We start from the raw sequence: 144,179 nt of genomic DNA on the forward strand, positions 1-144,179 counted from the left end.
CAGAAGCAAAATTAAGATCTAAGCTTTGCTCTGCAAACTCTAACTCAAACTGTAACTGAAAGTGATTGGTGCCTCATTAGTGAGCACTATCAGGCAGTGAAAGTTCAGTTTTTTGTTCTACTGGATCCATACATTAATACTTGATTATTAGTAGCATTCTACAATAAATAGAGCTTATATTAACATAAAAAGAAATAGATTAAGCCATCATCTGGCCCTCCCACTGCACTCTGTCTTGTAGGCTGTAAGCTCACTCACCAGGGATGCTAGAATTCCCAGCCCCTACCTACTCCTTTATTTAACTGTCCTAAAGCCACTGGCAAACGAGCAGCAGAAGCTGGAATCTGCCCTGATTCATATAACCTGAATTAATAAGTATTTTGCCTGGGAGGGATACATGCCGATTCTCTTATTTAGAAGTTTGACAGAAACTGGTCTTAAAGACAGTACTAGTTTGTTCCCTTTCTGGGAATACAGAAGAAAAATCAAATGTAAATTACAATTAAACAAGCATTCTCTTTTCAATATATCTAATATTTTGTAGTAGCTGGATGTTAATAATCTGATATTTGTTGTAACCTATCATGCCAGTTTCGAATGATGTAACTAATTGAAGACACTCATAAAAGCGACAAAGAGTCCTGTGGCACCTTATAGACTAACAGACATATTGGAGCATAAGCTTTCATGGGTGAATACTCACTTCGTCAGACGCAGACGTGCTCACCCACAGAAGCTTATGCTCCAATACATGTTAGTCTTTAAGCTGCCACAGGACTCTGTCGCTTTTTACAGATGCAGACTAACACGGCTACCCCTTTGATACTATAATTTAAAAAACTCACATTCCTAACACAAACAATATTAGTCAGCTAGCTAATAAACAAGAATCAAATCCAATACTATTAGTATAGTTCCAAACGCATGGATAAGTGAGACAGAAAACAAACACACAGGTCAGAGTGACTAGCCTTTTCTTATTACCTCCATTTTTGCAAAACTATTGGGCTGGAACAGATGCAATATGAGGCAAAGCAGACAAAGTGGGGAAGATAATTGCTATAGTAAGATATGCAGAAGGCACCAAAAAAAATAAAAATCTGAACTCTGTGTAGTTCCTGTTACATCAATATAAATTCCAGACTAGTGGAGTAGAGGATGCAGAAATAACCAAGATAGAAAGACAACTTTCCCTTAATCATTAAAGAATTTCATTGAATTAGTACTGAATCCCTCTGTAATTTTAGCATGGGGTATTCAAAGATGGTAATTCTGCTTCATTTATCAAATTCTTGAGCTAGCTCAAGAACTGCACTGTTGACCTGCTAAATGATAGGTCTGAGGATTTTACATCCAGTTTTTCAACAATTAGGAAAGAACTTTCTCAACAGCAAAGGTCTGAGTTTCTAGAAGAGGGGCGGGAAAACTTTTTGGCCTGAGGGCTGCATCAGATTTTGAAAATTGTATGGAGGGCCGGTTAGGGAAGGCTATGCCTCCCCAAACGGCCAGGCATGGCCCAGCCCCCTCACCCCACCCGTTTCTTGCCCCAACTCCCCCCCCCCAGCACTCCTGCCCCATCCAACCCCCCCGCCGGGACCCTTCCCCATCCAACCACCCCTTCTCCCTGTCCTCTGACTGCCCTACCGCCCCATCCAACCCCGATCCTTTCTGATTGCCCCCTGGGATCCCTGCCCCCAGACAACCCCCATTTCCCACCATCTGATCACCCCAATTCCTATCTACACCCCCCTCCCCTGACCATCACCCCGAACTTCCCTGCCCTCTATCCACCCACCCACCCCCCGCCCCCATTCCGCACTGCGGGGAGCACCAGTGGCTGGCGGCATTAGAGGTGCGCTGCCCAGAGCACCAGGACAGGTGCCCAGCTAGAGCCATCCACGCCACTGCCCAGCACAGAGCACCAGGTCAGACTGCCCCAGGAGCTCACAGCCCCGCTACCCAAGCTAAGGCTGCGGGGGAGGGGGAACAGCAGGGGAGGGGATGGGGGTGAGCCTCCGGAGGCAGTTGCTCAGGGGCCAGGTAGGAGGGTCCTGCAGGCTGGATGTGGCCCACAAGCCGTAATTTGTTACCTCTGTTCTAGAATCAATTACATCAGAGAGAGATCGCAGAGAATGCACCACTATTGTATTGCAAGAAAAGAGAAACAATGAAAACAATTATAAAAGATGAGTTAATGATTGTTTTGCCTTGTTGGGTAATGAGAGGTCTTTCTGAGGTGGGGTGGGAGGGTGACGCTGAGTACTGATGGATTTTTGCCAACAGGGCCTGCTCTTCCTGGTACTCCAGCATCTGTGGTCTTGCCAAGGAGGACTGCTGGAGATAAAGCTAGTTTCCTTTCTTGATGGAGGGGAGTGTATCCCTGAGGTCTGGGAAGGTGACCCCAGTAGCCCCAGAAAGGTTAGGGTAGCATCCTGTATGTATATGAGTGGTTGGTAGGGTGCTGACCAGACCAATGCCAGCCCTGATGCAATGGCTGAATTCCAAAGAACTCTTTCTGTTTTCCAGCACTACCACCACTCAGTGAGTGGCTCAATACTGGTGGGAAGATGTACCAAGGTGATGCTGTGGAAGACTATATCTCCTCTAATACATATAGTGCTAGTGGTGTTGGGACTTTTGTCAGTCCCAGTCAACACCTTGGTGCCAATGAAAGTCCCACGGTGTGCATTTCTTCCACTAGTGCCAGGGGTGGCATCAGTGTGGGTGCCTTCAGTACTGGTCCCGCGGTACCAATGGAATCTGCTGCACCGCAGTCTGCTCCTTTTCACTTGTCTTCACTACTGGATGAGGTTTGAAGGGTTTTATCCCAAGATGCCTTCCTGTCTCTCTCAGAGAGGATACCGAGCTCTTTCTCGAACTGCTAGCCCAGGGCTCTGGACAGCCTCTTTCTGTAATCTGCTTCAACGCTGATAGTCTCAATGATTCCAGTGCTGTGGTAGGTGCTGACTTCACTGAATCTTAGGGGTCAAGTGCTTGCTCTACAGAGCACAGTATTGGGGGGGGGAAGCCTTAGACCCCAGATCTTCTGTGTCTGATGCTCCTCTAAGACTGAGCTAAGCAATCAAATTGGAATCTTGCATCCTGTGATTTTCAGGTTCCAGTGGAGAACAAGGTGCAAACCAAGCACATGCTTGGGATGTGGTATTTCCTCAGGCAGAAGAGGCACCTGCAGTGGCAGTCTTTAAGCAGGACAGTCAAGGCTTGAAGGCTGCAAGTTGTGTGTTGACCATCTTGAGATCCTTGCACAGGAGTCTGTATGGATGAGAATTATTCAGTCCAAGACATCAAAAAATAAGGGAATTAATGCTGTTCTGAAGGTGTTTCAGACGCTTAGATGAGGACAGCTCTCATTATAGTTGTCAGCAGGACACATTTAGGTTCCACCTTGTTGCCATGGATGACCAGAGGGAACTGAGGGCGGGTTGCAGTTGCCCTTCCCTTTATTCTCTTGCATGGAGGCAAAAGAAAGCACAACTGCTAGCTAAAAGAATCTGGTCTTGCCTGCATGGGGTGCATTGCACACCTTCTGTGGGATCCATACTTACACATATTTGACAAGGAAAAAGGGGTTAAGCAAAACTTAAAAAAACAAAAAACAAACAAACCTGTATTAGGCAACCATTTAGTAGAATTCCCCCCCTCCTCCCCCATAGTGATGAAGGGGTTGGCCATATTTTCCATAGCAGCCAGCAAAACTAGACCCATACAGGAGAGGGGTGACATGTAAATATGAAACACATGCTGCACCCTCCCAAAAGACAGAGGAGCAGCTATGCTCCCAAAAGCTACCACACTCAAGGCAGAAACAATATCCCTAGGAGCTCCCAGAGAGCCATCTTGTCTTTGCAGCACTCCAAAATGCAGGCTATGCCTTGAATGTAGAATACAGCCCTCCCTCTGGTGTGTGCTTCCTGCTTGCACATATGGTACATGTATGAAAACTATTACTCAAGATCCATTAGCTTTGCTTTTATAAAATACTAAGCTGCTATATTCTAAATATTTCCTGCTGTCACGGAACAGTCATATCACCAGGGAACTATCCCAAAGGCATCTGATGCTGATTATATCAGTTTCAGAACTAACCTTATTATATGCCATGGATACAGGAAATGACTATGCAACAAACATGTCCATCATATTAATCACATCTTACAGAAAAATGTGGTATTAAAACCACTGGTTGCATACAGGTATGATATCAAACTGAGAAACGGTTATTTAAGACACAAAACAGCAACTGATCTTTACTATTTTAGCTCAAAGTTAGAGGGAAACTGTCAACTTGAATTTAAGAGGAACACAGCACACTTGATAAGTCTTAAAATGTTTTTAATTATTAAAAATTATTTTTACATATACTATATACATGCACAAAAACACACAGGGGTTTTTTTTCGTTTGTTTTTTTACACACACTCCCCATTGATGTTTCCAAGCATCTTCTCAGCAAGGAGAAAAAGTAAAACTGATAATGCAGAGTACTACTGACTACATCATAAACTGAGGAACAAGGTAAATAATTTTACCAGTAACTTTTCAGTGATAATGTGGAAGGTATTATGATTCTTATCATACAAATCTATACTAAAATTACCTGCTAAAATTTGCATAGCTCCCAGTTTGTGATCCATGGTTAATCCATAATGACTGGTTCAAATGTATTAAACAAACTAAACAGCCAAGTTAATTAACTTTGATAATCTTCTTACTGCCCATGCATCAGCATACTTTTAAAACATATGTATTTTTAAATAGCAGAAAAACTGCGCCCCATGCAAGGATGTCTGTCCATGTTGAAAGAGTTCTAGTATATCTGCTAAGTCATCCACTGTTGGAAGATGAGTGCCAAACATGGCTTCAGCACTACTTTAGAGTTTCTTATCTTATCAGTTTAGGCCTTAAACAGCTTGTGCATATTTAAAAGCAAGTGGCAAGGCAGAAAGGCTAAAACAATAAAGCACATTAAACATACACTTTTCCAGTATTCATATAACAGTAAAAACTTCCTGATACACATAGAAGCCTTAAGAATATTAACCATTCTTAGGCAACTTTCCATAACTATGAGTATTAAGCATTATTTTCATAAAGCTAACTTAGGCCTTATTATTAAACCTACTGGAATTTAATTGCTTAAACAAGACATCATCTTAGTTGTATGCTGTAAAGTGGAAAAAGATCTTGTTTTTTATTAATTATTTGTAAAAATCAACAGGAAATTCAAATGGCAGTTCTGAGGAGTGGAGTGGAATTCAGGTTAACAGCAGTTAGGAAGGAAGCTTCCAAACTTTGTCTAATCCACATCCTATCCTATCCCCACCAAAACTGATTTATTTGCTTGCACTTCCTTCCAGAAATGAAAGGTTTATTGCTGAAGATATACACAATGGAAAGGATGTGATATGCAGATTTAGGATACACAGAATTCAGAACTATAATAAAATCCAGATACAGCATTTCAAGAGACTCTCTTTGTTTCCATTTGTATAAGAATTATATCTGATATCTTACAACTAGGAAAAAAATATATAGCTTCTGATGGCCCATTTAAATAAATTTATACATCTTTTAAACCACAAACAAAATGTAAAGTAGCAGTAAGAATTTTACCTTTAGTTCCCCCATCCCCACATTCTGAACCATATAAACAAAACCATCACAATATAGCTATTCTAAACACATAGGCAGACATTCTAACAGTTTTATGACACAGTATCTTATTTGTAGATCTGAATATATTAGAGAAAAATCAGTGAGATCTCAGGCATTGCTAACTTTGTCTGACTAAAATCTTTGAGGGGGAGAGTGTTGAGGGGTGATGGAAATACTCAATTTATATTTCATTTAAAAGAGCTAGTATTTTATTGTACAGCAATTTGCGAATTATAATTATTTACCTTTATTACCACAGTGTGCTGGAGCCCTAGTCATGAACCAAGACCCTGTTGTGCTGCATGAAAAGAAAAACAAACCTGCCACAAAGCGTTAAAATCCACAGGAGAGAGGGACGAGCAGTAGAATGAAACAATAAGACAATATTGAGCAGAAAGATAGGCAGTGATATCAGCACAACTGTGGCCCAACAACCATTGTCACATTTTGTGTAGACATCATGGCAAAAGGAGAGTCAACAAATTTGAAGAACAGTGAAGATGTTTACAGGGTGTTCCTCCCAAATGTGATGGACAGAATGGGAGAAAGCACAAAGATGCCCATTTGAAAATTTAACAACCGGGCGATGGAGGCTGACATCATGGTCCAATCCATAACACGTGCGGAAATAGTTACTTTACATAGCCATTAAAAAAAAAAGGAGAGAGAGAGAGAGAACTATTCTACTCTTCTAAAATGGACTTTTTATCATCACATCTATAAATGCTTAACAAATCAATGTTTTTCTATTTGTTATAGGAATAGCTAACCTGATGCGCCTAATGATTTCTAGGCACCCTATTTACCTGAGTTACTATACTATATGAGCAATGAAAGGTTGAACTGAAAACAATATTGTTTAATGTGCAAACTATATTTAGTTTAGCTATAAAAATTATTTCATTAACACCAAATACTGTGTTACTTTAATTTAATCAGTTGTGTTACGTAAGAAAAATATTGTTTTGCAATATCACAAGTTGAGCATGCACTGCAGCTAGGAGTTTTAAACATCTAACTAACATAAGCAAACCCTGAGCACTGAACTAAAGGAACATTAGGATGTTAATGTGAAGTACAGCTATTAAATTTTAAACGTTCACATCTATGCTGAAAACTTCCAATATTTTCCTAGACATTTGTATACTGATGAGCTTGGTTTTTATTTCAAGTGTTACCATGTTTCAGAAGTGAATAAGCAGACTAATGCATGAAGGTCATTCAGACCTGGGGAAACAGAGGGCAAGTTATGGCCACTCACAAATTTTAGGTTAACCAAATACTTCCCAATGTCTGAAATTCTCAGCACTTGGCACTCAAACATTTGAACGGTTTTCATTAGCACCAAAACCTAATCTTCACTACTAAAAAAGGTCCTTTTTTTAACCTCAGGATAATTAACATTTATAATTAACATTAACATCCTGGGAGGGGGGAGGAATAGCTCAGTGGTTTGAGCATTGGCCTGCTAAACCCAGGGTTGAGAGTTCAGTCCTTGAGGGGGCCATTTGGGGATTGGTCCTGCCTTGAGCAGGGAGTTGGACTAGATGATCTCTTGAGGTCCCTTCCAACCCATATAATCTATGATTCTATAACATGCGAGCTATCCCAAAGCAAACACACAATGAAGACAAGGCACCTACTGTTACTATTAAAATTTGTGCCTTAAAAAGACAGTAGCTACTGACAAATTAATTTCCAGAAATCAAATTCTGTTAGTATGGGATTGTAGTTGTAAATATTTTAACATATAACCTGAAAGACAGAGTTATGGTTACAGATAAAATAAATGGATAACATGGAAATTGTAAGCTGAGGTATCCCAAGCAACTTCAATTCAGCTCATGCATCTCAGCAATCTCGTGCATCCTCCAGGTAAGACAGATGTGTGCTCTTTGGGGATGTATACTATGGGCATTATTGCAATCTAAATAACAAATTAAATAATAATAATAGGGCCGTCAATTAATCACCGTTAACTCAAGTAATTAACAAAAAAATAATCGCGATTAACCACACCGCTAAATAGAACCAATTGAAATGTATTAAATATTTTTGGATGTTTTTCTACATTTTCAAATACACTGATTTCTATTACAACACAGAATACAAAGTGTACAGTACTCACTTCATATTATTTTGTATTACAAATAAAAAATAAAGGAAATAGTATTTTTCAACTCACCTCATACAAGTACTGTAGTGCAATCTCTTTAGAATGAAAGTGTAACTTACAAATGTAGATTTTTTGTTACATAACTGCACTCAAAAACAAAACAATGCAAAACTTTAGAGCCTACAAGTCCACTCAGTCCTACTTCTTGTTCAGCTAATCGCTAAGACAAACAAGTTTGTTTACATTTACAGGAGACACTGCTGCCTGCTTCTTATTTACATTGTCACCTGAAAGTGAGAACAGGCGTTCTCATGGCACTTTTGTAGCCAGCGTTGTAAGGTATTTACATGCCACATATGCTAAACATTGGTATGTCCTTTCATGCTTTGGCCACCATTTCAGAGGACATGCTTCCATGCTGATGATTCTCGTTAAAAAAAAATGCATTAATTAAATTTGTGACTGAACTCCTTGGGGAAGAATTGTATGTCTCCTGTTCCGTTTTACCTGCATTCAGCCATATATTTCATGTTATAGCAGTCTCAGATGATGACCCAGCACATGTTCTTTTTAAGAACACTTTCACGGCAGATTTGACAAAATGCAAAGAAGGTACCAATGTGAGATTTCGAAAAATAGCTACAGCACTCAACCCAAGGTTTAAGAATCTGAAGTGCCTTCCAAAATCTGAGAGGTACATGGTGCGTAGCCTGCTTTCAGAAGTCTTAAAAGAGCAACCCTCCAATGCGGAAACTACAGAACCTGAACCACCAAAAAAGAAAATCAACCTTTTGCTGGTGGCATCTGACTCAGATAATGAAACTGAACATGCATCAGTTCATGCTGCTTTGGATTGTTATCAAGCAGAACTCGTCATCAGCATAGACGCATGTCCTCTGGAATGTGGTTGAAGCATGAAGGGACATATGAATCTTTAGTGCATCTGGCACATAAATATCTTGTAACGCCAGCTACAACAGTGCCATGCGAACACCTGTTCTCACCTTCAGGTGACACCGTAAACAAGAAGCGGGCAGCATTATTTCCTGTTTGTCTGAGCGATTGGCTGAACAAGTAGGACTGAGTGGACTTGCATGCTATAAAGTTTTACATTATTTTATTTTTGAATGCAGATTTTTTTTTTACCCTAATTCTACATTTGTAAGTTCAACTTTCAGGATAAAGAGATTGTACTACAGTACTTGAATTAGGTGAATTGAAAAAATACGATTTCTTTTGTTTATTACAGTGCAAATATTTGTAATCAAAATAAATATAAAGTGAGCACTGTACACTTTGTATCATGTGTTGTAATTGAAATCAATATTTGAAAATGTAGAAAACATCCAAAAATATTTAAATAAATGCCATTCTATTATTGTTTAACAGCTCGATTAATCGCATGATTAATCGGGATTAATTTTTTTAATCACTTGACAGCCCTAAATAATAATAAAGATTGTTTGGCTATTGGTATTAAGGTAAAAAGATAGATGGAAAAAAGAGGAATATGGAGAGGTGGGTGAACTCATGGCCTTCCAGGGACAACTCCTATTGGGGGGTTGTATAAGAAGGATGACATAGTAAGAGGTGCGGGATTGCAATAGGCAAGATCCCAGCCCCAAAGTGACTGGTAACCACAGCTGAGGGGTTTCTGTTTTAATTTGACAGCAGGCCCCTTGTTTTTCTCCTTTTGTTGTAAATATTGCACCAGAAAAACTACAGAAGAAAAAGCCTTAGCCAACTTCTCTAATAGCTAGAATGTTCTGATTTACAGTAAGTTAGCCCTCATATTTAGCTGACCTATCCAACCCTCCACAGTTTTTGTCTCACACTCAGCTTTGTGCTCTGGTCCCTAGCTCCCCAGCCTTCTGCCTATCATGTCTGACTTTGCTTGACTGGCTGCCACAAAAAAAGTCATTACCTTCTGCTTGCTGGGCAGGCAAGCGGCCAGCAGCTGAGAATCTCTCACCCCCCAAGTCATAATCAAGCACACACAAACTAAAAACCATTGTACCAGCCAGAGTGATCATAATTGTGGGTGTTGCACTACACAATGCTTGGTGAAGTTCCCAGATCTGGCTCAATCCTGCAAAACCATGAATCTCTGGGGCAGCCCTTTGGTCAGTGCCAGGAAGAGTCAGGGTGTGTACCACTTTACATGTTGATGGAGAGTTTGAGAGCATGGTGTCCTATGGTATTTTTATCCATCATCGTGACACGGTGGAAGAGCATGCAAAACCACTTTTGAATATAATGAACGACTGAAGGAAGGCCAGATCTCTGCAAGATGCTGTTGCCAAACTACTTTATGCTCTGGACTTAGCGCTGACAGTGCGTGTGGAGTGCCTTTAGTCCATCCAAGTCTGCCTGTAGGAGGGCCCAGGTTTTGACCGATATAGCAATACAGCTATGACACAGGTTTGATGTATCCTGAACTTTGTTTCAGTGCAAAGATGTTTTTTGCATCCATAAGCGAGATATGGACTTTATGCAGGAGGGGCAAATCCTGTTAATCATTTTGCTGTGAACATCTGAACTCTGCTTATACCTAGATAAGATGAACTTGTCATCACTTTCCACAATATCTGACCCCACCTGTTCTGGGGGTTCTGGTGGTCCAGCTCCAAGGTTCTGGACTTTGGTCTCCTGCCATGAGATGTTCCACCCCATAGCATGTGTGGCATATCAGAGACCTTGGAGGACAGGGCTGAAGTTATTGGACTTCTCAACAAGCAAGGCAGTGTCATTGGCAGTCTTGTGGTGAACACTTCTTGACAAACCTTGATTCTGATGTGTGGAGTGGCAAGCCCTATTAGCCAGTTGACAGCTCAACAGAATAGTACCGGGGCAAGAATGCATCCCTGTCACACACCTGAAATTGTGTAGAAACACAGGGAAAGTGATGAACCAATGTGCACTCTCACAGCAGTACTGTCTGAACATCTGTTACACCAACTCCTTTCAGTGCAAGCCAAACTGCTGGCATGTCAACCGAATAAAGGCTGCTTTGATGTTGGTATATGCTATGTGAAATGGGTAGTTAAATTCTCAATGCAGCTCAACCTGGAGGTAAGGACAGCGTCCACTGCTGACCATCCAACATTGAAACCTGGTTGCTGCGATGACAATGTTTGTTAAGGAACAACTGCATTCTACCAAGCAGAATGTGAACAAAAAGACCTTTCCAGAATAACAATGATACTGGCTTGTAGTTGCCCCACACAGTGCAAGATTCTTTGCCCTTGTACAGGGACATTATGGGATATCTTTCCACACTGCTGGTACTTTGCTTGATGGTCATACTTTTAAGACCAGCTGACACAGGCCAATACTTACTGGTTCCAATACACCTTTGAGCAGCTGGAGTGTTACCAGATCTGGCCACTGCACTATATATTGACACTGTGCCTGCTAGAAAACTCTGTTCAATTTATTGATGGACACTTATTTGCCTTGGGAAAAGGCTAAAAATTCCCTACTAAGATGCAAATCAATTGCTCTTCTTAATCCCTATGTCTGTGTAACAGGGTGCCTGGTGCACTCCTGCGTGTCCAGCCTCTGGGCCCCACTCCTCACAGACTCAGGGATACTCCAAGCTGGTGCAACTCCTGTGCTCATTTGTGTCCATTTCTCACCACCAGCTTCCTACTATATACAGTAAAAGCAGCAAAGAGTCCTGTGGCACCTTATAGACTAACAGACATATTGGAGCATGAGCTTTCGTGGGTGAATACCCACTTTGTCATTTCTTTCATGTGTATAAACAAAGACCTAAGAACAAATTGACACCCAAACTCACTGTTAAACTGTTCTCCCACCTCGAACATCTACAATAATGTAATACTGTACTATGAATACTCTGCATAGCCAATTTCATTGCAGAGTTTACCTCCAGTCCGACATCCTTTATAAAAGAACAATGAAGTGTTCCTGAAGCCTTCACGTCCCTCATTAACTGACTTGGTCCCTAGGTCACTTACAAAAGACATGGTAGTTGTCTGAAATGTTAATGGATTACCAATTACATGAAGATTTGCCCCACCTATTCTAACCAACATTACTATAAACTAGGAAAGACTCTCTTTGCAATGTATGCTAAATTAACAAGAGTACAACATGTGTAAGAGAACACTGATAGCCACAATTGTGGGGGGGGGGGGACGACGGACCTCCCTTAGGAATCAAAATAAAAGCTTATGCAAAACATTGGACATGTTAATCAAATCACCTAGAACTTGAAATGACATTTTGAAAAGTTAATAATTAAAGTTGTTAAATAATTTAGTTGTGCAGATTCCCAACTGAAAGTTTTCACATTGTTTTCAGAACTGGTGCAATCACTTTGAGCAAATAAAAGGAGCACCAGTAACTGGAGGGGGGGGAAAAAAAAACACACAAACAAACCACATTTCCGTCTACAAATTTTGTATCTAGTATAATTACAAGATCCAAAATGACTATCATTGAAATTTTTTTTTCTAAATCTGTACTCCCCCCAGTTTACTTTATACATAAACTGCTGTCAAATGTATAATCAACTTCACTGTGTCCCTTGTATAGCAAGTTTCTTCTTTTAATTCAAGACATTTAACCAATGCTGTATTAGAAACAGGGTTGGTTTTTTTTTTTAAATTGGTCAATTTAAAAAAAATTCAGACAGTATCTCTTACAACATGCAGAGTAACAATGTTATCTTATTTTATTGCAAGTGGGCTTACATTTGGATGCAGAGCATGTTGCACATGAGTGGTTCAATACCCACTAAAGAAACTTAGGCCAAGTCCACACTACAAACTTATGTCGACTTAAATTACATCAGCATACAGTTGCCTCAGTCAGTACTTCGCTTGTACACAAGCATACTTGGCTCTTTATGTCAGCAGTGTGAGTAATCACCAGGAGTAACTGTACTGATGCAGACTGTGATACACCACGGATGCATCCCACTGTGTAACTTGCCACCATCTAGCGCACGATCTTTTGGGAAGTTTCAACAACGCATGCTGGGGCTGAAATGAGTCACGCACGGATAACTGGGATCATGGGGTAAACTTCCCAGTTTCCAGCTGTCTCCATCCCATAATGTTATCTGTATCCCACAATTTTCATGCCCTTCCCCCCCCCCCCCCAAATCTCACAAGTAATCTGCATGCTGGACATTTTTGTCCAATATTCAAAATTTATTTGCATACATTGAGAATGTATTGCAATGTAGCATTCTAATCTGAAAGGGAAATTAGGTTAGACTGTTCGAGATCCTAGCTTAAACCATATTCAGCCAACTAATCATATGTTCCCTTATAATTTCAATTATTCTTTGTCTATTCTTTACTTTCCTCTTTAAAACATTTCAGTGTTGATGGTGCGAATAACTGCTGTATTTCTGCCACAAAGGTAGGGGAGTACAGATTTAGGAAAAAAAATTTCAATGATAGTCATTTTGGATCTTGTCTATTCTTGAGTGATATCTGATAAGCTTGAGCTAATATAGATGCAACCAAAAAAAAAAAAAAGCTACTACTGCATGAATTCTGCAAACTGAGAAGAAAATAAAAGATGAACATTTTAACAGTCTCAAACAAGTAATTAATTGAAAAAAAATCTTTCTGAAAGCTAGTGTTCAAAAATCAATGATTACAATTACAAGAGGTACAATTTAACTTCTTAGGGTATGTCCACACTGCAGCTGGGAGCAAACTTTCTAGCCTGAAGACTTGTGCTAGTGAGGCTGTTCATTCCCTCTGGGGCACCTGGCATTGACCACTGTCGGAAGACAGGATACTGGGCTAGACGGACCTTTGGTCTGACCCAGTATGGCCATTCTTATGGCTCACCAGGGAATAGGCTGGGTATGAATTCTCATGGATAGCCCAAGCCACCAACAGCGTGGCAATGTTCACACAGCTATTGTTAGTGCACTAGCATGAGACCCAGCCTCCAACAGAAGTCTGTTTATCCAGGTTGGGAGACTTGCTACCAGCTGATGTGTAGTCATATTCTAGGGGTTTTAAGAATATTCACTTCATAAAAGTGTATATGCTTGTAATCTGCAATGCTGGACATTTTTGTCCAATATTCAAAATTTATTTGCATACATTGAGAATGTATTGCAATGTAGCATTCTAATCTGAAAGGGAAATTAGGTTAGACTGTTAAAATGTTCATCTTTTATTTTCTTCTCAGTTTGCAGAATTCATGCAGTAGTAGCTAAAAGACTTTTTTTTTTTGGTTGCATCTATATTAGCTCAAGCTCATCAGATATCACTCAAGAACTACGATCCTAATCCTGCAATGGGATCCATGTCACTGGACCCCCTTGTTCCCACATTGAGTGCTACTGCAGTCAGTGAGGGTTTACTTGAAACTAAAATATTTGCTCACCAACACTTTTTCCTCCACAGAATGTGTGCTTGCTGGCTTGCTAAAGGGGCAAGTTACCAAGAGACATAATAAATAATGAGGGAAAATATTACTTTAATAATACCTTGCAAATATATCTTAACTTGACATTTCTACATGAAATGTGCTAAAAGACATTCCAAGCTAAACCAAGATTATCCTATAAAGTGTTAAAGATAGTTAAGTCCAAAGCTGACTGCGAAGAGCTACAAAGGGGTCTCAATAAACTGGATGGCTGGGCAACAAAATGGCAGATGAAATTCAATGCTGATAAGTGCAAAGTAATGCACATTGGAAAATATAAACCTGACTATACTTACAAAATGATAGGGTGTAAAATTAGCTGTTACCTCTCAAGATCTTGGAGTCACTACGAATAGTTCACTGAAAACATTCACTCAATGTTCAGTGGCAGATGAAAAAACCAACAATGTTAGGAATGGCATACATAATAAAACAGAAAATATCAATGCCACTACATAAATCCATGAACCTCCAATACTATATGCAGTTCTGGTCAACCCATCTCAAAAAAGATAGATTACAGTTGGAAAAGACACAGAAAAGGGCAACAAAAATGATTAGGGGTATAGAACAGCTTCCATAAGAGGAGAGATTAAAAAAACTGGGACTGTTTTAGGAAAGAAACAACTATGGGTAAATATAGAAGACCTCAATAAAATCATGAATGGTATGGAGAAAATGAATGATGAAGTGTTTATTTACATAACACAAGAACTAGGGGGCACCCAATGAAGTTAAAAGGCTGAAGATTTAAAACAAACAAAAGGTAGCACTTCTTCACACAATGTGTGGTCAAGCTGTTCAACTTGTTACCAGGGGATGCTGTGAAGACCAAAAGTATAACTAAGTATAAAAAATTAAATACACACATGGATGATAGGCCCATCAATGGCCATCAGTCAGGATGGTCTGTGATGCAACCCCATGATCCGGGTGTCTCTAAACCTATGACTGCCAAAAGCTGGGTCCGAACAACAGGAGATGGATCACCTGAAAGTGCCCTGTTCTGTTCATTCCCTCTGAGGCATATGGCATTGTCTGCTGCCAGGATACTGGGTTAGATGGACAATTGGCCATTCTCAAGTTCACACAAAACAATCTTTGGACCAAAATGTTTTGTCTAATAAGAGTTTAAGCAAAAATGAAGTCAAATAGAAGTGCAAGACATTCAATATGTTTAGTATAACAATGCATGCATTTTCATCCTGGAAGACCAAAGCATCCTCAAGCTGGAAAGCCTGGTCAGATCTCAGTTAAATCCTGTAACCTCAAGACTACAACCAAAACAAACAATAGCAGGCATTAAACTCACTTTACAGTAATTTAATATATTGTACTCCATCTTAAACAACTCAAGAGGTTTTCAATAATTTGAGTTATCCATACTCCTCGATATAGAGGGCAAAATAAATAATGCAATATACTGAACTGCACGGCAGAATCTAGAACAGCCTATAAAATGAAAACAATTTTCTTAGTATAGTAGAACCTCAGAGTTACAAACACCTCAGGAATGGAGGTGACTTAATACAGCTTTGAAACTTTACTATGCAGAAGAAAAATGCTGCTTTTTAAGCATGTTAATTTAAATGAAAGAAGCACAGAAACAGTTTCCTTACCTTGTCAAATCTTTAAAAAGAATTCCCTTTTTAGTAGTTTACATTTAACATTGTACTGTACTATACAGTATTTGCTTTTTGGGGGTCTCTGCAGCCTGATTGCGTACTTCAGGTTCCAAATGAGGTGCGTGGTTAACTGGTCAGCTCGTAACTCATTTCTTAAAAAATTAAGAATTACAAAAAAGTATTCATGTAATTTAAAAAAAAACAAACCTCTTTATTCCACAATAGAAAGGATAGAAGCTCTTCTTCTCTGAACTGTCACAAATCTTATCACACCTGGAGTTTCATTATACCACCTTAATTCTGTTGCTCGGTGTTGTACAGAATAGCTACACTGCAGCCCGTATGTATGGAGACTAAACTTGTAGATTCAGGCAAACCAGACTGTTTAACTCAGGCACTTACAGTTTGAGAATTTAACAGTTTTAATGAACAAAGTGCATACATAGTCTCGCTATACTATTAATTTGCTGACACAAATCACTAAAGCAGGCAAAAAAAAAAAAAAAAGACCACTGTTGGTAATAGCTTTCAGAAGACCAAAGAAACGAATCAGCTTTGAACTGACATCCACCAGCTCTGACAATATTCTGTGAAGATTTAGACCTACCACCATTCATAGCCCCCACGTAACGGTGGTCTTTTCTCAATAGGATTTTTCCCGTTTTATTTAAAGCCAACCTAAATTAAGACTTAATGTCAAACACAAAAGACCTACTATATATATTTGCTATGTGCACAGATGCTTGTAATGTTTTGGACCCAGGAACAGATACTGGAAAGATGAGAGACACTCTGCACACAAAACGCAACAGCTGCCCAATGCCCATATCCAGCAACTGGTACCTCACTGTGCACAAACACAACACATTCCCCATTTTCCTCCATCTCACTATTTCCCTCCTTCTACACCAGCTGCTCTTATTAATCTGTACTGCCATTCTCCACACCCTGCAAAAATCAGCAAGTGATAAACATCTCCACCAATTCCATAAAACAGCGGAGCGAGGGAGAACCGGGAAAGAGGTGGTAGATGCACCAAGTGGTGTAATGGAGATCTGAACACTGAACAGCTGCTTTCTGCAGTAACAGCAGCAGCACCACACCTCACCCATCACAGGACTACGAAGAGGTACAGACACACATAGTGACCGTCCCCCTCACCGCGGCATCTGCTCAGACCACCACAAGAGCCCCTTTCATCCCAACTAACAGCACAGCAGCTTCTACATAACTCCCAGACACGAGCCCCCAGCCCATCCCCTGACTCATCCAAACCAAAAGCCTGAGGCCCCTCAAAACCTCCACACCCTGAGCCTGGCCCCCAACCCCTCGCCTCCCCAACCCAATCCCAAAGCCTGAGCTACAGCCCCTTGCCCCAGACCCCACATCTGCTAAGCCGCCCGCCCCCAGTGCCTCCTCTGACTACAGAGCCCGCACCCTGCCCCAGGCTGCGTCTACCCAGCGATCTCAGCCTCTGCCCCTCCCCCAACGCCTGCACCCTTGCTCCCCCAGCCCAGACTCTGCCCCTCTACCCAATACCTACACCCCGTCCCCCACACCTGCGCTCTTCCTTCGCTAGCGCCTCCTCACCTGCAGCCCTGCTCCCCCAGCCGCTCTGCCCAATGGCTACACCCCCCTCCCCAACAGCTGCGGCCTTTCTTCGCTCGCCCCTCCTCACAGCGCCTGCACCGCCAACCTCGCCCAAGGCCTGCACCCCCCCCCCAACACCTGCACCGCTGCTCCCCCAGCCGCTCCCCCAACGTCCGCTCCCCGAGCCCCGCCCCCCCAGCCCGCGCCGCTCAGCTCACCCCGACGTGCAGAACAAGTAACGGCGGCGGCGGCGGCAGCCTGCGGTGCTGGGAGGCAGCTGCAGAGTCTCCCCGTCTCCGGCGCGCCTGTCTCCTCCGCCTCTAGCCCCAGCGCCAAGCCCCGCCCCGCTCCCCCGACACCCCTCCCCAGCAGGGTGCGGCTTCCAGGGGCCGCAGGCCAACAACCGCGCCGCCAATTGGAGGGCGCAGGCTCGGCAACCAAGCGGCTCTCCCATTGGCTAAGGGAGGGGAGAGAGGCGGGGCCCAGGCGGGGAGGGGGTAAAACAGAGAGAGGGGGGCGGGGGTGGAATCAAAGGTAGGGGTGTGGCGGGAAAAGCAAAGTCGCTGGATTGCGGGGTGGCAGAGACCGTGGCAGGCTGAAGGCAGGTGCGGGGAGGCAGAGTAGAAGGCATAAGAAAGAAATTTAAGAGTGATCATATTGGGTCAGACCAAAGGTCCATCCAGCCCAGTATCCTGCCTGCCCTCACTGGCCAATGCCAGGCGTCCCAGAGCGAGTGACCCTAACTGGTAATGATCAAGTGATCTCTCTCCTGCCAACCATCTCCACCCTCTGACAAACAGAGGCTAGGACACCAGTCCTTAGCCATCCTGGCTAATATCAATTAATGTGCTTAACCTCCGTGAATTAAACCCTGTTTCAGTCCTAGCCTTCACAACCGCCTCAAGCAAGGAGTTCCACAAGTTGACTGTGCCCTGCGTGAAGAACTTCCTTTTATTTGTTTAAACCTGCTGCCCATTAATTTCATTTTGTGGCCCCTAGTTTTTATATTATGGGAACAAGTAAATAACTCTCTTATTCACGTTCTTCACCCCACCCATGATTTATATACCTTTATCACAGGGGTTGGCAACCTTTCAGAAGCGGGATGCCGAGTCTTCATTTATTCACTCTGATTTCAGATTTCGCATGCCGGTAATACATTTTAACATTTTTAGAAGGTCTCTTTCTATAAGTCTATAATATATAAGTAAACTATTGTTGTATGTAAAGTGAATGTTTTTAAAATGTTTTAAGAAGCATCATTTAAAATTAAATTAAAATGCAGAACCCCTCGAGACTGGTGGCCAGGACCCGGGCAGCATGAGTGCCACTGAAAATCAGGTCGCGTGCCGCAGGTTGCCTACCCCTGCTCTATCATATCCCCCCTTAGTCTCCTCTTTTCCAAGCTGAAAAGTCCTAGCCTCTTTAAGCTCTCCTCATATGGGACCCATCCAAACCCCTAATCATTTTAGTTGCCCTTCTCTGAACCTTTTCTAATGCCAGTACTTTGAGGCAGCTACTTTGAGGGGTGAAGGCAGATTTGGTGGGATTGCAAGCTGAGCACGGTGAGGGGGCTAATGCAAAGGAAGGTGCTGGCTGTAGCAGACACAATGAAGTGGTGCAAGCTAACGAGACCTGTGTTCGCTTCACCTCTGAGAATCAGACCCATTATTTAGGTTCCTAACTTTTTGCTCCTCACATCAAAATATTGTCCCTCTGCATTATTATTGTTGTTCAGACAGTGCTATCACCATATACAGATAGGACAAGATGCATACAAAAAAAATCCACAAATATAAAATAATTGCTGCTAAAGCGTGCAGATGAATCATATATTGGTGGAATGGTAAATAAGTCACTACTACAGAAATGTGGATTGATTGGTAAGCTAGTCTAACATGAACAATGTGTTTTAATGTAGCCAAAAGCAACATCATTTATATATTCTAGGAACAACTTTTGGGTCATGGTGAATAACCAACTGAACCTGAAATCCCAGTTCTAAACAGTGCATATATGAGTGGAAATACGATCATTAGCTGTATAAACAAGGGAATGGTCACGCCAAAAAGTGAGGAGGAGGTATTACTCAGGGCATTTGGGGAGACCACTAGTGCAAAGGATTCAGAAGGAGTTACAAGAACAATTCAAATTCTGGAAAACCTGCCTTACAGGTAAAGATGAAAAAAATCTTTAGGTTTAACCAAGAGAAGGTTAAGGGATGACTTGGATCACTGTTTACAAGTGCCTATATGGGGAGAAGATTTGATAAGAGAACTGTTTAATGCAACAGACAAGATCCAGTCAGTAAAACTAAACAAAGTCAGACTAGAAGTAAAGTGCAAATGTATAACAATGGGGGGTAATTAAACATTGGAACAATTTACCTACAGATGTGGTTGGATATTCCATCACTTGAAGTATGTAAATCAACACAATGTTTTTCTAAAAGATAGCTTCTAGTTGAGTTTGTGCTATAAGCTTGTTTCTAGACACATGGTGAAATTTTGCAGCCTGTGTTATGCAGGAGGGCATATATTATCACAAATTATCCCTTTTGGTCTTTAAAAAAATATATGAAAGAGCCCTTTCCCAAGGAATTCATTATCCCAGAAAAAAAAATCTTGCTTCAGGAAGTTGAGATATATCAGATATTCACCATCATTGCTGATTTACTTCCCACCCTTTTAAGCTACCATCCCCACATATTTTTCATGATCTCTGCATCACACCTGCTAGGTCTAAAAAACAGTGCTTTATAGTATGAAAGCAGGCAGGGCTCTTGCTTTTCAAATAAAGGTATAAATCCATGAAAACATGCTTTCACGACCAGTAAATTTCTTAGAGCACTTGTCCTGGACAAGTTATTAGAAAAAAGAAAATAACAGAATGCTTGATAATATTATGTCAAGAACTTTCAAGAGCCATAGTGAAGAGAATGTCTCTGATTGGCTAGTTGAAATACAGCCACTTATTAAGGTTGCAAGACCTGTTTTAGTCTTTGGTTTGCTCACTGGTTAGCAGAGAAAAGCAGTAGGCCATGGTATAGCACAAACCCAACATCTGGTCCAGCTGGGCTCTGAAACAGTGGGACATGGAGAATGAGATATTTTTGGCAATGTGGTGCAAGACTTTCTATTATGGAAACAACCTAGGAGATGACCTGGGCTAAAAACTACCTTAGTCATGAAGAAGGGCTACCAGCAACCGTTGAAAAATCTGCCTAAAGTTGGGCCCTACTGCATCAAACAGAATTCTCAAAAATTCTATGCAATAATGCTCAACACTTAGACTAAATAAATATCGGATGGCTTCCTTCTGTCTGACTCTGATCAATTGGAATTGCAGATGCCCAGCACTTCAGAGGATCAGCCATTTCCATGCAGCCACCTTTCTCTACTCCTCTTGTCTCAAGCCTTCTGCCTTGCTCATCTCTCTCTCTTCCTTTACTGTCCATACCTCTTTATACACTTAAAGCTCTAGTCGTTCACTCCTTATTCAGGCAAACCAGCCAGTGAAGTCAATGGATATTTTACCAGAATAAGGAATGTTGGAAAAGGCACTTACTTTTACAAGTGCTCATTTCTTTTGCTTCTACAACATCCTGTCTAAAGAGTTTTAGTTTTAAAGAGTACTGGCACTCCTCTTGTGTGGTAGTGCTTATTTCACAAACTGAAGAGACAGAGAGAGAGAGAGACACTAAAAGTACTGATTTATTGCAGTAGAGGAGAAGCATCCCTGCTGCTGCAATAATACACATTTGAAATAGGAGAGAATGGAAAAACCACAGATTAGAGTGAGCCTCTGGAATCAACAATTTTCCAGATAATAAAATGTTTTTCCTTTTGTTAGCCAGAAATAGGTCAAAAATCAATATTTGCCCACTCCATTAATGGAAAAACAGTCTCAAGAGACAGCTACCTGTTATTGAAATTGTTCTCTATACCTTCAATTTACAGTTGCTTTGGTACACCAGAGAGCTAAAAACTAGAATTGTCTGCTACCAAGGTAATTTATGGTCTGCCCACTACAAGCCAGAAAAATGACATCCATCAAGCCATCAACCATTTCTCATTTAAATCCCTCCTCAAGACTCATTTCTTCCAGTGTCCCCACTTAACAGCAAATTCATGATATTCACCATCCTATAACTTTCTCATTTTAAGATAAATGTAAGAAATAAAAACAAAACCCCAGAACATGGAACCACTAAGAGAGACATGCAGATGCCTAGACTCACCACGTGATCTTACTGCCATAAGCCTTTGGATGCTTCCTGGGAGTACACTGGTCTGTGAGGTACCTCACTACCACCTGCCTTAACATGAGGAAGCTTTGTCTATGGCCTGGTCTACACTACGCGTTTAAACCGGTTTTAGGAGTGTTAAACCGATTTAACGCCACACCCGTCCACACTAAGAGGCCCTTTATATCAATATAAAGGGCTCTTTAAATCGATTTCTGTACTCCTCCCTAACGAGAGGAGTAGCGCTAGTATCGGAATTACCATATCGGATTAGGGTTAGTGTAGCCGCAGATCGACAGTATTGGCCTCCGGGTGGTATCCCACAGTGCACCACTGACCGCTCTGGACAGCAATCTGAACTCGGATGCAGTGGCCAGGTAGACAGGAAAAGCCCCGCGAACTTTTGAATATTTCCTGTTTGCCCAGCGTGGAGCTCCGATCAGCATGGGTGGCGATGCAGTCTGAAATCAAAATAAAAAAAGAGCTCCAGCATGGACCATGTGGATGTGATCGCTGTAAGGGCAGGCAAATCTGTTCTATCAGAGCTCCGTTACAGAAGACGAAATTCAAAATCATTTTTAAAAAATCTCCAGACAGACGCCATAGCAGGGACTCAGCGCACTGCTGCGTGACAAGCGTAATGGAAAGCCAAAGAATCAAATGGACGCTCATGGAGGGAGGGAGCGGGGACCGAGGACTCAAGCAATCCCACAGTTCCTGCAGTCTCTGAAAAGCAGTTGCATTCTTGGCTGAGCTCCAAATGCTTCTAGGGTCAAACACAGTGTCCGCGGTGGTTCAGGGCATAGTTCGGCAATTTAACACCCCCACCCACCCCCAGAAGTGAAAGGGAAAAAAATCCTCTCGACTCTTTTACATGTCACCCTATCTTTACTGAATGCTGCAGATAGACATGATGCTGCAGCAGTCAACCCAAACATCCTCACTCCCCCCCTCCCCGCCATGGGTGGCTGATGGTGCAATATGGCTGATATCCACTGTCATCATCAGCCTTTTGGCATATGGTGCAGTGCAAAAGGACTGGTAACCATTCTCATCAGCCCAGGAGTGCTCCTGGCTGGCCTCCAGTGAGGTCGGCTGGGGGCACCTGGGTAAAAAACTCCTGATCATTCCTGGTAGATGGTGCAGTAGGACTGATAACCATCTTCATCATAGCAACAGGGGGCTGAGCTCCATCAGCCCCTGCCCTTCATGTGTAAAGAAAAGATTCAATTGTTCCTGGACTAGCAGCGGGATGCTGGGCTCCTCTCCCCCACACTGCTTAATGTCCTGTCTGGACTATCATAGCAGCTGGAGGCTGCCTTCCCCTCATTTTATCTCACTAACAAGTCACTGTTTCTTATTCCTGCATTCTTTATTACCTCATCACACAAGTGGGGGGACACTGCAACGGTAGCCCAGGAAGGCTGGGGGAGAACGGAATCAACAGGTGGGGTTGTTGCAGGAGCACCCCCTGTGAATAGCATACAGCTCATCATTTCTGCGGGATCTGACACAGAGCAGCTGTGCTCTCTGGTTCTATGATACACTGGTTCTTTAGTACACTTTCCCCATATTCTAGGCAGGACTAGTTCTATTTTTAGATACCAAAAAGGAGGGATTGACTCAGGGAGTCATTCCCAATTTTGGCTTTTGCACCCCCGGCTGATCTCAGCCAGGGGCACTTATAACAGCAGCAGAAGGTGCAGTGCAAAAGGACTGGTAACCATCATCTTATTGCCAATCTATTACATGGTAGATGGTACAGTATGGCTGATAACCATCTCTGCTGTCATGCAAAAGCAAATGCATGCTGCTGTGTAGTGCTGCTGAATCGCCTCTGTCAGCGGCATCTAGTACACATATGGTGACAGTCACAAAAGGCAAAACAGGCTCCATGATTGCCATGCTATGGCATCTGCCAGGGCAATCCAGGGAAAAAAGGCGTGAAATGCTTGTCTACCGTTGCTTTCCCAGAGGAAGGAGTGACTGACGACATTTACCCAGAACCACCCACGACAATGATTTTTGCCCCATCAGGCACTGGGATCTCAACCCGGAAATTCCAAGGGGCGGGGGAGGCTGCGGGAACTATGGGATAGCTATGGAATAGCTACCCACAGTGCAACGCTCCAGAAATCGATGCTAGCCTCAGACCGTGGACGCACATCACCGATTTAATGTGTTTAGTGTGGCTGCGCACACTCGATTTTATACAATCTGTTTTACTAAACCGGTTTATGTAAATTCAGAATAATCCCGTAGTGTAGACATACCCTAAGTCATCTGCTGAAGATCAGCTCCTCAGCTTCACCAGCCACAGGCAACACAAGCCCTTACCTCTGGACCTGCGCAAGCCATACTTATTCACAGATCCGCTGCTTCCAAAGAAACAGTACACCCATATTTACCAGTTCCACCTCAGATCACTGCCCCACTTAACACATAGCACTTAGATATGTTTATAGTGAAATCAAGTATAGATTTATTCAACAAAGCACTGAGATTCAAGTATTGGAAATAAATGGTTACAGATACAATCAAATCATAACAGTCATTGTAGAACCTAGACTTAATTAATTAGATACCCTCATGTCATCCTAAGTCCTTTCAGCATTTTACAGCCAGGCTGGCTGTGACCCTCCTTTCATAAGACAAACATGCTTTTACCTGGTTTCCTCAGCAGAGGAACCTGCGCATTCCCTGATATACCAGATTAATCCTTTGATCTTAGTCATAAATAGGACACCCCTGCTGACTGTTTTTTTCCCTGTAGATTTTCTCTCTAATAGATTTCACAATCTTTCAGCTGGTATCTGGCTCAATATGCAAATTGGCATCCATTGTGAGGCATACAATGCACTCATGACATCAGCACTGGAATAGGGGAGACCAGGGCACCATGGCCCTCCCACTTTTAAAAAGTGGACTGGCCTGGCCACTTTTTGCCACGGTCCCTCACCCCGCCTCTTCCCTGAGGCCCTGTCCCCCCAGCCAGGCTGGCAGATGGAGCCCGGGCAATGGGTGGCGCCACACCATGAACCCTCCACCTGCCCAGGGTTTGGGGGCTGAGAGCAGCCCCTGGTCCATGTCCCTGCCCTGGGCAGATGGAGGGTCCGTGGCTCCTCACAGCTGCTTGGTCATGAGGCTCTTACCATGGCCAGGCTGTGGCTCTGAGGTGCCATCCCCCAGCCGGAGCCAGGTCAGGGTAAGAGCCATGCAGGCAGCTGTGGGGAGCCACAAACCTTCTACTTGCTTGGGATGTCGGGGGCACAGGTCAGGGATACGGGCTGGGGGCTGCTTTTGGGTCTCAGCCCTCCCCAGGCAGGTGGAGGGTCCATGGCTCCTGGCCCGCTCTGGCTTCCAGCTTGGCCGGGGCCTCAGGCAGAAGGGGCGGGGCCAGACAGAGATAAGCATGTTACCTCCTGCCTGAAAGGAACATGTCTGAGGTAGGTCCCCACTTGATGACTTATCTTAACTCCCAGACCTTAAGAACATAATTTTTAGTATAAATACATAATTTCATAAATATGACCCATGCATATATTTTGTAATTATTATGATGACCAGGGCGCCCAGTAGAGCTCTCACATGCCTTTGGTGAACTATTGTGCCTATAACTGACCCAGGAAATGCCTGTAAAATACTATGCACCCCCTATGCCCTCTGCCAGTTTGCACCAAGAGGTTGCTCTGTCACACCCTTGTTCTCCTCAGTCCCACCTCCCTACTCTTTGCCACCCTCACTTGTAAACTGTAGACCAGTGGTTTTCAAACTATGGTCCGTAGCTCCATTCAGGTGGTCCACAGATAGTTCCCTCTAAGGTGTGTGCCTGGGTGGCTGCACACAAGAGAACAAAGGGCCACCCACCTAATTAGTGGAGCCGTGCCGACGTGGCTCCACTAATTAGGTGCCTGGACCCTGGAGAAGACACACATGTAAAGTGAGGTGGTGGCCTTGGGAGGAATAAGGGGTAGATGGGAGGGGGAAGTGAGGTGAAAAGAGGAGGTGGGGGGAATTTGGGATGTGCAGGGCTGTGGCGGCCAGAGAAAGAGGCGACTTTCCCCAGCTCCATGGTTGCAGCTGCCGGGGAGAGACCCCCCTCCCCCACCTTCCCAGCCTCAGCTCTGTGGCTGATGTGGTGGGGCGGGGAGAGATCCCCCTCCTTCCCATCCCCAGCTTGGGCATTGTCGTGGTGGGGGAGAGAGGGTCCATCCATCGCATTAGAAAGGTAAGAGTACTGATATTAAAATGTGAATTGTGCGCTTTTATCTGTAGAACAAAAAAAGTTAATTATTATAAAGTTTTTTTTATATAGTGCTTTTATCCAACCGCTTTACAATAATTAGCTAATGGTACAAACAACATTTGGAAAGATCATTAAGTGGTCTGCTGAGACCCTCAGCAATTTTCAAGTGGTCTGCGGAAAAAAAAGGTTTGAGAACACTGCTGTAGATGGTAAATTCTCTGGGGGCAGGAACTGCTTTTTCCAGAACTTGACAGAAGAGCACAGGACATGTACAATAAATAGCAAACAGTTTACAATCTACTAGTACTGGGATTAAAGCACAGGACTGAGGTTAGGGCACCTGGCTTTTCCTTTTCTGGCTGTGGTCTGACTCCCTCTCTTGAGTCACTTGACCTCTTCAGGCTTCAGTTTCCCCACCTGTAAAATGGTAGTGAAAATTCCTACTCCATGTACCTTTGATGAGATTTAATTAATTGATATTTGTAAAGCACTGAGATCCTCAGAAAATAGCAGCAGTACTCTTATTTGAACTACAAAGTGTAGCAATGTTATGGAAATGATCTGCATAAGATTCAACTAATTGTTCTTTCAACCATCAGTTAATGTCTTTTGGGACTCTTGAGTTATTTTTTTTCCCTTTTCCAAAAATGAATTAAAAACCACACAGTGGTCCTGTAGCAGAGTTGCTGTTTACTTTGATGTTCCCCTGGTGTTATCTGAACCAGTGATCTGCTAGGTCACTCCAATCCTTGACTCTGGGAGCCAGCCTTACCCTGTTCTGCTGTGAGAACCCTCACTCCTGAACTATTTACACACAGCCTCTGGCATGTAAGCTGCTCCTTGGTTTGTGCAACTGAATGACACTAGCTAATATCTCCGGTCCCAGACACAACCCTAGGAACCTCCGTCTTGCAGTGTCCAGTTATGCCTGCTGAACACTGCAAGCTTATATGAGTTCGTCAGTTTAACAAAGAAATTGATATGCACAGGCTTGTTATCCCAAGGGGAGTCTCTAACACACTTTAACCAAACACACTGCTTCAGGTAGAACAAATAAATGTATTAACTACAAAGACAGATTTTAAGTGATTATAAGTTAAAACAAGTCACATTTGGTCAAATGAAATAAATCAAAACGCATTCTAAGCTGATCTTAACACTTTCAGTGCCCTTACAAACTTAGATGCTTCTCACCACAGGCTGGCTTGTTGTCCTTCAGCCAGGCTCTCTCCTTTGATCAGCGCTTCAGTCGCTTGGTGGTGATGTCTGTAGATGGGGGTGGAAGAGAAAGGAAGAGCATGGCAAACCTCTCTCCCTTTTATCATGTTTTTTCTTCCTTCTTGGCTTTGCCGCCCCCCCCCCCCTTCCAGGGTCAGGTGAGCACTTACCTCATCGCAGTTCGTGACTGACCAAAGGAAGGGGGGTGACTCACTCGAGAGTCCAACAGATCTTTTGTTGTTGCCTAGGCCAGTGTCCTTTGTTCCTGTGAGGCTGGGCTGGGTTTGTCTCATACATGCCCTGATGAGGTCTGAACTGCCCCTTTGCTCTTGGAGAGTTTTTGTCTGGGCTTGTTTAGCCATGAGGACACATTTTCAGCCTCATAACTATATACATGAAATTACAACCTCAGTGAATCATGAGCCTTCCGAAGACACCTGACATGACAAAACTTTGCATTGGATACCACACAATCATTTTTCAAGGATGAACATGGGGTGCAGGGTGTTCCCACGAGGTACAGAACATCACAACTGAGCACCCCCTTTTGGCCCGAGGTGTGTCTACATCACCCTGGCTCTGTTTCTCTTCTTTGGAGCCCCTTAAGTGCTCCTTCCAGACTTTCTTGGGACTACCACCAACCACTGCCTGGCGCTGGGTTGATAGCCTAAAACAATTCAAAGGAGTCCTTAATGTCCCCAAAATAAAGTCCACTATAGCAGCACAAAAGTTTACACTCACATCCAGCTCTTCTACCACACACACAGTTCTTACTCTGTCCCAGATAAATGTTCTTCACAGAGATATTGATCGTGTCCGTCCTAGTGGAAGCTCAGCCTTCTGGCTCTGGCTTCCTTCTTCCAATGATTGCACTTCCTGTTCTGAGAGCAAGCATTATATATACCACTATCCTTCAGAGAGCTTCCTCCTGATTGTTTGGAAGAAAAGGGAGCCCCACTTCCTCTCCACCCCCACAGGTCTCCTGGTTCCCAGGCCCTTAAAAGTACAGTATCCTATTTTTTCCTATCCAGTTACTAACTCTCTGGACTAATTCCCCTCTTCTTGCTACATGACCTTTTCTAGGGCCTTTGTTCATTCCAATATCCCTGGAATGGGGTCTTCTGGCCCCCTCCAGTCTTAAAGGGCCAATATACCCTATAACAGGCCCACCTAGGTCCTAGAGAATTGGGTGTTTTGCATATTGAGCAGCAGTCTCCTTTCTCCGGGTGTCCTAGGCTCTACGCACTGGGACATCAGACTCTGGTTTGGGCATTTGTGGGTGAGACTTTCTGGGATTTGTGGGTGGTTCCATGTTGCAGCTTGTAATTGTCATCTGATCCAGGCCTATGAAACAGCTCTTCTGGGATGGTCTCTAACTCCTTTGGCCTTTAAAAGTCCCTCCCCTCATTAGCTCTCTGCTAGCTTGTCCCTGGGGCGTGAAGGGGAAGATCTAAGCCTGCACATTCCCTTGCTGTAGATCCACAAAGAGAAGACCCACACTGCAGATAATACTGCTGAAAGACCTGACCGCAGGAGTCCAACTGTACAAGGCTCAAAGAGGAAAAAACTAATAAAGGTAAAATTTTCTTATGAAAATGAGCATATGGATCTAGATGCAAAAGCTCCGTGCATCTCACTGAAATAGCAGGACTTTCCCCTTTGTGTGTATTGGTAAGAATGGAGGTGTGCATGATTTGAGAGCTAAGGCTGGTATCAGAATGCTTTAACGTAATTTTTCATTGAGACTACCCTAACTTTTAATGCCTTGATTTTTTTTTTTCCTGGTACATGATGTGTGTGATCGAACATTATCTTTTGAATTCCACATCGCAGCCTTAACTGTTACTTAAGGATATTTTATGTATAGAATTGCCAAAGTTTGTATAGACATAGTATAGTTAAGGTTGTGCCAAGAGTTCTGTTATAAGACTTACCTTTGACCAGGTGCATTTTGACTTTTTATAGGAAGGAGTTGTTCCTTATGACATTTTTAGTGACATAAGGAGGGGAAATTTTCAGCCTATTTAAAAAAAATTCCAACAAATCTTTCCTATATGAAAGCTTCCCCGTGAAACTTAAGATACAAAGAACTATTCTGCTTTACTCAGCTAGCTGAAGCCAGTCTCTAGGCTTTGAATTATGTCACTCCACAGCTAAACACATCCACATCTGGAGTTTATTTGATCTGAAAAATACATTAAAAAGATCTGAAACAGCAGGTAGGAAAATAGGGTATAGTTTCTGGATCAGAAGGATGATTGATGCTGCCAGATTGTCATATAATCTATTTAACCTTGAAAAATAATGACTTTGTGCTTCACACTAAAATAAATAAATACATTGGTAAACACTGTAATGAGTCTAAACATAAATCTACAATAGTAGATCAAGCTGGTTAATGATTGCAGTAAAAACACTAGATTTTGGGGAGGATGATTTCATTGGTAATTATTGGTCTGGAAAAGGTTAAAGGCAAGTGACAAATTTTCTCTTTTTAAATTGTTACACTACTATGACTTTTTTCAAAAATCCTTTCTGAAGTGAAAGCGAGCCTCTGAATTTGCAAGTGGTTCTCATCTCAACTTTTAAAATCCTGTAAACATCCTGTACTTAACAGATTTTGGGTGGTGTTCTCTAAATGAATGACCTGTATGGTAGCTATAGTGTTACTAGATATATTTAATAAATTAATTGATATGGAATTCTTACCCTTTCTCTAAGGACACCTTCCTCATCCTTGAGCATTAAAGAAAGGAACAATGCAAGTAGCAAAGGTTTTGGACTCTTCATAGCCCAGTTAGAATAGAAGAGAAACTAATGTCAGGGACATTTACAAATAGATCAAAGGAAGAATTGAAGAAATCAAAGGATGTGTAAAGCACAGAGGATGAGGATGGAATATGGCCAAAACAGTTTACAAGCCAAATGAGTACAATCTGCAAAACATCATTCAGGAAAAGCCTGGTATTGATGGCAATAAACAGAAAGTAACATTTTCAAGAATACCTAGGTATGATTTGAAAATAGTACTTAAGTGATCACTGTATGAGTATGTCTACACTGGAGCTGGGAGCGTGCTTCAGCGCACCGATAGATGCACCAGCTCTACTTGAGCTAGCATACTAAAATATAGCAGCATGTCTGCCAGGCCATGGGTGGTGGCTTGGTCTAACCACCAGTTCATACCTGGGGGTTGGGTAGGTAGCTCAAGCAGCCACCTGTGCCCCACAGCCACACTGCTATTTTTAGTGTGCTCGCTTAAGCGGAGCTAGTGCGGTGTCTGTCTACCCATGCTGGGAAGTGCGTTCCCAGCTGCAGCATAGACATACCGTATGTGTCTGGCAGCCATTGGAAAGGCAAACAGAAGTCAGATATAAGAAAAGCATAGATCACAAGAGACTGTTGAGGCACCATACTCACAATTTGTGAGGCCATCTGTATGTCTTTTGTCATGTTTTCTGTAATTCAGTATATTAGGTCTCAATCCTGCAAGCTGTTCTCGCCTGCACCAGTGTGAAGGCCCATCCACTTTAATGGAGTTGTGTGGGTGTAGGAGTTCATCCATGCAGAATGGCCTGCAGGATTGTGGTCTATGTGGGTAACAGTTTCAATATGGCTCCATGCAGCTCTCACCCACAGACAGCCCCTCCCCCCAGCTCCCATTGGCTGGTGCTCATGGCAGCACACAAAGCCCCGTGACCCTCCCCCCTCCCCACCTAGGAGCTGGACCTGCTGCTGTCTGCTTCTGGGGGTGTGGAACAGTGTCAGAACAGGTAGGGACTAGCCTGCCGTAGCCAGACAGCACCACCGATGGGACTTTTAATGGCCCGGTCGGCAGTGCTGACTGGAGCTGCCGCAACCCAATGCCTCACATTCCACGACCCAGTACTGGGTTGCGACCTGCAGTTTGAAAAACACTGGTTTAGAGGGTAGTTAGTGTGGAGTGGATAGTGAAAGGCAGGAATCCTGCTATAATCAAGAGCTGAAAGCATTAAACAGCCTCTTAAATACATTAGACAAATTAAAAAGGAACAATGCTTGTTTTTTGAAAGTCACATTAGTCTCCTAATCTCATTTTGTTGACTTGCTCTTTTTGCCTCACTCAATTTCATCTCCCTTTCTTCAAAACATGTTGCATCTAACTCGGGCTAATCCTGCAAACAGTTACTACAGCAAATATCCTGTTTCCATGAAAAATCCATTGGCTTCAGTGAGAATGTGTGATAAGGTTCTACATGGAAATAATTGTTTGCGGTGTCTAGATTGTAGGCCCCTCAGGGAAAGAAGTATGTTATGACCTGGTTGCATGGCCACCTCCCTTAATAAACAGAGATTAGATGCTATAATTAGGATATATACAGGATAGGTAGTAATGGATAGCCCTGTGTTTGAGGCACAGATTTGGAGTCAGCAGACTTGATTTCTGTCCTGGATCTACAACAGACGTCCTATATATCTTCAGCTCACTGAACCTCTGTGTTTCAGTTTACCCATCTGTAAAAATGGAGGTACAGAGGTGTGGTGAAGCTAAGGTTTGCAAAGTGTTTTTCAGATGGAAGAACTAGAAGTTATTCTCTATTTAATGAGCTGTACAAATAGTTTGGCATCCCCATGTTCCTATTGCTGAAACAAAAAAGTGCCTCATCAAATTTTAAAGGAAACTTTTGAGATATCAGATATGTTTGATATGAGGTCAAACAGTTTTCCAGCCAAAAATATTTCAATTTCACAACAATCAGCAGCAATCCTGTAAGTTTTTGGGATAGAATAAATATTGATTTGTCTAGAGACCAGATGCCCAACATTGTGCAAATACTTTAATAGGAAAGTGTTTTTCCCAGAGTAATTTAAACATAAGGAATATCATAAGAAATTTGCCTCAGTCTTTCCCTCAGCCAAATCCTGTCTTATTCAGGTAAGGAGTGCTACTGACATCTGTGGAACTACTTATAGGAGAAATGTGAGCAGGATTTGGTCACGTGATATTACACCCAAATCCAGTTACGGTAGTGTTCCATCCCATCAAGTTTTCACTTGATATTGAGAGTTGAGCTTTAAGGTCTAGCTTCTGTAAAAGGGTTTCAAAAGTTCATGTAACAAAGATTTTTTTTTCCAAATCACCCAATCTTTGTTGAATGTATTCAGATGTAGAACTTACCCTGCACAGTGCTATTCTACTGCTTGACCAGCTGATGTCATTAAATTCAAAATAACTGCCAGAGAGGCTCAAGAAATCATAAAAAAAAAGCAATGTTAACTTTGACAATAAAATTTTCACAGAGCATGAAGCAGCATAGACCATACATATACATACAAAACAGTGTGATAACATGTAAGTAAACTTCAATTTACCTGCTTAATCTCTCCAGCTACAAACATCAAGGGTATAATACTTCACAGAGACGTCTAACAAAGAAACAATGTACAAGCACCTTCATTGCTTTCAAAGGATAGAAAGCAAGTAAAGCTAATTGGAAATATTTTAATCATCAACATCTGTTTATAGATTCCTCACAATAGTATTTGACACTAGAAATGAATAATCTGATTACAAGGCTAAAATGGAAGTGGTTTTAGCAAACCAGCTGCATACTCATGCTGACCAGTGTTGTCTTAGTTTGTGCTCCCCCGTCTGTCTGTCTGTCTCCACCTGTTGTCTCGTCTTGTAAGCTTTTTTTGGCCTCATATCTCCCAATTGGCTCGGCCTACAAACTTCTGTTTTGTTGGCTTTGCTGAGTAATGCCTTTTAAAAGTGCTTTATTGGGGGAATTAAAAAGAGGGGATGTATGTACCCCACATTCAGATAGACAGGGAAGGAAATAACTGGAGGCTACAGCTGGAATATTTTCCCTGTACTTGGCTTTTGAAGGGATTATATGCAGTGTTTCACTACCTCCCATCTTGTAGTCTCAGGACTGGCTGGTTGGCCTTCTCTGCCCTTCTGAAATTTTAAGAGAGAGAGAGCAATTGTTGGGTGCTTTAAGTAGGCAGACCCACTGTCACCCACCATAAACCCAGTGGAAGGTTCCTCAGGTAGACTGTGTTCCTTGCTTGATTCACACATGCCCATTCAACAGAGATGTTCTTCCTATCTCTCTGCTATAGGCATCGCACAGCATTTTGTGTCCTTAAGTGAAATTAGCATTTCAGTGCTTACTTCTGGATGCAAGGGTAAAATAAATTAATTTAAAAAAAAAAAAACCTTAATGAGAGTGGCTAGCACTGACAAGCACAATCAGTGGTATGTGAGTTGGTATAATACATCTGATAGAAGCACAAACTGAGTGATAGAATCTAGACAAGATCTTTGCTGCACAGACTGCCTCACTTCAATGATTATATGCAGTATTGTTGTAGCCGTGTTGGTTCCAGGACATTACAGGAACAAGGTGGGTGAGGCAATATCTTGTTGGATCAACTTCTGTTGAGACAAGCTTTCAAACTTACACAGCACCTTCAGTGACATACTCTCAGCTGGGGACTGACTCTTAAACAAACTGCCACGTCTGTAGCCTCTTGGGGGTCTCCTGCTAGGGGCACTATTATGGAATAGATGATGGGACTCCCTTAGGAACATCAAATAACCTCTGCATCCAGACAGTTCCAGTACACTTTGCTGGGCTGATTCTCAATTACATTAAGGCCCCCATGTTGAGTGATTTTTCCCTTAATATTTATTTACTGATGCACCTCACAATAGGGTACAGTTCCATGATCACAGAATCGTAGGAATGTAGAGTTGGAATGGACCTCAAGAGGTCATCCAGTCCCATCTTTCAGCACTAAGGCAGGATTAAATATACCTAGACCCAAGGCTGGTTCTAGGATACCAACTTCCATGGGAGTATCTTTGTTCAGTTTTGCTGGTTGGCCAGACATGTTTTGTTTAGCTTCGCGGCAGAGATGGAGGGAAGGGGTTGCTGAAAATGTTTTCCATTCTGGCTTGCAAAATGCATAGGTCCACTCCTGCCCAGACCATCTCTGACAGATGTTTGTCTAATCTGTTCTTGATGCACAATTATTTGCTGAAATAGTAATTTTCTGAAAGATGTTTCCATATACAACTTTACTTCTCAATGGTGTTGAAAATCAAAATCAAAGAATCAGATGCTACTTAAAGATAGCACAACAAAAGGAGAAGTTTCCTTTTTCGTGTGTATTGTAGGTCAATGAAATTACACAGTTGGTATGAACTAGTCTTAAAAATTTATTTACCTCATAAATGTATACATTCATAGGTTTATCACAAGGAAATTGACAGTAATTCATAGAAAATTAATATTTACATGTGTGCAAATTTCACATATTACACAAGACAGTGTTATGTAGTTTTACTACACTGGGTTATGCAAGTACTTTTGCAGTTTAAGGCACTCGAGATGAATAATATTAGTTGTAGGAGGAAATAAACAAAATGCTAGTATAATTCTATATCTGAACCAACTGCTCCCTTCAAGATAGTATATTGTAAGTGTCAATGGTCTGGTATGACCTAGTCAGTTGTTTTCAGACAGGGCAGAATTCATTCAATTAAAATCCGTTAAAGACGGAGGTTGAAAGTAAAACATTTTCTGGGTGACCTCTGAGCAACCCTCTCTCATGCTAGTTCTTTCCACATAGAGTAGAAGCAGCTCTAATTACTTTTTGCAGACACTTGATTGACAGCTTCACATTCAGCTCTTCATATTAGAGGAGAAGCAGAGAAACCCAGAGGATGCCCATTAAAACTTCACAAATATTAACCTATTAAAAGATAATATTAAACACTTGCATAGTGCTTTACATTTTCCAAGCACCATATAAGCCTTAGTTTATACTCACAACAGTCCTTTAAGGTGGGCACAGAAATTAAGTGACTTGCCTAAAACCATACACTATGTCAAAAGCTGGGAGCTGAACCCAAGGATTCTGGCTCCAAATCCAGTTCAAAGATCACATCTCTCTTTTCTAAAGGAGAATTCAATCACAGGTAATATCTAATGTGGATCCCTTTTTATTCTTTTTATAAATAGAAAATCTTACCATGTAACATCTTTGTTAAATGCATGAAATAACTTAAATAGAGACAGTGTCAGAAATAAAATCTGGTGTGCATAAAGATATAAAAGCCAACAGCAGGAGAGATTATTCACCAATCTGGATTCAGAAATGTTATACAAACTTGGATCAGTTCTATTGTCCTTCTATGGAGTTTGAGCTCATCACAACGTTACCATTACAGTACTCTTGAGACACAAAAATTAAGAAACACAGGACATTACAGTAGGGTATTTTTTCCCCTCCCTCCCCTTGTTAAACAACATGCACTGGAAAAGTCAGTTATGCGGAAATGACGCTCTTCCTATTAACACCATGGCTTTAGGATTTTCCTACAGAAATATATGTCAACAAGAGTTACATGCACCTACGATTAATAGGTTTGTTAATGCTGCAGTTTTATCTTAGTTGACAGGAAGTGAGACTAGTAGGTTTGGGATGATTTGTAATATAGCACTTTATTTTATACAAGGACTCCAAACTGAATAGACTTGTTAAAACCAACAGAAAGAACAATTTGTGATTTACACAATGTATAATGGGACCAGTGTGCTCTACATATACTGAATTTGATGTGCTGACAATTTCATCCAAGTGATTTAATAGAAGTTTTATGTATTATTTACCATCCTTCCTATTGCCTTTGATAGTGGTGATATGGGAGAAGTCTGGGTTACTCTCCAGATTATTCTCCACTTCAGCCTATATCCTCCTTTTTTCTTTCATACTTACATGAAAAAGTTGTTTTATGGCAACTATCTTTCTGATTGAGAACTTGTGAACGGAGTTTCTGATGGAGCAAACTTAATACTAGTCCACAATTGTTCAGAGAGGTTATCAGTAAGCAATATGTAAAACTCCACACCCAACCATTAGAGCTGAGCATACCATTGCAGGCACTGGGAGGCTGATTGCAGGAGTTAGAGATGGGCCTTCTGCAAGACATGGCTTACAAGGTCCACTTCCTTGATTTCCTATATCCACATTGAACCAAGCACATTGCCATAAGCATCCTTGTTATTTACAGATTAATTATAAACTATTACAAAATCTCAGTCAAGCACCAGTACTGACTCAAGGAGCAATACGAGTCAGAAAATTAGTATTCTCTGTCACAAATGGACAGTGCTTTTCTTTCAAAAGTTCTCCTTTCCTAATAGTTTTGTCCACAACGCCTCTTTGGCCAGGTCCTTCCTCCAACTTCACATCCACATGATTAGGAAAGTAGCAGCAGCAGCTCCTCAAAGGCACGTCTTGTAAATACCTTTCACAGCATAGCCAGATCAGCCCTTTCTCACAGGAAGAGCTGTAACGAGGGTCTGAAATCCAGCAGTCTGGTTTGGAAGGGCTTATCAACGAGATACTTAAATGGAAGTCTGTAGGCAGTGGGAGAACAAATGGCAGAAACAGTCTCTGTGTGCAAAGTTCAGGAAATCAAACCCAGTGGCATGGGAATTCCTATTTAATTTTGGGGAAAAAACTACCATCCCTCTAAGTGCCCATTTTTCCACAGTGTGTTTGATCTTACAGTCAGTTAATTTTGCAGGCCGTGTCACCTTGGTCCACAGTAACCATAAGGACATTTGAGAATCAAGCTGTCATGGCTGGGTAAGACATGGGTGCAGTAGTATTCAACCAAACTTCCAACGTTCCAGAACATGGTTTCTGAGTCCAAGTAAAACTGTGAATCCTGTTGTAGGGATAGAAAACACATCTGTAATCAATGGCACCTATGAAGCCCTTTCAAACAGACCACTACTTTGCAAAGTATTATATACGTGACTAGCTCATGTCACATAAATGATAAGCCCAAACCAAACCTGGGGATCCAAACACCCTGTAATTTTACTGAAGATCATATTTGGATCTGATCACTATAGACTCCCTGTCTTCATACATGGAAGGCTCAGGCTCTAAATCCAGATCTGATTTTTGCAGCTCAGGCCTATCTGTACTTTTTTTTTTTTTTTGGGAGGGGGGGGTTTGAAGGAGGGGGGAGTGTTTGGAGGTAACGGGAAGCCTTAGGCTGATACTGTATGATGTATCTAGAGCAGGTGTAAATACCATAGACGCCCTTTTTATATATTTCATTCATACCAACCTTTTCAAAGATTCTGTAGTTTCTCACTTTCTCAGCAGATTCATCCCATACAACTAATACCTTGAAGAAGAAAATGCAACATTACATTCAGCACGCATAAAAAAGTCTTCCTAACAAATTTATGAAGAAAAAACTCAAAACTACCCTTTTTGAGGAATCAGTTACATTTCAAATAACTGAGCATTATGCAAGTTAGGATATACAGTTATTGCTTCAGACCTACTTATGCCCTTTATAAAAAAGACCATATCTAAATTGCTAAATACATTACTGTAATTAAACTCCAATATCATTAATTTGCAAGTAACAATTAAATGGGAGTTACATTTAATTAACTTATAGCACAGGCTCCCCTATTGTGAGTTACCTTTCCAGGCTTGGTAGATGAATTCCTAATACAGTATAATCCATTTTGTGGATGTCCTCTTGGGCTGGTAGATTTGAACATCCTAAAATAATATGGAAAGTAAATATCACATTCAGAAAATACTAACAAACTTAACAGATTTGGGATAGAATGGATATGTCTATATCTCAAAATCCTTAATGTAAATCATCATTTCAGTGATTGTAATGATTTAGCTTAAGAATTGATTAAAGGCTGGGAAGGCAGTTTCACAGACTGATGGAAATGGACACTTAACAGAACCTCATCATTTAGGAAGACTCATTAGGGTCCTTAAGCAGCTAGTGTATAGGGAGGTAGCAATGTCTTAGTGGATTGCGCATGGGCTGGAAAAAAGGAACTCTAGGTCTCTCATCTCTGCTCTCTCCCCAGCTTGCTGTGTGGTCTTCGAAACATCACGGACTCTCTGCTTCAGTTTCCCAATCTGAATTTCCTTACTAAGATGGATGGTGTGAAGATCTCAGTTGATTAATATTTGCACAATATTTTTGACTCAATTTTTTTTAATGGATTCTGTGCTCATGAAACATGCTGACTGGTAGCACTGAAGCATGAAGGTCTCTATTTCTCCACAGACCAGTGAATCAAGTTACATTTAAGTCAAATTGCCTGTTGTTCCCCGTCTCCTAACCTATGTCCCTGTCTCTCTTTAGATTATCAGCTTCTCAAAGCATCCTTGGATCACCTACCTGAGTAATTCAAAACTCACTAGCATATTTTGGATGGTACCATAAATAAATAATAATAGAGCAGGCAGGAGCAGTGCAATTTTCTCATACTGCACCCCCTTTCCCCAATTCTCCAGCTTTTACTTGGAGGGATTCAGTCACATGCTTTCTATCATTGGCCTCTCTGTTGAGGACTGCCAACAAGCTTATGGTAGCAATTGTTGTTGAGGACACTTGTCCATTGGGAACTGAACTAAGATCATCACATTCATTTCATATAGGTCATGAAATGGCCATCACATTGTCATGACTTTTGGTCACTACCAGTCTGGGCTGCATTTGAGCCAGTGATCTAGAGTTTAAAAGTTCTACAGAACCCTAAGCAGTCCAATTCATTGTCCCAGCAGGGTACTCTGGATATAAAGCCCAATGATGGTATCAGTTTTATGCATTATTACTTTATGGTCAATATTTTAACATTTAATTAGCTTCCTAGAGGCCACTGGTTATCAATTTAAAGGAATTGTAATATTTTATTTACATACAAACTAATGGTAAATTACTTCATGCATTCAGTAGAAATCTCAGGTTGATTTACTAGTCTTAACTCTCACAGTATGGTTTTCTAGACTGCAGGTCAATTTTATTTGAGGATTTATAAGCAACTCAACTTTTTTTTTTTTTTTTTTTTTGGAAAGAGAAGTTTACCTTTCTACTTCAATGGATTCATAGGTCTGGACAAATACCGAATTAGGCAGCTCAACCTGTTAAGACAACATTTAAAAAAAATTAAAATGTGTAAAGTAAGGTAAACAGCAATTATATGATCAGTATTTTAAAAAGGTGATTGGAATAACTGAAACAAAGCAAAGTGTTAATAAATTAATAATTGGAGATATACCTATCTCCTAGAACTGGAAAGGACCTTGAAAGGTCATCGAGTCCAGCCCCCTGCCGTCACTAGCAGGACCAAGTATTGATTTTTGCCCCAGACCTCCTAAGTGGGCCCCCTCAAGGATTGAACTCACAACCCTGGGTTTAGCAGGCCAATGCTCAAACCACTGAGCTATCCCTCCCCGTTTTGACATACTGCAGCTACCTAGGATTCTCTAAACTCAGGCCCAAACTTTACAGGTAACTTCTACTGTACAGCAAATATTTTGTATAATTAAATTATACATATGGTCTCCTGATTTTGTTACTACATTATTATTCCCTAGTGTATGCTCCTTCAAAAGTGCTAATACATTCTTGCATATCTGACATTAGAATCAAAATCTGTTACCAGCTCTCATAAAGTTGGCCAGTGCAGTGGAGCAGCATTCTTACGTGAAGTATTGTTACCAATTCCTTCCTAATTTACAGACTTGACTCAAGCCCAAATTTACAACCCCCTAAAACGTAGAAGTGTTCTCTTTAGGAATGTGCCATCTGATCTTACTTTTTCATAATCTTCATCTGAATCTTCACCAGACGTGTTTTGCTTTGAAGGTAATGCTGGTTTCTCAAATGAGAAGCTTCGGAAACTCTGCCCATCTGGTGGTGATCTCCTGGAAGAAAGAACAAAACTGAAGAACGTTTCTGCAGAAAAAGCATTAAGAGACAATAAATGCAGAACCAGATCTGAGTTTCTGTTAGTTCCTTATTTGTCATTTAACAGTTTTTATTATTCACTTCAAAACTGCTGAGCAATGCGATGGACATAGAGGCTTTCATGTTTAAGGACATTTTTGCAGATATACCCCAAGTCCCTTACTAAAGAACGTACTTACACTGGAGCATTAATTTCCTTCTCTGTAAGAGCCTGCGTGTGTGCTTTAAGAGCGTAAAGCTAGTTTTTCCGTTCATGTTGAAATCCTGATGTGAAGGCTTTTTACCAGCTACAGTTTAGGACTCTGTTGTATCTTTTCAGCATAACCTCACACAGACAAGATACATTTTGTTCCTATGTGCTTTACTTTAGGTTGTATAATACTTATTCCTGAAATATTTCCAAGAGCCAGTTTGTTGCAGGGTTTTGAAATGCTGTGCAGATAAGACTATATAATGTCTCATAAGGAACATCAGACATATTCACACCTTGAAGAGAGTAGGGGAATACCATAAAACTTCCTGACAGATTCCTTACTGTAGCAATTTTTAATCATGGAATCACAAAAATATAGGGCTGGAAGGGACCTTGAGAAGTCATCAAGTGCAGCCCCCTGTGCTGAGGCAGACAAAGTAAACCTAGACCACTCCTGACATGTTTGTCCAACCTGTTCTTAAAAACTGCCAAAGATGGGGGATTCCACAACCTCCCTTGGAAACCTATTCCAGAGCTTAACTACCTTTATAGTTAGAAAGTTTTTCCTAGTCTCTAATTAAAACGTCCCTTGCTGGAAATAAAGCCCATTACTTCCTGTCCTACCTTCAGTGGACATAGAGAACAATTGATCACTGTCCTCTTTATAACAGCCCTCTTAACATATTTGAAGACTTATTAGACCCCGCCCAGTCTTCTTTTCTCAAGACTAAACATGCCCAAGTTTTGGGTTGTTTTTTTTAAACTGTGTCTCATAGGTCAGGCTTTCTAAACCTTTTTATCATTTTTGTTACTCTCCTCTGGACTCTCTCCAATTTGTCCTCATCTTTTCTAAAGTATGGTGTCCAGAACTGGACACAGTACTCCAGCTGAGGCTACATCAGTGCCAAGTACAGTGGGACGTTTACCTCCTGTGTCTTACATACAATACTCCTGTTAATATACCCCAATCGGATATTAGCTTTTTTGCAACTGCATCACATTGTTCACTTATATATAATTTGTAATCCACTATAACCCCCAGATCCTTTTCAGTACTACTACCTAGCCAGGTATTCCCATTTTGTAGTCATGCATTTGATTTTTCCTTCCTAAGTGAAATACTTTGCACTTGTCTTCATTGACTTCACCTTGCTGATTTCAGACCAATTCTCCAATTTGTCAAGGTATTTTTTAATTCTAATCCTGTCTTCCAAAGTGCTTGCAATCCCTTCCAGGCTGGTGTTATCTGCAAATTTTGTAAGTATATTCTCCACTCCATTATCCAAGTCATTAATGAAAATGACCCAGGACTGATCCCTGTCGGACACATACGCCCACCCAAATTGACAGCTAACCATTAACTACTTTGAGTACAGTCTTTCAACCAGACTTGTATCCACCTTATAGTAATTTCCTAGGATCTTCTTTATTCCCCTTTTTAACTATAGGTACTATGTTTGCCTTCCTCCGGTCCTCTGGGACCTCATCCATCCTCCAGGAGTTCTCAAAGAAAATTGATAACAGTTCCAAGACTGCTTCGGCTAGTTCCTTAAGTATTCTAGGATTAATTTCATAAGGCCCTGCTAACATGAATACATCCAACTTATCAGGATAAAGAATATTTAGATCTTTCCCTATTTTGGCTTGCATTTCTTCCCCCTTGTTCTTAATTAAATGTTGATTGTGTTGAGTATCTGGTGACCATTAACCTTTTTAGGGAAGGCTGAAGCAAAACAGGCATTAACACCTCAATCTTCTTCATGTCATCCTGGATCACGCTTACATGTATCATGACTTACAGTCAACCAAACTGCATCTGTTCTATATCCCCTTGAGAAGTATCATATCAAGTTGGTGTACAACAGTAAAACTAAGAATTGGTTTATTTACGTTCACTGATGAACATTACAAAAATGTGCAGTAACTTTACTGCAAAGCTTGGGGGAGAGGGAGAATGCTGACTTAGACCTGATGAACTAAGTATCAGAGATATCATTTGGTAAATATGCTACAGAAAGTTTGATCTGTTTTCATACTTACTGTAACTGGGGAAGCAAAGATTTCTCTGATCTAGATTTGCATATAGGCACAGGCGGTTTAGGCAGCACTTGTGGCACGAACAGTCCAGGTTTGCCATGTTCTTTTGGTGCTCTGGTCTCCACTGGCACTTGTGGAATAAACATCCCAGGTTTGCTGCGTTCTTTTGGCACTTTGGCCTCCACTGGCTTCTCCGTTAATTCTGATAGCTTGGGTTTGTTGCTTGGTAATGGAGGTGGGGCCCGTGAGGAAAGATTCAATTGTTTTAGCCTCTCACATCCTTCACTGGCTGTTAAAATGCGGGCTAGACTCTCTGCTGATGGCAAGCAGCTCTCTTTGACACAGGCAGGATTTTTGAGATGAGGCATAGGGGGAACCGGCGGTGGTACGTCACTTACTCTACGGCTTGATGGCTGTATTTTTAGATTTGATTCGGTTCTGCAGTGAAACTGGGATTCTCCCCTTATATTTAAGAAGTCCTCTGGTTTTATATCAGGTAAGCTTCTTTTAGGAGGTGGTGGAGGAAGCATAGGCCCTGTGGGCTGGCCTGCGAAGGAGTGCATCCTTGTCTCTGGATAGGCAACTTTTCTGATGTGAGGCACTGGAGGTGGCGGGTACGTTGGTGGGAGGATCATGTTATCTGTGTAAGAAAACCCCACAGAACATGAGGAATTAAATTTTAAAGTTTAAAATAAGATTCTACTCTCCTTTTGTTTGAAGTGAAATTTCTACTTGATTTAGGATATTTTAGAGCACCTATCAGTGCCAGATGGACACTTACCTTTGAAACACAATTCTGGACTTTACTAAGGGCCAAACCCTGCACTCCTTACACTCAGGCACAAGTCACATTAACTTCATTGGGTGTTTTGCCCATGTTAGGATGGAAGGAGAACTATGCTGAAAAGAATCATCCATCCCTTTGACAGACCTATGGACTGGCAGCAAGACCTTCCAATATTCAGCTGGCTGACAATGGATAGAAACACATCTTTTAAAGGTACTCAGCACTTTCTCTAATGTTCTTGGCTTCCTCAACTGCCACTGGTTTCACTGGGAGTTTAGACATTGAGTACCTCTCAGGATAAGATTCCACTTATGCATTGCTTCACAATTATTGTAACTACCCATGGCGCTTCAAGCATACTGAGTTAAAGCATCAGCCTACAGATGTTTTTATATTTCACATGAGTGTCACCTCTACCTGAGGTCTTTAAAGGGTATCGTGACTGGTGAATATTGTCTTACCATCTGGTCTAACGAAATCCGTAGAATCTGGCTGTAAGTAAGATTCCTCATCTTCTTCCTGGTCATAATCTGCACATAAAATTAAAATGTGTTTAAAACTGTAAAGTACTCATTGGGATCAGATCATAGGGAACATGCATATGCTGATTTTCATTTTAAAAAAAAGAAGACTTTTTTAATTAATAAAATTCTGGTTCCATTACAAAGGAAAAAACAAGACAGAAGATTAAGTCGTTTTGGCTAGTTCCACTCAGAATATAACCACAAGCGCCAACTTTCAGCTTTCTCCACAGTTGTGTAAGTTAGATCGATTTACTGCGGTAGTGTAGACCAGCCCTTGTGCAACTTCAGTTATGTGAATAACGTAACCGAAGTTGATGTAGTTAGATCCACTTACAGCGGTGGCTACACTGTGCTGTGTCGATGGGAGAGCATCTTCCCGGGGAGGTGGAGTACACAAATCAATGGCAGAGTGCTCTCCTATTGATTTAGCGTGTCTTCACCAGATGCAGTAAATTGACACTCGATCTACCGATAAGTGTAGATATGCCCTTAGGGTAGGTCTATAGTGCAGTTAAACACCCATGCCTGGCCCATGTCAGCTGACTCAGGCTGCAGGGCTCTAAAATTGCAGTAATGACATTTGGGCCTGGGACCCTATGAATGGGGATAGTTCCAGAGTCTGGACTACACCGGAGTTTTACAGCCCTGCAGCTCAAGTCAGATGTTTACCTGCAGTATAGACATTCCATAAGTGACATAAAGGCTTTTGAAACTCCATTCTCAGCATCATCCCCAGAGGCTCACCTTTCCCTGGAGTTTGCAGTGTAGACATACTCTTACAAGCCTAAGTCCCATTGAAAATTATACCCAGTGTCTTTGTCATAGGCCTACTCAACCCAGCTAGTCTATGAGGCCCTAACAACTCGTTCCTTTTTCAGTTGTGAAAGGAGGACTCCTCCAGATGCAAAAATATTCTAATACAACGCGAATGACTGCTTGGTTAATGGGTTAACTTTACAGTCTGTGCCGGAAGCAGGTGGTTTATAAAAAGTCATGCTAAAAGTCCACATAATTCACTGCATTGCTTCTTTTTAAGTTTTTAGAACATATTATATTTAAGTGATTATAGCTCTAAGTGGCTCCTGTAAAAGTAAAGGGGATTTAATCACTCTCATTGTCAGCTTTAATAAAGATCATTTGGCATTCCCATATAGGGCAGACAGACATGGCTGAATATTCCAAAAAGAAGTGTCTTCATCCACCCTTAAGTCAGATGCATGGGCTAGGAGAATGACTTTCTGACATTAAATTGATGGATAACTACTAAGAGCACAATCTTTTACGGTGCTCAGCAACCCCTGTAAGGTTGATTCTTCAATTGCCACTGACTTCACTGGGGTTTTAGGATGCTGAGCATCTCTCAGAATCTGACTCCAAATGACCCTTATTTTACAATTACTGAAACCTTGCATGTATTGTAATGTTATCATAGGCATTAACAATTTTCTATTGTAATACATACTAAGCCAAACATTCTTATGATATATGAGCTATTTGCATTTTTTTAAGCCAGTAAAAGTGCTGCAAACTCAGAGTGGTTTGAGGAGGAAGGAGTGATCAAAACGTCTCATTTATTGATAGGATAAGGAGTAAAAGAGGGAAACATTCAAAATTAAAGTCTCACCTTCATTTTCTGTTGAATGAGAATAGTTGATATTTATGGGGCGTTCTACTGAGCCATAGAAACTGTCTGCATCAGAACCAGAGTCACTACACAAAGAAAAGGAAAAGGATTTTATAGTAAGAGGTGCACTGTTGCCTTAAATGAGATTTAACATTAGCTATTCAGGTTAAGAGCACATTAGCAAGTGCTCATATTAGAATATTGAAAGCAGCAGAAAAACTGATGTAGTCTCATTTTTCAATTAACAGCCAAATGAATACTTTTCATTTTTAAGGACTTATAAAGTTGACATTTTAAGTTCTCTTTATAAAAGGTTGATTTTTTGTTATGATGTCACAACCTATGTAGTAAGAAAGTCAGACATAGTTAGGAATTACTGTACTTGCTATTGTTTAATGGTAATAAAACAACCAAAAAAAAATCATGTTTTGTCATCAGGTGCAAAGAATGGGAAGCAACTTTAGAAACATATGGGCCCAGATGTGTAAAGGTGTTTTGTTTTTTTTTAGGTGTTACTGCGCTCAGCATCACAAGGCCAACTGATTTAGGAGCCCAAATCTCATTTTCAAAAAAGATTTAGGACCTTAGGAGTCTAAATCTCCTCAATGGGATTTAAACGCTGAATGCAGCAATGCCTAATAAAAAGAAGGGCCTTGCTCTTTACTAAGGAATTTTTGATAAAGTGCAAGAATCAAGAAAGCGATTCTAGAATTAGCAGGTACATACCTTAAATCTGTTACTGTTTCCTTCTTGTCATGGTAATAATCTATTTCACGCCTCAGTGAGATCATCCAGTTCTAAAAGAAAACAATTTCATGTAAACTTACTCTATTGCTTTTAGTAAAGAAATGTATAAAGTGTCTGCCCTCTGAAAGGCTGGAGGTGCGAGCAATTATGGCTTGACTGCATATTAACGTTTAGTTACTCACAAGGGTGTAGTAAGGATTTGTTAGTTCCTGTGCTTTGAACATATAAAATATTATAGCAGTCTAAAAATGATGTTACTTACCATTTACTGAACTTTTGGTCTACAGATCTCAAACTGCTACTTAGAAAGCCAGGTAATTTAATATTCCCATTTTATATGGGGAAAGGATTTTACAAAGTCATTTTCCATGTTTATAAAAACTTTTAGTGTTTATTTCTTGAACCAAAAATCAGGATATGAAGACATGAAATGCTGTACCAATATTTGGATTAGCACAATAGTGAGAACTTTTCAAATGAGGCCAAGGAGTTAGGTGCCCAAATCACATTAAGAAAATTAGGCACCCAATTGCTAAATTCCTATGAAAACATTCATTTTCCCCCCGATCTCTTGAAATATATTCTTGGGTCATGGGAAGTTATTCACCTTTCTTTCATCTTCAGAGGAGGCAGAAAAAAACCAGGTCCTGTGCTTCTTGCTAATATGAACTAATTTGAAAGGAAACACGTTGTTTGATGTTGTCTCCTCCGCTGCCCGCATAACCCTGAGAAACAGAACAAGCAACAGCATAAAAAGCCTAGTCAATGCAGTTATTTCTGTTGTGCAGGTAAATGTAGGGTTCTAATGCTCAGCTACAAAATGGCCCTTCAAATCAACTTCACCAAAAGGCTAAAGAAAATCTAATACCCATAGTGCCATCTGCAGTATTTATCTAATGAAAATGGAGGAAAGAGTAGTGCTAATGAAGGATGCTAGCCAAAGAGAAAGGGAGAGATCATTCACTAGCAAAATCACCAAAAAGGATACCTGCTACATTTGTAACAAACTTGTTCATTATAGATTTTTAATTTTGTTATATTAGTGTACCCCAATTTTATATCATGGCAGGAGGCATTTGTGTGGTTGAGCTCCTCATTTCAGGTGTCCTCACAAGGGAAATTCATGACACTGCTTTTCCATGAACATAAAGGAGAACTAATAATAACTTTAGGCCTTATTTTGCCTTTCTACTCATTTTAGTGTAAGACAGTCCTTTTCAAACAACTGTTGCTTAATGACATGTGTCATTCAGCTTCTTTGAGGAGCTCGGTTAGATAGAGTTGTTTCTGTTTTTCTCTCCTCACCAGGTAAGACCTTACTCTCAGGTGCACAACTCAGACAGACCTCACATGGAAATCACTTACAAATTCACAACATGGGATTCTGGGGAGAGAAAAAGAGGCTTGGGGCTCTCAGTGCTAAGATTTTTGGTAGTCTGAAAAAAATACTTGTATTCACAAAAGCCAAAGGGAACTAGGCTTACGACCACCACCACAGTTCATGGCTCTCATTAGGAATTATTTTTTTTGTTCCCCCACCTCTTTTCAATGCTATTTTCCTTCTAAAGAACACCCTTTCCTAGAGTCTCTAACTCATTAGAAGACCTTGAACCAGCTGGATTTTGAACCCCGGGGACAGATTTTCAGAAGCACTCTGCTCTCATTTAGGCAGCAAAGTGGAATTTTTTTTTTAAAATCTGGCCAACGCACAGCAGCTGCCATTGAGGACTGCAGAACACTTTTGCATATCTGGCCATAGATCTTTCTAGATTCCCTGTCTAATTTTAAACTCTAGGCTACAGTTTGCTGACATGGAGTTTGCACAGAAAAGGTTAACAATGCAACAGGAACATGTTCTGTTACTAATAAAAGTCATAAGGAAGTCAGTGTACAAAATACCCACGGTGCTTTAGTACTGGTGTTGCTGAGTCAAGTGACATCACTCTTCCTTCTGAGTCACTTGAACCCAATGCTCCTGTTCTTTTAGACACAGGACTGTTGAACGTGAGATATAAAACCAAGGTCTACTCAAAGACCCAGATCCTCTTTTCAGGCGAGCACGTGCAACTCCCATTGATATGAATGAGAGTTGCACACATTTTCTTAGATTGTAAGCTTTTTATTTAATATTTGGGGCAGGGACAGTGTTTACGTCTGGGTTTATACAACACCAAGCACAATATGGCCCTAATTTGGGGGGTGGTATAATATAAATATATAAATCAATACATCACCCATGTCAATGACAGTTCCAAGGCTATATTTCACATGAACAGGGTTGTTAACCCTAATATCATGGCCAAATTTCAACTCAGTTAACTTTATTCTGTTTATATAAATTCTCTGTGCACTTTTAATTGGATAAGGTGTTTTCTTCCATTTTCCCTTAAGAGTTGTTTAACACTGCTGTGCACTGTTGAAGAACTGTCACATATTACCAGTACTTTAAGGCTGAAAATCCCCTACAAATAAGTATGAGAATGCGTACGTGGCATTAGAGTGAAGAATCAGTAGAAAAATAATACAATTCATAGATCTGTAGATTCCAAGGCCAGAAGGGACCATTGTGATAATCCAATCTGACCTCCTGTAAAACACAAGCCATAAAACTTCCCCAAAATAATTCCTATAGCAGATCTTGATTTCAATGGTTGAGACTAACATGGCAATGTACTCCAGATTCTGTATCCAGTTTGGTCTTGTATTGGCAGTAACTATAGTTCTGTTTTTCTAACTCAGTTTTGATTTATTAATGTGACTCATATATACTCTGTACAGATATATCAAATTTTGACAGTACTGTACAGCTTGAAAGAATGTGTCAATTAGATTTGTCATCACTGATTTTAAAAACAAATATTTAATTTACATATCACATACATAGCTAGATGGGTTACAGATTTTTCCATGCATATTCTCTTGTTTATGTTCATATGGGTGGTTTTGTATTGTTTCCTTCATAGCATGCCCTCTATAAGGAGGCAACATTGGCTGGCACTGCTGAATCAGTTAACTCCAAAAGTATTTCTATTATTTTCAGATGATGATTAAGATAATTAGAAAACATGGGGACTGTGATAGCATCTGCCAAAAACAAAAAGGTCACATCTATCCGTGTAAATCAGAAATCAAGCTGATCCTATTTGTTAGCATTTTGACAGTTTCTCTGACTAAATGGTAAAAGGTGAAAGGAATACGATCTTCTAGTAAGGAAAAACATATTACCTATTGGAGCAGAGATCTCACATTGCAATATGGTGTAACACCAAGAGCAACAGTGAGAAGTCTGCCTGTACTATGGAGTTAATGTAGGTTTTCCTCCCTGAATTAAACACAGACACCAGCAGTATTACTGTAACCATCTGTAGTGAATATGTATTTATAAGAGCATGTGCCTTTGGCACATAGCCTATGTCTCTAAGGGTATTTATGCTGACACAACAGTTTATTCAGATAACGTAATGCCAACAGTTTGCAGCTTGAAAAGGCAACCCCAAGATCCCTTTCCAAACTGTCTGATTACCATCTTATTTGTATGGAGTGAATGGAATAATCCTTAGTGAAATGTCACTGTGGGTGCATTAAATGTTCCTTAAGGAAACTATAATTAACAAAATCTGCATACCCAGAAAAAGTTACTTTTTCCTGAGTCAGTGTTTCTTGAACTTAAGTAAAAGTCATGCTTTCATCATTAAACAGCGTCTGTGTATAATATAAATATTTTGTACCACTCACCTGTTATAACCATTTAAAGAGAAAGCACCCTGTGGAGATGCAGATGTGCTAGTCTTAAAGTAGTAAATACATCCCTCATGGATAATCACAAATCTCAGTGGCCCTTGAAAGAGAAGGTGGGAGGAAAAAAATAAACTCAAAGTGAGTGAACTACTAAGCACTTTCAAACAATTCTGTCCGAATTACGCAGTTCTGGCTAGTTTAATAGATCATTATAAAAACATCATCAGTTAACTGAATGACAAGTCACGTGATACTGCAGTCAACTCAGAAGCCTAGCAGAATGCAGTGTGATGTCAGTTCTTTTCATTTGAGAGACAGCTACTCTGAAAGGGAGTGGGGAGGTACTTCAAAGGACGTAAGGCTGACCTATACCTGCATTTCTCTAGTGGAGGAAAGCGCTAGCATGACATTGCAACCGAAACCACATCCAAGAAACATAACCAAAGGCCAGTAATACCTGATCTCTGAAAAAAGCCACACTTCTAGACTGAAACTAAACTCAAAACATGTTCACATCATTCATCATCATTCATGCCCGTCACCCCAACCGGGGTATGGGCCGCCAACAACAGATCTCCATAGTCTTCGCTCTAGACCCCAAAACCAGAATGAAGCCTCCCTTGCCTGTAAATAGTTAGAGAAGTTGGCAATAAAACTGAGTGGTTTAAAAAAAAAAAATCAAATTCCAGTGTTCCTCCCTCCTATATCACAAGCAGCATTTTTTTCATATCTGTTACAATGAAAATATATTTTATGTATTTCCTAGAAAAATTAAGAAAAACACACAGCCTTGAATTTCTTACCTTAAAAGGTATATGGATTCCAGGAGCAATTATGGATATGAAAAAATATGTTTACTCTAAATCTTTAGGTTGGGGGCTTGGGGGAGTTCAGAATAATAGATTTCATACATTCCAATCTGGACAAGAAGTTGACTAGAACTTTGTTTTGAAAATAATGGACCAAAATGTTTGAAATAAATGAGGTATTCCAAGTACACTGGAGAGAAAGTAGATTCATTTTCTCAATCTTATTTTTGGAGGCACTGACATCCAAATCCAACAAACTAGAGGGAAGAAAGAAATGCACATCCTCACCCCGCCCCCCCTAAAAATTTTAATCTTCCAAAACAAGCAAGCATCATCTTTAGGATGTTTAATTAATTCAGCAAGATATTACTGTAAAATTAAATCCAATACGAACAAAACACATGAAAGGGGAAGCTTCATTATAAAACACAGTAACACTAACTGCCTGCCTCTCACTGTCCACAAATGCAAGCATTTAAAGCAATCGGATGCAATCCAGTTAATATCCTCCCCAACTTACATTTTAAGATCTGTAGCTGGGTGCCTCCTTTTTTGTGAAGGTATCCAGACTTAGTAACTCCCCCAGGCATTGTCAGTAGGTTCTGTGCTCCAATTGCCTTCATTGGGACTGGCCAGTGCTGCTCTTCTGTGGCCATTGTTCTGCAATTTAGAATGAAAAATGTGTTTCGCATTGTATGTATATTTTGCTTTAAGAAATGAACTTTCAGAAAGGAAGCTTGTTTGGAAAACATGTTTAAGGAAATAACTAACAGTATAGCAGCCAAGTATGTGGCATAAACTAGTGTCTCAGAGATTTCAGGAAGTTTGCAGTGTATAAAAAAAATATGGTGCAGAAAGTCCCTGTTTATTTTTGTACACATCACCGAGGTAATGACAGTGGTCCAGGGAAGATGTTTAACTTCACATTGTAGCAACACATAGTGAAAACATTTCCATGGGAAAAAAAAAAAACCCCACCCAGAGGCCCAAATATAAGTCTTTCAGAGTTATCCACTGTCTTTTGCCTAATATCCTGTTACCTCCAGTAATAATGTATATAGCCTTGCTGCCGGAAGGGTTAAGATCTACCCCCAATATACAAAGAAGTGACACTGTGATTCAAATACAGAGTGCACCTCACTTCTTATTTATCATAGTTCTTTGTACTGTTATAAACCAGAGCATGTATTACATAACATTGATTTTAGTGTCACATGCAATAAAGTGAGGATATAATCAAACTCAAATTCACCCTCCCTCGACGTTTCATTTAATGGCAGCATATGTTAATTATTGCTGCCATGCTGCACTGAGTATCCTAGCAATTACAGCTCTTTCTGCTCTCCCTTCTTATACAGTTTACAGGCTACAGAGTATTAGTTCCTTAATAACTAGTTTTATCAGCCTGGTTATAATCACAAAGAGACCCTTCTTTCTTCAACTGGCAATAAAAGGCATTGTGCAGGGCTTGGATAAATCCCTTAATTATCTAGTACTGAGAACACCCTCCATGAACTGAATAGAAACTTTGACCTTCACATACAATGCTGTATTATTCCCAAGGCTTGAACAGAGGACCTCAAATGGAGAGAGCAGGGCTCATGAACTGCTGAAGTTCCTCAGCTATTATTAGTTGATTTCAAGCTGTTTGTGACTTGAACAGATGTTGGACTCGGAGCAGAAAGAACTAAAAATGTAAAGGATCCTGTTTACTCCATCTTTTCCACAAAAAAATGCTAACACTGTCAGTCTATAACCTAGGAACCTGCTTCCCACATATATAATTTCACTAATTAAACTCCCTTCAGCCTAACCTGGTGACTCAAAGTACCCATTGTGAAAAGAGTAAGGAGTCTGTTTTTGCTGAATGATTCATTGCAGTAGTACAGTACATGCTTCTTTTTTCCCCACCGCATGTACAGTGGGTACTTTTTTCTTTCCATACTAATTTTCTGATCAAACCGAGCCACTAAGAATTTGATCCATGTTTCATACAATCATAATTATTCTGAAACAAGAGAGGAACCAGTGTTTGAGGTAACAGCAGTGACTCTGAAACCATAGGCGTGAGCTGCACCACAAGTAATTAGTACCCTACTAGCTTCCTTGTCAAAAGAGAGCAAGGTTCTGAGGCACTCTGAATGGAACCAACTATCTTACCAGCTCTTGTCCCCACCCATGGCCACCTGGCTATATTTTAGGTATTTATGGAGGTATCTAACCTCAGTAATGAACTCTTCCCCAGGGAACTCCCCCAATCACTCATTTATTCCATCCACTCAGTATCTCTGTATTCCTAATAGTCTCCCTCATTACGCTGTTCCCTCTCTGTTCTAATTCTATCCCAGCCTTAAACTCCCCAATCTACTCAGCTCGCTGTTCCCAGAATCCCTTCCTCTTACTCAGAAGGTCACCAGTCCATGCTGCTCCACTTGTTCTCTCTCTGACCTTTCCTCCCTGTACTTCCACAGAGGCCCCATCTCCCATGCATATGTCCTGCTTTCTCTGAGGCAGTGATGTATTAACTTATGTGCCAAAGCCTGTGGCAGCCCCCACTGGTGAAGCAAGGCACACAAATGTCACACAGAATACTACATTGTGGATTTGATTTGACCAGGTCACATTCAACATAACCCACTCTCCCCACTGAGTGACACCACCTTATGTTGCCTTGAAAAATGGTCATTAAAAAGTTACCAGAGCAGGATCCAACCTACTTGCCAGCTCCCCGCTGTGCTGACAATGATGGCAGAAATGCCAGTAATATTTTACTTCTCCCTCAAGAGCAATTAAACTTGCCCTGGATGAGAACATTTTTACAAAGTATTATGCATTTGTGCATACTTGCATTGTCTGTCTGCTAAATTCAATGCTAGTTTCCTAAGCAGCCTAGGGCTCAGGAATGGAGGTTAGTTTTTGCCCTCTATTTTTAGGAAAGGTTTGAGAGATGGAGGGCTGGGGGTTGCCATGTTTTTAGTCTCAAACCCAAGACAACAGATGGAGCCATGATGGATTAACTCTAACACCACCATTAGCCCTCTATCTATAGGCTCCACTAGTACAACGGGAACTCCCACACTTGCCCCAAATACTTTCCCACTCTCACTGAAATAGTTCCTCTTCTGCACATACGTTATCAGCTCCACCTTCCACTGAAGCCTCTCCCCCACCCATTACCCTCACCCATGGTCCCTCATCATGAGATGACTTGTCCCACTGCACTCTGAGAGATCTTTGATAAAAGCTATTTGTTAATGAGCCATGAGATGCACTATGCACGGAAGTTATTCCTGCAAACTGAAATCAAAACTGTGTCAAATGTTTTTGTCCATACCACAGAAGCTGAAAAACAGGCATGAGGGAAAGTGAACTCATTTTTCAGTTGGCTGTAGAAACCCAAATGTTGCAACACTCTAGTGTCATCATGGGAGTGATTTCCTTAAAATGAAGGGTGTGAAGGGGAAATCCGGAACTGACTTTTTTTTTTTTAAATGACAAACATGTCGATCAAAATATACATTGAAATCATCTGAAGTCAAACTGATGAAATTTCCTGAGATTTGGTTATGTTTAAAAAAAAAGATTAAGTAAAAATGGAATCTTTCTATTTAACAGGATAGTGTCTGTTCTCTGTTACACTAATGTAACTGGAATAAACTCACTGACTTTAATGAAGTCTCACCAATGTAACTGACCAATTTAAAGCCCCACATATATCTTCAGATCACACCTGCTTACTTTATTGGGGGGGGCGGGGAACTACATTTTTCTAATACTACTCTTGATAATACCACTGAGCCAAAAATATCTATGAAAAAGAGAGCACTAGATTCTATTCTGCCTCAGATTTCATGGACACAACTGTCAGAAAAATTCTGATTGCAGGATCTTTATTACTGCAGATACAGAAGAGACAAAGAACAGATTGATTTTCAAATCCCAGCTGGTAGCTGGCAGTTATTGCAGTAAGTCATTGTATGATTTATAATCTGAGCACATTAAACTCTCAGATCACTAATAGACAGGGAACGCCACCTCATTTTTTAGATTATGGTTACACGTCTAACTACCTGAGACAGCAGGCCAAGACAAGAAACTCTGAGCCAGGTTCTGATCTGAGGTGCGCTTAGAGTGACCAGATGTTCCAATTTTATAGGGACAGTCCCGATTTCTGGGTCTTTTTCTTATATAGGCTCCTATTACCCCCCACCCCCCTCCCAATTTTTTACACTTGCTGTCTGGTCTGCTAGTGCAGATGCTCTAAGCTGACAGGAGACAGTTCTCTCGTCAACTTAATTACTCCAGCCCTCGCGAGCGGCGGTAGCTATGTCGGCGGGAGAAGCTCTCTCACCAACATAGCGCTGTCCACACCGGTGCTTAGATTGGTGTAACTTACGTTGCTCAGGAAGGTGGCTTATTTGCACCCAATAGACATCACTTACACCGATGTAAGCTGCAGTGTGTACCTGGCCTCCGTTACAGTGGTGTAAGGACAAAGTCTCTCCAATAAAGTCAATGGAACTACTCCAGCTGTACACCAAGTATAACCAGGATAAGAATGGGGCCTCTTGCTGAGGCTACTCAGAGAATTTTCCCCAGCTCATTCTGAGAGTTCCTTGTAACAGCAACAAGTGTTTGTTTTTAAGAAACAGATGAATTTTTTGCCTAATTTTCATCACTCTCACCAAGCCCAGAAAACAACCCACCCTGCTCCCCTCCCCCCTGAAAATGAAAACAGAGTGGCCACTGAACACATCTCCTTCCCCAACTGCAGTAGTACTGAGACTGATCCAAAGACAATCAAAGCACACCAGGAAGGGCCTTGTCCCTGTCCTACTTGGCTCCTCAGGGACTTTCCAGGACAATCCCATTTCAGCTAGGAAGACTGTGCGCTCTATAGTATGCTGGGGAAGAACACAGGAACAGTAATTTTTAGGACTGCCTTCAATACTGAAGAGTTTTCTTTGAAACACAGCACAGTGTGGTCACATTACTCTCCAGCATACCCCACAGCCTATTCATACTCTACCTAGAGCAAGTACTTAACACATGCGGAGGGTTTCTTCTTTTGCAAGACGCCAATTAGAAATAGAGTTTGCAATGTTTTTAGTAAATGAACTGAGTATTAATGTATCAGAGGGGTAGCCGTGTTAGTCTGTATCCACGAAAACAATAAGGAGTCCGGTGGCACCTTTAAAGACTAACAAATTTATTTGGGCATAAGCTTTCGTGGGGAAAAAACCCCACTTCTTCAGATGCATGGAGTGAAAATTACAGATGCAGGCATAAATATATTGACACATGAAGAGAACAGAGTTACCTTATAAGTGGAGAACCAGTGTTAACAAGGCCAATTCAGTCAGGGTGGATGTGGTCCACTCCCAATAACTGATGATGAGATGTCAATACCAAGACAAGGAAAATTGCTTTTGTAGTGAGCCAGCCACTCCCAGTCCCTATTCAAGCCCAAATTAATGTTGTTAAATTTGCTAATTTATTGTAGCTCTGCAGTTTCTCTTTGAAGTCTGTTTTTTACCTTTTTTTGTTGAAGGATGGCTTCTTTTAAATCTGTTACTGAATGTCCAAGGAGAGTGAAGTGTTCTCCTACTGGCTTTTGTATGTTACCATTCCTGATGTCTGATTTGTGTCCATTTATTCTTTTATGTAGAGACTGTCTGGTTTGGCCAATGTACATGGCAGAAGGGCATTGCTGGCACATGATGGCATATATCACATTAGTAGATGTGCAGGTGAATGAGCCCCTGATAGTGTACCTCATGTGGTTGGGTCCTCTGATGGTGCTGCTAGAGTAGATATAGGGACAGAATAAGCAATGGGGTTTGTTCCTGGGTTAGTATTTCTGTGGTGTGGTGTGTAGTTGCTGATAAGTATTTGCTTCAGGTTGGGAAGCTGTCTGTAAGCAAGGACAGCCTTCCTCCCAACGTCTGTGAGAGTCAGGGATCGTTTTCCAGGACAGGTTCTAGATAGGTTGTTAATGGGTTAGGTTAATCTGAGTCTCTATCACAGGTAATTTGAACATAGCTGCAGTTGCTGTGATGGATTACTTGAGAAGTTATTTGGACAAAAAAGTATTGCTACAGTGTGTTTGTGCCAACACATGTGAAGCCATAACAGCATACATGAGAGGCAAGGTGACTGAGGTAAATCTTCTATTGGACCAACTTCTGTTGGAGAGAGAGACAAGCTTTCAAGCTTAGGGTGACCAGATGTCCCAATTTCATAGGGACAGTCCTGATTTTTGGGTCTTTTTCTTATATAGGCTCCTATTACCCCTCACCCCCATCCCAATTTGTCACACTTGCCGTCTGGTCTCCCTATTCAAGCTACACAGAGCTGTTCTTTAGGCTTGGGGAAAGTACTCAGAGTATCACAGCTAAATACAAGATGGAACTGATTGTTTAGCATAAGTAGGTAGAATACGTGCTAAGAGGCCATTCCAGTTAAAGTGGCCCATTAACACCTCTCAGTCACCAGCCAAAAGGGGTGTTAACACATCACAGATTACTCATAAATCCAGTTATTTTTAGTATCTAGCAAAATTATGTATTTAAGTTCCCAGGCACATTTTTGATGGTGTTGTGCAGGTTTCCTTTGCGGAAAGGTCAGACATGGAGTGATTTTATAAAAAAGCGTTCACCCATGGGTGATACGGTTGTTTTGTCTTTTATCATTTTTCTGTGCGAGTTCATTCAAGATTGTCTGGTTTCACTCACCTAGTTGTCATTGGGGCATTTAGTGCACTGGATGGGCACACTACACACAGTGAGAGGTATACCTTGGACTGATGGATCTTGAAGGGTGTGTTTGGGGGGGGGGGGATTAATCAATCATAGTAGCAGTGAAGATATGTTTACAGGTTTTGCATCTGTTGTTATGGTAGGGTCTGGTACCACTTTGAGTGGTGGGTTGCAGGATTCAGGCCTAAAAACCATGTTACTTCTATCTCTGAGCTTTCACCAATCAAAGGTTATATTGGATGTTTTAGCTTTCCATGATACTCTTTACACCCTGTGTTGTTAAACACTGGGGATCAATTTGGTCAGCAAATGAAAAACGGCCTCTCAAATTTACAGCACAAAACATTAAATCTGAGTTCAGTTTCTCAGAAGTGTCTCAGCAGACACTATGTTTGAGAATTTTAAGAAGTGCCATAATATCGCATGTACTGTAGCATTTCATCTAAGTCCCATCTTGACAATACACCCATGAAAAGTGAGATCTCAGTTGGGAAGCTTTTTGAACGTACAAATAATAGACCAAAAGGAATACTGCAGTAAATAAAGATAGAGGGAAGGACAATTGAGATTTCCATCTTTCACAGGTGGCCTAGTCAAGAGTGAGACAACACTATACACACAGCCAGGCTGCCAAGAGCACTGTTACTGAGGAAAGAAGAAAACCAGCATATTCTCAGCATGTCAGAACAAAACTCTACCATTTCAGCTTTACCTAGCCACACGTTTACTTTCTGTTCCTAAAACTGGATTTTCTAACCTTGCAGAGACCTCAGGTGCTCTTCTACTAGATAAATCCATTTCAAATTGAAACTTCTAATAAAAATCTGATACGCAACATAATTTAATTTTCTCAAGTTAATCCTTTTCCTGCCTCCATTTTCAACAACGGTTCTGTCAAAAAGTATAATTACCAATACTGTCAACGCTGTGGAAGTCCAGTCAGTATTATGGGAAGAGAGAGACTAGGGACTGAATCCCACTGCAAAGCATTCAATTATGAACATGTTTAATGTGCACATACTGTCTTGACTGGCTTTTAATTTCATGAAAGTGCTTTCCTTCCCCATTCACCCTGACCCGTTTTTTTTTTAAATGAAGACTGATTCATTCTTAATCCACACAGAAGAGTCAAGAACAAAAGAGAATTCTTTTCAGGATATAATATCTTATTAGTTTACTCTTTATGTAGGTAAGAGGAAAAGAGCATTAACAAACCACAAACTCATACTAACCTGATGACAAGATCTGACTGGCACACAGGTTTCTTACTGAACGTGGCACCGAACGAGCGTTTCCTTTGTACAGATGAAGCCATTAGCCATTTATAATCCGCCTCAGGTAAGGAAGTCAGCATATCTCCCCCTAGTGTACACCTATTGATTAAATATCTTTGTGACAGTTGCTGCTGCAGCTTCACGTTTCATATTAAATTAAAAAAAAGGAGGAAAAAAACCCTGCCCGACTCTTCCACACAGTGCAGTATCGTCAAATGAGACGCCTCAGCAATGAGTTGCTTCCTTTTTTGTTGGCTGTGTGGGTCTCTGTGTGTGCTGCTTCCTGTTTCCAGGAGTCATTGGGCAGCATTATCTCTATCACAGATTTCCTGATTCGCCAGAGAGGTAGTAAAATGAAACTTACAAAAAATCTCAACCTGTGGCAGGCAGCTAACCAAAAAGGGAGAGAATTTTCCATTACAGCTGGTTTGGTACTTTTTTCATGGGAAAATGGAGGATTAAAAAGAGGAAGGTTTGGGGGGGGTGTGTGTGTGATTGTATGCTTGAGTTTACACTCTAGTGAAAGCCTGGTTCAGAATGATTGCTTAGCGCTTATGAACAGAAGCAAATGTTTCAGATGTTGGTGGTTTATAATAGCGGAACGGATTAAATATTTATCTCTAATGTTCCCCAAAGCAACCTGAGGTTGACCCTCTTCTTTCAACCAAAGGAACTACAGACAGCCGCCTTGTTAAATACTCACAAAACTGATGCAGAAAGTTCACCCTCTATGATAGTAGAAGTATCTTAAATACTGCCAACATGCTTCACCTTATACAAAGCATAGAGGAAGACAAAACCCTTCCCCAAGGAGCTTATAATGTAAAGGCAAAATTCTATAATTTAAGGGCCATCAGCTCATGAGGATGATATATAAAATACCACTATTTTATACTGTTATAGCCCCTTCAACTGCGGGTATTAAATTATAAAGATGCAAAAAATTCACATGCCCCACTGATGTCAGTGGGAATTAACCAGGCTGAATTAAGCAACACCACAGGTCAGAAAGCACACTTAAGCCACATAATACAATAGCTGACTAGCACAGTTCAGAGTGGTGAGGACAAGAAGTTTTTTAAAGAGGGATATGCTGTGTACTGCATACTTCACCTGTTTTGGTGGATCACAACCAACGGGTTTCAAGGAAGATGTGTGTTTTAAGAACATACGAGTCCGTGTCCCAAAAGGGGAGGGGAGAGGTTCCAAGCACAAGGAATGATATGGAAAAAAGAAAACGCTACAAATAGTATGGTTAGGTGCATGGCTTAAGGAGAACAAAGGCTGTAGGAAAAGGAGGAAATAATCTAGGTTGAGATACCAATAGGGGTGGTGTTGGGTAGGAAAGCAGTTCTCAATCTTTTCCATACCAGGATACTACCTGAAGTCCTTCTTCCACCTTGCCTGGACCCCTCCCCTCACTTAGTAATAAGGACTAGGCAAGGGTAGCTGAAAGTATTGGACACCTCTACACAATCCCAAGGTTGAGTACCACTAGGGCAGAGCCCTGAAGGTGAGTTATTAATGTCTCTAGACTTAATCACAAAGGTTAACAAAACCTCACAGTGGGAGCAGTGTTCCCTCTAATTTTTTATGTCCATGTGTGGAATGACTTTTGTTATATGCACCAATATGGAGGTGATGTGTGACACATCACCTTCATGTTGGTGCACATAACATTTGTGTTGTGGGGGTGGGGCTGAGGGGTTCAGATTGTGGGGTGTGGGAGGGGGCTCAAAGGTGGGGTAGAGGGTTGGGGAGTGGGGGGATGAGGGCTCTGGGTGGGGGTGCGGGTCTGGGGATGAGGGGGTTGGGGCTCAGGGCTTAGGCATAAGGGGAGGTGAAGGCTTTGGGGTGGGGACAGGGATGAGAGGTTTGGAGTGCGGGAGGGGGCTCAGGGCTGGGCAGAGGGTTGGGGTGTGGGGGGTGAGGGCTCAGAGCTGGGACAGAGGGTTGGGGTACAGGCTGCCCCGGCTCTGCGGTGGGGAGAGAGGACTCCCCTCCAAGCCCTCTCACTGCAGCAGCTCAGGGCTGGGAGATAGGCGCTTCTCTCCGACTTTGGTAGCTCCGGTGGGCCCAGGCCCAGGGAGGGGATCCTCTCCCCTGGCCACAGCATGTCTGGGGCAAGTCCCCGCTGGGGCTGGCGGAGAGGGGTGCATTTCCCCACCACTGCAGGTCCACACTTTGGTAGGTGGGTAGGGGTGCCTCTCCCTGCTGCGGCAGGTCTGTGCTAGGGCTGGTGGGGAGGGGCGCCTTTCCCCGCCGCAGCCCTGAGCCCCTACGCGAGGCTTAATAGGCAGCTGCGCGACCCATATGGCCGCACAGCTTAGAGAGAATTTAGAGTGGGAGGTAGGTAAGTGTAACATTATCCAGGGTACAATCTGGACTGATGAACAGCTGCGTCCCCTCAGTTCTACAACCTGGGGTGCCTTTTACACTGCTTCGCTGTGAGAGTTACCACTCCTGGTCTGCTCACATACAACCTCCAGCAAGTAAGTTACTCCCATTTATATTATATGAGTGCTATAGCCAGCCACTTATGAATTACACTGCAGAGAGACACCAGCAAATTACCAGAAATGTACATCTTGTACTGCCCAGCTCTCTCCTGGACAATACAAGCTCACATAACGCCCTTCATTTTATTAATAGAAAATGATTATGCACAAATCCTGTTATCCCAAATGGAGTTCCCCAAGCACCTGAATCCAAATATACTGATTTGTAGTTAATAAACTTGTTTTACTGCTTTATCTAAAAGATAGATTTTAAGTAGGGCTGTCGATTAATCACAGTTAACTCACACAATTAACTCAAAACAATTAATCACAATTGATCAGTTTTAATCTCACAGTTAAACAGAATACTAATTGAAATTCATTAAATATGTTGGATATTTTTCTATATTTCATATATATTGTATTCTGCATTGTAATTGAAATCAAAGTGTATGTTGTTTTTTATTACAAATATTTACACTGTAAAAATAACAAAAGAAATAGTATTTTTCAATTCACCTCATACAAGTACTATAGTGCAATCTCTTTGTCATGAAAGTACAACTTACAAATGTAGAATTATGTACAAAAAATAACTGCACTCAAAAACAAAACAATGTAAAACTTCAGAGCCTACAAGTCCACTCAAGTCTACTTCTTGTTCAGCCAATCTCCAAGACAAACAAATTTGTTTACATGTACAGGAGAAAATGCTGCCCTCTTCTTATTCATCAGCAAGCGAGAACAGGCATTTGCATGGCACTTTTGCAGCTGGCATTGCAAGGTATTTACATGCCAGATATGCTGAACATTCATATGCCCCTTCATACTTCGGCCACCATTCCAGAAGACATGCTTCCATGATGATCACGCGTGTTAAATAATGTGTGAATTAAATTTGTGACTGAACTCCTTGGGGGAGAATTTTATGTCCCCTGCTCTGTTTTACCATATATTCTACCATATATTTCATTTTATAGCGTCTCGGATAATGACCCAGCATGTTGTTCATTTTAATAACACTTTCACTGCAGATTTGACAAAACACAAAGAAGGCACCAATGTGAGATTTCTAAAAATAGCTACAACACTCGACCTAAGGTTTAAGAATCTGAAGTGCCTTCCAAAATATGAGAGGGACATGGTGCGTAGCATGCTTTCAGAAGTCTTATAAGAGCAACACTCTGATGTGGAAACTACAGAACCTGAACCACCAAAAAAAGAAAATCGACTTTCTGCTGGTAGCATCTGACTCAGATAATGAAAATCAGTATGCGTGGGTTCACACTGCGTTGGATTGTTATTGAGCAGAACCCATCAGCATGTCCCCTGGAATGGTGGTTGACGCATGAAGGGATATAAGAATCTTTAGTGCATCTGGCACATAAGTATCTTGGGACGCCAGCTACAACAGTGTCATGAGAAGACCTGTTCTCACTTTCAGGTGACACTGTAAACAAGAAGCGGCAGCATTATCTCTTGCAAATGTAAACGAACTTGTTTGTCGGAGTGACTGGCTGAAAAAGAAGTAGGACTGAGTGGACTTATAGATTAAAAGTTTACATTGTTCTATTTTTTTTGTACTTAATTCTACATTTGTAAATTCAACTTTCATGATAAAGAGATTGCACTACAATACTTGTATTAGGTGAAATGAAAACTACGATTTCTTTTTTTTTTTACAGTGCAAATATTTGTAATAAAAAATAAATATAAAGTGAGCACTTTACACTTTGTATTCTGTGTTGTAATTAAATCAATATATTTGCAAATGTAGAAAACATCCAAAAATATTTAAATAAATGGTATTCTATTGTTTAACAGGGCAATTAATCACTATTAATTTTTTAATCGCGTGGTTAATCACGATTAATTTTTTTTAATCACTTGACAGCCCTAATTTTAAGTGATAACAGGTAATGAGGCATAAAAGTCAGAATTGGTTACAAGAAAATAAAATGCAACTAATACCTAAATTAACAAGGTAAGTGAATTTAAAGCTAAGTTCTCTCTCACTACATGTTACAGCAGTCTTACTGACTGAATTCCTTTCAGTCAGGATCTCTCCCCAACTCCAAAGCTGTTTCCTTTGTTCTTCAGATGTGGTGGATGCTGTGGGTAAAGAGAAAGGGAGGAATGATTTGGGGTACCCCCTCTCTCATCTTATGGCTTTCTTTTCATCAAGAATCATCTCCAGCTGAGGTTCAGGAGACAGAAAGTCTGTGTGGTTGGGAACCTGCAGCTGTTTCTTTGCCAAGATGTAGATTACTCACATCCTCTTTCCTGCCAAAGAATGGGCACTTAAACAGGTGATGGTCCATTTGATTTTGCTAACACCAACCTGAGGCACTGGCTAGCCTTTTGTCTCTGGGGAACTGGTTTGTGGCTGCTCCTCCCATACTTGGAACATGTCTAGTAATAACGTACAGATGAATCCTATAACTTTACACACAATGTTGCCACACATATTTTACTAAGTACAATAATGATCAGCAAATTATGAATTTTTCATGTACCACCTCACAAGGCGTACTTAGTACAAAAGTTATCATAGTCTTTTAAAAGGGGTGTACATAAGGGTACAGACTGTCACAGTAAGTAACCCTATTTTACAGATCAGGTTCCTGAGGGAGAGGTTATTTGCTCAAAACTACATCAGGAGTCAGTAACATAGATAAGACTAAAGCACTGCAGTTCCTGAGTAGTAATCACTTGCTCTAACCACTATACTGCACTATATTACTCTACATACAATACAAGGTAGATCCCAGTTTAAACCTCCTTCAAACAACAGTATGATAAAGCTAAGGGCAGAATCTCCATCTCTCTCCAACATCTCACCAATTCCAAATCAGAGTGGATATAAGCAGGCTGGATTATTTAAAATCACCAATTTAAATTATTATTTAAATCAGCTAGTAGGAAACCTTGATTTAAACTATCAGTTTTAATCATGTATTGCATTTGTACATTTTAGTTATTTTTCTAAAGAGGTTATTCTTATTGGTTGGTAACCATTAAAACATTTGATTTGCAACAAAATATAGTCTTTACACTAAATTTGGTACTTCTTTTTGCTGACTAGGAGGATACACCATAGCAAGTGTGGCCAAACTGTGGCTCGTGAGCCACATTCGGCTCTTTTACATTCGAGCTCCTGGAACCCCCATGTGCACACACCCGCTCAATCTCCACCTACAAGACTGGAGCTCGAGGCTTCTGACCTGCAGCAGGGTGGTGGGACTAGGGGCTTCTGCCCTGAAGGGAGGAGGGGGGGTCTAACAGCTTTAGCCCAGTGTGGGGAGGGGAAAGAAGGGGGCATTCGGGCAGATGCCCTGACAGGTGTCGTCCCACAGGGCAGGTTGAGCGTGTCTTGTGGCTCTCAAACTTCTGAAGATTATTGTATGCAGCTCGGAGGGTCAGTAAATTTGGTCACTCCTGCACTATAACTATACACAATTAAGCAATTATAGAGCTTAATTTAGGGTACATCTACACTACTCACCGGATCGGCGGGTAGTGATCGATCTATCGGGGATTGATTTATTGCGTGTAGTGTAGACACGATAAATCGATCCCCGATTGCTCTCCTGTCGACTGCTAACTCCAGCAGTATGAGGCGCGGAAGCAAATTCGACGGGGGAGCCGCGGCCGTCGATCTAGCCCTGCGAGAATGCGAAGTAAGTAATTTTAATTCGATCTAAGATACGTCGACTTCAGCTACACTATTCTCGTAGCTGAAGTTGTGTATCTTAGATCGATCCCCCTCAATGTAGACCAGGCCTTATATTTTTTATTATGTTAGCAAATGGTGCATAATGCATTCTATATTTATTAGGTGGTGATTACTTTTTTACTTGCTATTTGCACCAAGCACTGTTTACTTTGAATTTGAATTTCCTTTAAAAATGCACAGAAACAGTATTTTAAATTTTATTATTAAATAAAACCACCTTAAAAATGCCGGATATATGTGCTTTGATAAACAACGGATTTATTTAAAAAGGAAGTATTACCTGTAGTTAGTGAAGAGAACCAATTTTTTCTGGTCATAATGTCTTTGAAGATTTTAGAAATAGTAAATCCTGTCACAACTAGATTTTATTCATTGCTTGGAATTGGAAGAGGAAAACAAGCTTTCCTGCTTTTTCAGTTCCCAGTTGGTTTCTTAACTTTGAATGAACTAATCATTGAAATTAACCACACTTCTACCCCAATATAATGCGACCCAATATAACATGAATTCGGATATAACGCGGTAAAGCAGCGCTCCGGGTAGGAGGGGCTGCGCACTTCGGCGGATCAATGCAAGTTCGATATAACACGGTTTCACCTATAACGTGGTAAGATTTTTTTGGCTCTCGAGGACAGCGTTATATCAGGGTAGAGGTGTAATTGAATAAATTGAAATAAAGAAAATATTCACTGTGCACCTGCAGAAGAGGCTACCACTGACAAAAGCTGGTTTCGCACTTCACCACACTCTGGTTCCAGGTACTTCGATAGTGACTTCCACCAGTACAGGAGTTCGACTTTCTTTAAAACTTAGCAGCAAATATGGGCTGCTTAACATTCTGTGTATTTAATTTAAATGATTTTAATAGATAGTAAGCTTAGGCCTTAACATAAGTAGTCAATTTCAAATTTAATTTTAAATAAGTTTATTTTTAAAAAATAAATTTGGATTTAAATAAAATACAATTTAAATTTTTTTTAAAACCCAAAAGTTGTTTTAAAAAATCAATTTTTATCAACCTTAGATGTAAGTGACTTCCTCTTGCCTCCCAAGTTTTCTGCATCACCATCGATATATCACCACCAGGCTCCTTTAACCCAGGATCAACACTTCCGTGCCACACTTCTCCATCCCCTTTCTCTGCAGCCCACATCCAAGCTTCTACCAAACCCTGTCATTTAATTCTCTTCAGTGGTTTTCAAACTGTGTGTAGCGACCTAGTACTGGGTTGTGGAATATAATACACTGGGTTGCGGCAGCTCTGGTCAGCACCTCCACTAGGCCATTAAAAATCCCATCGGTGCTGCTGCCCGGCTAAGGCAGGCTAGTTCCCTATCTGTTCTTACACCGCGCTGCACCCCCGTAAGCAGCCAGCAGCAGGTCCGGCTCCTAGGTGTGTGTGTGGGGGGGGGCCCACAAGGCTCCAGGCACTGCCCCCACCCCAAGCACCGGCTCTGCAGTCCCATTCGCCGGGAACCGGCCAATGTGAGCTGGGGGGGCAGTGCCTGCAGGCGGGAGCTGCACAGAGCCACTTGCATGCCTCTGTCCAGGAGCCAGACCTGCTGTTGGCCGCTTCTGGGGCGCAGTGCGGTCCGCAGCGCCAGGACAGGCGGGAAGCCTGCTTTTGGCACCCAGGCTGCGTCGCTGACCGGGATCCACCAGAGGTAAGCCCATGCCCCAATTCCCTGTCCCAGCCCTGAGCCCCCCCCCCAACCCAGAGCCCCCCCCTCCTGCACCCCAAACACCTCATCCCTAGCCCCTTCCCAGGGCCCTGACCCCATCCCACACCCCAAACCCCTGCCCCAGCCCTGAGCCATTCCCACACCTCAAACCCTTCATCCCCAGCTCCGTTGGGTCGTGGGCATCAACAATTTTCTTCAACTAGGTTGCCAGAAAAAAGGTTTGAAAATCACTGCTCTACAATTTTATTTTATTCTATTTTTTAAGTCCCTTCCTTTCCTCCTCTTAGGGGCAAGTGTGTGAGCCCCTCTCAGTTTACTCCTGCCTTTGCTACTACAACATGCTGGTCCCTGTATCCACATTCCCACCTCAATCCCCATTCATTTATCCAGAACATATTCCTTTAGCAACTACTTGGTTCACATTATTTCTCTCTTTGAATTCCCCACCAGCCTCCTTCCATACTCAAGGCAGACACAGACACATATTGCAAAAAAGGATTTCTCATTTCAAATTCCAAGATCCCCTTTGGATTTTTCTGGGTGATTTTCAATTCTGTGGAGCTACTCAAAGGGGGGAAAGTGCAGTCAAAACCGAAACTGTTTCCTGCAGAAGGCGTTGGGGTTAGTGTGAGGAACTAGATAAGAATGCTTACACAGTTCCTGATTCTGGAGGAGAAGATGCAGTTTGAACGTGTGTCATTTCCCAGCATAGGAATTATCAGAATCATCGTGCCTTTTAGAACCATAAATGGGAAGGCCGATAAAAGTTGATTTTAGCCCACAAAAGCTTATGCCCAAATAAATCTGTTAGTAAGGTGCCACAAGTACTCCTCGTTCTTTTTGCTAATACAGACTAACATGGCTACCACTCTGAAACCTTCCTGAAATAGATTAACATGGGAAAATTCAAACTTGGCAACTTTAAGAATGTAGCAGTACCCCAGGGAAACAGACGGGGAGTACTTTTACATACATCCTTCTGCACAAAGAGTGAAATTCACTCCCACAAAGAAGGCCAGCACAAAGTCTACCCCAGTGGTCCCCAACCTTTTCTGTGGGGCGGGCGCTGGATGACTAGCCGCCGAGGACCGTGGCCGCCGGACAAGCAGCCGCCGAAATGCCGCCGTGAAGCGGCAACGTCAAGAGGCGTCACCGCCAAAACGCCGCCATGAAGGAGCGTCATCAGCGGCATTTCGGTGGCTGCTTGTCCGGTGGCCAATAGGTGGGTGCACATGGATGCTCCGGCAGGCGCCATGGTGCCCACGGGCACCGCGTTGGGGACCCCTAATTTACACACTGTTAAGACTCAGTCCTTCAGTGTAGGACTCAAGGGGCTCATAGGCTTCATGCTGACTCTGCACAGGGGAGAATTTCATCCAGAAGGATTAACTAAAATTTTACCCCTTTAGTACTTCAAGATTTCAATCAGGGAATTAGACCGCAGACAAACCAAGAATATCACAAACCAAGTGGCATCGGAATTTCATGGCAGCAGAAATGTGGAATTTGGTTTGGAGTCTGATGGGGTGATAGTTATCTAATTGAGATATCTAATCAGATCCTTCCCTGATTCTTCTGAGTTCCTCACTCTCTACCTGTCCCAGTCAAAACCCATTCTTCCTCTACCTCAGGTGCATGCAAACAAGAGCAATGAGATATACATCCCTAACACTGTGCTGCCCTTGCTGGTGTTAGTTCTCTAGTCCAGACGCAGCACCGTGCTGAGCGGGCTCTGCAGTGCTGCAAGCAGTTTCCTCTTGCTGACCAATTTACAGGAAGCACTGAGTGTGGCCGAGTGCAGACCTACGCAGCCCTGCAACAGGTCACGCAGGCGAATGAACAAAGCAGCAAGAAATGAAAATACCTCTTATTTTTTTAAGTGCTAATTTCTCCAGGCCCCAGAAAAAAGTCAGCTGCCTGAATTAATACTGTAGAGTATCTTTAATAACCATGCTACGTGTCTGTACTGACATTACATGAGAGAGAGAGAGAATAAAACAAGAGACTAAATTCCCTCTTTCTATAAGTCTGCTGGCTTCGGTGAGCTTACATCAGGACTGGATCTGTCCCAGTATTTTACAGTATGACACCAGTGAAACCTAAAAGTGATCTGAAACTTGTACATTCCCAGAATTCCAAGCCTTAAAATGGAGTTTGGCCATTTCAGTCACGGTAAACAGTAGAAAGCACATCATAATCATATTGACAGATGTCTCATCTGACAATGCACGCTGCAAGTGCAGTTCCTATTCCATCCAATGGGATTTGCTCATGTGAATTCCACTTGTGCACTTTATTTGTTCAGATTTACTTCTATTTAGCCCCATCAGCATTTTCTAGACACTTTGCAGAGTGAAAATCATATCAACAATTAAAAATAGAAAATAAGGTCTCCCGCAAAACCTTCCCCAACCCAAATGAGCTCCAGTCCCTTCACTCAAAACAAAGCCCCAATCCGTCATTCCCCCACTCCCCTCAGCCAGAAAAAAAGCCTGAGGAAACCCGTCAGTCTTATAGAAGATGCAGCAACAGCAACTTTGAAGATATTTTACTTTAATTTAAAAAAGTCAGGTCTATCTCCCCCTCTACCTGAGCTATGAACAAATTTCAGACTAGTGTGTGATTGGAACCTCTGAGAAGCAGGCCAGCACTAACTAGCTTTAGACATGACCATGCCACAGATGAAGATTCATGTGTCAAGTGAAAAAGGAAGAAAACTAATTTTAATTGAGTTTGACTGATTCACAGATCAACCTTGCCCAATTTACATCAAAGCTCTTCACAAATAAATTTATCTTCACAATAAGACAAATAGAAGTATCACAGCATAGTAACTTGGCAGACCACCACTGCACTCTAACAGGTTGTCATGCATCAGTGGGATCTGGGCAAGCATTTAAGAGCTTGTATACATGGGAAAGCTAACCTGTAATGACATAATAACCAGTATAACTCCTTGTGTAGGCACTTTTATTCAATTGTAAGACTAGTGGATTTTTTTTTTTTGGTTTATCGTATGTCACGTTGGAAGGGGTTTAAGCTAAAAAAAACCCCACTCTTATACCACAATAAGAGTATCCACACAGGGAGTCATACCAGGAAAACTATAGCAATTTCACTATATTGGTATAATTATACCAGTAAAACGTTCCCATGTAGATAAGTCCTTAAAAAAAGCAGACTCTTCAGAAAGTTTGATTCCCTCCCTCCCCAAATTCTCAGTGTACGATATTTGTTTCTAAGACCCCAGAAAAACCGTATCTATATTCCAACACTGCTTTTAGGAAAAATAATCCTGGGACATACATCTGCTGTTGGGAGTCTATCTTCATCATGTTAGGGAGCCCAGTGAGCAGCAAGTGTCTCTCACAGTGTTCCGTTATAAAGCCCAATTGGAGAATAAGAGACAAGAATCACTATGTAGAATTATATACAGTTAGGAACATTCCTCTACCTAAGAGAGGCTTTAGTTTCATTACAAGATCTTTAGTTCACTGGCAACAAGTTATTTAACTTGAGACCCTTAATTCTAAGGCAAAGAAGTTCTTACCCCAAAGATTTTAGCCCCTCATCTTAAAGCATCATTTCCTTAGAATCGTGAGGCCCCCTTAGCTAATCGAAATTTCCATCTATTCCCATTCACAAGTGTCTGACCCTAGGTTACCCCCTGTAACTACTTCTGTTATACATACCTGCTTATCAACATGGCTGTTAACTAAAGGGCTAGTTGAAATCATTATGAAGTGATTTTAGGGTACCAAATACATTTAGCAAATAAAGACATTTAAAATTATGTAGATAAATGGAGTTGCAGCTTGCAGCCACCAATGCCCTATTTCTCTGAAGCCCACAGACAGCTGCAATGGGAGTTTCCTCAAACACTTTTTTTTTTTTGGCTAGAGCTCTCAGCACTGACTGTAACATGCTATAACTGAAGCAATTCTACTAGTAGGCTAGCCTGCGATGAACTGTTTACAATTATAGGTTGTGGGTAACGCAGATGATCTCATCTATGAACTGCGCTTAGACCATACAATTAATTCTGCTTAAATCTGAAACAGTATTTAAGCCAACAGCTGTTAAGCTGTCAGCTTTAATAAACAGAACAGTTTGAGAGGGGTAGCCTTGTTAGTCTGTATCCACAAAAACAACAAGGAGTCCCATGGCAACTTAAAGACTAACAGATTTATTTGGGCATAAGCTTTCATAGGAAAGTGGGGTTTTTTACCCACGAAAGCTTATGCCCAAATAAATCTGTTAGTCTTTAAGGTGCCACCGGACTCCTCGTTGTTTTTGCAGAACAGTGTGAGAGATCTGAACTGAAAACTTGAAAATAAATGGGCTTTAAAGATCCATTATTACTTCAGGCGTTCCAAAGTTTAAAAGCAACAGATATGGAGCTGAGTGAGCAGGAAAAGCAATTATACTGGTTTTTGCTTTGAGACTGATATCTTAGCTAATACTTTTATTTGTATAAGTCTGCAACATATACAAAAATTCTAGCTTGCCTTGCTGCTTATGGACAACTGAGTAGCAAGCAGCTGAAACTCCCTTCTTGTTACTGAGACTCTAGTCTGTCTATTCTATCAATAAAACAGAGAATTTACCTGGCTTTTAGTGTCAATTTTACTAACTATATAAAAACAAAAAACAAAACAAAAAAATGACCATGCGAATTTTACACAAAGATTCAGAAAATGCAGAAATGATGGTTCTAAAATCAACAATAGCTCAGCTGCACTCCACATCCCTCATATTTTAGGACCTATTGCTTGTCATAAAATCTATTTAAGCAGGAAAAAAAGGAACCCCAGTTAATACAAGTGTGCAGTGAGGTAGAGTTGCTGTGGGAACCTATTTTATGCATTTCCTAATGGAAAGATTTTTTTTATATGTTTAAGGAAATCTTTGCAGATTATCAGAGTGCAGCAAAAATTGTGAAGAAATCGAAACACTCTGGGATCCATGCATACTTTTGTGTTTACTATTTTCTGGCTGTTCCTGATGCTAAGGCATTTTGGAAGCAGGAAGCATGTGCACTTCCCTCGTTGAAAACCTCTCTAGTACAAACTTCGAGCAAAACCTCTGCAGCAGTAGCCCTGGGTCTGTTAAGGAGAACGTGCAGGACATGGAAACAGGGTTTCATTAGTTTCCATTTTAAGGAAATCTGGGATGTTGGAGTTGTGTCTATTGTTTGTTCAAAAACATAATAAATAACTGAGTAGAAAAGATACTGAATAAAAATCATTTAAAAGAAGATCCCTAGAGTACCAATTAAAGAAAAAAAAAGCCTATCAATAATAACATCTTTTCAAATATCTACCAGCAAACAGATGCAATGAGAAAGTTTATAAATACTGCAGAGTCCTGTGGCACCTTATAGACTAACAGACGTACTAGAGCATGAGCATCCGACAAAGTGGGTATTCACCCACAAAAGCTCATGCTCCAATACGTCTGTTAGTCTATAAGGTGCCACCGGACTCTTTGCTGCTTTTACAGATCCAGACTAACACGGCTACCCCTCTGATATTTTATAAATACTGTTATTGTTCCAAACAACAACTATTTAACTACATGCTAAATAAACCTAGTGAGCCACTTTCTCCTTCCCCCATCCTCACTAGAAAGCATATAATCCTGTCACCGATACACAGGAGGTGGAGATTAGCCCCTCTCCTGGTAGATACTGGTACTCCTTTATTTTTCAAGTTTTACCTCTGCAGGCAGATTGTTGCACCCAGCACCAAGGAGGAAGCTCAACTTCTGTCAGACCCTGGGAGAGAAAATGAAACAAATATTTTTTTAATTCTGCTTACAAAAAATATCAACAAGGGTAGTCTTCCATTGTAAATGTACTGTTGCACAGCATTAGACTGTGTTGCTCTCTGAACAGAGATGCAAAGCTACAGTATAGAAATTAGACTTCATATTTGGAAACTTTAACTAGGAACAGGTGACTTAAAAAATAAACCATTATCTACTTCTGCATGTTGTTTTCTATATTACAGTACTGCCTAGACAAGGCCCCAATTGGGCTAGGCAATGTGCAGGCATATTAGGGAAAGGGACTACCAGTTACAAAGAATTTCTAATCTAAACAGACAGGATTGAAGGGTGGGAGAGGAAATTGATGCACAGAAAAACTAAGTGCTTTTCCCACAGAGCAGCAGGTCAGTGGCAGAGCCAGAAACACACCCCAGGTATCCTGACCATCCAGCCACTTGCCCAAACCACTCAGGGCCGCCCAGAGGAGGGGGCAAGTGGGGCAATTTGCCCCAGGCCCCGGGTCCTGCAGGGGCCCCCACAAGAATACAGTATTCTATAGGATTGTCACTTTTTTTTTAAATGGAAGGGGCCCCCGAAATTGCTTTGCCCCAGGCCCCCTGAATCCTCTGGGTGGCCCTGAAACCACTTGACCACACTGCCACTCAAACCACCCAAAAAGACTTTACAGAATGGGCTAATCTTAATCTGGGAAGGATCTTGGTACTGTAGTAATCTGATTATAAATAATATGCCACAATACTTACACTCTTCAAAAATATCTTGAAGAGTCAGAGTTAAAGTTAGGGTTAAAGACAGAGCACTACTACAGTCCATAGGGATAAGGTGCCACTGGGTGTTTAAGAGGAGAAACAGAAGAGTCACCAGCAGCCTGTGTTTAAGAATTTCAACAGCAGAGCCTGGCGGCCTCTACCTCCTTCATGTGTTTCTTTGCTTAAGTTTGGGATACTGGGTTTTTATTTACCTTCAGATGAAATATTTGGTTGAAAGGGATTCCACTGTACGGGACAGCAGTAAGTGGGATTTTTGCAGGTGAGGAAGCTACTATTTTCCCCTCCCATTTAAAATAACTCTGCATACAGTTATAATTCTGTGAAACTAGTTTGCTCTACTGTACGAGTTATAAAAATGCATATAACATTGCTTGAATACTAAGGGATCAATCAGGGGAGATCTTTCAATGACATTGCAGCTTATTTTAGAATTAGAAAGTCCTAGGTGGGAAGTGGGGCTTTTTATTTATTTTTTGTTAAAATCCCCTTCTGAACAGTATTGAACTCCAAGTGCTAGTATTAGCACAAAACTGACCTATTCCTTTGATGCTAAAGATTTATTTAAAAAAGATGGAATAGACATTCCATGTACAATACTGCAGTGTATATTTGATTACATTTAACAGAAAAAAATATTTGCATGAATTTAAAGCTTTAAGAAATCTGATCACAGTATTTCTGATTGAATTTGTACATAATTATATTAGTATGAAGAGCACAGTTTAAAAAAAAAAAAAAAGGAGTAGCAGCACACTGCTGGGGTTACGATTTTAAAGACTCAGATACCGCTAGCCTTGCGGCACAGATACTTGTTTTTGGAAGCCATGACCAGACAATGGACCATATTTGGTCTGGATGCAAGCAGCTGCCAGTGCATTTTAACCCTGAGGACAAGAATGATTTCTCTTCACATGCAAGCAAAAGAGAAAGAGGATTCAATTAAGATCAGCCCCATATTTTCTACATGTCTCTTCCCCAGCTAATGCTAGTGTTAACTCCATGGATTCTTATGTGTGTGTGTATAGATATATATCTTTTACACACACACACACACCCACACACACACTCTGAAGACTTATTTTCACCGGGGGGGGGGGGGGGAAATCTACTTACTTCAAGTCCAGATAATTTGTTTTGATGTCCCAATATAATGAAAGTAATTAAAAACCCATCCCTCTGAAGTGACAGTTTTCTTCCCACTTTCAGAATATTACACTGGAAAGCAACCAACCTAATTCATTGCTCTTCCTTTTCATCTCTCAATCAGAATTCCCTTTTGTCTCTGCCCTATAGCTGTCTTGGTTCACCCTAGCGAGCTAGCGGCATTGGCAGTTGGCATGCATACTGCAGGAGTTGCAAAGCAATGCCTGATTTTTCTTGCTTTTGTTCATCTTGGAAATAATTCTTCATGGATCATGACAATAGTCTAAAATTATTTGCAGTAGATTCTGATTCAACCCTTTAGTTGATGCAAAGGTTCATTAGAACAGAAAGCAGTGTAAATCATGACAGTCCCACATTTATTGTGCCCCCAGGATTACATGAGAAAAAGAGAAGGGTGGGTGGAGAGAAAAATTTGTACTAAGTTTACCAGAAGTTTTTAAGAACTTAGGCCTTGGCTACACTGGCGCTTTATAGCGCTGCAACTGTCTCGCTCAGGGGTGTGAAAAAACACCCCCGAGCGCAGCAAGTTACAGCGCTGTAAAGCACCAGTGTAAACAGTGCCCTAGCACTGGGGGCTCCCAGCGCTGTAAACTAATCCCCACGGGGAGGTGGAGTACCTGCAGTGCTGGGAGAGCTCTCTCCCAGCGCTGGCGCCGTGACCACACTCACACTTCAAAGCGCTGCCACGGGAGCGCTCCCGCAGCTGCGTTGTACAGCTGCAAGTGTAGCCATACCCTTAGTAGGCCCAGATTCTATCCTCACTTATAGCCTGTGCCAATGCCTGTGAAGTCAGTGGGCTGCCTGGGAGCACGAAAGCAGAATTTGTTTAGAAAAGTCAGTTACATCAACAAAACACAAGTGTGTATTAGATTTCCCTTGGAAACAGCCATCTCAAATGAGCCAGGCTAATAATTGCAACTGTTTTCGTTTATCTGGATGGGATAAAGGAAGTCTGAAGTTCGAAGGGACAGGGCAAATACTATAATAAAAATAAGAAAAGTAATACAACGCTGACCTTAAAAGGGTTGCTGTGAAGTAGTTCATGCCCTAATCTGACCTACTTTAGAACTAAAATCTGACAGCAAATTGGGGAATTATATATTATTTTCACTTTTTTTAAATCCAGGCTTATTGCAGATGTACAAATTGGGAGGCATCATCAAAACAGATGAGGATCAGAATATTAAACAGGAAGATCTGGATGATTTTGAAGACTGGAGTGACAGAAATGGGATAAAACTCAATCGTACAAAGTCATGCACTTAGGGTCTAATAACAATTTTTGCTTCAAGCTGGGAGCTCCTCAGTTGGAAGTGACAGAAGAGGAGAGAACCCTGGATGTGAGGGGCAATCACAGGATAACCATGAACTACCAACATAAGGCGGCTGTGAAAAAAGCAAATGGGATCGGATCTAAGCTGCATCAAGTGAGACGTTTCAAGTACAGATAGAGAAGTATTAATGCCATTGTACAATGAACTGGTAAGACTTCATTTGGAATAATGTGTTCAGTTCTGCTCATGGAAGTTCAAGAAAGATGAATTCAAATCCGCACAAGTACAGAAAAGAGCAGCTAGGCTGATCAGGGAATGAAGGGGCTATTTTAGGAGAGGAGACACGAACTGATGCACTCACATTGTGCTGGGGAGCCCACACAAGGGGTGCAGATCCCTTACTTGTCAGAACATGGCACAGGAAGCTACCTGCACCTCAGTGCGCAGGGGGGGTTGAGGCTGGGCAGGTTCACAGCTATACAGCCCAATTTTCTCCCGTAGAAGGGTTAGGGCTAAAGCTTAGTGAGCAAGCCCACCTGCCGAGTAGCTGTGCCCTTTAGCAGTGGCCTGAGGGCAGCAGTGAAAGTTTCTGTCCCTGTGGGCATGCACCTGATTTACTTGAAACTGGGTGCTGGGAAAGGATTTTCCACATCACGAAGATGTTCTCTGAAAAAACAGATTTCAAGATAAGTGATTTCCACTAAGACGTCCAATAGATATTTGAAAAAAGGGAAGTTATATCTACTGGAGAATATCAGACAGGCCAGCTACATCTGTTCTGTGGTTTACTTATCAGATGTATCAAAAGGATTCCCTCCAAAACCCACAAATCAAATATTTATCTAACTCCCTTGTACTTTCTATAGCTAGCTAGACTGTGGACTACATGAAGTGAGACTGGATTTTCAGTCCAGTTCCCAAACACCTACAATAATAATTAGCAGAGCATACTAGCGCTAACTGGTAGCTGTGACACATGGCTAGAAAGGGTTAAACATCCTGCAAAATAAATAACCCTCAAAAGACATGTGGGGAGATGATGTTTGTGTTTTTTCATATGTATGAATAGGGTCAACAATATAATCAACAGCCCCTGTTTATGCTGTATTCTGATAATTCAGAGGTCAGAAGAACAGCCTAGCATTTAAATGAATTGTAAACACAGGATATCTCAGTATTCATCTCTCTTTGACATGTATTGTGAATGGTGGAGGAACAAGCAAGTGGCCTTATGTTAATTAGTATAGCTAAGTACCTCCTTCAAAGTCATCCTAATTACCGTTTGTTCCCCAAAGAAATCCCAACTTTTCACAAGACATGAAATTGTATAAAAGATCCTTGGGTCCTGATTCTGTCATCTCAGATCTGCTTAAGCTTCATCAGGGGAAGTTTAAGTCGCAAGATTGTCCCACTTGTGCTGGTGCTCCCTGAAGGTGATATTGGACACTGGACTATAAACCTATGAACTATTTCTGAAAGAACTCTTTGCAACTACAAAGCTCACCAGCTCTGCTATGAATCTGCATCTCTATGTATATTAATAAGTTCAATTCATTGAGACAGCGTTTAACCATACTCTCTCTTGTTTTTTAAAACATTTTAGTTTAGTTAATAAGAATTGGCTGTAGCGTGTATTTGGGTAAGATCTGAAATATAGATTAACCTGGGAGGTAATGTGTCCGATCCTTTGGGACTGGAAGAACCTTTTCTTTTATATGAAGAAATAAGATTTACAGAAATTTTCATCATATTTGACGTGGGTACCTGGATGGAGGCTTGAGGCTGGATCACTTTAAGGGAACTGTGTTGTTTGGACTTCTGAGTAACCAGTAAGGTAATAAAGAAGCTGTTTTGGTAAACCTAAGTATTGGAATAGCCACCAGCTTTATGGGGGATTGTCTGCCCCATTCTTTGCAGTTCATCCTAATTGAGTGACCATAGCTGGCTCCCCACTAGGGCCCCAGTCACAATAGCCTAGTTGGCAGTACCAACGGAGCAGCCCATGAGAGCAAGCTCTTCTCTCTGACGTCTCCAGAGTATGGTTCCAGGGTACACAATCCAGCATCTTTCACAAACATTAAAATAAATAAAATAGCTACTTATACTAGTTGCTACATCTCCTCCATTTTGTACTACCTGCTCCTCATCCAGAAAATCTGTTTCTGTTTCTCAAAGGTCTAACACTTCCTTAACTTTTAGTTTGCTGCCCATTTCAAACAGTTTTGTAGCATCTGTAAGGTGGAGTGGAGTGGGGGGTGGGGGAGAGGAGAGAAGAATTCTCTAAGCTCTCCTTATATTCCCAACACAAGTCCCCAAGCAGACATTACCTACGGATGGGCAGCCTGTCAAAGATTAGTTTCCATATCTGCAGCAGCAGGGACTGGAAAAGATTTGCTGCATCCCACAACAGGTGATGTACCTGCCCCTTTAACAGCCTGCCATAGGGGGCATAGTCTCAAAGAATCAGGCAGAGGTTTAGATCAGTGGGTCTCAACTTTTCCAGACTACTATACCCCTTTCAGGAGTCTGATTTGTCTTGCGTATCCCAAGTTTCACCTCAATTAAAAACTTCTTGTCTATGTCAAAATCAGACATAAAAATACAGAAGTGTCATAGCACACTATTAGTGAAAAATTGCTTACTTTCTCATTTTTTCTGCATTAAATTTTAGTTTGTACTGACTTCGCTAGTGCTTTTTATGTGGCCTATTGTATAACTAGGCAAATATCTAGATGAATTGACGTACCCCCTGGAAGACCTCTGCATACCTCAGAGGTACGCTTACCCCCGGTTGAGAACCACTGATTTAGATGACTAAATCCCATTCCAACCAGAAAATTGCATAGCTAGAACTGTCTGCAATGCTTTTGAAAACATACCTGAGATTTTACTAGAGACTGAGTCAGTGACTTCTGAATTACAGGGAAGAGCTCAAAATGTTCACGTCTGGTTGATTAGTTAGGCACTTAGGAGTTGCAGATGCTCAGCACCTCTGCAAACCAGGTCACTTACTTGTTTGCCTAAATACAGATTCAAGTGTCTAACTCTGGTCAACCAAGTTTCCAAATGAGGGACAGTCTTCATAGAAAAAAAAAACAATGAGGAGTCCATAAGGTGCCACAAGGACTCCTCGTTGTTTTTGCTGATGCAGACTAACACGGCTACCACTCTGAAACCAGTCTTCATAGAATATGTCTTGACTGAAGAGTAGCCTGGGTAATTGGCACCTGGGTGTAAGCAGCCATCCTACAATGCCCTGAGTCACTTGTCCTCTTTGGTGCTGCACAGGCTTCTGGGGGTATATCCCAAGGTTCTTTGTGCTGCAGTAAGCTGAGCCACTCTACAATTCTCTCAGTGCATTGTGGGAGAATTCATCTATCCACCTGGGCACACAGAAGGAATTGTGGGATGGCACTGAAGGACTATCAGCACGTGCGTAATTTAGCCTGCACCCTCACTGCAAAGCGGGCCGGTTACCAGCCCAGATGAAAGCACCACTCGAACTTCTGTGAATAGCCTGAAGTCAAGCGAGTTAGCTCCAATTGAAAGCAATGCCAAACTTGGGGGAGAGGTTTGTGTGTGGATTCAGGTTAGGAACAACACCCAGTAAGACCCTGGGTTAACTGCAATGAAGACATACCCAAGTGTTTGGGGATGAAAGGTGCTATAAAGCTGCAATTATCTGAGGTGGGGTCTCAAGCCCTTATCTCTGTAATACAGACCAAATCTGTGACCAGGAGAGTAATGCAGAAGAAACAGGCTGTACACACTCCTTCCAGTCCAAAAAAGACTGGACTACTTCTCAAATTTTTAACAGATCTATTTGTTAAGCAATGTGTCAAGTTAATAATTCATTCAGTTTCTAGCAGCACTGTCACAAGAATAAAGATTAAACCTTCCACATTTTCCTCAGAGAAGCCAAGCTGCAGGGTTAGCTTCAAGTTTATGAAGTAATGTCTTAAGGCCAACGTCTGCTCTCAGATGTATGCAAGCTGAACTGAAGGAGAGTTATAGGTCTGGACCCAGGAGCAGATTTGTCCCCTAATGATTTTGTAACAAATTTCAGCAAAAGTTTGGAATTTTTGACATATCTTGCCTATTTAAACAGTCAAAGTGGGAAAGGGTTGATTTTAAAAGTGACAGTAGAAATAATTTTGAAAGGAAAATATGCAAACATTTGTTATTAAAAGATTAATTTGTTTCCAGGATGATGATTAGTTTCTGTTGGTACAGTAGCTGAAGTTAAAAATAGGTAAGGGGAAACAAAGGTTCATGCCAAACCACTGTCTGCTACTCTATTTTTTGATCTGAGGAGGCAGACTTCGCTAGATTAAGAATATCTAAATTTTGTCTAATCAATTTCCAATTCCCCTCCTCCTTTCCCCCCCTCACATTTAATGGGACTTATCCAGACATTTTAGTTTTCTAATGCATTTGTTAAGAACTAAAGTTATTTTTCCACATTAACCTTTAAATAAGAAGAAAGAATTACAATCTAAGGTTCTTAGATGTTTTAGAAGAATTTCACAAATCATAAACACTCATTACGTTCAAACACTCCAATACTAATCAAGTTTAAAATTTGCAATCATATGATGTTATATATCTTGAGTCATGGAATTTGCTGCCGAACCAACTCCTTGCTACAGAGTTGTGCTTCAGAATCCAAACATTCACTTTACATTTATGTTTCTAGCACTTTTAGTTGTGCAGAAAATCTTCTATATCACAAAATAAATATGAACTAATACATAGTTGTCTTTCTGAGTTTGCAGTCAGACTAAAACAATAGCTCTGAGAAAGGCAAACTGCCTCCATTCATATAAATGAATAATTAACTCAGAATCCTAATGGCAAGGTTATCTTTATATATATTTTTAACTCTCTCACTGATCATTGTTTTAGCACAAACACATCCAGCCAAGTCAATATACTAACCCTACCACTGTTGGTTGCAGGAGCAGTAGGGCACTGGGCAACAGACTGCTATCAAGAGTTGCAGGAATGGAAAAAATAAGAGTTCAAAGTCTCTTTCACAAGTTTCAAATCAACTCTGTGCTGTTTCACAAATGGGAGGTAAAAAGGAGATTCATTCCCTTTTCTGTGCCAAAATCTCAACCACCTGCTTGGTTTCCAAAATCTAAATGGCCCCCTATGCCTTTTCCAAGGAGCCAAAAGCCCCAAATGTCTCCTCTGCCAAAACTTTTAGCTCTTTTCTCTCTCTCTTCCCCCTTCTCTGCAAAATTTCTACAAGCAGTTTTGAGTTTTAAATATAAAATTCTGGAGCACATTAGCATTCTGGGATGGGGGGGAAAGAGTAAAAATCAATCAATTTACTATCCAATTAAATAAAAAACGCTGACTAATTGTTCACTTTTTAATTTGTTCAAATCTGCTGCAGAATCTCTTAAGCTGGTGCAAGGAGCGCTGCATCTACCAGCGGACCCTGAGCAGAATTTCAGCACAGAAGAAAAAGATTTCCCACCCCGCTGGGGCAAAAGCTTGTTCAGCTGGTTGAAAATCAAACATAAAAATTAAGTCAAATGTACTCAGTGAAATATTTTTCCAAATGTTCCTCTTCATTATTTTGATTCTCTTTAAAACAAAAGAAGAGAGAAACAAGGAAATTAAATGCAAAATCCTATGTTAACACAACACGAAGATGGAGAATGATTAATCACCTCATTGTAAAGCTGTTTAGAGTTAAGGCTGCCTCTGTGCATTATTATAAGGCCAATCACTAAATCACACAGCATAGGTTTGTCTTAACAATAATATACTTGGTGCTTTAAAATGGTCAATTTCACAAAGCTGAAGACAAGTATGAGTCAAATCAGTTGGGAGAAAATCTAAAGATAATAATGTGAATGTAATTGGGAACTGTTTAAGAACATTTTACTAGCTGCCTAAAAAGGTGTGATCACACAATTGGGAAAAAAGGCCGTACCGATTAAAAAAAACCTACCTGACTTAGGGCTTGGCTACACTTACAAATTTGCAGCGCTGCAGCAGGGTGTGAAAACACACCCTCTCCAGCGCTGCAAATTGCAGCGCTGCAGTGGTGTCAAGCAAGCCAGCGCGGGGAGCACAGCTCCCAGCGCTGTCCGTTATTCCCCACAGGGAGGTGGAGTACGGACAGCGCTGGGAGAGCTTTCTCCCAGCGCTGGCGCTTTGACTACACTTAGCGCTTCGCAGCGCTTTGAAGCGCTAAGTGTAGCCACAGCCTTAGAAAAGAAGTGAAAGCACCTATACTTTTTTTTTTAAATATGTTTGCAGTGTTGTTTGCAAAGGAAACCTGCACAACACCTTCAAAAGGTGAGCCTAGGAACTTGAACTGATAACACTGCTAGACACTAAAAACCCTGGATTTAAAGGGGACACTGGTTTCATGGCCCATTGCAACAATCTGAAACACACACCACCTCTGCCTGTTAACCATTAATGGCCCTCTTCAAACTCCTTTTGCATAACAATCTAACCCTTATTGCCACATTATCTCAAGTGACCGCCTACCACGTTACCCTTTATTCTTAACTATCTGTTCTTACTTGTATTTAACTCACTCTGATTTCTTTCCCCAGATAGGAAAAACTCCGTGGCTTATGGCTACAGAGATTCTCAACAAGGGTACACAGAGGTCTTCCAGGAGGTACATCAATTTGACCTCACCCTCTCTGATTGAACTAACCCTGTTATCTCCAGACTGATTCTTGCCTGCATATTTATACCTGCCTCTGTAAATTTCCATTACATGCATCTGACAAAGTGGGTATTCACCCACGAAAGCTTATGCTCCAATACATCTGTTAGTCTTAAAGGTGCCACAGGACTCTGTTGCTTTTTACAGATCCAGACTAACACGGCTACCCCTCCGATACTCATCTAGATCAGTGTCTCTCAATCTGGGTTTCATTACCCCAGAGGGAGGTGTTGCAGAGGATGGGTTGGGGGGCTCACAAGCGCAGGACCAGTGTTAGGAGGTGACAAGCAGAGCAATTGCCCAGGGCCCCATGCCACTGGGGGGGCCCGTGAAGCTAAGTTACATGCTTCAGCCCCCGGCAGCAGGGGCTTGGGCTTGAGCCCCAGAGCTCAGGCTTCAGACTCCTGAAAGGGGTACAGTAGTCAGAAAAGGTTGAGGACCACTGCACTAGAGCACTTATGGTGCAGCTGCATTGGTGTAAGCTCTCTGAGTAGTCGTTCTACACACAGCTCTCCTGCCCATATAGTGTTGTCTACACTAGCACTTAAGTCAGCATAACATATGTTGCTTGGGAGGTGGCTAATTCACACTCGTGAGTGACATAATTTATGTTGACTTAAACTGTAGCCTAAGCCTTGAAGTCTGAAAGCTTGTACCTTTCACCAACAGAATAAAATATATTACCTCATTTACCTTGTCTCTTAAAAAATACAGCAAATAGAAGAAAGGGGAACTTGATAATAATGAATATAAATCAGAAACTAGTAATTGTAGAAAACTGGCAAAGGAAGCAAAAGGACACAAGTAGAAATGTATTGCCAGCAGCGTTAGACGATAATGAGTTTTCTAAAGTATGTTAGGAACAAAAAAAATCCTACAACTGGCATTGGTGTTATTAGAGGGACGTGGTTGAAGTGTCAACAATAATGAAGAAAAAGCAGAAGTGTTCAAGAAATATTTCTGTTCTGTATTTGGGAAAAAGCCAGATAATATGCTGAAATAAATTTGTTAGTCTCTAAGGTGCCACAAGTATTCCTGTTCTTTTTCCAGATAATATAGACACAGTATGATAACAAAACACTTTCCATTCTAACAGTAACTCAGGAGGCTGTGAGCAGCAGCTACAAAAGATAGACATTTTTAAAATCAGCAGGTCCAGATAATTTAGATCCAAGAAGCCAAGCCGCAGCTAAGGAGCACTCTGGGTTGTTAGGATATGCCTACACAGCACTGAGTTACAGAGCCCAGGTCACTCAGCTGACTCAGGCTAGAGCTCTCAGGCTATAAAATTGCAGTGTAGATGTTTGGCCTCAGGCTGGAGCCTGGGCTCTGACACCCTCCCTCCTTGCGCCGTCTCATAGTCTGAGCACCAGCTCAAGCACAAAAGTCTACAATACAATTTTATAGACTATAGCCCGAGCCCCATGAGCCCAAGTCAGCTGACCTGGGCCAGCCACATCTGAGCCATAGGTCTTCTATTGCTGTGCAGACATACACTTAATGTTGATTTTCAAATGAGTTGTGGAAAGCTACGGAAGTTCCAGAAGACGGGAAGAAAGCAAGTGTTGTGCTAATATTTAAGAGTAAAAGGGATGACCTAGGGAATTATAAAATTGTCAGCCTGACATTAATCCCAAGCAAAATAATGGAATAACTGGGATGGGACTTGATTAATAAAGAATTAAAGGAGAGTAATATAATTAATGCCGGTCAACAAGGGTTTATGGAAAATAGACCCTAACAAACTAATTTGGCATCTTGTTTTGATGAGATTACAAATTTGGTCAATAAAGACAGTAGTGCTGATGTAATATACTTAGATTTCTGTAAGGCATTTGATTTGGTACTGCATGACATTTTGATTAAGAAACTAGAACGATATAAAATCAGCATGTACACAATAAATGAACTAACTGGCTAAATGATAGGTCTTAGAATGCAATTGTAAATCTCATGGGTATTTTTAGTGGGGTCCTGTAGGGACTGATTCTTAGCCTTAGTGCATTATAATCTATTAAAAAGACTGGTTGGGTTTAGGTTGGGTTGAGCTAACGTGCTAGCTACACCTGACCTAAACACAACCATTTTCCCCAGCATAAATGCAAGGTTGCACTTTGTCAGTCCACTTAGCTAGGCTAGAACTCAACCAGCTAAAAATGGCACAACAAGGTGATACTCTCCATCTAAACTAGAGAAAATGGTCAAGTTTAGGTCAGGATTATTTAGCACACGAGTGAAGCCCAATCTGAACTCAACCACTTTTCCCAATCGAGCCAAACCCCATATGTGCAGCAATATACAGCAAGATTTGAATGCAATCCTGAAGCTAATGCCCAAGAACAAAATCTTCCTATTTTTAAGGGGGTGTTTCCCATCATGTCCTAGCTCCTATATGGTGTTTGGCTACACCTCAAGCTCCGGAAAAATATGTCACTTTTCAGCCTCATCCTTATTTCTCATTAATCATCTTTCAGGATAGGTCTTGTACCACAACTCCCACCATCCCTTCTAATCTTCAAATACGAGTAGAAATCCCCATGCGACAGCAAAAAGAGCAATACAGACACTGGTGGCACAGGGCTTCCCCATCCTGCCTTCCCCAAGTGCTGCTGGTATTAATCCTATAGAAAATGAGTTAGGCTCCAAAATGCTGCCTGTCTTTCTGTAGTGAGTTAGGATTACCTGCTGTATTAGAGATTTATTGCACTAAATGAGAACCAGGTAATCAGAGCTCCAGTCAGGAAGTGCTGCTGCAGTGTACTCAGTTACAAGGAAGTATTCACTCTGTAAGGGTATGTCTACACAGCAATGTAAGCCTAGGGTTAGTGGGACCCATATCAGGGAATCTTGGGCTTGACGTCTATCTTGCATTTTAACCCTAGGTTAAGAATTTTCTGACCCATGATCAAACCTAGGGCTCTGGCATCCACACCGCAGTGCACAAACCTGAGTCAAAGTAAATATATCCCAAAGTGCCTAGCCCCCACTTCCCCCCCACCAATGTCGACACTCTAGCCCTAGGAACATGGTGCACTGTAGGAAAACTCTACTACCCACCTTGTTTCCTAACTGTGACGGTGCTATTGATGGGTCTGAAGTGCCCATGAGAAGCATGAGCATAAAAACTGCATAATTAGCTCCTCTGGTGGCTGTGTCAGTAGAATGACTACAGTTTGAGAAGGGTTTATACTGAACTACCACCTAACCTGAGAATTGGGCTCTCCACCTCTAGGCTGAGTCACATTGGCAGGAAAATGCCCATGTGCACCTGTTCTGAAGATAGTTAATAATATAATATATGGAGATATACCTATCTCAGAACTGGAAGGGACCCTGAAAGGTCATTGAGTCCAGCCCCCTGCCTTCACTAGCAGGACCAAGTACTGATTTTTTGCCCCAGATCCCTAAGTGGCCCCCTCAAGGATTGAGCTCACAATCAGGGCCGGATCCAGGCACCAGCATTCCAAGGCAATCTTCAAGGGGCAGCAGTCCCTGTTGTTTAGCCCCCAGCAGCACGCCAAATTGCCGCCGCGGGCGGGGAGAGGGGGGCAGTCCGTGTGCCTTTAGGGCGACACGTGCATTTCCACGGTGGCGGCAATTCGGCAGCAGCTTTTATATTTAGCTGTCTGTGGCGGCTTCAGCTAAACATAGAAGCTGCCACTGAATTGCCACCGTCGCGGAAACGTGCCTGCCACCCTAAGGGCACACGGACTGCCCCCGCCGTGGCAGCAATTCAGTGCGCTGCTTGGGGTGGCGAAAACTGTAGAGCCGGTCCTGCTCACAATCCTGGGTTTAGCAGGCCAATGCTCAAACCACTGAGCTATCCCTCCCGGATGTTAGTCTCCAGGGCTGTCAAACTATTAAAATGAAACTTTGCAATTCTTAATTTTTAAAATGGGATGTTCGGTGAAGGTGTTTTTGTTTGTTTGATTTTTATTTATTTATTTTTGTCTGTTTGTTTTGAAGTTTGTCATAAAATGTAGGTTTCAGAGGAAACACAAACACACCCACACACACCCTGCCTGGCTGCTGCCAAATGCGGAGCAGTGAAGTGTATCCCCACGGCTTCAGGTGCAGTAGGAGCCCGCCCCAAGACTTCCTCACAGTGAGCCAGAGTCGCCGCCACGGGAAGTTGCAGGCAAGTTTTGGGGCTGGCTCCCAGTCATCGTCCTCACAGAGCCTGCAGCCCGGGCCCCCCTGTGCATGAAGCCCCAGGGAGGGTACGGGGAGCCTGGGAGCAAGGGCCAGAGAGCAGAGCAGGGACCAAGCGCTGCCATGCAGGGAAGGGGAGCGGCATCTGGCTCAGCCCAGCCGGGGGAGGGATGACTCAACATCCCGGTGGTCGGGAGTCACTTCCTGCCTGTCAGCTTTGCTCCTTGCTCTGGGCATGCTCTGCACAGCAGCAAGGACGAGCTGGAGCAGGAAGGGGGAGCACACTCAGCCAGGCAGCAATGGCATTTCCAGCCGCTGCACCGACTGCCTGCAGTGCTGCTCTTCTGCCACCGGGAACTCTGGGATACACCAGAGGATTTTCAGGACCTAAATTAAGCCAGGGCCACATGTACCCAAGAAAGCAATTGGGCTCAGACCCTCCAGCCCTGCACGGTCCACAGGATGTAGTTTGCCCATCCCTGCTCTAAGCATAAGCCAAGACACAACAGATGGTGTATTGCCAACATTAAACAACACCAAACAACATTAAAGGTTGGACCCCTTGGTCTGAAATAGCCCAAATTTGGTGACTTTCCAGGCACACTGCAAAAGCACCTGTTACGGTTTCTGGAGAAGGCTGAGGGTGTATTTTCTTGATGGTGAAGGGGGTAGATGGCTCTCTGGACAGCCAAGTTCCTGCAGAACTAATTTTAATGCTGCTGAGATTTAATTTAATTGTATTTATTGTATTAACAACAATGCTAGGGCCCCTAGAGCTTTGGATAGATTTTAAAAAAATTTAAAAAAAGTCTAAGTAAATAAAACAATGTTTTATTGCAATACTCGGAGCTCTTTGTAAAGCCCCAGCTACTGGAATCAGGAGATTGCATGAAAATCAAAGCTTCCATTTAAAAAAAAAGGAAGTTTCCAGCTTTTGTAGTTGTGGAGAAAAAAAAAAAATCTTGAAAATGTGAGGCGAGTGCACCCTAAAGGCTCAGAAACCAGAAAGCAAGTAAGAACTCAACATTTAAAAAAAAAACAACCAACCCTCATGATGTTTAGGGGCACGACCGCTTGGGATTGGCCATGGTAAAGTGGAAAGAACATTAAAATCTAGTTTATTTTTCATGGCTTGTGCCAATTCTTTACCTGTTATTCAGATTGGACAAACAGATTTTTTATTTCTGGTCAGTAATACTGATACGCCGCCTGCTTCTTGTCATTGTCTCCCAGTACCTGTATTGTTTGGGAATGGCACACTGTGGTCACAGCACTGACTTGAAAATTGTAATCTTTTCCAGTCTGAGAAATGCCCCTCAAAACTAAAAGAGTCCTAAAAGTGAAAGCACCATCACAGTCAAATGCAGAAATCAGCATTTCCCTATGTGCACTCATCTACTGCAAGCCTTTGGAGGGTAAAGGAATAATGACCCAACGGAGCTGTAATTAACTTTTATATTTTGAATTACACCTGTACCAAGGCGACTGACTGCTAGCAGGGAAAAAAACAAAAACAAAAACAAAAAAACACTTTACTGTGATTGCCTCATATCTGTAAAGAATGTATACTCCTCTGGATGCATGAGCCAAACAAGACAGAATTTTGCAAATGTAATAATTTAACAAGTACAGCAATTACACCACCTTCCTTACGGACTGCAACATATATTTTATCATTACAGGCTTGGCCAGCCATCATGTTCTAATTACATGCACTTACAGAGCATCTTTTGTTAAAGGATCTCAAAGCTATTTGCACATATTAATAACATATTAATAACATTTCACAACACCCCTGTAAAGGAGAGTGGTCTTCTACAGTGTGGACATTGTTACATAATACTTTGATAGCGAAGGGCTAAATTGAGGCACAAAGGCTCAGGTCTACAAATTTAGGCTCCAGTGAGATCCACAAAACTCAGATTAATCGCACTGTTAAACAATACTCGAATACTATTTAAATATTTTCTACATTTTCAAATATATTGATTTCAGTTACAACACAGGATACAAAGTGTACAGTGCTCACTTTATATTCATAAGTATTTGCACTGTAAAAAAACAAAAGAAATGACATAGGGAAAGGTAGGAGAGAGGTCCTGGAGACCAAATTTAGGCTGGTAATGTAGCTTATAGATAAGGCTACAATTTAGTCACAGAGGTCACGGCAGTCTTGGATTCCATTACTTTACCCCACTTCAGCTGTCAGCAGCTAAAGCCGGGGCTGGAGGCGGGACTGTGTGCCCCGGCCCTACAACTGGGGCTGGATGGCTGGAACCAGGACCCTGCAGCCCCTGCCCTACGGCTTGGGGAGGGTGGCTGGAGCGAGGACTGCACACCCCTGTCCCGCAGCTACGGGTTTTGGAACAAACTGATAAAGTAAACATAATAAGTCACCAGGACCAGATGGTATTCACCCAAGAGTTCTGAAGGAACTCAAATATGAAATTGCAGAATACCAACTGTGGTATGCAACCTATCACTTAAATCAACCTCTTACCAGATGACTGGCAGATAGCTAATGTGACGCCAAACTTAAAAACAGGCTCCAGAGGCGATCCTGGCAATTACAGGCCATAAGCATACTTCAGTACCAGGCACATTGGTTGAAACTATAGTAAAAACAAATTATCAGATGCATAGATGAACATGATTTGTACATTGGAAAACATAATCCCAACCCCATACAAAATGATGGGGTGTAAATTAGGTACTGCCACTCAAAAAAGAAAAATTGGGGCCATTGTGGATAGTTCTCTGAAATCATCTGCTCAATGTGCAGCGGCAGTCAAAAAAGCCATCAGAATGTTAAAAACCATTAGGAAAGGGACAGATAAGACAGAAAATATCAATGCCGCTATACAAATCCCATGGTACCCCGCATCTTGAATACTGCATGCAGATCTGGTCACCTCATCTCAAAAAAGATATATTAGAATTGGAAAAGATATAGCGAAGGACAACAAAAATGATTAGGGGTATGGAACAGCTTCCATATGAGGAGAAATTAAAAAAGACAGACTGTTCATTTTAGTAAGGAGATGACTAAGAGGGGATATGATAGAGGTCTATAAAATCATGAATGGTGTGGAAAAAGTGAATAGGGAAGTGTTATTTACCCCTTCATAGAACACAAGAACCAGTGGTCACCCAAAAAAAAATAGGCAGCAGGCTTAAAACAAAAGGAAGTACTTCTTCAGACAACACAGTCAACCTGTGACACTCATTGCCAGGGGTTGTTGTGAAGGCCAAAAGTATAATTGGGTTAAAAAAAGAATTAAATAAGTTAATGGGGGATAGCTCCATCAATGGCTATAACTCTTGGGTGTCCCTAAGCCTCTGACTGCCAGACAGGGGATGGATCACTCAATAATTGCCCTATTCTGTTCATTCCCTCTGAAGCCTTTGGCACTAGCTACTGCTGGAAGACAGGATAGTGGGCTAGATGGACCATTGGTCTGACCCAGTACTGCCATTCTTATGTTCTTGTGAAACAGTTTTCACAGTGCAGTTTAAAAAATTAGCACTCAATATATTTCAGTGTCTCATGGACTCTTTTCAACAAAGACCATAGTTTAGATTCCTCAACTGGCCTCAGCCTTCAATGAAGGATGCGTTTTATATTCCTTATTTGATCTAGACACTTTAACACAGGATACTTGGAAAAGCCCAGGAGGAAAAAAACAAAAACAAATGATCATTAAATGCATCTGTGTCATGAGAACTGGTGGACATATGTGAAAGAGACAGTTTAAAAGATACACACTCCATTCCGCATTCTCATTAGTGAAGATGGCCAGCATCCTTACACACCCCTCCCAAAAAGCCTTCTTTCAACCAGGCACAGTTTACCCATGACCCCTCCATTCAATTGCCTGCACTCCAGCTCCCTCCCACAAACTCCTGTAATACCCTGGTTTGCCCCAACCCACCACAGCCTTTAGAGGCAACTCTGAAGTGTCTCAGTTAAGGGACACATTGAAAGGAGAGTGAGGTTCCATGGAAGTTACAAGCATTACTGGCTATTTGGAGAAGGATCAATAGGTCACAAAGACCTGAGGCCTAACAGGATTTTTTTCCCCAGCAACATGGATAGGCCTGAAGACTTATAACACTCCTTCCTTTGAAGGTTAATCCATGGCCCTAGAAGGTGTAACACACTTCCTATTTGTTAAATCCTTCAGATGTTGCGGCATCAACAGAAACCCTTGGAATCATCTGCATCAAAAGACTGAATGCAGGGTGAAGTATTCCAAGGTCTATTGGATATTTCTGATGAAACTCTGGAGGCTGCCTGGGCCACTGCATCTGGGTAGGAAAGGTCTCATGGAGGTGATAACTGCTAAACACCTCACCAGCATTACAAGACTCACCTATCAGTTATCTTGGCAAAATCTTGAAAGCTTAAAAGGGCCTGCAGAAGCAAGAAACCCAGATCCTAATCTTGCAAACACTTACGTACATAAGTAATTGTATGTATAATGGGACTACACATCTGTAAGCGTCTGTATGACCAGGGCCTAAACCACAAACAATTAACTGACCAGATGCTCACAGAGCTACATGTCCCACAGAAAGTAAAAATCTGATGAACTGCCAGAAGACCTTATAATTGTTGTTTTTGTCAGATGTCCAACACCAGGCAACCACACAGAAATTCCAACAGTAACGGGACACTGACAAGTTAAAATTCATATTAAAAAAAAAAAGTTAACCTAACTTGCTAGCACCTTAGATTTTTAGAAATCAAGTTTATTTTTAGGTTTTTACTTATTTTTAGGTTTTAGGTTTTTACTTTTAGGTTCTTGTGCTGCAAACGCATATCTGCCTAATTTTACTCTTATCAAAGGCAGTCAGACTACTCACATGGGTAAAGTTAAGCACAGCTGTAAGATTTTATAGGCTCAGGGCTTTAGACTGTCCACTTCTTGCATTTCTATCTGTTTAAGCAATGTAAACAAACCATTCAGTTCTTAATCTTTCAGTTTCTGATTGGATGCATTAGGAAAATAACTGCAATGTTTGGTTTTCAGCCACTACATTAGAACGCTAGATAGCTTTTAAAAATAAACTGTTCCCATACATATTTTTATTTCAGTGGAAACATTTCTATTGCCATTAGGTTTTGTCAAATATTACTTAAGAAAATCTAGGTTCACCTGACGGCATCCATTTAAGCACGTGATCTTTAGTAATTAAACTGAAAACTAAGGATGTGCTCTTGCAAGCTTATGTGCAGCGTCTGTCTGTGCATGGGAACTTACAGGATCACGACCTAAACTGTGACAAAACTGGTCTTATGAACAAGTCTGCACAAACCAGCCTGAAATGTCTGCAACAAGACATTTTTGAGCTATGAGAGATCACAAGTACAAAGATTTAAATCTTTGCCAAAACTGGTTCCTTTCACACCCCAAAAGAAAAAAACAAAAATCTGTCTTCCTGCCTTTGACAAAGCATGAAAAAATTCAAGCCAAAAAGGAGTTTATTGAACATTTGGAGATTTATAACAAAACCACACAGAGGCGAGATTATAAAGGAAACAGCATTTAACCCACCACTATGCAGGCTCACTAGTGACTCCCTATCAGTGGGGCACTGCCCAGAGCGATGCACTCACCTCCTCACTGCAAAATACAGAAGGGGGCAGGGGAGAAACATTCTAACATCTTTGGAGATAAAAGGAAATTAATGTTTTGCATCTAGTGTGCAAGTTATGTCTGAATAAAACATGCACCAGAGTCTGCAGCTATACATTCCTGCAGAAATAAATAAAAATTAGAAATAAGAAGGCAGATATGCAGTTGGCCATGTGAATTGATTTCAGATCCCAGTCTCAGATCCACAAGCTAGTAGGAGGCAGAGACTAGCCATTCACAGCAGCAAACTTATCAGATAATTTATTTTAAATACCTCTAACTAAATACAATTCTAGAACTCATGAAAAGTGGCAGATTAACAACACACTGAAAATTGAAGTGCTTTTCATCTACAGACCAAGTACAGCACAGTCAGCAGCAGGAGAAGCTTCTCCACATCGCCCCAATGATGTGCCCACAGCCTACCCATGATAGCCACCTCCTAGGCATACAAGAGCAGGTCGGTCCCCATGCTCCTTTATTCCTGGGCTTCTCTGTTACTCGCAAGCTCAAAATGTACCAATTATTATGGTGTTTTCTGTAATGTGAACTTTCCACAGAGAAGCGGGCCAATTCACCTCTCCTCCCCCATTAATTCTGGATGGCAACAGCTTTCAGTCATCATTGACCTGGGCTGGATTCAAGCTGGTTACCTAAGAGGTTAAAGGACCCAGATCCCACTACACACTACTACCCAAACCAGTTTCCCCAAATCTGGTGACCTGAGCAGTGATGTTCATAGAGTTCAGTTTCTCAGATAAATGGTGGCTGCAAACCCTGAGGGGGCTGGAGGTATGTTTAAAGCAGGGGAAAGTGATCTTCAAAGCTTTAAGGGGCTTACAGAATATCTTACTACTACACCGCTGTCACTGAGGAAAATGTTTTTAAGCCATCTAGTTCTTTGCACCCCTCAACTTTAAAAAGCCTCTCAGACTTACGCTTTAATATCTAACTCTCATCTGACTGGAAAAATGCCCGGAACCACCTTTGAACGCCTAGTTTGTAATTCAAACACCCAAAAGGCTCAAAGTTAGTTGGAAAGTGATGATTTTTAAAAGGCAGCACAAGGCACCCACTCAGATCCACGGATTCTAAGGCCAAGAAGGGGCCATTGAGATCATCTAGTCTGACCTGGAAACAATCTAAGTTGTTTCTGTACAATTCTCCCCCTACTTTCCCTCAAATACAACAGACTTCTGGGCTCACCCTACTGAGCTGCTCTGTCCCTCCCTCCATCTGCAGCCACACAAACCAGAGAGATCTGAAAGGAGGAGTGAATGTTGATTGCTAAAGTCAGATGTTAGGTCCATTCTCCCCTAAGGACTACCACAGAGACTCTCCTCTAAGTGATGGGCATGCTATTTTTAGGGTTGCCAACATTGTCAAAAATGTGAGACTGCTTTCTTAGCACCCCACCCCTCCACTCCATATCATCATCATTATTATTATTATAATTAATATGATCAATAGTAATAAGCAGTACTCACCGACACTTGCCAAAAGTATTTCTTGCTGCTTTTTGCAGCACTCAGCAAGTCCTGATCTCGTTGTACACAGAGATGAAGAAATAAGGGCCATCCCTTGTAATAGGGACTGTTAGCAACCCTACCATAAGCACCTTTCTAGCACCGACTAACTACATCAGGCATGCTGGGTTCCAAGCCCTGCGGACGGTACGCTGAGCTTCCAGCCTGGACCTGTTGCAGGTAATTTCTCTGAAACCAAATAATGGGTGCAAACCACACATTACGCCAACAGGTCCGAGCAACTCAGAACGTGCCCGGCTCACCAAGAGGGAATGTTTGCATTTGCAACAAAACTCATTTTTAAGCCACTGTGTGAGTCATCGGAGTTTCCAGCCGCCTTTAGGCTCCGGCTGCAGGATTAGCCCGGCAGCCCTCGACCCAAGCAATGCTGCTTAGTCTGCAAAGCGCCCTGTGACTAATGCTACACACAACTCCCCCCACCCCACCCCCGGCCAGGAGAGGAGAGCGGGGCCGCCCCCAGTGTCGAGCGCTCGCTGCACCGAGCCACCAGCCGGCCTCCCCGCAGCCCGTCCCGCGGAAAGCGGCGGGGGACAGTCGGGGCAGCAGGCGAGGGGCCGCCCCGCTCCTACCGTGCGGCAGGCAGGGGGCGAGAAGCTCGCCCCGGGCCACGGGAAGGGCGCCCCAAGGGCAGCCCCGCCGGCAGTCCCCGGGGGCACGGCCTGGAAGGGGTTAAGCCAGCAGGAGAACCCGCCAGGGAGCGGAGCAGGGGCAGCCAGGCTCCTGCCTGGGCGCTGTGGCTCAGTCCCACGCCCAGCAGCTCACCTGGAGGCCCGGCAGTACAGCCAGCGGCCACGCTCCCGCTTCCAGCGCTGGAGCCGAGCCCCTGCTGCTCCCTCGGAGCCCGTCTGCTTCCTCCACCTGCTCCAGCTCGGCTCCTCCGCCCCCAGCAGCGCCCGCCTCCGCCCCGGGAGGGCTCCGCACGGCCTCCCCCTCCGCGCGCCCGCCGCTACACCTCTGTCGGCGCGGGGCAGGGGCAGGGGCAGGGGCGGCCGCAGGTAGGCGAGAGGCTCAGCCCGCCACGCGAAAGTCCTCCCCTGACAGAGGCTGCGGCACAGGCTGCCGCAAAGAGACGTGGTGAGGCAGGCCCAGGAGCGGCAATGCGCAGGTCTGAAGGAGGTTGGGACTGTCAAACCCAGCCTGAGGGTGAATTATTAGCCCCAGATACATGTTGTTGTTTTTCTTTAGTGAGCCCGTCAATTACTTGTAAGCACGCCAGGGTCACTACTCATTTTGAAGCCAGCAGCAGATCGCGATTGTTTTTGCCTTGATCCGTTGCTGCATCACTTTGCACCCCAGTGGTGCATGAGCTTTTGTTTTGGTGTGGGCATTATCGCTATTAGAGAGAGATGAGGAAAGGCCAAGCAGGAGCAAGGATTTCTGGGTTCTAGTCCCAGCTCTGTCACTATCTTGCTGTCACATAGGGTCTGAGCTTTCAAAGATATATTTACACTTGTGGTGAGGAATCCCATGAAATCACGTGTTTAACTTGAATCCACTAGGACAACCCACCATATCTGAAGTGAAACGTGCATACATTTTTGCAGGGGCTAAATTTATCTATGCCTCAGTTCCCCATCTGTTAAATAAAGGAGGAAAAGGTATTATCACAGTTTAATAAACACATCTGTAATCTGGTTTAATGAATGCACTAGAGCTGTTCAGTTTTTTAAAATTTTCATCCAAATTTTCATTCAAAAAAATTCAGGTTTTTAAGTTTTCAGTGAAAAAATTGAAACAAAATGCATTTTCTCATTGTATTTTGGTTCCCCCCCCAAATTTAAAATTTTTACTGTTTTTTCCACTGCACTAGGCACTTGTCTGCATCTTTAGATAAAAATCTGTCTCTAAGTCATTTTTTGAAAATGGGACTTTAGGCTCCTAAGCCATTTAAGAGCTTTTGAAATTTTTTTACTAAACGATGATGGCCACACGGCAAGTCATTGTCAGAGATGGTCTTTGAATTTAAGAGTTCATGGCTCTCAGTTCTGTACTCAGACTACTAGACCACACCTCTTTTTACTTAGGTAAATACATAATTAGCCTTTCCCTACCACTCCTGATACTTTATTCACTAACTTTTACACTCTAATAATAACTGACTTTAGTTTTAGGATGTACAACACAGAGTGCAGATGTATCATAGTAGATGGAAAAACTTACATTTCCCCCCATTTCCATTCTTTTGAATGTTTTAAAAGTTGACATTCACCCCACTGCAGATGACCCTGCAAAGCTGCCCACACCACTTAAGCCCTTAGGGTATGTCTACACTACAAGAGTAGTTCGATTTAACTTAGGTCGAATTTGTGGATTCGACCTTATGAAGTCGAATTTGTGTATCCACACTAAGGACACTAATTCGACTTTGTGAGTCCACACTAACGGGGCCAGTGTCGACTTTGGAAGCGGTGCACTGTGGGAAGCTATCCCACAGTTCCCGCACTCCCCGCTGCCCATTTGAATTCTGGGATTTCCCCCCAATGCATGCTGGGGGGAAAAATGTGTCGAGGGTGGTTTTGGGTAACTGTCATCATTGAACCGTCAATCACACCCTCCCTCCCTCCCTCCCTCCCTGAAAATGCCTGCAGGCAATCTGTTTGTGCACTTTTCTGCTCAGTGACAGCGCGGGCGCCACAGCACTTTGAGCATGGATCCTGCTGCAGTTTTGGCCGTTGTCAACTCCTCGCACCTTATCGTCCACCTCTTCCACAGTCAGCTGCTGAGAAATCGGGCTACTTTTCAATGGTGCTGCGAGCACTGGTGGACCATGGGGGACGTTTTACCAACATCAACGTCGGGTGGCCAGGCAAAGTTCATGACGCGCGTGTTTTCAGGAACTCTGCTCTGTTTAGACGCCTGCAGGAAGGTAGTTTCTTCCCGGACCACAAAATAACTCTTGGGGATGTGCAGATGCCTATAGTGATCGTCGGGGACCCAGCCTACCCGCTAATGCCCTGGCTCGTGAAGCTCTGTGCAGGCGCCTTGCACAGCGACAAGGAACTCTTAAAGTACCAGCTAGCAGTGAGCAGCGTGACCTGTGACTGTTCAGTTTCTCTACAGAGAAGCTGAACCTGCCCCTGTTTCTTTACCAAGTGACTGTTGACTAGCATCTGCAGTTACATACCCCGCCCACCCCGCTTCCCCAACTTCCAACACACGTTTAAAAATAAAAGACATGTTCCAGTGTAACTTTACAAAGGTTTCTTTATTGATGACTTTGCGTTACAGGGTTGAAACTGGGACACGGACTGTGCTGGGTAGTGTGTGCAGTGATGTAAAGACCGCCTGTAAACTTGAGGAATGACAGACTCCTGCTCCCAGAGCGGTCTGCAGTGCCGGACTGGATGTTTCAACGGAGCCTGCCATCCCTCCTTTTTGGGACTCTGTGTGCGGGGGCTATGTGGCCTTTTGGCGGGGGAGGACGGATACAGCTTCCTCTGCTGTGTGGCTGTGTGGTCCAGGACAGGGACCGTTGCATGAGATCTGTAATCCCCCTCCCCCGCTACAAAGTCACGTACCCCCCCACCCACACAGAACCTGCAAACCACCTGCCATACCGACCAGGGTGCCTAATGACTGCAGTGTGTGTGTGACCTGCTGCTGATCCTGCCCCCATGTCTGTACCCTGGTAAAGGTGATTGTCCTGTCAAATTACCAACCCCCTTCCCCCCCTTCAAACACAGTCTCCTCTAAAAGAACATGACGGAAACAGTAATTAACAGAAAAGTATTTTTTATTATCAACTAGACAGTTAGGGGATGAAACTGGGATGGGGGCTTGGGTGAGGCGGGAAGGAAAGGACTTCTCAAAATTTAGGGTATGAGAGCGTTTGGGTACTTGAGCACTCTGCTGGGGTGCAGTGACAGTTTACACGGCTTCTGGCGCCCCTCCTTCTGGTTATTTTGGGTGAGGGGGGTATGGGACTTTGTGGCGGGGGAGGGCGGTTGCAGATACACTGCAGGGGGGCTCTGTCCTCCTGCCTGAGGTCCTGCAGAACATGCACAAGGCGCAGGAGCATGTCCGTTTGCTCCCTCATTAGTCCAAGCAGCGTTTGAGTCACCTGCTTGTCTTCCTCACGCCACCTCTCCTCCCGTTCGCTGTGTGAGCACTGGTACAGAGACAGGGTCTTCCTCCACTGGCTCTGCTGGTCCGCGTAGTCTCGGGAGCACCCCATAAGTTCAGCGAACATCTCGTCCCGTGTCTTTTTCTTTCGCCGCCTAATCTTTGCCAGCCTCTGTGAGGGGGATGCTGTGGCGGGTCTGGAGACAGTCCAAGCTGTGTGATAGGAAAAAGGGAGTGAATTCCTTGCAAAGATAAATTTTTGTGAACAATGAACACAGTGTAGTCTGTCTCTGTGAATTCTGGGTTGAGATCCCAGTGCCTGATGGGGCAAAAACCATTTTCGCGGGTGGTTCTGGGTAAATGTCGTCAGTCATCCCTTCCTCCGGGAAAGCTACAGCAGACAATCATTTCAAGCCCGTTTTCCCTGGATTGCCCTGGCAGACGCCACAGCGTGGAAACCATGGAGCCTGTTTTGCCTTTTGTGCCTGTCACCGTATGTGTACTAGATGCCGCTGACAGAGGCGGTCCAGCAGCGCTACACAGCAGCATGCTTTTGCTTTTGCATGACAGCAGAGATGGTTACCAGCCATATTGTACCATCTACCACACCATAAATTGGTAATAAGATGGGCATGGTTACCAGTCCTTTTGCACTGCACCATTTGCTGCTGTCCTAAGTGCCCCTGGCTGCTCTTAGCCAGGGGCGCAAAAGCCAAAATTGGGAATGACTCCCTGAGTCAATCCCTCCTTTTTGGTATCTAAAAATAGAATCAGTCCTGCCTAGAATATGGGCAAGTGTACTAGAGAACCACTGTATCAGAGAACCAGAGAGCACAGCTGCTCTGTGTCAGATCCTGCATAGATTATGAGCTGTATGCTATTCACAGGGGGTGCTCCTGCAACAACCCCACTTGTTCATTCCATTCTTCCCCGGCCTTCCTGGGCTACCATAGCATTGTCCCCCCACTTGTGTGATGAAGTACTAAAGAATGCAGGAATAAGACACAGTGACTTGTTAGTGAGAAATGAGTGGAAGGCAGCCTCCAGTTTCTATGATAGTCCAGATAGGACATTAAGGAGTGTGGAGGAGAGGAGCCCAGCATCCTGCTGCTAGTCCAGGGGCAATTGAATCTTTTCTTTACACATGAAGGGTGGGGGCTGATGAAGCTCAGCCCCCTGTTGCTATGATGACGATGGTTATCAGCCATACTGCACTATCTACCATGAAAAATTAGGTTCATCTGACACTGGGGGACCTGACAGATGGTAGTCGGCATGGTTACCAGTCCTTTTGCACTGCCCCATGTGCCAATAGGCTGATGATGAGGACGGATACCAGCCATATTGTACCATCAGCCATCCATAGCGTGGGGGGAGCAAGGATGTTGGTGTTGAGTGCTGCACCATCGCGTCTATCTGCAGCATTCAGTAAAGATACGGTGACATGTAAAAGAGTCAAGAGAGGATTGTTTTCCCTTTCACTTCTGGGGGTGGGTGGGGGGCTGCGTAAATTGCCTAGCTATGCCCTGACCCACCGCGGACACTGTTTTTGACCCTAGAAGCATTTGGAGCTCAGCCAAGAATGCAAATGCTTTTCGGAGACAGCAGGAACTGTGGGATACCTTGCGTCCTCAGTCCCCCCTCCCTCCATGAGCGTCCATTTGATTCTTTGGCTTTCCGTTACGCTCGTCACGCAGCAGCGTGCTGAGTCTCTGCTATGCCGTCTGTCCAGAGATTTTTTAAAAATACTTTGGACCAGGCATAACATTACAGTAATTCCCCTAATTAGATGCAGGAGTCTCCGAGTGAGATCACCCTGAGGACGGTCACTGAAGGAGATAGAGAGCGCATGCTGCGTGAAAGCCAGCACAAACCAGGGCCCTATGCAGCCGTGCTCGGGGAGGCAATGCTCCCTGAGTACCTCATGAAAGCCTCGCGCGGAAAAGTGTGCTGCCACGGAGCACCCAATAAGGCAGCTCTCCTCAGGAACCTCCTGCAGAGGCTTTTAGATTACCTCCAGGAGAGCTTCGTGGAGATCTCCCAGGAGGATTTCTGTTCTATCCCCATATATAGAGAGACCTCCTTTTCACATACTTCAGATTCCTGTTATATTAAGAATAAAAGTTTACATGGTTAAAGCACTTACCGACTGCTCCTTCCCCTGATTCAGGATCCGGGTTAATGGCCAGGGACGGTTGGTAGGGGATCTCCGTGAGGGTGATGAAGAGATCCTGGCTGTCGGGGAAACCAGCATTGTAAGCGCTGTCGCCTGCCTCGTCCTCCACAAACCCTTCCTCATCTTCCCCGTCCGCGAACATCGCCGAGGAACTGGCCATCGACACTGTCCCATTGTCAGAGTCCATGGTCACTGGTGGGGCAGTGGTGGCAGGCTCCGTAGCGTCCGTTTGCCGCTTGGATTTTTTGATAGCCTTGTCTGGGGTCCTTGATTTTCATGCGGCGCTGCGTTGCATCACGGCTGTATCCTCTGTCTCTCACGGCTTTGGAGACCTTCTCGAAGGTCTTTACATTCCGTTTTTTGGAGCGCAGCTCCGAAAGCACAGACTCCTCGCCCCACACACTGATCAGATCCAAGACTTCCCGATCAGTCTATGCTGGGTCCCTCTTTCTATTCAGAGATTACATGAACTCCTCTGCTGGAGAGCTCTGCATTGCTGCCAGTGCTGCTGAGCTCGCCCCGATGTCCAACCACGAAATGAGATTCTAACTGTCCAGACAGGAAAAGGAATTCAAATTTTCCCGGGACTTTTCCTGTGTGGCTGGTCAGAGCATCCGAGCTCGGACTGCTGTCCAGAGCGTCAACAGAGTGGTGCAGTGTGGGATAGCTCCCGGAGCTAGTAAGTTCGATTTGCATCCACACCTAGCCTAATTCGACATAGCCATGTCGAATTTAGCGCTACTCCCCTCGTCGGGGTGGAGTACCGAATTCGAACTAAAGAGCCCTCTAGGTCGAATTAAATGGCTTCCTGGTGTGGACGGGTGCACGGTTAATTCGAATTAACGCTGCTAAATTCGAATTAAAGACCTAGTGTGGACCAGGCCTTAGAAACAAAATCCTAGCCCAGAGTAATCTAAAGGAGCTTTGTCATTGACTTCAGTGAGGTTGGCATTTAGACCCCGATCCTGCAAACACTTATGCACATGCTTAACTTTAAGCCTAAATAATCCTATTCACTTTAGGGGAGGACTATGTGCATATAAAATTCCAGTCTACACTTCAAGTGGTTCAGTGGCACAGCTGCAGTGCTGCAGCTATGCCACTGTAGCAATGTAGCGTAGACACTTAATACAGCAACAGAAGGGGGGTTTCCGTTGCTGTAGTAAATCCACCCCCTCAATAAATGGTAGGCTAGGTTGATGGAATAATTCTTCTGTTGACCTAGTGGTGTCTACACCAGAGTTTAGATTGGTTAAACTACCGCTCTCCGGGGTGTGAATTTTTCCACATCCCTGAGTGACATACCAGGCCTAAATCTTTGCAGGATCTGGGTCCTAGTTCTTAATCTGAGGTTTAAGTGGTGTGGAGAGCCTGGAATAAGTCCTCTGCACTGGGTGGAATTTCAAGCACAATGCAAAAGTATTTCAAAGCTGCTATATTTTTTTACACTCATAACAACCTTTCTGTAAAATTCCCTATGACTATATTTTAAAGCATGTTCATTTTCAAGAAGCTGAGACTTTATGTCAAACCTCAAATTCATATTCTGATTGAAAATAAAATTTGTCAGGGAAGTGCCAGACAAACACAGTATGACATTTTAATGTCCTTTGAACAGCTGAGATTATGTTGTGATACTAACACATTCCCAGTTTTCAGATTCTTGAGTAGGTTGGTAATTTGAATCTGAAAGATATTTTGCATCTCAAGAATTTCTCAGGTGATGTGCACTCTATCATGCTAAAATGGACTTACAGCCAGTATTGTTTTAATTTCCTTCTGCTTAGGTTAGTTTCTGTCACCATCTGGGAATATATTGCAACTGAAATCACAGAAACAAAACTTCAAGAAAACCAGCCCAGAGAGGCTCTGATCTTGATTAGAGCTTCTGAATGCAACTATAAGTAAAGAATATTTGCTTTGTGGCTGTATGAAGATACTAACTGTTCCTCCAAGAAACATACATTTAGCATTTAAAAATAGAAATATTTTAAATGTAAAGATATTGTGTAGTTGTGTTAATCGAAGCCATAAAGAGGCAGGAAAAGGCTGTCAGGTACAAAGATAAATAGATAAAATAAGAACAAATATTTGCATATAGAGTATTTCTTCTGTGTTCATTGGACACATATCACCTTTAACAAGAATGAGCTCTCAAAACTGGAGACTCTTATACAAAACCAACTTTCCACACAAACTTACACGTGGCTGGACTTTACAAAAACAAGACAAGCCACTATTTGTTATTAATTATTAATTATCATTACAGTATTTTTATTACATTATGAAAACGGCAACACTCTTCCAAGATCTCACTTTTGTAGCTTGTATCACTTTTGATTAAGCCTGTTATAAGACAAGGCTCCTATCAGAGGCGCCAGTAGAAAAAAGAGGTGCAGGGTCAAAACTCCTGTAGCCGGGGGAGCACTGCTGGAAAAAAAGGGGAGGACATGTCGGGGGGGGGGTAATGTGCCAATTTAGTTGGGAATTGGTTCTGCTTTGAGCAGGGGGTTGGATTAGATGACCTCCTGAGGTCCCTTCCAACCCTGATATTCTATTATACGAGGGCAGCACGTGATCCTTGTCACCCCTCTGTACTGGGTGCTTCTGGCTCCTATGTTTCATCAAGGAGTATCAGATGTGAAACAACATGAAGGTATTTAAGAAGCCAACTCAAAGAGTTCCTCCTACACAAGCATTCAGGTCTTGAGCAGTCCAGGCAAAAAATGCACATTACAACAAAGCTTAAACTTGTTCTTCATAATAATTTAAAACCAACACTAGCAGCCTATTTAATTTTAAAAACAGCAAAAAAATATCCATCTCCCTTTCTATTTCATATAAGGAGTCTTGAAGTTTAAATCTCCTCAGTGTGATAGAGATGCTTGCTTTGATCTGCTTAGCTCTTGGAAGTCCCCAAGGCTCCATGCTGCCTGGGGTCCCTATGGACAGCTCTATCCACTATTATGGAATTTTTTCCCCGAGAGCCTCCTGTAACATTTTGTGAACCCCCAGGGGTTCACGAACCCCAGTTTGGGAACCACTGATATAAAGCAATTCTCATAGCTGCTTTTATCATAATCTCCTTCTAAGGGGGGGTGTATTCACACAGAAGCAACCTTTGGCAGGAAACAACTGCTCTCCATTCCCACACTTACTCTCTGGCCTTCCTTATCTCTTTTTTTGTTTATCCAGTCGAGTGGCTGCAAGCCAATCTGACTGGTCAAAACCAGTTCATTACTAGCCCCCCCCTGAACCATTCTATAACAACAGCCCAAGGTAACTTGTGGTCAGCCCCAACACCTGGACGCCCCATAATCTCAGGTATTGGCACTCTTACAGCAGGTTTATCTGGCTATTTGGACTCTCTCCTCAGACTCTATGCTACCAGCACTCCTAGCTATCTTTGAGACACCACCGACTTCCTGAGGAAATTACAATGCATTGGTGATCTTTCTGAAAACACCATCCTGGACACCATGGATGTAGAAGCTCTTTACACCAATATGCCACACAAAGATGGACTACAAGCTGTCAGGAACAGTATCGCTGATGAGACCATGGCACACGTGGTGGCTGAACTTTGTGACATTGTCCTCACACACAACCATTTCAGATTTGGGGACAACTTATACTTCAAGTCAGTGGCAATGCTATGGGTACCTGCATGGCCCCACAGTATGCCAATGTTTTTATGGCTGACTTAGAACAATGCTTCCTCAGCTCTTGTCCCCTAGTAACCCTACTCTACTTGCACTACATTGATGACATCTTCATCATATGGACCCACAGGAAGGAGGCCCTTGAAGAATTCCACCTGGATTTCAACAATTTCCACCCTACCATCAACCTCAGCCTGGACCAGTCCACACAAGAGATCCACTTCTTGGACACTACAGTGCAAATAAGTGATGGTCACATAAACACTACCCTATACTGGAAACCTACTGACTGCTATACTTACCTACATGCCTCCACTTCCATCCAGGACACATCACACAATCCATTGTCTATAGCCAAGCCTAAGATACAACCGCATTTGCTCCAATCTCTCAGACAGAGACAAACACCTACAAGATCTCTGTCAAGCATTCTTAAAACTACAATACCCACCTGGGGAAGTGAGGAAACAGATTGACAGAGTGAGACGGATACCCAGAAGTCACCTACTATAGGACAGGCCCACCAAGAAAATAACAGGACACCACTGGCCATCATGTACGGTACCCAGCTAAAACCTCTCCAGCACATCATCAATGATCTACAATCTATCCTGGAAAACGATCCCTCACTCTCACAGACCTTGGGAGGCAGGCCAGTCCTCGCTTACAGACAGCCCCCCAACCTGAAACAAGTACTCACCAGCAACTACACACCACATCACAGAAACACTAACCCAGGAACCAATCTCTGGAACAAACCCCATTGCCTACTCTGTCCCCATATCTACTCTAGCGACACCATCACAGGACCCAACCACATCAGCCACACCATCAAGGGCTCATTCACCTGCATATCTACTAGTGTGATATATGCCATCATGTGCCAGCAATGCCCCTCTGCCATGTACATTGATCAAACCGGACAGTCGCTACGTAAAAGAGTAAATGGACACAAATCAGACATCAGGAATGGTAACATACAAAAGCCAGAAGGAGAACACTTCAGTCGCCCTGGACATTGAATAACAGTAGCCATCCTTCAACAAAAAAACTTCAAAAACAGACTTCAAACAGAAACTGCAGAGCTACAATTCATTTGCAAATTTAACACCATTAATTTGGGCTTGAATAGGGACTGGGAGTTGCTGGCTCACTACAAAAGCAATTTTCCCTCTCTTGGTATTGACACGTCCCCATCAATTATTGGGAGTGATTGATTGAATTGGCCTGTCAACACTGCTTCTCCACTTGTAAGGTAACTCCCTTCTCTTCATGTGCCAGTATATTTATGCCTGTATCTGTAATTTTCACTCCATGCATATTAAAAGTGGGTTTTTTACCCATGAAAGCTTATGCCCAAATAAATCTGTTAGTCTTTAAGGTGCCACCGGACTCCTCGTTGTTTTTGTGGATACAGACTAACACGGTTTCCCCTCTGATACATATCATCTTTAGTCTCACACTAATAGTGAAACATATTGTAGTTAATTTAAGTCAAGCTATTTTAGGGCTCATGGAGGGATATAAAGTGTGCCCCCAAAGTAGGGATGGCTGGAGGCATTGCGCTTTTGTAAATCATGATACATCCTGCAGCTGTGAGGAGGACTTTCTGCACTTGTATAGCATGTGGCCACAAGCCAGTGTTTCCCTTCCCACCTTCACCATGTCCACGGCAGTCCTGGGTGTAGGGTGATGGGAACATGGCACTTCTGGGGTCATTAGTGCTGCTGGCAGCAGCAGTTGCCAAGCATTTAGAGCCAAATTATGGGCTGCTCCCTCTCTCCTGCCTATATTCTAATTCTAATGTGCCTCTGCTGAAGCAGCCCTAATTCATCTACCAAGATTGGATTTTTTCTAAAAGATCTGCTCTGGGAATTATTTTGGGAAAACACTATGGCCTGTGTTATACAGAAGGTTAGACTATAATCACAATGACCCCTTCTGGCCTTGACATCTATGAAGCTATAATTTGGCCCTTATTATCCACCCTACTGAGCTCGACACAGGAGATTCAGTCAGCCACATTACACAGCAGAGGAGCAAATGCAAAAATTATACAGCCTTGTTTATCTAAAGTGTTTGTGGATGGTGAAGGGAAGGGTATTTGAAATATGTGCATAAACAGAAATTTAGATGAAGGGAAGAGCAATTTATTGTGCACATTGGTTTTATCTGGGAATTTCCATTCACTAAGATATGTCTAAATTAGGGTGACCAGATGTCCCAATTTTATAGGAAAAGTCCCAGTATTCGAGGTTTTGTCTTATATAGGTGGTGCCTATTATTCCTCACCCTGATTTTTCACACTTGCTATGTGGTCACCCTAATCTAAATGAGGTCTGTATCTCCTCTTTTCAGCACTTTTCCCCTGCAGCAGTGAAAGGCTGTGGCAAGTCAAGTGAGCCTATGCATAAAATTAATTACTGTCCTTGTTTAACAGGATGGCACTGGGCAAGCCATTGCTGGTGAGTACACACATGAGAACGGACAGGAAGGACCAAGTTTCACAACACCCAACTTCTGCAAGGGCTGGAAATTGATAGCATGGGGTGTGACCACCTGATCTTATCTGATAATTCCTGTTTGGTCCTCCAAAGAAAGGTGGGAAAATAGCAGAGTTTCTGCCAGGTACATCAGGGGAAGATTTCTTCCCCACCCAAAATGCAGTGGTCAATTTAACCCTGTGCATGTGATCAAGAAACACAACAGTTAAACACTTATCCCTATTCATACTCCCTCAGTGAAACTGGTCTCATTGTTCTTTTCCCATTTTGAATCCAAGTAAGTGGATTTTACCAGTATCTGCAAGGATAGAGAATTCCAAATACTAATAATCCTCTGATAAGCCCTCCATGTATTTAATAATCTGAGTAGACCATGTCATACTGTGATCTCCTCCCACTCTTTCCACTCTGTTACAAAAAAAAGTACACAGTTATGGAAAACATCATACTTCCAGTCTACTGCTGAGTAAATTATTTTCATGCTGTCAAAGTGATACAATTTTCGTAGCTGCAAAGTTTCCAATAGGAAACTACTATTAGTGTAAACAAAACCTTTGTGTTATCTTACACCAGCAGGATTGCTGGGGGTGAATTGAAGCCAAAGAAAGGGATAAGGCCTTTCAAGAACAAGTGGTGTTTAGTTTGTGTTTGTGCTTATAAAACACGAACACTAGGAGATTTAATGGCTGAGGTTTTCAAAGCTACCTAAAGGGATTTGGACACGTAACTCTCATTAAGATTAATAAGAACTGGGCATCCAAATATTTTGGGAGTCTGAAAATCTTAATCTGCGAAGAATGGAGTGGACTCAATATGCTAATGAAGGGTACAAATGGGAAATAAAGTGGACTCCATTTACAGGGGGTGGAAGGATAAGGGTACCTGAATGCTGTTAGGCGGCTATGTCTGCATCTCGTCCTGAGTATCCTGGCTGTAGACCTGGAAATACCTAAGAACCTGTGCCATACTTTTCCTGTGGGCACTGGGTGTGCAAACTGAGACATCTGTCCACTGTGTCATGCAGAGGGAAGTGAATGAATGCATTTTAATTCCACTGAAATGTGTCAGTGGAGCCTGCAAGAAGGAGCATGCTAGCCTCATACCACAGAACTGCTACCAGCCTCCCTGCAGCATCAATCCACATATTCTGTGCTGGAGTAGCAGTTGCAGCTTCCCTGAGATGGATACACTGGCCCCTCCTGGCCCCCACGCTCCACCCCAACTCCATTCCAAAGCGTTCTTTATTACTTGCCTATGAAGGCCTGGCACAGAGACTATTTCCACAGTATGGTAAAAGGCACAGGCATTCTGACATGGCTGCACCAGCATCTAATCATGTGGGGCATCAGGGTGTTGTACTGCCCCATGTGGTAGCCCTTGAGACCAATAGTGGATTTCACCCTTTGTGTCTCACTTTTCCCATTTGTAAAAAAATACTTATCCCACAGAAGTGTTGCAAGGAACAATGAATGCCTGTGAAGCACTGTGAATACATAACATGCTATATCACTGCTAAGAATTAATGTATAACTGTTGCGCTGGCTGATGTATTTTAATCTGTCCCTCGCTCCTTGGTAATTTATCTTAATTAAAATATAGATAATACTAGTCCTGCCATGAGTGCAGGGGACTGGACTAGATGACTGCTCAAAGTCCCTTCCAGTCTTACTATTCTATTTAATATAAAAAAAAACTACTGGAAAAGAATTAACATGAGAACCAAGAGACGAACTAATGACTTAGTATTTATATTTCAGTAGTTGGAGCCCTGGGCTTTGGGAGGGTGCCTGGGACCCCTGCAATGAACGTGTGCTGCGGACCTGCGGGATTGGTTGACGCTACGCATGGCTCATGCGGCGCCTCATGGTCTCATCTGATGGTCCAGGGACATCTACATCGAACGTGTCACCGGCCACCGACCCAGTACCAGGAGACGTGAGCCGGAGTGACATCGCTCTTTGACTATGAGAAAGGGACCAAGAGACTTTGTCCGTTGGGCCATATGAACTGGAACCATAAACTCACTGAATGTTAAATCTCACCAAATGAGGGTCAACCCATCCTCATCACTGTATCCACTCATTATACTCCACACCCGAACATAGCCATTATATGAACTTCATGCCTTCATATCTCAATGTCTGTACTTTGACCCATCAACCTTTTACCCCCAATCGGGGATATTGCAGATTATGTATTCCTTATGCCATCTGATCTTAAAACGAATTTCGCACCCCTTGATAATCTGTACGTTATTCCCTGACAACCAGAAACTTCTATGCTTAAACTCTGTACCGTTCTTTTTTTTTTTTAAACATCATCTTAATAAAATTTTTAGGCTCTAATGGGCATAGGAAGACCTGGTGCCTGCACGAAAGAGCTTACAGTCTATGGTCTCAGTCAAGAAATTGGACATATTCCTGGCTTTACACATGCAAGTAGTTCCACTAAAGTCAATGAGCCTTCGACTTGTATAAAATTAAGTATATATGAGTAATTACTTGCAGGACAGAACCTAGAAATCCAAGCAACCAACAAGGGATCTGGGAGATGGATGCAATCAGAATATATACAATTTAATACACATAGATTTTTTTAAATAAAAATAATATAAACTATTCCTGTTTATGTCCTAGTTTGCTAATTTCTGGTAGCAGTCACCATAGAGGAGGTTCTTGAAAGGAGCTGAAGAAGGAGAAGGTAGCAGCCTTATGGATCTGTTCAGGAAAGTCATTCCATGTGTGGATGAGGAAAAAAAGAATGAGAAAAAGGAGCCAAGATGGAAAGGATAAAACGAAATCAGTGACTCTGGTACAGCTGAAAGTGCAGCATAAGTCAGAGCTGGAGAAAATGAAGCTAGAAGCAGAGGAGGAAGATGATAATTATGTTTTGACTGGAAAGGAGGATTCAGATGGGGAAAATCTAGTGTGTAATAGGATTAGAGGGACAACTGAAGCTGTCAATATACATTATAAATGGTTTCCTCATTATTACAAAAGAGCATGGATGGATATTTCTGCAGCCATCTGATAAGCTTGCTTGCGGATTTAATTGGTTCCTAACACCTGAGCTGCCGTGTTAAGTCAATTGCTCACACAGGACCCAATCCAGCACTCACTGAATCCAATGAGATTTTTGCCACTGATTTCAACGGGAGCTGAATCAGGTTCAGAAGAAGCATTAGAAACTTCTGCAAGATTAGATCCTGTGCTGACTCCTATGCTTTGAATGCTCAGTTTGAAAGGTTTGGCTCAATACTGGAAGTGTAGTCAGGGCCGGCTCCAGGCACCAGCATTCCAAGCTGGTGCTTGGGGCGGCATTCTGCAAGGAGCGGCAGTCCCTGTTGTTTTGCCCCCAAACAGCTAAACATAGAAGCTGCCGCCAAATTGCCGCCACCGCGGAAACACGCCTGCCGCCCTAAGGGCACACGGACTGCGGCAATTCGGCGTGCTGCTTGGGGTGGCGAAAACTGTAGAGCCGGCCCTGAGTGTAGTATACAGGCTCAAACCTGAGTCTCAGCATGAGTCAGGTTGAAAGCTTCTCAGAAATATCTGTGCAGTGGGCACAGAGACTGAGCTGAACTGTCCTGTACCCTGAATTCTGACCTAGAGGTGCCAACTGTAAGGGTGAGAAAGTTCTGGTTTCGTCGTCATCAAACTTTCTTGATGGTAAGGGATATAGCAAGTCACCAAAAAGGGCCTGGACCCTCTTCCAGACAATAAATTAAAGGAGCTCTAAGTTCCTAAAAAGCCAAACCTAACAACCAGAAGCCCAAAGACAGCATTGGGTTTGTAACAAGTGTAGACATCTGTCCAAAAAATGTGCCAAGAATTCAGCAAAACATGACTAAAACAAGGCAGTGTTGTCTCATCAGGGAAACTGTACGGTACTGTTCAGTGGAATTCGGAAGAGCACATACTCTGTAACAGTGACTGTGTCTGACATAGCGAAACAGGACTGACAGAAGTCCCTGACTTGAGACCTGAGAGAATATTTCAAGAGCAATATTTTCCAGGCAAATTTGTCCAGGTTAATTCTATATCACAGGCCCATCTGTAACAGTCCCGGTGGCTTAATTTGTTAGACTGGACTTGGGTTAGGGAAATAAGAGGTAACCATTATTCATGACTTACCACTGACAGGCAATTTTATTATCTCTCTAGCATTATAAATTTACATAACATTTTTAGATAGCTAATGTTAGTCAAACAAGGAACAGAATCCATTCCTCTTATGGCCTAAAGGCACAAACAAGGACAATACAGAACAAAATAAACACAGGAGAGGCTAGTGGAGTTATAAGGAATAACTTTGACACTACAACCATTGTTTGTATCACAGAGCGAAGTCAGATGAGGATGCAGTAGGAAGAACGCCAACCTGCTGTTTCTTGCCAGCCTGCCCCAGTGTGCTAGGTCACTGCACACTACAGAATGCCAGAACATTACAATAATCAACAAAAGCCTTATTATTACCTAGTGCCCTCAAGGCATACAATTTCCATGAGAAGCAGGAAGCTAATAATAAGATAACTTCATAGGATGTTTGAGCTATTGAGGCTCTGGTAAGGCAATATAGTATGATATATAGGGTATAAGGGATGGTGTAAAATTAAGTGGGGTTTTACCCACAGAATCTTATGCCCAAATAAATCTGTTAGTCATTAAGGTGCCACCGGACTCCTCATTGTTTTTGTGGATACAGACTAACATGGCTACCTCCTGATACTTGTAAAATTAAGGTGGGTCTGAGTTTCAAAGTTTAGATCTCATCCATCTCTAACTATAGGCCACAGGTTTCTCAGTCCTCATTTTGTTTAGCCATAGATCTTTGTTCCTTCTGCTAACGCTGAGGCATAGCCGGGGGGAAAATATCAGATGACTGCAATTTATTTTTCCGAACATGATGGAGCAACCACAAAATTTCAGCATAAAGTGTATTTTACTTCTCCCTATTCTACCCCACAGGGGAGTTGCAAAGTTTAATTTGTTATTGCCTGTAAAGTACTTTGAGATCCTCAGATTAAAGGCGTGAAGAACGCAGTGTATTACTGGGCTAAATCCTGCAGTCCACACACAGGGCTAAATCCTTTCTGCTGAGCCAAACCTTGGAAGCTGGGCTTGGTACTGGGGCCCCTCCTCTGAACCAAGTTGGGAGTCATGTACAACCACAGAAGAGAAAGTAGGAATTGTTCCTCAATTCTTGCTCAGGTAAAACTCACTGAAGTCAGTAAACAACTCCAGGACTCATTCTGCTCCTAATAAAGTTTGAAAATTTTGCCCGCATCCAAACGGAGTTGCCTGATATTGCACCATCTGAAGTCAATGGACAGACTCATGGGCTCAGATCCCTGAAGGTAATTAAGCACCTAACTTCTATTGAGTTCAATGGGAGTTAGGAAGATAAATACCTTGAGGATCTGAGCTTCAGTGACTTGATGGGACTGGAATGTGCCCTGAGCAGTGCACAGTTTGGCCCTTTATGATTATTTATATTGCACTATGATAAAAAATATATATATATAGTCCTGCTCACTGACGTACCTCTCAGCTGTACCTTCTTTTGAAGGCCATGGCTCATTTTAGTCTCTAAGTCATCTACTTTCCCCACAAATCTGGTGTCCCCTTTTATTGTAGATCAGAAATACAGGATAATGAAACTGACGTTACAGAGTCAGTCACACTAAAGGAAGGAATACCACAGCATTATAGGCTTCCTGTTTCGAATTGTGGGTCCCTCTCATTGGGGGTCTTTGAACCAGATTGAAAGGTATGCTTTATGCACTCTGTCCCCTGCCTTCTCTAAGGTGTATTAAATACCCATGCAGATAGCTCACTTTGTAACATTAAAGAGTATATTTCGCATAAATTGTGCTTCTAACTATAAATATAATATTTTAAGACATACCCTGTAGCATTTGTTTAGTTAAACATGTCAGACATGTAAATGATTTCTCCCCTGACAGCTGCATCTTGATTATTCATATATTCTAATAATAGCTAATTTAGCTTTTCAAGCCAAAAAGTGTCATTCTTATAAGCAATAATGTTGTTGACCAGTGTACTAGTGCCAGGTCTTACTCTCACTGAAGTTTTATGGTAGTTTAGCCATTGATTTGACTACAAGCATGATTGGACCTTTAGTCTCACTTTCACATTAGTATATGAAGAAATCTAAAATATTTTCCCATGTCACAGAATGCAGGATTGTGTGCAGGAACTATTCTTTGTATGGGGAGGGGGCGGTTAAAATTACTTTGAAAAGCATTTATTTTAAAATAAGACAAAATATACATGAAATCAATGGGAGTGCAAAATAAATATCATGTACCAGTATAAAAAAAAATGGGGAAAAACACAGCATCTAACCACTATAGTAGTGGGCCTTTCGCTTCATTTAGTTTTTGTACTTGCACAATTCAACATCCAATAAATGGACCTAGTATTCAACCATTACATTATTAAATTAAAATTATATTTACAAATTATCACACCAGCTTTAATCATTACAAGTAAAAATACAAAACAATACAGCATGAATTGCTAAAAGAAAAACTAATTATAGATCACTGGTGAAGATGATCATGTGGTTACAATATGGGACTGAAAGTTCTGGAATCTAACTAGCTCTGGCACAAGTTTCCTGTGTGACCGTGGTCAAGTTACTTAACCTTTCTAGGCCTCAGTCTCCTCATCTGTAAAAAGGGAATGATACTTCCATACCTCATAGGGTTATTGTGAGATTAATTAATGGTTGTTACACTTTGAGATCCACAGAAAGAAAAGTGATATAAAAATGTGAACGAGTATGTATTTAGATTACTTCTGTGTTGTGTGTTGAACAATGAGATTGTGGCTGTACTGGGTCCCAGGCCTGCCATGATAACATCTCTCATGTTTGGGACAGGAATAGAGAGGATTGCCAAGAAAAGTACTGAAAAGGATCCCCATGCACAGTCATAGCAACTGAGAGGGATAATTGCTCTTTTGTTTTGTGTATGGTCTGCAGCCTTCTCAGGAATTTTGCCCAGGATATATTATTTGTGCAGGGTTAGATCAGAACCTTAAATAGTATTTTTGAATTCTGTAAGCATGGCATGTATTTAATTGTAAGTAGGATAGTAAAATTGTGTATGCAAACTGGTATCCCATGTGTGTCCACCTTCATGAATAACTGCTAACATTTACTTAAATATACAAACAACTGACTTCCCTGGAGCTCATCTTCTCAGTAACATTTGGGATGCTTTAAATAATAGCCAACCCCTCTACTTAATTTCTCCTTAATAGTCACTTGTTTGAATCTTGATTTTTAAATCTTTACAATCATTCAGATATAGGGTTGCCAGGTGTCCAGTTTTCAACCAGAAAGTCTGGTCAAAAGGGGTACCTGGCAGTGTCCAGTCAGATGTACTGGCTGGACACCAAAAGTCTGGTTACTGCAGGCAGGGAGATGCTGGGTCATCAACCCGCACCAGTCCGTGCTCAGCCAGGGCCACCTCCAACCTGCATCTCGTGGGCAGGCAAGCTCTGCATTGGGAACTGCAGGAGGAGCCCTGCTGGTGGGGGTGGGACGTGGAGAGGATTGAGCGACAAGTAAGGGGGAGGGGGGAGAGCAGCGAGCAATAAGGGGAGGGTGAGGAGAGCAGGGGGCAGGACCCTGGAAGAAGAGGCAGAGCAAAAAAAAAAAAAAAATCAGAAAAGTTGGCAACCCTACTCAAGTAATTAAACTAAAAAATGCCCCACTAATTCATTGAAAAGTGTTAAAACCAGTGCAAGCCCTAATGTAGGCAAGGCTTTGGCAGCTGTAATCATTTCTGCCACTGTGTTTAACTAAAACAGTAATAATGGCTCTCTGTGCTGGCACCCTTGTTTACAATAGGGCTCCCACCAGTTTTAATGCTGGCTCATCTGGGGATTCAGTTGGGGATTTCCTTATGGCCTTACTTTCCATTATGTAAACACAGTTTGCTACGTTGGCATCAATCCTAGCAGCGTCTATGATGAACCACAAATCCAACTGATATTTAATTACAGTACTTCCACCTAGCTAACAGCTTGCCAATCCAGCTAATCAATCACAGAGCAAGCTCAGACTTTGGGGGAATAACTTTGTCAAATAAATTATCACAGACTACATTTCTTCTTGCCTGGAAATGGAGTGTTCTCTCCAGTTCTGCCTGGAAACTTGCCTGTAACGAATTACAACAGGCCCACATGACTAAGGTAAAGGTTCAGTGTCCTGGGCCTCTCTTCCCTCCATTCTTTGTGCTCACCAGCATTCATTATGATTTTTAACATGAGTCTAGGTATAGCTGGAATGGCTTTGATTTCTTTTCACATTTCCAATGACCTATCATAGAGTATCTTTATTTCCCATCAAATCTGCTTTAAAATGTATTTTTTGAAGACAGTTGTAAGTAAATTATTCGTAACCCATTCTCTGTGTTCAAAACTTTCATAAAAATATCATCCATAATTGATCATAAGCTTTGATGAAGAAGTGCTCATTTTGTCTTTTCTTCTTTGGTTTATACTCAGCAGGCAACCCAGCTGGTAATGTCTAATATTGCTAGTCTGCTTTATATTCTGCTTTTTCAATATTTCATCAGCACATCTTTGTACACAGGTACTGTAATCCTACAATAAATATAATTTTCAAGAGTTCTTCCTTACACAGATGTTTCAAAATACAGGCTATTGGGCTTACTAGAGAAATCTGGCTGCATTAAGCAGCCAGCCCACCATTCTCTGTGTGGGGAGATGAGATGGACATCATTGTACAAAGTGGCCAACAGGCTGCAGTCCGTACTCTGGCAGAAGCATCATTAACTTCTAAAGCATCTTACATGTTTCTTAAACCAAATGAAGGGAAACTCTAAAAGAGCTTCTAGGGATGAGAAACTGTCCAGATTGTCTCAGGAGAAGTCAGAAGAAAGTTAGTCCACAGGCCTTTCGGTGGCCATGATCTCTTTGTGGAGAGCTCAGACACTACCACAACAGTGAAGGGCATAGAATAAAAAAACTGTATGCAGGTGTTTGTAATCTTGTTTTTGTTTGTTTTTTTCAGTGCACTATGCATCAATCTATAAGGTACAGTCCTGAAAAGTACTAAGCAGCCTCAGCTTCCACTGACTTTGATAGCCACTGACTGAGCACTATACAGGAGCAGGACTGCACCTTAATTTCCATCCAATTCTGCCCTGCTTACTCAGGAAAAACTTAAATTGTGTGCCTACCCTAACTGGTGCAAATTGGGTGACTAAAAACATCAAACCAACCATTTTCACATGAAAATCACCCTGTTTGTGCTTTCAATCCTGGTGACTGCATGGGCAGCGATAAGCACTGTTGTTCACATATGTTGGTGCACAGAACTTGATCTTCCTGCTTAGAAAACTTGGCCCACAATGTATTTGTTTCTGGGGGTTTAAATATAAAAGCTTTTACATTTGTGTGACACCTGGTTCAAATCCTCTAGTGTTAAGTACTTCAAATCCCGACACTTGCAAAGTCAATGAGAGTTGGTGCCTTGACCACAATGGGAGTTTGCAAAAATAGTTACATTGACATAGCTGCACCAGGACAGACCCCGACTATAGATGGGCTGCATAGATGTAAAAAGTGATGACTTGCACATCCATTTCAAACCAGGTGGGCCACATCAGTGCGAGTCACTCCTTCAATCAGTATCCAGCCCTAGTGCAGACAGGCTGGACTGGTGTAAATTTACATAGGGCTAGAGGGTCAAATTTTCAAGAGTGCCTAAATGACATAGAAGCCCAAGTCTCACTGGAAATAAATTGGAATGAGGTTCCTAAGATACCAAGATGGTTTTGAAAATTGTTCCCAAAATTAAAACCCAGTGTAGAGATGGCTTCAGTAAGCATTGCAGGATTTGGTTGAAAGCTAGTACAGAACATACAGCAGTATAAGATCAAAGAAAGTGAACTCTGAAGAAATACTTCATTTTCTTCTGTCCTCAATTCCCTTTTTTAATGCTCCCCCTAATTACACTAACAGACACAGCAAGGCTTCAGAGAATGTACACTTCTTTACTGGATGTGGATGTGTAAATACAAAGTGCATTATACACACACACATCAGTTTGCTGGTAGAAAAACTGACAGGCAGAAGACCAAGGAGTTGATTAACTGCATATAAAGGTTTAATGGAACAGAAGGACTGGCAGAGCACATGTATTTATAGGCACATGGAATTAAGAAACTGTAGCATGCAGAGTCTTGTGGCAGCTTTGTTGCCTATGATCTCTCTAATAGTGTTAATGTTTCCATTAGTTCTTGTTGGACTAATCAGCCACTTTCAGTCTCAGTTTCCTAAATAGGAGCCATTTTGCCACCATTCTGGTAAAAGAGAGCCACACTATTATTGAAGGTTTAAACCTGACAGATCAAGTTTTCCTAACTCACAAGGAGTTGGGATGAGAGTCACTAAAGTTGTCACAGGGAGGTGCCAATGTCCCTACTGACTTCCTGTGTGACACTGGGAAAGTAACAATCTGCCTCAGGCCAGGTTTACACCTAAATCTTAGGTCAGCCTAGTTACCAGCCCTGGGTCCCCAGCTCAGCCTCTGTCATTAGATAGACACTTGTTTCTTGTGTCCACAGCTGGACATGTATGGGGAGGTGCCAGTCCAGCCTCTTTGCCACACCCCATTTCCCCAGATAAAGGTGCACCCATAACCTAACTCCAAGACCTTCTACTGGCACTCCTCCCAGTCTGACTGGTTCCAGGTATAGCTCTGCCCCAGTGTCATTACAGCCAGACCCCCAGCCTGGCTGTAACAGCCCAGGGAATCACACTCAATTATTGGGCACTCACCTAATATGCCCAGGCTTGCTGAATCTGATGTGCAACACTGGACTTCCCAGTTTCCCTGGCTGCCCCCAGAAGTGCTTCCGCTAGAGTTGGGACTGAGCAGCATCCTGGTAGTGCCCATGCAACCCTGTTTTCAGCTATTTAGGTTCTTCTTCCATTGAGAGCCTCTTGGCGATTCCCCAGACCATGTTATCCATTTGTCTGGGCTCCCCTGGGGGCCACCACTAGTCTGTCACACGGTTCAGGCTGCTCATGCTCAGTTACTTCAACCTCAAAGAAGGCTTCTCTCCATTTGACTGGCTCCCCCATTAAGGCAGCTCTGGGCTCCCCTGGAAAGGACCTTCAAGAAATGCTCCAGGACCACTTGGTCCATGATTTTCCCTATGGAACTAGTAGTCTCTGTGCATAGCGAGGTCCCATAATCTGAGCCACTGCCCACAGTCGTGCCCCTGTGGGAATGGTTTGGCCCAAAACAGCACCAATACACCTCTGGAGTCAGTCCCATTCTATCCATGATGGCAGCCTTCACCACAGGACAGGAGCCCACCGGCTTTTCACTTACTGTTCAATAGGCTGCCTGTGCCTTGCCTGTTAAACGATGCCATACATAGGCAGGCAACTTGTCCAGTATTAAACTGTACAGTCTTGTTGCTCAGTTTTGTCCCGAGTGTGGTACTCAGACAAAACCAGATGTAGTATTGTCCAGTATTGGGTGGGGGATGCCATTTTGAAAAGTGCACTGCTCTGCCCTGTGATATTACCCAGAGTAGAATCTGGATTTTTGAACAGCTGTGTCCCCTCTGTTCCCCCACCTGGGGTGCCCTTTACCCTGCTTTGCTATGAGAGCTACCACTCCTGATCTGCTCACACACAGCCTCCAGCACATAAGTCACTCCCAGTTGTACTGTCTGAGTGCTATGGCCAGCCACTCATGCATTACACTGCAGAGCAATATCAGCAAGTTCCCAGTCCCAGGCTTTCCTCCAAAAATGTATGTCTTGCACTGCTCATCCTTCTTCTGGATAATACAAGCTCATATAAAATCTGTCATTTACTAATAAAAAGTGATATGCACAAATCCAGTTATCTCAAGTGGAGTTTCCCAAACACTTCAGTCCAAGCACACTGGTTTAAATAAAACCATAACAAATTTATTAACAACAGAAAGAGAAATTTTAAGTGATAAGTAATGAGGCATAAAAGTCAGTATTGGTTACAAAGAAATAAAAAATGAAACAACTAATACCTAACTTAACAGGCTAAGTGAATTCAAAGCAAAACTCTCACTCACCTCATGCTTCAGCAGTCTTACTGGCTGAATTCCTTTCAGACAGGATCACTCACTCAGCCCAAAGCTGTTTCTTTGTTCCTCAGGTGTTGTGGGTGCCATAGGTAGAGAGGAGGAGGAATATTTTGGGGCATCTGTTCCCCATTCTTATACCTTATCTCCAGCTGGGGTTCAGGCGACAGAAAGTCTGTGGGGACGGCAGGAGCGGTGCCAGGGTTTCTGGCGCCCTAGGCAGAATTCGGGGGGGCGGCATTTTGTGTGCTCCCCACGGGGCGCACGGGAGCTTCCGGTTCCGCTCCCATCGCGCCGCCGAAGAAGGACCCTCCGCCGAAATGCCGCAGGCAACAGCGGCAGTCATTGAGCTGCTCAATTGCCTGCCGCTGTTTTCCGCGGCACGTTGGCAGAAGGTCCTTCTTCGGCGGCGCAACGGGAGCGGAACTGGAAGCTCCCGTGCGCCCCGTGGGGAGTGCACAAAATGCCGCCCCCTGAATCCTGGCGCCCTAGGCAACCGCCTAGGGTCGCCTAATGGAAGCGCCGGCCCTGGGGGACAGGAACCTGCAGCTGTTTCTTTACCAAGATGTAAACTTCTCACTCACACTTTTTCCTGCCAAAGAATGGCCAGTGAACCAGGTGATGGTCCATTCAATTTCACTGACACCTTGCTGAGGCATCAGTTTGCCTTTCGTCTCTGAAGAAGTGGTTTGAGGCTGCTTCCCCAGATTTGGAATATGCCTTAGTAACATCACAGAGTAGAATCTTATAACTTTACATACAATGTTGTCACACATTTTACCAGGACAATTATCATCAGCAAGTCATGAGTTCTCAGATGATACCTTGCAAGGCACAGTTTGTACAAAATTTACCATAGTCTTGAAAAAAAAGGTGAACATAAGGATTCAGACTGTCACATGCCCCCACTGGAATGACCTTGCAAGCACTGTGCATCAGAGGTCGCAGGGGCAGGGTGGCACGGCTCGCTCTTCAAAATGGCACCCCCCATGTGGTGTGATTTTGCATGCACCATATATTCAAAGTCATGCTGGAAGAGGGGAGGGATCAGACCTGGGAGGTCAGGCACACACCTTTCCCAGAAGTACCACAATGTCTGGTGGGAATGTATGAGTGACCACCCTAACTATGCAAGGTTCCCAACTCTGTTCTTTCCAGCTTGCTGCACTGGCCACTTGCTCGACTGTATAAAGGAAGGTTTTGGGGTCATCCTCCAACCCCAGCACCATCAGGCCATGGACCAGCTGGCCCATGCTACCCTCTCCAGCATCAGCCAAATTTCCCAGAGGCCCTGGGCCCAGTTGCTTCTGCAACCACTCTTGTTGCTCTAAGGGCCTCCTCACAGTTGAGCAGATAATTGTACCTCTTACTGTTTCTGCAGGCTCTCTATCAATTACAGGAGCATAGCCTGGGTCTGTTGCTGCAGTACATTTGTCTGCTGCTGCTGCTGCACCACCATTACCAACAGAGGTATCCCTCCTCCATCTTTGCTGATCACCCATACTGCAAGCGGTCTCAGTCAATGCTCAAAGGCTCCAATTTCCCTGGTCTATAGCTCCTGTTACACCCCCACTAGGGATTTTTCCCCTTTACCTCTTACTCCTTCCTGTTTCAAGGCTTCCTGCAGGAAGCTTTGGTGCTCTGTTCACTGAGCACCACCACCCAGAGTTCTCTCTCTGGAAGCCCTCACCATCAGGTTCCTATTGCCTCCCCTCCCAGGGCATAGGCAGCGAGTTATATGGGCCCTTGGTGCTCCTGCTCCACCAATATTCAGGAACATGGTCCTGGCTCCACCAATGTTTGAGCTTATATTTTCAGAGCCGTCCCGTCCATAGGACAGACTGGGACAACCAAGTTGCTCACTGCTGCAGATGCCAGGCCCCCCGCTAACCTCCCAGGCCACCCTGGATCCCACGTCCTCCTGAACATGGGGCCTCCCAAAGCACCGGGTCCAGGGTGGGACAGCTCTGCGTGGACCCATTCTGAGCACCACCAAAAATTTTATAAACCTGGTGCCCCTGTCCCAGGGAGGTCTGGCAGGGAACTTCCTGCTGCTCTGATTCACCACAGTGTCTCTCCCCTCTAGGCCCAGGTGCCTCTTTTAAACCTAATTGGATCAGCTGTCCAGTCACAGGCACACTGGTCCTGCTCCTTCTTAAAGTGGCCACTCACTCACTCTGTGACGCTAAGGCCAGGTCTACACTACAAACTTACAGCGGTATAACTAGGTCCACACCCCTGAGTGACAGTTATACTGACCTAACACCCGGTGTAGATGGCGCTGTTGATGGGAGGGCTTCTCCTAACAACACAGTTACCACCTCTCATAGAGGTGGATTAACTATGAAGCTTTCCCATCGGCATAGCAGCATCTTTACTAAAGCCCTATAATGCAGCTTTTTAAGTGTAGACCTGCCCTAAGATACTACTACTCCTACTACCTAGCTCTTATATAGCCCTTTTCAATCTCAAAGATGATCACTATCATTATTCCCATTTTAGAGATGGGGAAACTGAGGCATGGGGCAGGCTATGATTTGCCTAACATCAACCAGCAGGCCAGTGGTGTTGTGATCGGGCCACATAATTACCAAGGCAGAAAAGCTATGGTGGTGTAAAATCTGAATGAATCTAGCCCTTAGGTAATATTTCCAGCCTACAAACTAACCAGACAAGCAGTGCAAAAGCCATCACAGACGCTCATAAGCACTGTTAACTTCTACAGAAGTTTCAGAGTCCAGGATGAACTGCCCCCTCTCACAAACCAAAACCAGTGAATGACTGGATCCTCTGAGAAAACTGAGGCCAGCGGGGAATCTTAGGAGGCGGCATGAGAGGAAATTAACAGAGAAAATCATCCAGAAATAAATGTGGGAGATTCACTATGACTAATCCACTACAACATGAAGCATCATATCATTAGCAGAACATAAAACTGCTTGATGGCATCATAATCTGGGTAGCCAAAGAAACCAGACTCAAATAAATAACACCTATAGCATCACAGTGGCCAGAAACACTTACCAGGAAATGGAAGCTGACAAGAACTGAACATTGTGGAACTGTATCAAAGAACAAGTAAACTGACAAGTCAGGACAAGAGAACCCCTAGGTTAAGAGAAGATAGAAGGAAGAGTCTGAAAAGATATAGCACGGTACTTGTTTCGGGCTCTTTATGGCTGGGGCTTGATTGTGTATGGAGACTGAACTACCCTTTATCCTTACAAATGATTCTTTCAGGTCAGGTTTGAAGCACATTGGCAGGGCAGTGCGGGGAAGCTTGTGCTGCTGCTTCCAGTGCTGTATGCATTCTGTGCATAAAAGACTTTGGTCTCCAGGGTTATCAGTCCAGTACTTTTCATGGGACACTAAATTCCCTGGAAAAAGATAGCAAAGTTGTTAGGTTTTTTTTTAAAACGCGACATAGCTTAAGACATACATTTGCAAAATTTAGGGCCAGAATCTAATCTCATTTTTATTGGTGTAAATCCAGATTAACTTCATTGACTTTAATGGAATTACTCCTGATTTACATCAGCACAGCTGAGATTAGAGTCTGGCCTTCAGTCTTCTAGCAGTTAAAATGCTGTCTGGCCTGTCCAAAAGGAATCAATTGAAATTCAGACTGGAGGGTTTTATGCCATGCTACAAATAGAAAAGCCAAACAAAACAAACATCAGAACATTTGAGAGTCAGCAGAATCCTAATGAGAATCTTCCTTTATTAATTCAAGTTTCTTTTAACCCCCTCCTTCCTCCAATCTTATTCCCGCTGCACAGGGCCGGTGCAAGGATATTTTGGACCCTAGGAGAAACCTCCACCTTGCACCCCCCTCCCCGCCCCGGTAACATTGGTTCATTGAGGGGCAAATCCCAACGAGCCTTTATAGACCCCAGGGGCCAGCAGTGCCCAGGGGCTGCTCCCCAGACCAGGTTCCCCCCTCCCAGCCCCCTGAACTCCCTCCGTGAGACCTCCCCACCCCACCCCACCCCACCCCACCCAACCCTAAGTCCACTCACTGGCTTTGCTGGACTTGAGCCGCTGCAGCAGCTCGGCAGGGAGGAGCTACCTTCTGGGGGCTCCTGCAGCAGATCCATGCAGGCAGAGGCCCCCGTGTGCCCCCCCCAGCTTCCTCCTCACCACACTCGGGCTCTGTGGCTCCCAGGAGTGTGAGCTGCTGCCGCCACTGCCCCTCCCGGAGCAGTCTCAGGGCCCCATGCCCCGGCGGCAGCTCACATGCCCAGGAGCCACAGAGCCCAAGCGTGGCGAGGGGGAGCTGGGGGGCACATGGGGGCCTCTGCTCGCATGCATCTGCTGCAGCCTGCAGGAGCCCCCCGGGGAGGCGCCAGGCCGCAGCCTGGGCAGGAGGGGCGGGGGGCGCGACTGCTCCCTGCTAGCGTCACTGCCGTCTTTGCAGGGCTCCTGCCCCCCTGCGCTGCACCAGCTCTTCCATGGCTGGGGTTCGCCACCGCCACAAGCAGGACACTCTGGCCAGGGCCGGCTCCAGACCCCAGCGCGCCAAGCGCGCGCTTGGGGCGGCATTTTGCCGGCAGGGTGGCAGGCGGCTCCGGCGGACCTTCTGCAGTCATGCCTGCGGAAGCTCCACCGGAGCCGCGGGACCAGCGGAACCTCCGTAGGCACGTCTGCAAGAGGTCCCCCGGAGCCGCGGGACCAGCGACCGCCAGAGCGCGCCCCGCGGCGCGCCGCCCTGCTTGGGGCGGCGGGATTCCTAGAGCCTCCCCTGACTCTGGCTCACCGGTGCCTCCGGAAGGCGGCTCCTCCCTGCCAAGCCAGGGCACTGCTTTTTGGAGCCCCCAGGCCCGTCCTTAGGATTTATGGGGCCCTATGCAATATTATTAAACTGGTGCCCCTATTCCCAATAGCAGCCTGAGCTTGCAGCCCGGCGGGGGTGGAGTGGCGGAGGGACAAGGCAGAAAGAATAACAAGACGCCCGGCCCGCCTCACGTGGCAGAGAGTCACAGTTCACCACAGAGACCCCTGTACCCTCTCCCTCATGCAGAATGGACATGCAGAAGGTACCTAATTAAAAGCACTAAATTTGGGAATAAAAAATGTCAGTCACAGGTTTTTTGATACGCCCTGAAGTTTGTTAGACATTTATTTGCAAAAACTTTGTAGTAAGAGTGAGTCAGCTGTCTTGCTGAATACAACATTAAATATTATGGAATACATGATGCAGCTCTTCTCTGTTTTACATTTTCTTAATCAGTATTTCTAAGCTGATTTTATATTTTAAATGTACTCTTAAATGTACTCATTCCAGATTACTACATATTTAACTCACTGAAACAGACATTATTTTAAATTAATCAGTCACAGAGGTTTAGTGTGTTCATAACAATGTTCATTGCTTTTAGAAAAAGGGAACAGTAATTTACTGTGTGTGAGCTCCATAACAATACACATGTTTATGAAATTTCACCAACTTTAAAAAATATGTTTCCAAAGATTTTAGGCATAACAAAGGATTTTATATCTTACTAAGGTACTCATTTTGCTTAAATCTAGTTCCTCAGATAGTCAGAAGTAAGGAAAGGGAAACTCTTTGTCCAGCTACCTGGAAGCAAAGGGCTGTTGCTTCCTTCAGTGGGGGGGAGGGGAGAGGAGTGACGGGAGCAATGGATGGACAGAAAGGACAGGAAGACTTTGGAAGTAAGTTTTTTTACTATAGTAATTAAAATTTGTATTTTAGATAAGGGTGGTCTTTTGAAGAATTTATTTAAAAAACCATGTCTGAAGATCCAAGCATTTAAGGCTAAAGATGATTGTGCATCTAAAAATCTATGCAAGGATTTTTTAGAGATGTGATTTTATAATTTTCACCAACTCACTAATGAAATATTTTTAAAGCAAATTTTAAACTAAGGTCCTGTAGACCGACATGTTCTGAGTAAATATTACAGTCATGCACAACTGTTTTTGTCAGTACATTCAGAAACTGACAGTAGATACCTGGGGGTTGGCAAAATGCCTGTTAAATGTCTTCATTACCCCTTGAACAGCTCTTTAACAGTTTCAGTGTTGTGCTAATAGGTCTGGCAGGCTGGAGACTTTTTCTCTTTTAACTACTAGATCCCCTTCCCAGGAAGACTCAGAGCCTGCAGGAAGGGTCAGAACAGGGATAGGAAAACCCAGTGGTGCCCCAAATTTTCAGGTGCCCTACCCAGCTGTCTATGCCTAAGGACAGCCCTGGGCGCCCCCAACCACTTCCCGCCCTAAGCCACTGCCTAGTGGTTGCACCGGCCCTGCCTCTGCAGCCAAGAGCATTTCATGCTGATGAAAGGTAGACAGTGGAGTGGGAGCACAGGAAACGCTAGCGCTTCCTCTTAGTTGCAGCCAGACAGTGGCAAGTTTGCCCATTCTATAACAACAACATTGTTACTGTACAGCCTGAGCCATGCATGGCGGATGTGGGGGTAGGGTGACCAGACAGTAAATGTGAAAAATCGGGACGGGGGGGGAGGGGGTAATAGGAGTCTATATAAGAAAAAGACCCAAAAATTGGGACTGTCCCTATAAAATCTGGACATCTGGTCACCCTAGGTGGGCGTGAGGGCAGAAAGTAAAGTATTTTTATATCCCAAACTTCTAGTAGCACTTAAAATCCTTATATTTTTCCTGTTTAACCTATATTCAATGTAGTCCAGATCAAACTAAATCTGGATTACTGCACTGCTCTTTACCTCTGGAGACCTATATTTAAATCTCAGTCAAACTGCAAGAGATACTTTGGAAAACAAGTACCTTTGTAAAGGAGAATAAAGAAAAAAAATCTACCTTGTTATTTCCTCCAACCCAGACCAACCACCTGTGGCATTCCCAGGTACAATCCAGACCAGCGAGGGGCTGTCTCACACCTGCTCTGCAACCTTGTGTGTGTTGAAATTAGGGCTGTCAAGCAATTAAAAAACATTAATCGTGATTAATCACACTGTTAAACAATAATAGAATACCATTTATTTAAATATTTTCAGGTGTTTTCTACATTTTCAAATATATTGATTTCAATTACAACACAGAATACAAAGTGTACAGTGCTCACTTTATATTTGTAAGTATTTGCACTGTAAAAAAACAAAAGAAATAGTAGTTTTCAATTCACCTAATGCAAGTAATGTGCAATATCTTTATCATGAAAGTTGAACTTACAAATGTAGAATTAGGTACAAAAAACCTGCATTCAAAAATAAAACAATGTAAAATTTTAAAGCCTGCAAATCCACTCAGTCCTACTTCTTGTTCAGCCAATTGCTCAGACAACCAACTTTGTTTACAGTTGCAGGAGAGGATAATGCCCGCTTCTTCTTTACAGTGTTACTTGAAAGTGAGAACATGCATTCTCATAGCACTGTTGTAACCGGCGTTATAAGATATTTACATGCCAGATGTGCTAAAGATTCATATGTCCCTTCAGGCTTTAACCACCATTCCAGGGGACATGCATCCATACTGATGATGGGTTCTGCTCGGTAACAATCCAAAGCAGTGTGGACCCACGCTTGCTCATTTTCATTATCTGAGTCAGATGCCACTAGCAGAAGGTTGATTTTCTTTTTTGGTGGTTTGAGTTCTGTATTTTCCGCATCGGAGCGTTGCTCTTTTAAGACTTCTGAAAGTATGCTCCACACCTCGTCCCTCTCAGATTTTGGAAGGCACTTCAGATTCTTAAATCTTGGGTCGAGTGTTGTAGCTATTTTTAGAAATCTCACATTAGTTCCTTCTTTGCATTTTGTCAAATCTGCTGTGAAAGTGTTCTTAAAATAAACCACATGTGCTGGGCCATCATGCGAGACTACTATAACATGAAATATATGGCAGAATGAAGGTAAAACAGAGCCAGGGACATACAATGCTCCCCCAAGGAGTTCAGTCACAAATTTAATTAACGAATTGGTTTTTTAACAAGCGTCATCAGCATGGAAGCATGTCCTTTGGAAGGGTGGCCGAAGCATGAAGGGGCATACAAGTGTTTAGCATATCTGGCATATAAATAGCTTGCAATGCCAGCTACAAAAGTGCCATGCAAAGAGACAAAGAGATTGCACTACAGTACTTGTATGAGGTGAATTGAAAAATACTATTCCTTTTATCATTTTTACAGTGAAAATATTTGTAATAAAAAATAATACTGTATACACTTTGATTTCAGTTACAACACAGAATACAATATATATGAAAATGTAGAAAAACATCCAAGATATTTAATAAATTTCAATTGGTATTCTATTGTTTAACATCAGAGGGGTAGCCATGTTAGTCTGGTTCTGTAGAAGCAGCAAAGAATCCTGTGGCACCTTATAGACTAACAGACGTTTTGCAGCATGAGCTTTCGTGGGTGAATACCCACTTCTCGGATGCAAGCAGTGGAAATTTTCAGGGGCAGTGTATATATAACAAAGCAAAAAGCAAGCTAGAGAACGAGGAGTTAGATCAATCAGGAGGTTGAGGCCCTGTTCCAGCAGCTGAGGAAAAAAGGGAGGGAGGACTGGTTCTGGTTTGGCACAAGCCATTCACAGTCTTTTTTAGTCCTAAGCTGATGGGGTGATGGTTGCAGATGAACTGAGCTCAGCAGTTTCTCTTCTCTCTCTGGTCTGTTTTTTTTTTTGCTGTAGGATGGCCACAAAAAATCTGCTATTGTGTGGCCAGGGAGGTTGAAGTGTTCTCTACAGGTTTTTTTATATTGCCATTCCCTATGTCTGATTGTGTCCATTTATCCTTTTCCTTAGAGACTGTCCAGTTTGGCCGATGTACATAGCAGAGGGGCATTGCTGGCATATGATGGCATATATTACATTGGTGAACGTGCAGGTGAATGAACCTGTGATGGTGTGGCTGATCTGGTTAGGTCCTGTGATGGTGTTGCTGGTGTAGATATGTGGGCAGAGTTGGCATAGAGGTTTGTTGCATGGGTTGGTTCCTGAGCTAGAGTTACTATGGTGCGGTGTGCAGTTGTTGGTGAGAATATGCTTCAGGTTGGCAGGTTGTCTGTGGGCGAGGACTGGCCTGCCACCCAAGGCCTGTGAAAGTGTGGGATCATTGTCCAGGATGGGTTGTAGATCCCTGATGATGCGTTGGAGGGGTTTGAGCTGGGGACTGTATGTGATGGCCAGTGGAGTCCTGTTGGTTTCTTTCTTGGGTTTGTCTTGCAGTAGGAGGCTTCTGGGTACACATCTGGCTCTGTTGATCTGTTTCCTTATTTCCTCGTGTGGGTACTGTAGTCTTGAGAATGCTTGGTGGAGATTTTCTAGGTGTTGGTCTCTGTCTGTGGGGTTAGAGCAGATACGATTGTACCTCAGTGCTTGGCTGTAGACAATGGACAGTCTCTAAGGAAAAGGATAAATGGACACAAATCAGACATTAGGAATGGCAATATACAAAAACCTGTAGGAGAACACTTCAACCTCCCTGGCCACACAATAGCAGATTTTAAGGTGGCCATCCTACAGCAAAAAAACTTTAGGACCAGACTTCAAAGAGAAACTGCTGAGCTCCAGTTCATCTGCAAATTTAACACCATCAGTTTAGGACTAAACAAAGACTGTGAATGGCTTGCCAATTACAGAACCAGTTTCTCCTCCCTTGGTTTTCACACCTCAGCTGCTGGAACAGGGCCTCAACCTCCCTGATTGATCTAACCTCGTTATCTCTAGCTTGCTTCTTGCTTGCTTATATATACACACCTGCCCCTGGAAATTTCCACTGCTTGCATCCGAAGAAGTGGGTATTCACCCACGAAAGCTCATGCTGCAAAACATCTGTTAGTCTATAAGGTGCCACAGGATTCTTTGCTGCTTCTACAGAACCAGACTAACACGGCTACCCCTCTGATACTTGACACCATGCAAGGCACTGCATTTAGCCATATGGAGTGGAAATCCGTCAACCTTATGAAGAAACTTGCACAAATACAGACGGATATCATCTTCCTTTCCAAATGTAAACGGATGGACATCATACCTAATGGACTAAAGGTAAAAAATCCACTGCTATCTACATACTACACAGACCACAGTGAAAGATTATGCCGGACTCTATCTAAGAAACTGAGGAACCACCTGATCAGCATCCTATACAGCAAACAGGAAAACATCAAAAAAGAGCTCTCCAACCTAGAGACTCTCATCAATAACCAAACTTCCATACAAACGGACTTCACTAAAATAAGACAGGAGATCTACATTACCCACTTCACCTCTCTAAAAAGGAAAAAGGACTGTAAGCTGACTAAACTCCTACCTGCCACATGGGGCCACAACCGTGATACCCCTAACCCACCCAGCAATATCGTCAATCTATCCAGCCACACACTCAGCCCAGAAGAACAGTCTGTCCTATCTCGGGGACTCTCTTTCTGCCCTGCCACCCCCACCAACATGATACAGTTCTGCGGCGATCTGGAAGCCTACTTTCGCCGTCTCCGACTCAAAGAATACTTCCAGGACAACACTGAACAGCGCACTGATACACAGTTACCTTCCCACCAACAGCACAAGAAGAAGAACTCTACATGGACTCCTCCTGAGGGTCGAAATGACAGTCTGGACCTATACATTGAATGCTTCTGCCGACGTGCACAGGCAGAAATTGTGGAAAAACAACATCGTTTGCCTCACAACCTAAGTCGTGCAGAACGCAATGCCATCCACAGCCTCAGAAACCATTCTGACATTATAATCAAAGAGGCTGATAAAGGAGGTGCTGTTGTCATCATGAACAGGTCTGACTACCAAAAGGAGGCCGCCAGACAACTCTCCAATACCAAATTTTACAGGCTACTTCCCTCAGATCCCACTGAGGAATACACTAAGAAACTGCACCATCTACTCAGGACACTCACTACACTAACACCGGAACAAATCAACATACCCTTAGAACCCCGACCAGGGTTATTCTATCTACTACCCAAGATCCACAAACCCGGAAATCCTGGACGCCCCATCATCTCTGGCATTGGAACTCTCACTGAAGGACTGTCTGGATATGTGGACTCTCTACTCAGACCCTATGTTACCAGCACTCCCAGCTATCTCCGTGACACCACTGATTTCCTGAGGAAACTACAATGCATTGGTGACCTTCCAGAAAACACCATCCTAGCCACCATGGATGTAGAGGCTCTCTACACAAACATCCCACACACTGATGGAATACAAGCTGTCAGGAACAGTATCCCTGATGATGCCACAGCACAACTGGTTGCTGAGCTCTGTGCCTTTATCCTCACACACAACTATTTCAAATTTAATGACAATATATATATCCAGATCAGTGGCACCGCTATGGGCACCCGCATGGCCCCACAATATGCCAATATTTTTATGGCCGACCTGGAACAACGCTTCCTCAGCTCCCGTCCACTCACGCCCCTTCTCTACCTACGCTACATTGATGACATCTTCATCATCTGGACCCATGGGAAGGAGACTCTGGAAAAATTCCACCATGATTTCAACAGCTTCCACTCCTCCATCAACCTCAGCCTGGACCTATCTACATGGGAGGTCCACTTCCTAGACACCACGGTGCAAATAAGTGGTGGTCACATTAACACCACCCTATACCGAAAACCTACCGACCGCTATGCCTACCTTCATGCCTCCAGCTTCCATCCCGGGCACACCACAAGATCCATTGTCTACAGCCAAGCACTGAGGTACAACCGTATCTGCTCTAACCCCACAGACAGAGACCAACACCTAGAAAATCTCCACCAAGCATTCTCAAGACTACAGTACCCACACGAGGAAATAAGGAAACAGATCAACAGAGCCAGATGTGTACCCAGAAGCCTCCTACTGCAAGATAAACCCAAGAAAGAAACCAACAGGACTCCACTGGCCATCACATACAGTCCCCAGCTCAAACCCCTCCAACGCATCATCAGGGATCTACAACCCATCCTGGACAATGATCCCACACTTTCACAGGCCTTGGGTGGCAGGCCAGTCCTCGCCCACAGACAACCTGCCAACCTGAAGCATATTCTCACCAACAACTGCACACCGCACCATAGTAACTCTAGCTCAGGAACCAACCCATGCAACAAACCTCTATGCCAACTCTGCCCACATATCTACACCAGCAACACCATCACAGGACCTAACCAGATCAGCCACACCATCACAGGTTCATTCACCTGCACGTCCACCAATGTAATATATGCCATCATATGCCAGCAATGCCCCTCTGCTATGTACATCGGCCAAACTGGACAGTCTCTAAGGAAAAGGATAAATGGACACAAATCAGACATTAGGAATGGCAATATACAAAAACCTGTAGGAGAACACTTCAACCTCCCTGGCCACACAATAGCAGATTTTAAGGTGGCCATCCTACAGCAAAAAAACTTTAGGACCAGACTTCAAAGAGAAACTGCTGAGCTCCAGTTCATCTGCAAATTTAACACCATCAGTTTAGGACTAAACAAAGACTGTGAATGGCTTGCCAATTACAGAACCAGTTTCTCCTCCCTTGGTTTTCACACTTCAGCTGCTGGAACAGGGCCTCAACCTCCCTGATTGATCTAACCTCGTTATCTCTAGCTTGCTTCTTGCTTGCTTATATATACACACCTGCCCCTGGAAATTTCCACTGCTTGCATCCGAAGAAGTGGGTATTCACCCACGAAAGCTCATGCTGCAAAACGTCTGTTAGTCTATAAGGTGCCACAGGATTCTTTGCTGCCTCTATTGTTTAACAGTGTGATTAAAACTGTGATTAATTGCAATTAATGTTTTTAACACGATTAATTTTTTTGAGTTAATCACGTGAGTTAACTGAGATTAATTGACAGCCCTAGTTACAATGCTTTGCTCCTGCGGCTCCCTTCTGGGCTGCTCAAACAGCCTTTCAGCGTGCAAGTCTCACCTCGAGTATCTGTGAGTAACTGTAGCCTGCCAAGCACACTTGGGTTACACTCTGGCTCATGCCAGCCTGGGTTACTTCTGCAAGGTGACCCTAACACACTCCCTGTCCTGGGGGGATTTAAATGATACCTCACAAGGCATATTTTATACAAAGATTACTACAATAGTTTGCATGGTGTGAATACAGGGTGCATTCGGTTACACAGGGCCCGTGATATTTTTGGATGTCAATGCATTGTCAGTTCCACCCACAGAATGACTGGTCCAGATGCTTTAGCGTCTAAGTATTTATTGATTCCCATAACCATAGTGTCCGGGATTGTACCTTCTATACTCTTTCAAGCCATGCACTACCCCTCAGTGAGACAACTGTGACTTTGTCTACATAGGGGAAATGAGGTGCGTACATGTTAATTAGCACCTTTTAAAAATATTTCTTATCACACAGCACAGGCAGAAACATTTTGGTTTTGAAATGTGTTAGCTAGTTGTGTATTCCCCATGAGTAATACACACATTATTAAACATGACTGTCTGACAGAAATTATGACTTGTCTGCAAACTAATTTCAGACATCCTCTGGGCAGGGATCTTGAGAGGAGCTTCACAGCAGTTCAGTTGACGTGTCAGAGGCTGGGAGGTGCACACACTATCTGAACGTTTAGGCTCTATAGCAGAGATTCTCAAACTGTGGTCCGTGAGCTCCATTCAAGTGGTTCGCGGATAGTTCCCTCTAAGGTGCATGCCTGGGCAGCCACACACAAGAAAATGAAGGGCCACCCACCTAATTAGTGGAGCTGCACAGGCATGGCTCCACAAACTAGGTGCCTGGACCCTGGAGAAGATGCACATGTAAGGTGAGGTGGTGGCCTTGCGGGGAATAAGGAGGGAGATGGGAGGGGGCAGTGGGGTGAGAAGAGGGGGTATGGGGAATTTGGGATGTGCAGGGCTGTGGTGGCCAGAGAAAGAGGTGACTTTCTCCAGCTCCAGGGCAGTGGCTGCTCGGGAGAGACACCCCCTCCTTCCCAGCCCCAGCTCGGGGGCTGCCACGGTGCAGGAGAGATGACACATCTATCACATTAAAAAGGTAGGACTACTGATATTAAAATATGAGTTGTGTACTTTTATTTGTAGAGCAAAAAAACATTAATTATTATTAAGGGTTTTTTTAATATAGTGCTTTGATCCAAAGGACTTTATAATAATTAGCTAATGGTACAAACAACATTTGGAAAGATCATTAAACGGTCCGCTGAGACCTTCATCAATTTTCAAGTGGGAAAAAAAGTTTGAGAACCACTGCTCTGTAGTATGGAAGTACCCTAACATACTGTCTTCCCCACTGTAAACTGAAGGGCTGATATTCTGTTAACTTGGTCTTGATGAACACTGCCTTCACCAAGATGAAATTCCACCCTCAAAGCTGATCCTGTGGGCCCTGATCCAAATCTCATTGAAATGAACTGGATTCTTTCCACTGACTTTAGTCAGACACTGAGCAAGCCCCTGTCATATGACTTGTTCAGTGTGCTATTAGAAAAGATGAATTTGTTGGGACAAAACTCAGTTGTAAACAGAAGTGTGGGAAAGCAAATACAATGTACATGGTAAGCGACCGAATACTGATCTTTTTTGACATTTAAATATAAAGGCCATGTTCTGTCCTCTAATGCTCACACAGATATCCCTGCAGGGGTCCATTAACATGCTTACTTCCATGAGACATCTCCCTTCTCTACATATTCACAGTGTTTATAGTTTTGGGTCCAGGTCCTTTTAAGACATCTCAGACTGGTCATCAAAAGTCATTAGTCACTTTTGAAAATCTAAGGGCTTGTCTACACTTGCACTTTACAGCAGTGCAACTTTCTTGCTCGGGGGTGTGAAAAAACACCCCCCTGAGTGCTGCAAGTTTCAGTGCTGTAACGTTCCAGTATAGACAGTGCACCAGCGCTGGGAGCTGCGCCCCTCATGCAGATGGTATTTTAGAGCATGCCAGTGAAGACATGCCCTAAGCCACTGCATTTGAGCTTTACTAATATGTTCCATTCACTTTTTCATTTCCTTTAACAACAACCCCTTTTCATTTGCTTTCTATATTTTTATTCACTCTCAAAAGTGAATTAATTCATCTAAGTCTGTCAGCCCACAGACACACTTTAAAAATAGCAATGGCCTGGGTTTGACTTGCCCGCAACATCTTATTTGTAATGTTTGATGTGACACTTTTATCTATTTTTGGACCATTTTTGAAATTAGCGTCTAAACATAGCTGCCGCCCTCTAATTACCGCCTACGTAGGATGTATGTTTTGTACACAAAGTCATCCGTTTCTCTTTTCTTTGTTATCCGCTCCACCCACTCGCACACTCACCACAGATGAATGACAAATGTAAAGCAGCACCTCTGTGCTTGGTTAGTGGCATTAGAAAGAGGAAGTTCATCAGACATGTTAACTTTTGGTTAGTGGCTTCAGTTTGGTAGTGATAGGACAATACACTTGCCCCTTTTTTAACCTGAGCAGCTAGTTAAAGTTTAGGACCCTGCAGATTTTCTACTCCCAAGTAGACCTTGGGAGTAGAATCTGGTATCTTATTGAATGTATTGGATTTGCCAGTGAAACTTTTGTTAGTAAAATTCTCTTTGTTGGCGTGTGAAAAAAACACCCCCCTGACCAATATAAGTTTCATCAGCAAAAATACTAGTCTGAATAGCACTATGTCGACAGGAGAGGCTCTCCTGCTGACATAGTGCTAACGCCAGCCGCTCGTTGAGGGTGGTTTAATTATGCCGCCAGGAGAGTTCTCTCCTGCCGGCAAACAGCAGCTACACGGGAGACCTTTTTTACCACTACAGCTCTGCTGCTGTAAGGTCCGTAGTGTAGACATAGCCAAAGGTGGAGGGCTTCTCATTAACTGATCCTGACAGTTACGTTAACTAAAGAGTTAGTTCACACCCTTCAATCTCAGCAAGGTTTTAACTCTACCCATAAAAAAATTTCAGTGAGCTCCAAACAATACTTACAACATTTGGGTCTGATTCTAGAAACATGTGTGTGAATACCTTTACACACATGAGTAATCACATTGAAGTCAATGGGACCATGCATATAGGAATATATCAAGTGCTATATTGAATCAGATCAGAGCTCTTTAAAGTACTTTGTTTTGTTTCCAACAATGCCAGTACCATAATCTTCAGAGGAAGGTGCAAGAAACCCTGATGGAAAATTATGTTATAACCTGCCCATAGTTGATTTTTTTCTTCTTAATCCCATCAGTAAGAGGTTGATTTATGCCCTGAAGCTTCAAGGTTTTTATTCCTTTTAAAAATAATCATATCTAGCGTCACTGTAGATGTTTCCATTACCCATACACATCAAAACCTTTTATACATTCTTCTATTAGCCTCAATGAGATCTTTTGACTGTGAGTTAGCCATAGGCTAGTGTGCACTATGTAAAATAGTGTTTTCTTTAGTATGTTTTGGTTTCACTAAATGTTCCTTTGACGTATTATGAGAAATGGGAAGTACCTTCTCTATTTGTTATTTTGAACACATCTGTCATCTCTCTCCTTATTAACCACTTCTCTGAACAACAGTCCCCATCTTTATAATCTGTCCTCATGCAATGATCTGATTCCACATCCATTTGCTTGTCTCTGCAACCCCCACAATTTCTTCTGTATCTTTCTGAGATAGGGTGAACAGAACTGCACACAGTATTCCAGGTGAAGTCATATCACTGATTTTGGCATAATGTTTTCAATTTTTGTTTTTGTCTGCTGCTGCACATTCACTGGAGATTTTCCTTAAAGTGCCTACAGCTAATCTAGAACCCAGTGAGGTGTATGAGTAGTTCAAATTATTCCTTCTAGTATGTATTACCTTATATTCATCAAAGGATTTCATCTGCCATCACGCTGCCCATTCACCTAACTGATTAGGGCCTCCTGAGGCTCTCCACACTCTTCTGCAGTATTGATTAACCGAGAAGATTTTGTATCTCTTGCAAGTTTTTGCCACCTCAGTTGTCACCTCCTTTCCCAGGCAATTAATAGATGAGAGAGGGGGGAAAAGGGAGAAGAGAAGAGAGGGAATAGAACTATTATACAATAACAACAAAACATGGATGCTGTACAGTTGGAAAAGTGGACCTAGCTGAAGGCCTTGATCCTCTTGGTGAGTGATGTTTGGTGCAATAATGCAGCAGGAGGGAAGCACAAAGGTGGCCTTAAACCACTTCTATGCTCCTCCTTTATACTCCCCCAATCCTGAGTAGGGTTGCCAGGCGTCCGGTTTATAACCAGAATACCTGGTTGAAAAGGAACCCTGGTGGCTCCAGTCAGCACTGCTGACCAGGCTGTGAGAAGTCCGGTCAGCAGTGCAGTGGAGCTAAGGCAGGCTCCCTGCCTGCCCTGGTTCTGCGCGGCTCCTGGAAGCAGCCAGTATGTCCCTGCAGTCCCTAGCTGCAGGGGCGGCCAGGGAGGCTCCATGCACTGCCTCCACCCCAAGTGCCGGCTCTGCAGCTCCCATTGGCCAGGAACCGCGGCCAGTGGGAGCTGCTTGGGTGGCGCCTGTGGGTGAGGGCAGTGCATGGAGCCCCCTTGGCCGCATCTCTGCCTAGGGGCTGCAGGGACATACCGGCCACTTCCGGGATCCACCTGAGGTAAGCACCCACCCAGAGCCCACTCCCTGAACTCCCTCCTGCACCCAAGCCCCCTCCCACAGCTCTGAGCCCCCTTCCACACCAAAACTCCCTCCCAGAGCCTGAACCCTGCACCTTGAACCTCTCATTTCTGGCCCCACTCTGGAGCCCCCACCCCACCCCACCCCAACCCTGTGCCCCAGCCCAGAGCCCTATCCAGCACTCTGAACCCCTCGGCCCTACCTCTCAGCCCAGAGCCTCCTCTTGCACTCCAAACCTCTCATCCCTGGCCCCACCCAAGTCTGCACCCCCAGCCGGAGCCCTCACCCCTTCTGCCCCCCTGCCCCAGCCCGAGTGAGCAAGGGTGGGGGAGAGTGAGCAATGGAGGGAAGGGGGATGGAATGAGTGGGGGCAGGGCCTCAGCAAAGGGGCGGGGCAAGGGTATTTCATTTTCTGCAATGAGAAAGGTGGCAAACCTAATCTTCAGGTAGGCCAGAACAATTTCCTCAGGGCTCCTCTAACTTACACCCAGCTGACTAATGGCCTGTAGGGGCCATTGTGGAAGCTGGGTGTAATCACTAAAGTGTTAGAATTCCCTGCCATGCCCCCTTTCTACTAGGAGGGCCCCTTGCACTGGAGGCAGTGAGGGGCTGGCTTAGCTAAACACCTCTCAAAAAGCAATACCCCATCTTAAGAAAGAGGAAGCATCACGGGGCTGAATCCCATTACAATAAATTTGTGCCAGCAGAGTGGAGCCCAGGATCCAGCTCTAACTGCTGGGGAGTAACTACCAATCGCAGGGCGGTAGGGTGCAGCCCCCCTTCGGGGAGACAAATCCCCAGCTCCACCCTCCACGGAGCCAGAGTCCCGAGCTCTCCTTCTCCCCACACCTCATCTGGAGCAATGAGTCCCGCCTCAGCCAGAGGAGCCCGGGGCCAGCCGCAGCTGCGCCTCCCCTCTCCAGACCCCAACGTCCCCAAGAAAAGCTTCAGCGTCTCTTCCTGAAGATGAACCTGAGCTTTTCATATGCCCCATGCAGGTTCCAGGGTGGCTAAGGAGGCAATATCAGCTACTCGGCTTTCTGGGTTCATCAGTAATCTCTCTGGAGTCCAGGGAGATTACTGATGAACAAGGCTACGATTTACTCATGGAGGTTGCGGAAGTCACGGATTCTGTGATTTCCAGCGACCTCCGTAACTTCAGCCCACAGTGATTGGTAGCCTGCTGCCCCCAGCTGCTGCAGGTGGCAGAGGCCCCGGTAGCTCCCAGCCATGAGTGGGCGGGGGGACCCTGGAGCTCCAACACTCAACCCATGGCGGGGGCCCCTGGAGCGCCTAGGCCCCGTAAAGTTGCCCTGCTGCAGGCAGTGTGGGGACCCTCATGTAAGCAGGGGAATGGTCCTGCTAGTGTGTGGAACTTTCCTGGCTTCTGCACCACACCAGTGAAATGGGCTAGCGAAAGGAGCTGAGTCCTCGCTCCCACTCCCTTTACCCAGAGGCCTGCCTGACCTCGAGGACTCCCCTTCCACTCTCCTGTCTGGCCCCAACAAGGCTGGGCCCAGAATTCCTGGGGGGGTTTGACCCTCAACCTTGTCATGGTCACTTAGGACAGGGGCTAAGGTGTCCCCACTCCAGGTGCTCTCTCTGCATTGGATGCTTCCCTGACCCACTGATCATTCCATACAGTTCAAAGCAAATACAATTTATTAAACAGCAATCAATTTTAAAAAATAAGAACAAATGGGAAAGGTTAAAGGAAAACACACAACTCCACTCTGTGGCATGGGGACATCACAACCAGCATCTCTGGAATGTAAGGGCAGTTCACAGTCTGTTCCTCACGCATCCCAGGCCTCCTTCTCAGGCCCTGGCTGTGCTGCAGGGATGTTGCAGGTCGGACACTTGCTCTGGTGGTGGCTACACACTCTCAGGCTCTTGGTGGCAGGACCCTTCTTCCCAGCGCCACCCCTGCCCCGTCAGGATTATGATCCCCCTCCAAGTCTGGCCTGAAAGGTCTCTTGGCTGGGGGCATCTCCCTGCACTAGGCCCGTTGCCCAGAGTCCCCCCTTGCTCTCTCCAGCTGCTCACTGCACCTGGCTCTGGACAGCTCCAGTCCCACTCTGCCTCAGCACAGCTGCTGCTCTGCCTCCAGTCCCCGGGCTGCTTTTTCTGGTCCCTCTGGCTCTGGTTGCTGCAGCTCTGCTCCCAGCACAGGTCTGCTCTCTGGGCTGCTGCTTTAACTCTGCACCCAGCACTGACCTGCTCCCTGGGTTGCTTTTCTGGTTCTCTCTGGCCAGCACGGCTCTGCTCCCCAGCTCAGCTCGGACCTCTGCTTTCTCCTTAGCTTGGCCCTACTCTGTCTGGCCCAGGCAATTCCAGCTCACACAGAGGATGGAATACCCTTGGCCTCCTGACTCCTTCACTGGCCTGCCCGCTCTGTCAGTCAGACTGACCTGGAGCATTGGCCTCTCCCCATTCCCCCTGGGGACTGTCCCTTCCCCTTTATTTTGGTACTGGGAGGTAGCCAACCAACTTCCCCGCCCCACACTGAGTTTTAGTAAGGGGCCAACAGTCCCCTTACACTCAGGACCACATTTTGTCACAGATATTTTTAGTAAAAGTCAGGGACAGGTCACAACTTCCATGAATTTTTCTTTATTGCCCGTGACCTGTCCCTGACTTTTACTAAAAATATCCATGACAAAAATCTTAGCTTTGCTGCTGACCCCGGAAGCTGAATAGCACATACCGCATCCTCAGCTGCCCCGGAACCTGCATGGGACATAATAAAGCAAAAACTTCTCCCGCCAAGCCCACAACCGGGCAACAGCATCAACACCAGGCGCCGCCCATGACTTATCAGACATCATTCATTGGAAATAGATGAGAAAACAGATTATCTGTCTCTGTCTTCAATTATGCTCCTGTGTAGTTCCAAGGAATTTCAAAGCAGGATGACAATAAGGATTGTATCAGAGAGAAAAATCATATCTCCATCATGCTGTTTGACAGTCACATGGTTTTTAGTTTGCTTTAATAAAAAAAATCCCCATCACTGTTTTTAGTCTGTCACAAGATTGATAGTTCGTGTTTACACTGTTTTTATCTCAGGCAAACAAGCTGGGATAAGGGACTGCTTTGCCAGCAGATCTTTTCTCCCTGTTTTCTCTAATATTCCCCACTCCAGTCCTAGGACTCCTGAAGAATTTGGCTTGCTATGAATATGACACTCAGTTAGAAGAATGGGAGAGCTGAACTTGGAACAGCTACACAGTCAGGGCTTAGCTAATGTTACTCCTGACCCAGGGCATACACAGGGTAAATGACGCCAGATTTGCACCTACTACTAGAGTCTGCATTCTGCCTGATGACAGATGCTCTAAACTCCAAGACCAACCTACTCCCAGCCAGTCCTACCTGAGACTTGAGACATGAAACTCTTGGATGGGGACTCAGACTGTTGGCACTGCAAAATTATTATTCTGTTTAAAATTTTCAAAGAGGCACCTTAGTTGTACCCTCAAATTATATACATCTAGAGTCAATGGTCACAAACAACTGACACCACACTCAGGCTAAACAGCACTTTTGTGGCAGTCTGAATACTATCCAGGACCTTTGTTTCCAAAACCACAGGTTTCTACTTCTTCAACTTAAGGCTGTACTATTCTATAGAAGTACTAGAGTAGGGGTGGGCAAACTTTCTGGCCTGAGGGCCATATCGGGGAGTAGAAATTGTATGGCGGGCCGTCAGTGCTCACAAAACTGGGGTTGGAGTGCGGGAGGAGGTGAGGGCTCTGGTTGTGGGGGTGTGGGCTCTGGGGTGGGGCTGGGGATGAGGAGTTTGGGGTGTAGGTGAGTGCTCTGGGCTGGGACCGAGGGGTTTGGAGGGCAGGAGGAGGATCAGGGCTGGGGCAGGGGTGCGGGAAGGGGTGCAGGTTCCAGCTGAGTGTGCGGGCTCTCGGGTGGGGCTGGGGATGAGAGGTTTGTGGTGCAGGAGGGTGCTCCCGTGCTGGGATCGAGGGGTTTGGAGGGCAGAAGGAGGATCAGGGCTGGGGCAGGGGTGCGGGAAGGGGTGCAGGTTCTGGCTGAGTGTGTGGGCTCTGGGATGGGGCTGGGGATGAGAGGTTTGGGGTGCAGGAGGGTGCTCCCATGCTGGGCTTGAGAGGTTTGGAGAGTGGGAGGGGAATCAGGGCTAGGGCTGGGGCAGGGGATTGGTGCATGGGGAGAGGCTCAGGGGTGCAGGCTTCAAACAGCGCTTACCTCAAGCAGCTCCCGGAAGCAGTGGCATGTCGCTTCTCCAGCTCCTAGGCCAGGAGCGGCCCGCAACCCTTGGAGCGGGGCCATGCCGTGGCTTCTGGAAGCCGCGTGCTGCGGCCCCTGACCCGGCGCCCCAGCTGGAGTTCCAGAGCAGGGCCGAGCCATATGGTGCGGCCCCCGACCCGGAGCCCCAGCTGGAGCACCGGTGCAGCCCGACCCCCCACCTGCCGTAGTTTGTCCACCCCTGTACTAGAGCTTGCATCATCTACAGACTGCAGCCTTTACGCTGCAGGTGATATAGACAAATACATGAGCAGGTCTGCTATTCCGGAGGTAAGTAGTACATGTGCACTTAGTCACTAAATTACACTAGTGACTAGTGTAAACCCAAACAGCTAATTTTGCATGCAACTATATCTGGACAAACAAAAATGGATAATTTTGTACCCGAGTACCCATTTTCCCCACACAAATCCGTACTGTGGTATTCAGTAATCACTCCAAGGTGCTTGAAAGATCATCTTCATTCACTGACCAGTTCCAACTGCTTCTCTACAACAGAACATGGGCTTCTGTAGTACTCTGCCCCAAGCTCCCACCCTGGGAAGTTAAACCACTTCAAGGTACAGTTCCCAATAACAAAATATTGTTGTATAGGATATCAGTGTCACTAACTCTGAATGAATGCGGTGAATGCAAACTGCCATAAAATGCTAAGTACTCTGCAAACAAATCAGGGCCTACGTATTTCAAACTGGGCACCCAAAATTAGTGGGCACTTGATAATTTTAGCCTTAATCTGTGTGCCTTAGTTACCCAGCAATAAAATAGGGATAATAATACCACCTCACCTCACCAGGATGTTGTGAAAATAGATTCATCAGTGTGTATGAAACACTCATACTATGCTGAGAGCACCATAGAAACACCCAGGTAGAAATAATTGTGTGTTCAGTGTAGGGTTTGGATGGTGTGTGTTAAATAAGAAATGTTTAATTCACTGAATAAGGCAGGAGTCCTGGGGGAAACTATGTGACCATGTAACTAAAAACTCTATCATAATGCATGCAAAGGGGTGGGTGGGTGTGTGGGTGGGGAATTATAGTTGCACAGGAACCTTAATTCTGACATTTCGTAATTTGATTGCTTGACCTTGCCATTTTAATCATGCACTTTTAAACAGTTGTTTTTTTTTAAAAGACATTACAAAAACTCTTCAGGTCGTTTTCATCATAAGGAAGCAAAAAGAACAAAAGCTCAATTTCTCTTCTTTTGCAGAATACTTTTAAATGGTCCTATGCTTGCAAAGACCCAAATAGGAGGCAAAGGCAGCAACTGGCAACTCGAGTATAACCAAACAAATATCTCAAGGCATCAGTACTTCATTGGGAGTGTTCATTTGTTTAGACACAAACACCATTCTGAACTGAATGAGGGCCAAAGGGACAGAATAGGAATTGCTGAAGGTTCACCCGCCCAGTTGCAACAGGAAGGAACAGTTTCCACTGGGTTGACAGAAAAGACACCATAAAAGTCACTTTAACCATTCATGTCAAGGCAGTGTTTGTCACACAGTTGCGTGCTGGTAGTTTGGACACAGGACCGGGAAGCAGCAATTCCTGGGTTTTAATTCAGCCTCTGATGCTGATGACCTTTTTGATTTCTGGTAAAGCTTCGAGCTTGATTACACTGCCCTGCAGTTCTGACTGCCAGGGTCTGAGTAGCAGTGTGCACTTGGTAGGGCAACGCCCACCTTTTCATGTTCTCTGTATGTGTATATATATATCCTCACTATATGTTCCAGTCTATGCATCCGATGAAGTGGGCTGTAGCCCACGAAAGGTTATGCTCAAATAAGTGTGTTAGTCTCTAAGGTGCCACAAGTACTCCTGTTCTTTTCACCAAAGTACTGAGCTCCAGCTCCCTCATGTGGACGCCATGGGCACAAACTAAGTGGTTTCTAGTTCCTGTTAGTGTAATCCTCTTCAAACAGGGCTATGTTCATACAAACTAGGAACCTCCTGCCTGCAGAGTACAAAGAGGGGAGTTACAGCTCAGCACTTACAACTACAGGGGTATGAATAACAATGTGCACTTGACTCTGGGGTAGTGTACATATAGCCTTAGTCTGTCTTCACTGACAAACGGTGTGTTTTTACGGCAGAATAATTAAAGTGCATTGGCTATCCCATTGTAAAAACAGAGGAGTTTTACTGTGCAGTAAACTAGGCAAGGTCAACCCCGGGCCTTCTGACATCACCTAGCTACCTCGGAGTACACACTGCAAAGCTTTGTCTCCATTTAGCATTCTGGAGCAAGATAACTATCACATTTGTTATCTTGCTATTCAAAGATTCCCCCCCCCCCCAACACCTTTTTAAGGAGTGAAGAAAAAGCCAGATTCTGCCTATTCTCAGGTAAGGGTGTTGTGAGGATCAATTAATGTGAGCAAAGTAATATCTGCCCTGATTCAGCAAAGGGAGTTAAGTGTGAGCTTTGCTCAATCAGGGCCTTGATGGTGAAGAAAAAAAAGGGGGGCAGGTTTTTAACATGGTTTTTGAATAGGCGTAGGTGGCTTGAAGTAGTACTGGTGCATGCCGGGAGTACTGGCAGCATTTGAGTATGGGCAATGATTTTGTAGGAGGGTGAACTGATGGTATTGCATTTTGGTTTTGTAATTTTAAGTTATTGGCAGAGCACTCAGAGCTTGTGCTTTGTTTATTCTAAATCTAAAAAATGATAGATGTGCTAATCATCATCAGTACAGACAGGCACATTTTACAAAACCCAGTTACCACTATGAAACATCCTGGACATAGATACTTCATATATCAACTGTGTCATTGCAAGAAAGTTAGTATGCCAGAGTTTTTGGTCCTTGCAGACAGCCAATGGATAATTCCCCCTGGGTGGGGACTACCATTAGCCTTATACACCTGATGCCCTTCCAATCTCAGCATAAAGGGAAAGAGAAGAGGGGTGTGTGTCAGGGCATTCTCGGGGCAGGGGAGGGTCAGAGTGTAGTGGAACAGAGCTCTGCTATGCCTGATCTTCCTCTAGAGTAAGCAAGAGCTACCGCTGTGCAGAAGCTGGGAAGCACTAAGTCTGGAATCTGTAAACAGATCCCTGCAACCACTCCTACTCAATGCCTCCGAGCACAGCTCAGAATCAGGGCCATTGAACTAATTTGGTAGCATTAGATGCTCAAATTATTTTTATCCAGAAAATCAAACAAATTCAGGGCAGACAAATTCAGACTTCTCTTTGCTGCTTGTGCTTGATCCTCCAGTCCTCAAAAGGTAATCTTGTTTTTTTAAAGCGTCCCTAGCACTCCATGCTGCACTATTTTAAAGTTAGCATTAAAAGTGTGATTTTGTTCCTGGCACTGCCACTGACTTGCTATGTGACTTTGGACCATGGTACTACAAACCTCAGTTTTCACCTCCTTGAAATAGAAATAAAAATAATCTTGTTGTGTTGTAAGATTTACTTCATGTTTGTACAGACCAATGGATGAAAGTCTAGATACACAATTTTCACTTATAGAGTCTACCTAGATTATGGTAAACCATGTCGAATACAAAGGGCAAACCAGGTGGACCAAAACTTTGAAAATATTTGTGAACTCAAACTATTTCATAAAACAAAACCCATATTGTTTCCCACGGTGATTCAGTTAAAGAATATAGTTCTGGTTCTGCCATGACGTCCACCAGCAACACCTACACAAGTGAAAGGAGAATCAGACCCCAGGTGTTGTTCCACTCAAGGAAGTGTGCTATGCAAATTAATATGGAAAATAAGGAACATAGCATGTATGCTGTTCTTCTATCTCAGAATATAGAGAAACAGATGAGTGATCAGTTGCTGGGGGTAATTGCTGGAATTTGTAGCCCTACTACTTTAAGAAGTTTATCTATTTCAAGAGCTTCTATCATGGAAGTATCTAGGTACCAAAAATAATACTATTCACTTCTAGAGTGCCCTCAGCCACAGATCTCAAATCACTTTACAAACATTAATGAATTAATCCTCAGAACACCCCTGTGAAGTAGGCAAAGATTATCAGTAGTCCCATGTTACAAATGGGCCGTTACAACCTATGGAGCTATTAACTATCTGTAAAGGGGCACTCACCTTGAGTGCCTCTAAGCACCTGGAAAGAGTATCACAGTCTTTTTCTTTCCCTGGCACCCACTGCAGGGTGTCAGCTAAACTTGGCATGTCTTCAGTGGCTTGACCCTCCGGCTGAGTCAAAATCCAAATGAACTCCTTCCAAGGTATTAAAGAGTCTATTTCCCCATGTGAGGGTCTTCAGCCCCAGCTCTAAGGCCCTTTAAATTCAGCTCTTTGTTCAGGCTCCCAAATAATCCTTCTTGGGATTTACACCACTTTATCTGTGGCCAGTAGGAGAACCCAGGCCGGCCCACTACTCCAGGTTCCAATCCA

At 43.2% G+C, this 144,179-nt stretch overlaps 2 protein-coding genes across 23 annotated transcripts in view; both read right to left on the bottom strand.

The window, feature by feature from the left end:
• The window catches only part of ADD1 (adducin 1), a 125,086-nt gene extending 100,620 nt beyond the window's left edge, over positions 1-24,466 (bottom strand). For 14 of the 17 annotated variants that reach the window (XM_039540036.1, XM_039540035.1, XM_039540034.1 and 11 more), the window contains exon 1: positions 17,652-17,778. The gene's annotated coding sequence lies outside the window, so the exon portion shown is untranslated. Of the gene's footprint in view, positions 1-17,651; positions 17,779-24,346 lie in introns of those variants that run through there. The other 3 variants (XM_039540033.1, XM_039540031.1, XM_039540032.1) reach the window with 3 other exon arrangements.
• A 9,864-nt stretch (positions 24,467-34,330) lies between these two features.
• Positions 34,331-94,520, bottom strand: SH3BP2 (SH3 domain binding protein 2). Of its 6 annotated transcripts, none has more exons than XM_039541623.1 (14): positions 94,154-94,520; positions 72,074-72,131; positions 50,928-51,067; positions 49,596-49,698; positions 46,468-46,585; positions 45,840-45,910; positions 45,114-45,199; positions 43,427-43,495; positions 42,182-42,818; positions 39,797-39,905; positions 39,064-39,119; positions 37,649-37,730; positions 37,282-37,341; positions 34,331-36,870 (listed from the first exon to the last, which is right to left on the bottom strand). In XM_039541623.1, the coding sequence occupies exons 3-14, from the start codon at positions 51,061-51,063 to the stop codon at positions 36,733-36,735; spliced, it is 1,665 nt and encodes a 554-aa protein (XP_039397557.1). In that variant the 5' UTR covers positions 51,064-51,067; positions 72,074-72,131; positions 94,154-94,520; the 3' UTR covers positions 34,331-36,732. The 6 variants fall into 6 exon arrangements, with proteins under 6 accessions (XP_039397557.1, XP_039397558.1, XP_039397560.1 ...); XM_039541624.1 differs by lacking the exon at positions 94,154-94,520 and adding an exon at positions 93,332-93,663; XM_039541626.1 differs by lacking the exon at positions 94,154-94,520 and adding an exon at positions 80,297-80,406.
• Positions 94,521-144,179: the final 49,659 nt, after the last annotated feature.

The sequence above is a fragment of the Mauremys reevesii genome, linkage group 5 (genome assembly GCF_016161935.1).
Source record: "Mauremys reevesii isolate NIE-2019 linkage group 5, ASM1616193v1, whole genome shotgun sequence".
Lineage (NCBI taxonomy): Eukaryota > Metazoa > Chordata > Testudines > Geoemydidae > Mauremys > Mauremys reevesii.

Coding starts and splice junctions, on each gene's coding strand:
- SH3BP2 (XM_039541622.1), bottom strand. CDS start 58,519: ATGCTGACTTCCTTACCTGAGGCGGATTATAAATGGCTAATGGCTTCA. Junction 51,068..58,397: donor CAGTCAGATCTTGTCATCAG/GTTAGTATGAGT, acceptor TCTAAATTGCAG/AACAATGGCCACAGAAGAGC. Junction 45,200..45,839: donor GAAACAGTAACAGATTTAAG/GTATGTACCTGC, acceptor TTCTTTGTGTAG/TGACTCTGGTTCTGATGCAG.